Consider the following 144179-nt stretch of genomic DNA (forward strand, 5'->3'; position numbering starts at 1 on the left):
GGAAGGGGTAGGGGTGTCTCTGGTAGGGCCTCAAGTAGATGCTGCCCCTTCTGAGTGAGTGGAGAGACACCCCAGTGTGCACATCTACAAGGAGCCGGCACCTCCTTCCTCCCAGGGGCTGCAGCCAGCCTGAGCTGGGAGCCTGTGTTGCGTCAGCAAGAAGCCCAGCCTGTGCCAGGCCCACCCACCCATCTGCTAGGACATGTCTCCATTAGTCATCACATTCTCTTCCCTCAGGACTGCTCTGCAGAGCTTCCTACAAACACAGACTGCTGGGCCAGGCAACCCTGCAGCCAACCACTGGTCTAGGAGCCTCCCCTGAAAGCTGTTTGCTTGGTAGAGAAGTCATTCCCCGAAGAATGTCACCTTCCAAGACACACCCTCCCTGCTGCCCTTAGTGTCCCAAGGCCTAAGGACCTGGAAGGTGGGCAGCCTGGCTGGCCCCTTCCCCAATCTCATCAAGGCTGCTTCCTAGGGGAAGAGCAAGACTGAGCAGTTCTGGGCCTGCCAGCTGGCTGCATCGCTCAGGAAGGTGACTCTAGCTTGGGATGTGCTCTCTCAGGTTTGAGATGTTCTGGGAAGAGACTCGGAGTTCCCAGAGCATCCTGGGTACTCTCTGCATTGGCTCCCCTGATACATAGGTGCTTCGGGCCCCTTTTTTCCCTGGAGTCACTCGGGGCCGGGGGTCGGGGGGTGGAGGGGAGAGGGCAGAGCTTCCCACAGCCACACCACCCAGGCCCTGCTTTCTTACAGGCTGCTCTCTAGAGGAAGAGGGATGGGGCCTCGGCTGCATGACCACAGGCAGGCCAGTCGGGCCTTTTCCCTGCCCCTCACCTCTTCCACCCAGGGAGAGCCGAGAGCGTACCTCACAGCTTCCAGCCACTCATCCGATGCATCACCGAGCACCCTGCTGGGAGCGGGGACCGCGCTCAGGAGAAGTGGTCCAGGCGCTGCTGTCTCTCTAGCTCTCAAAGGAGAGGACCCGGGTAGCTGTGGCTGCCCCCCCCCCCCCCCCGCCGCCCCCCAAGCCGGTCCTCCGCTCAGGGAGACGGTGGAGGACGAGCACCTGGTAAACTGCGGAGGGATTACACAGACGTCAGGGCTGATTTGAGGGCGGCCGTGACCGCTCGGGGGCTCGGCCAGGCGGGCGAGGCGCGCGGGCGTGGGTGTCGGCAGGGCAGGGAGAGCGCAGCCGGGGAGGCCACGCACGGCCTGTGGCCGGATCCTGAGGCTTCCTGCAGTGGCCTGCGGACAGGCAATTCGGCAATTCCCCAGGCTCTGCGGGGGAGTTTGGATTCTCTCCGAAGAAACTATGCTAACCAGGTGCCTGGAGGATAGTTTGTTCAGCCAGTAATAAGCTTTCCAACTTTAAAAGGCAAAATTCTCTACAATTCTTACAAAGAAAAGTATTTTGCTTTCCCTGGGGCCTCAGTCTCTCTCTTGCTTAGACTTTTGAATCCCTTGCCTTTGACCCAGGATTACCTGGGCCTTGGCTGTCTTTTCTGTGTACTCGAAGTCCCGCTCAACTCTCCTTCCATGGCCAGGAGGCCAAAAAGTTAAAAGTTCTTCAACATTTCTGAACTCTACTTTTGTAAAAGTTCTGAAATGTTGCTCACGTTCCCCCCACAAGACTTCCCATCTCAGGGATTTGCATGCTTTCAAGCTGCCTTCATGCATTTTAGTGAGTCACCTGCTTGAGAGCCTAAATACTTGCTCATTTTCTCTGCTTCTGGCAAATATTAGTGACAGGTTTGGATGGATGGTTAGATGGATGGATGGTTGGATGGATGGACGGATTGGCAGATTGACTGAGTTCTGGCCATAGCCACCTTCTTGTTCTACAAAGCCATTCACTTCCAATGATGAGATCATCACTCTGAAAATACTAATCAGCACTAAAAAGGTCAGCAAAACTGAATGAGTGCTCCAGGCTGCCTAAGAAAGTGCTGTGTTAAACACCCACTTGCATGCACACACATACACACGCACGCAGACACACACAATTAGACTTACATGATCTCTTCCTAGTAAAGCTATTTGAAGAACAGCTAAGATTTGGATTTGCTCCTATAAATCAGAGCCCAGTACTTCTGGAGTGGGTTCTCCATTCTTTCACAGGCCCTGGCTATGTGAACCTTTTGCCTCTCCGGGCTAGGTGTCTTGAGATCAGAGCGCTCAGCTCACCCAGATGTGTGTGGTCCCTAGCACCCGGGCTACACTTGAAAGAGGCTTCCTGAGTATCTGTTAAAATCAGCTAAATCAATTGGGATTGAATGGGCAGCATCCATAAAGCAGGCTAGAGTTCTTTCCTAACTGCATGAGGCACAACCTTCAGCAGCAACAACCATTCATTTTTTTTTAAAGAGAGAGCAAGCAAGTGTGCACAAGTGGGGGGCAGTGAGGGAGGAACAGAGGGAGAGAGAAAAATCTTAAGCAGGCTCCACACTCAGAGGGGAGCCCAACACAGGGCTGGATCTCACCACCCTGAGATCATGACCTGAGCTGAAATCAAGAGTCAGACCCTGAATGACCCACCCAGATGCTCCACAACCATTCATTTGATAATAGTCATGGAGGCTGCTGGTGTCTATAGCAATGAGCCAGGGCTGAGGATGCAAGAGATTTCTTGTCCTTGAAGACATGCATTGCAATGGCAGCAGATCTCACCTACCCCCACCTGCTCTCTACCTATCATCAGCTATCCTCTCTCAAAAGAACGGAAAAGCAGAGATTTTTCTGCTGAAATCACCCTATAGGAGCCCCATTTGCCCCAACCTCCATCAGATCAGCACTGCCATCCTTGAGGTCTCCTAGAAAGCATTCATGGGGCCATGAATCTGCCCCAGAATTTCTGTTTTCAGCTTTATCTTTCATTAGAATTAGCTGCGTGTTCATGTCATGTCTATGTGTGTTTGTGCACGAGGAGGATGGGGATTTAAGATAATTTTGCCAGGGCTCTAAAGGTGGAATCCCCTCCTCCTTCCTGGCACTGACTGAGATGTAAACATTCAGAAAGTGGCAGACAGTTTGGTGGGATGGAAAGAACCCTGCACTGAAAATGAGGAGATCAGGTTTCAAAGTCCAACTGATTCTTCACTGGCTACATGACCCTGAATGTATCACTCTACCTCCTAGGCCCCAGTTTCTTCAGGTCCAGGTTCAGGGCATTTATAGGAAGTGATCTAAGATTTGTCTCTAATACATCAAACAGTAAAAGAAAAGAGAATTGCTAACTGTCCCATGATCTGCTTTCAGGCCATCAAAGGAGAATTTCAGATATCATTTTCCAAAGAACAGGAAAGGGTAGAGGCCTTCTAACCAAGAAAAAAAAAAAAAAAAAAAGTCTCTTGCTTCTAGAATCTTCCTCAGTCCTAGAGTCTCTGTCATGCTCAGACCCTAACAGACAGTGTTGTAAGGCTCCAACACAGGCGCACCTTCCTTTGCTCTGATATGGTACTACATCTTGGTCCTGTGGCGGGCTGAAGTCACAAGAAAAAAATGGGTTGTGCTGCTTGGCTTGTTTCTCCATGATTTTGAACAGCAAATCTGCATCAGTTTTAGAATGAGCAGCACAAGTCAGAAATTCAGAACTACTGAAATGGAACCACTTTTTCTGTTTTTGCTTTGCAGGGCCTGCATTAGCAGATGACAGTCACCATCCAAGATCTCTGGCAGCTCCTCCAGGCTGATAAGGAGATGAGTGATGGTTTTCTGGAGAAGTCACAGACTGACAGGGTTTTCCTATCAGCTTGGGCGTTAGCCCTGTCAATCCACTGCTCAGCCTCCAGAGCTATAATTGGGAGCAGATGGCTTTGCACACTGACAGGCTGAGTAGAAGCAGGATGTGTCCATTGCTCTGGTCCTTCATCAATTTACCCTCAGACTGAGAATAAAAGCTTGACAGGGAGGCTCAAAGCCAAAAGAAATCCAGGGATAGTCAATCCCAGAGAAGCCTCAGCCTCACTGGGATGAGATGGAAGATCTCCAAAGGCTCAAACTGGGGAGCAAGGGTCTTGATGGCAAAGCTAACTAGTGTGGAGGTCCTGCTCCTAAAACTAGCTGAGGTCTCTGGGACTGAAGGAACTGCAATGCCTGCAGTCATCTCATATGACCTCATCTCAAATACACATTTGCTCCAGTGAACATGGCCAGTGGCAACTTATGAGTGCCCCATTAGACCCTGACACCCGCAGAGGGACCACAGTAAGGCTGATTAGCAGCAAGGCTGATGAGCTGAGACCTACTCTGGGGGTTCACTGAGGTTCTTCCCTGGGGTCCTCAGCTCCACAGGGGTCAGGAAAGGCCTTTGCAGAGCAAATGAAATTGCAGATTTCCCTGGCATTTAGAGGCAGCCAGCCATTAACAATGAGGGTCCACAGGAGGGAATCTGGCCTCCCTCACCCATTGAGCACTGGTCATTGTTAAAGATTTGGCTCTGCCTCCAGGAAAGACAGCCACCCACTGTCCTTGTGGATGGCTCTCCTGTGGCCCAGAGGGAATGAAATTTGGCTTGGGGAAGGACAGAGGTATGGGCCTGAGCCAATTTGCTAATTATTTCCATTAGAGTCTCCCTAATGGGCTTCTTGAGCTCTCCCTAAGGGGGAGAAGCCCAGGGAAGGAAGGTGGAGGGGGCCCCTCTGCAACATCCTTCTTGCTTTGTAAGCCTGTCCCACTCAGAAGCCTTCTATGACTCCCAACAGAAGGTATTATGGATTCAAGCCTCTCAAATCCAGCCTCACTTGACAATCCCAACATGTGTGCCACCACTCGACACGGACATGATCTCAACTAACGTGTTTCCTCACTCCTGCTCGTTTCTCTATCCAGGCCCAAGGCCTCATGCTTCCCACCCTCTGGCCCTCACCTTAATCGCTGCACATGTGAACACTGCTCCCTTGGCCTCCACCCCAACCCAAACCAACCTATTCTCTAAGCCACATATGAAGACCCATTTCCTCTAAGAAATGTTCCCCTGCCACTCTAGTTAACACTGGTCTACCTCTGCTCTGAAATGCTCTTGTTTTTGCTGTTTGGTATCCTTGTTGGAGGAACTTGAAGTCTTGATGTGGCCGGTGATTAGCAGTTTTATAACTTCCCCTAGACTGTAAGCTTTGAAGTGGAGAAACCCTTTGAATTCTTCAAAATATAACTCTTGTGAATGAATGGACTCGATACTGCAGTGCCAACAACCCTAGGTTGCTGTGAACCTCTCGGCATCTTTCTCATTTGGAGTTGCTGCACTGGGTAGAATGTCACTGGGGCCAGCATGGTGAAGGATCCCTTGCTCTGGCTGTGCAGATGGCGCTTCAACCTTGCCCCAGTTCTCGGACACAGAACTGCCCAACTTGCTTCTGAATCCCTTGTCTATGTCACTGCACCACTCTAGAGAGTGCCATTCACATAGGCTACAATATGGCCCCAAAAGTTTCTCAATACGCCACCTATGAAACCACATTTGGCAGTACTATAAAACTTCCTATTGCCAGAGTCCATCTTTCTAGAGCTGTATATTTATGGCCACTAGGAACAAAAAAGAGATCACATAGAAGATAAGGTGAGCTTGGAGTGTGGTTGAGCATTCAGCCTGTGGCCTGAGAAAGAGCCAGCTTATGTTCCTCAGCATTTGTAGTTCGTGTACCCAGAATTTTGCTAAACCACCACCTGGAGTCTGGTCATGCGCTTCACTCCCTTGCTCATGATGAAGAAACTCTGGGCTAGGCTCTGGGCCAAACCAAAGGCCTGAGGCCATCTGGGATGAACCAGAGTGCTGCTGCCTGGGATTCTGACAATTGTCACCATCTACTTGAAACTTTTCCCAAAAATCTTCAGAATTCCTAAATTCCAAGTGAGTTCACAACGTCCCTCTTTTGTTTCTGCCCCAGAGAGCATCCTGACCTCATGAGCACGGACACGATTGTGGGGAGCCCATTGCCGAGGGGAATAGTCATTCTATTAAAGGGTTTCCAGACGGTGCGTAACCGAGGGCAATTTTGCAGCAAGCAGGAAATTATCAGTAGAAGTGGAAGTGACAGGGTGTTTAGCAAACATTAAACCGAGGAAGCTTAAAAGGTCTTGGAGCATCGTTAAATAAACATTTAGGATGACTGAGAGGGCAGAACATGAAATGGAAAGGAAAGTATAAACACGTTCTGTGGGTGGGGGGACTGTCTCTCTCTTCCATCTTCTTCCCGTCAGAAGGCTAGGACAGTGCTGGGAGTAGCCTGAATGAAGCGTCTAAAACTCAAAGCAAAATTATCCTTTGCAAGATGGAGTGCCAATCGGCAAAGAGACAAAGAAACTGGTTCTCCTAGTTTGTCTCAACAGCCAGGTCTGACTCAGATGTTCGTGCCCTAAGATGCCAGGCAGAGGATCCAAGACGGTCTCAGGAGCACACCTGGTTGGGGACCTCATCCTCCAAGACACCAAGATGGACTAAGCAGCAGGGAAGCCAGCTGACTGTCAGACACCTTATTGAAGCTTCAAACCAACTCCCTACGTGTGTGTATTCCTACAGAAGGGGGAAACAGGCTGAGAGAGATTCAGGTCACATAATAAGTAGCAGAGCTGGAGTTGGGAACCCCAATCCTGTGTCTTCCAGAGCTCATTCTCACATGAGGCACCATGAGAAACTCAGGCCGAGCTCCTCCTAGGGGTTCCTAGAGGGAGAATGAAGAGAGAAAGGGGGTGGCGTTGGAAGGCCAAGCTCAAAGGGACAGGAGTGACTGCTAGAGTGACAAGGACACTGATGGTGAAAATCAGGGATCTCGACAGCTTTGGGAAACAAGCATCTGCTGGCGTCTTTTGCTTCTCTGTGGGTTCTCAGGGGCTAGGTTGCAGGGAAGTCATTGCTCACATGGCCTCAATCAATCCAGGCTAAGGGCAGTGGAGAGCAAGCTTGAGTCAGAGGAAGGGTGGCCAGCCTACCAGCCGCAGGAATGATTTTTAGCAATGTCACTATTAACAGCGAAATTGGAAGCCTTCCCTCACATTCTGCCATGAGGCTCAAGTTGGCTGATAATCTCAGTGCTTCACTTATTCCTGATTTTGTGCAGACATAGAAGACATGAGCATAAGGTTAGTGAGTGTGTCTGCATTGGACAAACCCCCCCCCCCCACACACACACACACACTACCCTTCCCCAAACAACCGGGATAGCTGAACACCAAAAACTACCATGAACCCACCTCCCCACAAAGTACTCACTTCCCCACAAGGGCTTTCAGCCTCACCCTCCAGCTCTAGGAACTGGAATACTTAAGCACTTACCAAAGCAAGGCAAGTAAATAAATAATAATTCGGTGAGGGCAAGTAAATCAATAGCAGAGCCAGGTGCCTCTACTAGCATCTTTCCCGGAACCTCAGTGAAGGCTCTGCCATTGCCTGTGTTTATGGACTCATTCCATACCTCCAGAAATGTTATCACTTCCAACCCCAAAGTTGACCCAGGGACCCCCATTAAGCACCTGAGAAGAAGTAGCTGCCATGGGCCAAACTGCCTCTCCATCTGACCTACAAAATCAACAGGCATATTGGTCTTTGCTGCCTCTCAAGCATGTCTCCCCACTGCCTGGTTTCTTCAGCATCCCCAGCTCTGGGTCACCTTGTGGAGAATCTGTTCCCTCCTTTCTCCCCCCGGCTTCCTAAATCGACATCCTCCCTCCAGGTCCCCTCTATTTTCCTCTCCATGAAGACTCCCTTGCCCACAGCAAGCCACAGAGTCACTCTTTTCCAGAAGCCCTCTAGCCTCCTCAAGCCTGAAGCTTGGCTCCCTCCCTCGTGCTGAGGAAATGAGTCCTGACTCCTCACTGAGATCCTAAATCCTTGGAATCAGAGATTGCAGCTGCTATTTCTCTGCCACTTGGCACACACGAGGGTTTGTTAGTTGGCCGGGAAAGGAGCATCTGTCCTTTCTGTGATAAAGTCAGGCCAGCAGCAATCACAGGAACTGGGGGTGGGAGGACAGCCAGGCTCCTGCTGGACGAGGCCTTCCCAGACCCAAGTGAATATACTCTAGGGACTCCAGGAGCTATAGCAAAAACTCTGCACCCGTCCAGGGCAGCTACAGCTTCAACTTTTACCCCATAGATCAAACTTTGACCTAATTTCTGTTGTGCTGAACTAAGTCCCAATGACACCAAGAAAGGAGAAAGAATATTAAAAATAGCCTTCACTGTTATATACTGAATCAGTTATGAACTTCCACAAACAAGGTTCAATGCTCTCCAGATTAAGGCTATTTTTATCGTATAGTACAATGACCCAAAAGAACATTTACCATTTGTGAGATTCTAACTGCCGGCAGGCCGTATCTGAAGTCTCGGACACATGCATTTGCTTACATGGGCTGGGATTTTTAACTGTCTTCTTGTTTTAACATAATGACACCCTGTATGTGTGAGGTACTCTCCATACGGATATTTTTCAGAATCTTGTGTTAGCATGTGTGTTGGGAACTGAGTTCTCGAAAGCATCTATCAGAAAGACAGGTGGGAGAACAGCACCATTAGCCGAGGAGCCCTGCGGGTGTAAACCTGAGGCTGCTGGCTCCTGGCTGGGGTCTGCTGGAGACAGTCCAGGTTTGGCCACAAGAAGTGAGCTTACCTGTTTCATTTCTGCACTTATATCTGCGTGCCCTCGGGCAAGTCACTTACTCTCTCTGAGCCTTTATTTCCATATCCATCAAAAGCACTCGGGGGACTTTCCCAAGGCTCCCACTACAAAATACCACAAACCAGGAGGCTTAAAACAACAGAAGTATATTGTCTCATAGTTCTGGAGGCCAGAAGTCCAAAATCAAGGTGTCAGCAGGGCCACTCTCCCTCTGTAGGCCCCAAGGAAGAATCCCGCCCTGCCTCTTCCAGCTTCTGGGCACTGCTGGCAGTCTGGTGTTCCTCAGCCCATAGCTGCACCACTGCTCCACTCTCTGCCTCCAGTGGCACGTGGCCTTCTCCCCATGTCTAGGTCTCTGTGTTGCTATACCTGAATCTCCTTTCCTTTCTCATATAAAGACATCAGCCATTGGGGGCACCTGGGTGGCTCAGTGGTTGAGTGCCTGCCTTTGGCTCAGGTTGTGATCCCAAGGTCCTGGAATCGAGTCCAGCATCGGGCTTCCCACAGGGAGTCAGCTTCTCCCTCTGCCTACATCTCTGCCTCTCTCTCTGCATCTCTCATGAATAAATAAATATGTTTTTTTAAAAAAGACATCAGCCATTGGACCTAGGTCACACCCTAATCCTGTATGACATCATCGTAATTTGATTGCATCTACAAAGACCCGATTTCCAAATAAGGTCAAATTCAGGGATAGGATGTGCACCTATCTTTTTGGGGACACAATGCAACCTGCTCTTAGGGGATAATAATGTATGCCTCCCTGAATGGTTTGGAGGAAAAAGCAAAATCACAGATTGTGCAATGATTGGCTGGTATGTGCACAATAATGGAGGATGCATTGAGTCATGGTAAACTTGGCTTTTCCAAGGATGGGTCCTAACAAACCCAGGAAAGTGGGATGAGGATGAGCCCCCCAGCTGGAGTCCCAGGAAGAGGTATGCAAGGAGGCACATGAGTAGCCTCCTGGTGAAAAGGTACCCACCAGCAACTAGAATTATAGACCAACAGGGCCTGCCTCCCAGGGCTGAGGTTGACAGGGTATTTAGGTTCTCAGCATATGAGCTAGACTGAACACTGGAGAATTAAAGCAACAATCTAGTCATACTCACCAACCAAGTATAGTGGCATGGGAGGGAAGAAACCTGCAGAGCACAGAAGTACCTCTAATTTAAGGACAGAAAGACCGCTGCTGGGAGGGACAAAGCATGAGTCATGAGACATGCCTGCCACAGTCAAGACTTGCCCTGGAGTGATGTGGGCCTATTGTTTGGGGAAAATCCAGAAATGAGAGGGGACTCCACAGACACAGCTATCACAGATCTGTTTTCATTTCTCTCTTTGAAGTGGTGAGCTACTGTTGATGCCAGTCAGCTCAGGGATCCTGCTTCACCCTCATAGTCTCCCTCAATGTTCCTCTTGCTACCTGCTGTTCAAGGGCCTGCTTTAGCATCCCACTCCCCTAGAAAACTGCTGCCCCCTCCTACATCCTTGGTCAACCTTACACTTTGCCCACACCATCTACTCCTACCAAACCATTTACTTCCATAGGTTAATCCCTCCTCAAATGGACCATGAGTTCCTTGAGAGCATAGATCATGCCTTATTCTGAGCTGTCCCATGAGGTCAAGCGAGATACTCAGGATGTCATAAGTACACAATAAACACTGGCTTGTTAATTTCTTATTTTTTACCCTTCCTTCTTTACAGAATTTTATAGATTTCAAATGAGGATTAAAAATGCATTTATGGAGGAGGGAAAAGTGGTCAAGACACACGTATTAGCCTCTGCTATTTTTCAGAAATGGATTCTTTAAATATTATAGTAGGTTCCAATAACTAAGAGTATCATGTAATTCTGTGATTAGATTAGAGGCCTCCTATCTGATTAGGGTAAAGTTCTTCTTCATCACCTCCAACTACAAATATTTACTGAGCATTTACTATGTGCTAGAAACTGTATTGATTATAGGAGATATCAATGGGAAGAGCTCCTTGCCTTTAGAAAACCAGAGTGCATATTGGATTTGTTATAAAATGACATTATCCAGCTGAAAACATTCTGCACACTGCTGATCTATTTGGCAGGGGTCAGCCATGAAAGAGCTGAGTCCATCTTCTTGAAAACGAATTAACTAATTTTTCGATTTCACTGAATTCAGAGCATACAGTGATTACATATGTAAACACTACCGTTCTCCTCCAAGATCTGGAATTTGGAGGCCATTTTATTTTAGTGTCTGATTTGGGAGATTAATTTAGTTGCTGGAAATGGAAAAGAATGGGGTAGATAAAGGTAATAGCAGAGGAGGAAGAAGTCCAAAAAACTTGGCCACTTCCCCTTTCCCTTCCTGCACACCTGCAGTACAAGTACATCATCAGTATTTCCATTATAGAAAATGACTATTTCATGGAACAGAGCCAAGACATTCCTTGAGGAGAAACCACTATACCAAGATCAACAAGGCAGGATTTTTCCAGGTCATCTGATTGAATATAGACACAGTTTTGCTGTACAGAGCCCAGAAGGACCTATAAATTATAAGCACCTAGATATACCATCTCCTAAATTAATGTCAACATAAGATTTAAGTCTATTTTTTGAAGTCTTCAACTAATATTTGTGTATCATTATAACTGCATAAGCCCATTCAGCTGGCAAAAGTTATTATTATTAGAATAATTATCTCCAGGCATTATGCTGAGTGTCAAGAATAGAATAATAGCTCATAACTGGAGGAGTGCATATCAAAAACCCACAAAGTACTCTACACCTTCCCACTCTAAATATGTATCTGAAAATATGATAACCTCCCCTTCTAAATATACACATTTTCAAAGATTTCCTCGGATGACCTAACCACTCAAGAGGCTCCTGTGTATCTGTCAAAGCATGATTAATTTCCAAGTAGCTGAAGTGATGAGTAATTAACATGATTGGTTCCCAGTTCTGCACATTTCTATCCACATTGCCAAGATCATTAAAAACAGCATAATGGCTCTTAGACCTTAAAAAGAAGATTCTCTGACAGTAAAAATGATCCTGAATCCTTGATTCAGGACTCTTGTGCCACCTTGCTTCTTTTGGAGATGACTTAGACAAGCCAAACTTCTCTTGGCTTCAGTTTCTTTCTTTCTTTCTTTCTTTCTTTCTTTCTTTCTTTCTTTCTTTCTTTGGCTTCAGTTTCTATGAGAATATAATGAGGAAATATTTATGTGCAAAAGAACTTTTCAAAGTTGAAACAAATATCATGGATTTTTGTGTAGGCATCCAGAATCCAAGACAAAGTCCTACAAATACCTTGAGATGGGAAGACATAAAGGAGAGCAGGCCAGTGACCATCCTTAGATCCTGAACCCAGAACTCCCACTCAGATCAGGGGAGGGTCCTACTGTTCAGTATCCAGATGACCACATCAACTCAGGGCAGAGTAATGTGTTTTCATTCTCAGAGACTCCTTCCTTTTCTCTCAATGTGTCTACACATAAAAGAACAGTGGAGTCTCAGGATGAGCATTTCTGAAGCTTTGCAACTACGGGGGATTTGTGTGGTTTCAACTTTGCAAAATTGGAAGGAATGCAGAAGCCCCATTCCTATGACACATTAGTCAGGGCAGCATACCAGCTGCTGCCTGTCACAGTGTATGCACCTCATCACTTGCCCACAGCTCACCTCATTGTCATGGGGCAGCAGCCATGCTCTCAGCAACTCCAGATCCTCCCAAATTGCCCTCTTCAACAACTTCAACTCATGGGCTTGGTGTGTTCTAACTGTGTGACAAAGGGTACTAGTTTCTCCTGCAGAACACCCATTGTCAACATTACAGTCATAGATGGTGAGAGACCAATGTGGGTTCTAATCCATCTTCATGGGTTCTAGATCATTTATGCAGGTTCCAGTTTGTCCTTGCTTCCCCCACTTCATGACCATCTTACCGGACTGACTGCCTCAGGATCTAGTACCAGCTTCAGAAGCAACAGATTCTAGTGGAGCATCCACAATAGCCTAAGGTCAATTCTCATGATAAATCCTTATTGTGCAGAGCCTCTTGTGGTTCTCCTTCTCCAATTGAATGTTGTCTGATACAGAATTTAATCCTAGGAGGTTCCAGAGGAACAGACCTTAAGAATGGGTTCTCTGAATTGGGTCTGGCTTTTCTGAAATTAGCTTTCTGATCCAGCTATATTTAAAGGCATTAATGACCCTGTTTCCAGTTGTAAAAGGGGCACAGATATTCTATGGTATCCGGTGGCAAAATAATTACCTAAATTATCACCTTCAGACACTTATCAAGTGCCTATAAGAGACAAGACTTTTGGTAACCAAATATTTGCTGTCACTGAAAACTTCTTTAGTGAAGATAAAAAAACATAGTGGAACTGGTTAACTGTTTCTACACGGACTGGAGAAGTTGGGGGAAGGAAACTATAAGATCAGGGCTTTAAATTTCTCAGCATGTAAGGGACTCAACATTTTCTATTATGACCCTAAATCAACCTCTCTCCTGTAGCCACCAGGTTGAGATTCCTAAAAAAATAAAACTAAACCTGGAGCCTAGTTCTGCAGGGTAGCTAAATTGTAACACAAATTGAATTGTCAATCCCATGAGTTTCTTATGTTACAGCATTAATTTTGAAGGAGTGGGGCTCTAAAAATTGGGACAGAGACATATGGGTAGACTCCAGCCCCTCAATTCTGCCAAACCTCTTTTCCAGCACTTCCACCCATAAATAAGGAGGTTAGTCACCTTGGCCAAAGAAACTACAGTGACTCCCCCTGAGGTAGGTGCCTTGTAAAGGATTGGAGTCCTTGGGATAAGATAGGAATCTGAGGGATGGAAATAACTCCCGGCCCTGCTTTTCCCATTTCCCCATGCTTTTAAATTTTTAGCCAGACTCAAGTCCACAGGCCCCAGAGGGTAAGGTACAGTGTATGATCCATAAGGAAGTATGATGTACACCAAAAGAATTGCATGATTTTGCCAAATTATGTTGATGAGAACCTGGGAAACATGTGGAATGGTTCCTAATGGTATGGGGTCAGACTGGAAGGAAAATAATGTTGGATCAAGCTAAATTTATTGATATGGGCCACTCAGCAGATTTCAGATTCAAGTGTTAGCATAAGGGGCTGGTAGTGGCTTCTCACATTTCACTTGGCTGGTTGACAGAAGTCTGGACCAAAAGGTGACTCACACTAAAAATGGCTGAAATGTCAAAATATCCCTGACATATTATAAAGGAAGGTAACTGGCACAGTTATTGTCATGGACAGCAAAGATCTTTGATCTCTCTAGAACTGATATAGATGGGCAGCTGACTGAAGTCTTCTTTGACCCATTTAAGCGAAAAAAAAAAACCCTCTGGGTATCACTTTCTCACAAAAGAGAGTCATGGCCACTAGATTCATTCCCCTATGAAAGCAAATTCATATCCTGCAGACCCCTGAATGAAGGGGAGACCAGATCTTCTTAAGGAAGAACCCTGCTATGCAACCAAAATGTTGCACTGTAACTTTTCCTCCTAGTCTCTTCCAAAAGCTCTGCAGACATTTGTCAGGATGACTGTGCTTTGGGGAAAAGGAGATAATCTAATTTGGGGAGAATATGAGACAGTGACTCTGAACTGCCATCAATTCCTACACACCCAAACACCACAGTAGTACAGTAGTCAGTGTAGAGGATTATGATGATCAGAAAATCAAAGGAGTCTTAGTTCAGTTTCACCTCACAGTGTATCCAGTGGGTCAGGTCCCCAAACACCAAGCCCATTCTGCACCTATTTCCCTGAGTCTGGGAACACACAACTGGAATATACACACTGAACCACATGCTGACCCATGAAGTGAGGGCTATTATGCTACGGCAGGGGAAGTCGGGTAGAAGTCACCACAACTGCCTCTACTAAAATGTTAAACCAAAACCAAGACCAATTCCTAGAAGGACTGAAGAGATTAAAAACACAGCCAAGACCTTAGGTGATAATTAGGTGAAAAGGTGATAATTTCCACCACATCCTCTTTCAGCTCACTTATTTAAGCTGTGCATAAGAAAGATGGACCTCGAGAAATGACAGCAGATTACCATAAACTTAATCAGATGGTGGTTCTAATTACAATGAATGTTCTCGGTGTTTTTTAGTTGGTGGGGAAAATCAATATGTCCCACAGAATCTGTATGTAGCTATCAACCCAGTAAATGCTTTTTTCTATACCCTTATATTAGTTTACTAGGACTGCCATAACAGAATACTACAAACTGAGTGGCTTAAAACAGCAGAAATTGGTTCTCCATACTTGTTATTGGAGGCTAGCTGACCAAAATCAGGATGCTCCCTCTGAAGCCCTCAGGGAGGATCTTTCTTTTCCTCTTCCAGCTTCTGGTCTTCCCAGGCACTCCTTGGCTTACGGTAGCATAACTCCAATCTCTACCTCCGTCATCACATTGCTATCTTCCTTCTGTGTCTGTGTCTTTGTGTGTGTCTGAGTCCAGATTTCCCTTTCCTTGTAAAGACATCAGTCATGTTGGTTCAGGGCCCATCCTAATGACCTCATCATAACTTAATGACATCTGGAAAGACCCTATGTCCAAATTGAATCTCATTCACAGGAACTAGTGGTTATTCATGATATCTCTCTTAGGGGACACAATTCAATCTATAACAGCGTGCATTTAGTAGTCCCATACCTTATGTTTATTTTTTTTAAGATTTTATTTATCTATTCATGAGAGGCACAGAGAGAGAGAGAGGCAGACACAGGCAGAGGGAGAAGCAGGCTCCGTGCAGGGAGCCTGACATGAGACTGGATCCTGGGTCTCCAGGATCACACCCTAGGCTGAAGGCGGCGCTAAACCACTGAGCTACCCAGGCTGCCCCATGCCTTATGTTTAAATTTGCTGTAATTAATGTTAATGGAATTATATGAGTATAAATTAATGGAAAACTACAGACAGTCTTGCAAATGGCCCAGATTTTTCAAGAATGAAAGTTTGGGTCACCCCATGAGTAGGGAACTATGACCAGCTAACATGCTTGCTAAGAACAAAAGGAATAAATATGCACCAAGAAAAGCAAGAAGATACTTATAAATCATAGCTGCGACCATGTACACAAGTGCAGAGTAAGAATTATAATAGTTATGAATATTGTTTATTTTGATAAGAATATACTTGTGTACATACTGGTAATTCTTTTCCTTCTCCTCTTCCAATTCCCTAGCATCTCGGTAGCATCTAAGTTGTATTAATAGTAGTTAACTTCATATTTCAATAATTAAGTTAGAGGATGTTAATGGGGAAATGTGACTCAGCTCGAAATGGAATAAAACTCATCCACAGGTCGATAAAGGGACTTTATCCTATAGGGAAAGTGTTAGCCTGCTTTCCATTGCATAAAGGTTAGTTGCATTATATTAGGTGAAAGCATAATTTTGAGACTGTCTTTGTTAGGAAATTTAACATGTTAAAAGTGATACATGTGGATAAGAAGTTTGCAAGGGTGGATTGTGATAAACTTGTATCAGGTCAATTCACTAGAAACTGGATCTATGTTTCCCAGAAGTTCTAGATTGGCACTGGCCACAAGACACATTTTATGTGAGATCTGAAAGGCAAAAGCGAAGCTGGAGGCAACATTCTTTTTATGCTCAGAAAGCTGGTGCAGGAGACCAGGCGCTCTTGCAGCTCACACACACTGTCACTCATCTGCTGGCTCACCTTCAGAATGCAGGTCTCTCCCTTTAGCTTGTCAATTCCTGGGCCAGATGTGTTTTGTTTTGACGGCATGTGCCAGCTTCCCCTGCCTATTACTACCCATTATCAAAGTTGGAGGCTTAGAGGTGCAGAAGGTGGTCAATGAGGGTTCTTGTCCACACACATGGCTTCTGGATGCTCTGCGTCAGTTACAGGTTTTTGCTTCTCCCGTTTCATGCACATCTTTTCTTCTCAGTCGCCTGCCTGCTGACTACACTCTCCAACAATACCAGACAAAGAAGAAATAATTGCTCGTAAGTCTCTTAGCCACCTCCCACAATCTGCTGCCATAGACCTTAGAAGGCACTGAAATGCTGTTAGCCATTGGTCCAGCTAGAAGCTGCCAACTGTGTCAGACCCGCAAAACGTAATAGGCTGCTGAGTGCCTCGTGTTGTGGTGATTATGGTTCACAACTATCTAGGATCCACTTATTAATGTTTTCCCCTGTGGATATCTCCTTTTAATCAGAAAAGTTAAGTAATCTCCCCTGGATTACATATTTTTGTCTGGATTACATATTTTACATAATCCCCCCACCTCCGACCCCCAGCAAGCTAAATCAGTGGGAAAAGAAGGGAGGAGAAAAGAAGGGAGGATGTGATTAGTATCAAGCCAGTTATCGCTAAATACGACTGACTGCTTGGGACCCCATCAGACTGTCCCACCAGAAGCTTCATATGGTGTGATTCATGACTGTCCATCTAGGGGGAGGAGGACGCAATATGCATGACTGTTGAGTAGAGTCCAGGGAGGCCCCACAGCTAAAGGCAAGGGGAACCCAATGTGAGCCTAAGGCCAGGCACTGTCAAGTTGACTGAATGAAGTCAATGGAGTCTGTACATCGTAGAAGCTGGACAAAGATATGGGTGAGTTCAGGAAAACCTGAAGTGGTCCATAATTGGCTATATTACAGATCTAGGAAATGGTGCAGCTCATTGGAGTCCATTCCTCATTCACCATGGGGTAGGGTGGGAGGGGTGTGCATTGCAAATTAATTATTTTCCCAGTGGAATAGGTTTACACAGGTTCATATGCATGTTCTCTTCCAATCCATTATTACATCCTATGTTTAAGGATTGGCTGGCCCAAGTCAGAGACACAGGTGTTGGCCATACACAGGGAAGCACAGACTTCTGCTCAGGACAACCAGCATGTGGAACTTCCACATACAGTGTCTGTGGGATGTTTCCCTGAGGAACCATACCTGGCTTGATAACTGGAGATATCAATGCATCCAAGTGTGCCTAACCATGCCCACCATGGAATAATAAGACTGTTGCCCCCAACTGGCCCATGACCCTAGAGGAGATTCAGGCCATGCTAGTATCTCCAAATCTGGAAAAAATAAGTTTTGTTCTTTGATTATAAAAGTAAAAGCAACACTTCTCCATTAAAAATAAATAAGTAAAAGAGTAACTTATGCTTATTGTAAAAAATTAAGAGGTTAAAGTCTTTTTTACTTCCCCAAGATAACCACTGCTAATATCTTGGTGTATTCCTTTTTAGGTTTTTTTCTGTGGATATATAATATAAACCGTATTTTTAAATAAAATTGAATCATATAAGTGTTTTATTACTTTGCTTTGCTCACTTAACATTTTGTGATAAATATTTTGTTGCCATGGAACACTCTTTAAAAGCACCATAATTACAGCTGAATAACATTTTTAGACAGAGTGTTTATAATTTTTAACTATTATATATAGAAGTATGATGAACATCCTTATATATATATGTAAGTCTTTGATCACATTTTTGATTATTTTCTTTAGGAGATACTTAAAAGTGGGATTATTGTGACAAAGGACATAAACATATTTATGCAAAGTCTTACTGCCAAATTGTTTCCAGAAATGTTGTACCAATTTATAGTCCTATCAACAACATGTTACTGCAAAAGCATTGCAAAAACAAGTCTGTATTTTTAATGGGTTTTTCCAGATTAGTAGGAGGAAATGGTATCTCGTTATTTTGATTCATATTTCTTTGATTAATGGCCATTAATTCTTTGATTATTGACCAATTCTTAGGTTTGTTGACCATTTGGATTTCTTCCACAAAGTGTTTGTTCATTTTCTTTGGTCATTTTTCAATTGGAGTATTAGTATCTTTTTACCGACTTGATAAAGCTGCTCATTCTTTGTCATATTCATTGCAAATACTTTTGCCATTTTTGCATTTCATTTTAAATTTTTATTATGGAGGGATTTTTAAAAATACAGATAGTTATGGGGTTTTGTTTGTCTTATGTAGTTAAATCTAACAACCTTTTTCTTTGTGATTTATCCAATAGTTTCATGCTTATATAGCTCCCCTTATCCCAACATTACTTAAATGTTTTCCTATATTTTCTTTTAGATAATTAAGAAGATGCATAAGATGTATAAAATCACAACATATAAGAATTGGAGAGGTGCCTGGGTGGCTCAGCAGATTAAGTGTCTGCCTTCTGTTCATGTCATGATCTCAGGATCTCAGGATCTCAGGGATGCAGCCCCGCATTGCATTGCATTGGGCTCCCTGCTCAGTGGGAGTCTGCTTCCTCTCTCCTTCAGTCGCTCCCCCTGTTTGTGCTCTCTCTTGCTCTCTTTTTCTCTCCCAAATAAATGAAAATTAGAATTAGAAAAGCTGTCATAGCCTTCATTTTATAAATAAGATAATTCAAGCTTTGGAGGTAAGGCAACTCAAATACTAGATCATGCAGTCAGTAAGGGGCAAAGCCAAGATTTTATTTTTGAGTAAGTATAATTAGCACACAATTAAATCCATGAATCTAAAGTTTTCAATTTGATAGGTTTTGACAATTGTATGTATTCTTGTAACCACCACCCAAATCAAGACACAGAATATTTCCACCACCATCAGCAACCACTATCTGGTATCTTTTACTACAGACTATATTTGCCTATATTTGGATTTTATTAAAATGGAATCATAGAGTAAGTACTTTTTAGTAGCTCCCTTTGTTCACTCAGCATAAATTATTTGAGATTCAAATATAGTGTTGCGTCTATAAGTGGTTTATTCTTTTTTATTGCTGAGTATGAATTGTCTGAATATAATACAGTATGTTAATCCATTCTCCTGTTTATAGGCATTTGGTCTGTTTCCAGTTTGGGGCTATTATGAAAAAGGCTGATATGAATATTCCTGTAGAAGTATTTGTTTAGACATATGATTTCATTTCGCTGGGAAATGGAATTGCTGGGTCATTGGATAGGTGCATGTTTTAAAGCTAAGGTTTGCAATCTGCCTCTGAAAACCATGCCCCAAGCCATTGGACCATATTGTCTCTCACAGATCCAAACATTAGGGGGTCAAGTTCAAATTCTAACTCTTCCATTTCCTTGCTTGGGCAAGTTGCTTCACCTCTCAGCACTTTGTTTCCTCATCTGCACCAACCCCTCAGGGTGCTGTGAAGAGTAAATGAGGTAAAACAAATGAAGCACTTAGGATGGAGCCTGGCACATGGTTTATGTTTAGTATTATTATTATTATGTTAGAGAATGTGTCTACATTTAGTCTGTCAGATACTGGGTTAGAAAAGGATTCTCTTAAAATCAGCCAGGAAAGTCCTCCCTGTGAAGGTGGGGCCACATTGTAAAGATTATGTATGGAAAAAGACTGTCCCTTCCCACAAATTGAGCTGGACCTGCCACCAAAATGCCCATGTCCAGACAAGGCAGCTTTGAGCCTCGCTGCTGGCTCATCCTCCAGCTCTTGCTCTTACCCTTGTGGGGTTTACCACCCAGAATTTTCTTGCTCAGTGTCCAGCCCCAGCCAGTCCCTGAGGACTCACAGCTTTAAAACACTCTTAAACGGGACACCTGGGTAGCTCGGCGGTTGAGTGTCCGCCTTTGGCCCAGGGCGTGATCCTGGAGACCAGGGATCCAGCCCCACATGGGCTCCCTGCATGGAGCCTACTTCTCCCTCTGCCTTTGTGTCTCTGCTTCTCTGTGTCTCTCATGAATAAATAAATAAAATATTTAAAAATAAAATAAAATAAAACCCTCTTAAACATCTGAGCAGAATTCCACACCCAGCTCCACCTCTCCTTTTGGGCTTCAACCAGATTACCCAAGACTCCGTTGCCTTTGGCTCATTACTGATGTCCCAGGCTATAGTCAGTATAATGGTAAATGTTCAGGAGGAACACATTAGTGGCCTAGGGTAGTGTTGTTAGGGCTCAACTGAAGAACACCTTTCCAACCTTGAGTACTTCCTAATTCCCTCTAGAAGATCATCTCATTCTGCCTTTCTTCCATGCCACTACCTCTCACTGGATGGTAAGCTCCTAAGGGTGAGAACTAGATTATTTACCACACAATGGCATACTAAGTGCCCAGCAGAGATCCTGGCACATAGTTAGAAAGGCACCCAAGAAGTATTGTTGCTGTATAAGAGAAAAACATTGACATACAGTATGTCTCTCCTCTCATCTTACCTGCTGAGGAGATTTCTACCTTCTTTCATAGTTCAGCTTCTGGACTTTTATCATAAAGATCAGAAAAGAGTTAGCTGAGAAGGAAAGCAGAACCCGGAAAAGTTTCTTAGAATTTTTCAAAAAATAGAAGCAAATTATTCATCCATCAACAAGAATATTTATTTATTTATTTATTTATTTATTTATTTATTTATTTATTATGATAGTCACAGAGAGAGAGAGAGAGAGAGGCAGAGACACAGGCAGAGGGAGAAGCAGGCTCCATGCACTGGGAGCCCGATGTGGGATTCGATCCCGGGTCTCCAGGATCGCGCCCCGGGCCAAAGGCAGGCGCCAAACCACTGCACCACCCAGGGATCCCAACGAGAATATTTATTAATAAGTAATGGCCATGCATGGAATCAAGTATATAGTTTAAATGCACTATCTAATATGCACTAATCCACAGGCTTTATTCATGCACTTATTGACATGGATAATAATCACACAAAGTTCAGTTTCTAAAATTTGGAGAGTGATATATACATACGTGTATTCAAGGTCTTTGAAAAAAACTTGAAAAATGAAAAATTATGCTATTATTGTTATGACACTTGGTTACGGATCCATACTGTGTAGAAATAGCCCACAAGCATACATAATAGAATAGTATTAGAGTGGTATACACCCAACTAGTTTAGGACCAAATTTGGGAGCAAATTATAAAGTTACATGCACTTTATTCATGAAGAATAACTGAAAATTTTGTTGCTGCAAGTGGCTTGATTAGAGCTGCAGTGTAAGATGTGAATCTTTCAAGGGAAGGAGGGAAAGATCTAGGCATTCACCATTCATAGAGGCACTGTCACAGGCATTTGAGATATATCTTTTTTTAAAGATTTTATTTATTTATTTATGAGAGACACAGAGAGAGAGGCAGAGACATAGGCAGAAGGAGAAGCAGGCTTCCTGAGAGGAGCCTGATGCAGGACTCGATCCCAGGATCCCAGGATCATGACCTGAGCGGAAGGCAGACACTCAACCACTGAGCCACCCAGGTGCCCCAGGCCACTTGGGATATATTAGTGAAATCCCTACTGTCACTTTTATCCATGTTGCTTTCCAGGCCTGAGGCAGAAAAGTCTGTTTCAGGGCCTTCCAGGTGACGAAGGAAGGCCTGGAGGTGCAGGGGAGTGGAGTAAAGGAAGGCCTGGAGGTGCAGGGGAGTGGGTAAAAGATAGGGGTGGGAAGTCAAAGGTCACTGGGGAGAATGCATAGGCAGGTTCAGTGTGCAAGGTCCTGGGAGAAGGTGGGGAGAGGGACTATGCCTAGCTTGAAAAGATAACCCAAACAAGGGGGTGTCCCTGGCAGAAGAAGGGGACGCAGGACAAGAAAGAATGGGCCCCTGCTCTAGGCCTACCCCTGCAGCAGAGCTGGGTTCTGCAGAAATGGATGGCATGTTGCCTGCCCCTGAGGAGCTCACAGATTAGTTGTGACAAACATTTATTCAGCAAATACTCTCTGAGTGAGTGTGCTGAAATCTACACTAGGTAACTTGTCATCCTAGCAACCTAGGGAGAACTTGATCTGCAGCCCCCGAAGGCTACAGTTTGGGGGGCTTCATGCAGAGATATGAGACACCCGGCTCTGAACAGGAATGAACAGGAGAGAGTTACGACATGCACTTGCCCCTCACCCAACTCAAGTACCTGCGCCGCCTCTCCTTTAAACACTGCTAATTCCCAAGGTCCTGGTCTTTGGCTGGCTCAGCCCCCAAAAGCCATGGGCCATGACCATAGACTTTCCAAACTCAAAACATCCACTCAGAGAAGATAAATTTCCGGTTCTGGGAAGACTGTCTGGAAAGGGCTGTTAGAAAGATGCACCCAGGGAGCTGAGGGCTACAGTGGGCCAAGTGTCAGTCTGGTGAACAGAAGACACCTGGGCTTCAGTGTCAGCTCTGCTGCTCACTTACTAGGAGACCTTGTGCAAAGACTTATGTTTGACCTTCAGTTTCTACACTGTCATGAAGACATGGCTTAGATGTCCTGGAGCCACTCCAGCTAACACCATCAGATTAATTTCCCAGAACGGCAGTAACAAGGTAGGACCAACAGGGTGGCTTAAAACAACAGATGCTCATGGTCTCCTGTTCCGGAGGCTGAAGGTCCGAGATCAAGGTGTCACAAGGTTGGTTCCCTCTGAAGGCTTTAAGGGAGAAGCTGCTCCGGGCCTCTCTCCTGGCTTCTGGAAGTTGGCTGGCAATCCAGCTTCCTTGACCTGTAGCCACATCGCCCCAATCTCTGCCTCCTTGTTCCATGGTGTTCTCCTTGCATGCATGCCTGTCTTTTCACATGGTTCTTTTTATAGGAAATCAGTCATATTGGATTAGGGGTTCACCCTACTCTAGTATGACCTCAAACTGATCCCATTTCTAAATAAGGTCATATTCCGAGGTACTAGAAGTTAGGAGTTCAACAGGAGTTTTTCAGGGACACCATTCAACCCTTAGCAAAAATCCTGGATGTCTGATTCTTCCTCCTTCCTCACTCTGTGATCACGATGAAAATCATATCTTCTCTCAAAATGGGAAATGGATACAACAGGAGAGAAAGAAAAGGAATGAAGCAGTGCCTGGGAAGTGCAGAGTTCTGGGAGACACTGGTGCTAGCGACGTTGGTACATGGGGAGGATTACAAAACAGCCATCCCAGTTTCAAACAGCAGTTCTTTCCTAAGATTCAAATATGGGCTCAAGCCCAGGTAAGAACTGTAGGGTGTATATGGAACCACATGATGTGTGGAACACGTACCCTCATTGAGTTTTCAATCCATCCGTCCTGGATGACACTGATTCCCATGAATAGTTAAAGGGCATCTCAGTGCTGTGTGAGCCAGGGTTCAGAAAAGGAGGCATCACAGTCCTCTAAAGTAACTGGGAGATTTAGAGGATGGGAAAGGTCGCTGGAGACCAACAGAGCAAAGGCCAAATTATATAAGGGACGGTGACTAGAACTGCCTGAGTAAAAATGGCCTCAAAAAATGACTTGGGAATTGTTCCTCTTCCTCTATTTTCTGAATGTGTGCAAGATTCACTTAATTTTTTCCCTGAAGTTTGATAGAATGTTCTAGCAAAGCCACTTGAGCCTAGAGCAGACTTTGTGGGAATGTTTTAAATTATGAATTCAATTTCTTTCACTGATATGAGTCTATTCAGACTTTTATCTCTTCTGAGTCTGTTTTGGCTATTGGTGATTTTTATTGCACTGTCTCTTCCATCTAGGATGTCAAAGATTGTTGGCATAAAGCTCTAAAAATAATATCCTGTTAGTGATCCTTTCAATGCCTGTGGCATCTCTAGTGATGTCTTCTCTTCCATTCTAAACATTGGTAATTTCTGTCTTTTCTCTTCTTTTCCTCACCAGCAAAGGTTTATCCATTTTATTCCATAGAGAGAAACAGATTGGTGTTCATTCATATTTCACTTTTTTCTTCTTTTTCATCAGTTTATGCTCTTTGCTTGGTTATTTCCTTCCTTGTATTTATTTGGGGGGTAGTTAGCTTCTTTTTTTTTTTTTTTATATTCTTAAAACTTAGATCCAGGATTTTAGACTGTTCTATCTTCATCTAGCATTTAAAGCTACACCTTTTCCTCTTAAGGACTTCTTTTGTTACATCCACAAATTTTGAAATTTTGTGGTTTTATTTAAAGCCTGCTCAAAAACTTTTCTATTTTCCCTTGTGACCATGTAAAAGTGCGTCTCTTATAGATAGTATATAGCTGAGTTCTTGCTTTTTTTGTCAATTTGAGTGGAGCCCAAACTATTTACATTTGAAATAATTATGGTTAGGTTTAAATCTACCACCTAGGGCAGCCCGGATAGTTCAGCAGTTTAGCGCTGCCTTCAGCCCAGGGCGTGATCCTGGAGACCCAGGATCGAGTCCTGCGTCAGGCTCCCTGCATGGAGCCTTGGCTTCTCCCTCTTCCTGTGTCTCTGCCTCTCTGTGTCTCTCATGAATAAATAAATAAAATCTTTAAAAAAAAAATAAATAAATCTACCACCTAGGTTTATTTTCTATCTGTCTGATCTGTTATTTGTACCATTTTTTAGCCTATTTTCATGTCACCTATCCTTTCTCTGCTGTGGGTTGCAGTGACGTGGAGAGAGTGAGGAAGAAGAATTTAACTTGAATAAGAACTTAAAATTTTGTAAATGAGTCTGGACTATCTGGCATGTGAAAATGAGACTGATCCTTAGTACCTCCAAAGAACCAGAAAACTATGGTATCTACATGAGTTTTCAGGTTAGGGATCCAACTGAGCAGGTAGGAAAAGCAATAGTTAGAACATAGAGCAATATTTCATTATTTCAGGCCAAGCCCAGTTCATTCAATAAACCAGTTACAAATCCTACACATGTGAAAATAGTTTATAGGAAAAAAGCTGGGACTCTAGAGGTCAGAGACAAAGAGCAGGCTGCTGCCAGGCCTCTCCTAAGTCCACATTGGTGGTCTTGCAGTGGTGGGCCCAGGTTCAAATCCTCCTCCCTACCTGTGAGTGTGTCCCCACAGAGGTAGGGCCCGAAATACTAGTCCCTGCTCTCACAGACACCTTACACTCATGTCCCTGCCCCACATATGGGACTCTAACACCACAGTGCAGACACAACATGCTTTCTGTGGTCCACCAGGAGGGAGGAAACAGATTAGGCTTCAGACATCAGGCCTCAGCAAACAGTATGAGGTGGGAACACACATTGCCAAGAGAAAATGGAGCCTTGGGGCACCTGGGTGGCTCAGTGGTTGAGTTTTTGCCCTCAGCTCAGGCTGTGATCTCTGGGTCCTGGAATCGAGTCCTACATCGGGCTCCTTGCATGGAGCCTGCTTCTCTCTCTGCCTGTGTCTCTGCCTCTCTCCCTGCGTCTCTCATGAATAAATAAATAAAAATCAAAAAAAGAAAAAAGAAAAGAAAAGAAAATGAAGCCTTTTTCAGGAAGAATGGCAGGGAGAAGCTAAGGTAGTTGCTACTCAAAGTATGTGATGAAAGACTAGTTTCTTTTTCCAGTCAGTCATGGAACTCTATTTTGTAAAAAGAATAAAAACAAATTACCAGGAGAAAAATTGAATAAAAACAGAGCATGCAAAATGCAAGCTCAACATTTGCATTAGATTTGACAGACACAAAACTATTCCATTAAATTGCAATTTCTGCACTCACTTCATTGTGCATCAGTTCGAGCCAGGCCATGTATCATGCTGTGAGTGGCACTCACTGGGGCTCAGTTAGATGGCAGCCATTGCCTTTCCATGTGGCCGTCATGAACAGGTGCAGGATTTTGACAGACCTGGGCTGAGAGATGTTAGTCTCCAGCCTCCTGGAGGCAACTTCTGATCGGGTGAATCTCCAAGCGTCAACCTTCTGGGTCCTGCAGCATTCACTCCATGCCCTAATTCTCTCTCTCCAAGTTCATGCTACCTCTTGTGCCCAGCATACCCCCTTCCTGACTTGGCATATCCTGCCCCGACTGTTCTGTGGGGCCCAGCTTTATCGATCCTCCTGGACAGCACTGCCCCGAGGCCTTTCAAGGGGAGCTGAGCCCCATGTCTCAAGCATACTTCATGTCCTGCCGGCACTGTGGCGATTATGTCCATGTCTCACCTTTCCTGTGAGACTATAAGATACTTGGCGGCAGGACTCATTTCTCCTTTATCTTTGCAAACTTCCTAATAGCTGGCAGCATGGCTACCTTTTAATAAAGTTGGGCTTTTATCAGTGATTGAAAACAACCGAACCCTCTCCCTCAGGCCGGATAGAGCCGGCAGGGCAGGGAGAAATAGCTGTTTGTCTGTTCTTCTACTTCGCCCGCCAGGAAGTTCCAGGCCCTGATGGACCCCGGCCAGAGAAATCCCAACAGCGCTGAGGAAAATGGCCGGTTGCTAAGTGGACCCTGTGGAAGGGCTGCGCGCCTCTCTAAGCTCTAAGAAAACGAGGACACCAGCTGTCTTCTGTCTCGGTCAAGCAGGCGCTGCTTTTCATCTCTCCCAGGCCTCTTACCGCCCAGCAGGGTGTCCGAGCCCAGTGCCAGTTGTCCCAAGATGGGGAAGCAGACTTGACAGATGGAAGACAGGTTAGCGTTGTGCGAAGGGAAACCACTTTTGCTTAGAGCCCCGTGTGCATGGCGGGCACAAGGCTTGGTTACCGAGTGAGGAGCTATGGAGGACAGCCGTGGGCACCTTTTGTTCCCCTGCCCCGTGGTGCACCAGGACAGACGGCAGCATGCAGGCTCAAGGCGCCACAGCACCTACCTGCGAGAACCGAAGCCAGGTCCCTCCGACCCTGTGAGAGGCCCAGGCCGGCCATTCCTCCAGAGCGCCCCTGCCATGACGCCCCGCCATAAATCAGGCGCGGCCACCCCCAAGTCACAGGCTGAGCCAGGCGACTGGGAAATGGGGGTGTGGGGGGACAGGCTTCTGTCTGGCTTTGCCTGCGTGAAGGAGGCCACCTGGACTTTATGGCAGGGACAGGTTCCCTGAGAGCGTCCCTGGGCTAGGCCCTGCCCTGTCACATCTCAAAACAAGACTCCTTGTGCCGAGGGACTGGGATTGTCCGCACCTGGCTGTGAAAGAGAGCCCGGGGAAGAGAGACAGGAGGGAGCTAGGAAAACAGACAGGAAGATGGGGTGTGCGGCTGGAGGAGCCAGAGGGAAAGACGAAGAAAGATGGTTCTTAAAAAAAAAAAAAAAAGGCAGAGGAAAGACAGAAAAAAAGTGAGCAGGGGAAAAAAAGAAAATAGATCTTAAAAGCTAGGAAGAAGAGATGGCAAATAAGTAACGTAAGTGGTAACAGTTTTGGAGAGCCTTGCTGACTGATAGAAAAGTGTCTTGAATCCACTTCCCCTCCTCGGTGGGGCTCTGGAGCCACGTTTCTCCCAGGGGGCCGGGGAGGAGCAGGGCCACCCAGGTAAACTGCCAGTCTCTCAGGGAAGCCCAGAGGCGCCCCTTCCTCTCTCTCCTCCACAGACAGCCCCAGTCTTGGGAGGCCCTGGAAGGTGAGTTCAGGGCCCCAGGGCAGCACGGAGCCTGGGAAATGGTGTCATCTCACAGAGGTCGTCTGCTGAGCTGGGCTGGCTGGAAAAGCTCGGGTGTACGGGTCTGTTTGCGCCTGCATGCAGGGCGCCTGAGGGAAAGAGAGAGAGACACAGAGAGTTGCCTGCCAGGGGTGGAAAATCTTGCCACCGCGAGAATTCTGATCACTTTTGATTTGGGTGTAGCTGTTTTCTTCTCGTAATCCCCAGTGTGGTGAGCAGAAGGAGGTGGGAAAAAACACTCCATGAAGTCTTTTTCCATTAGGAGGCCACTAAACTGCATAAGTAATTCAGAAATAAGGGTCTGCTGCACGCATAGCTTCCAACTCAGATATTCCTGGACTTTGGAGAGCTTTTGTCCCAAAATGCCCAAGAAAGAAGGGACAATATTTTTTTAAATTATTTTTGTGATAAATACACATAACAAAGTTTACCATACTTACCACTTTTAAGTGTACAGTTCAATTGCGTTATGTTCACATTGTTGTGCAACCAGTCTCCAGAACTTTTTTCATTTTGCAGGCTTGAAACTCTATACCTATTAAACAACTCCCCATGCCCCCTCCCCCGGCCCCTGACAACCACCATTCTACTCTCTGTCCCTATGAATCTAACTACTGAAGGCCCTTCATATAAGTGGAATCATATAGTATTAGTTTTTGTGGGACTGGCTTATTTCACTTCACATCATGTCCTCCAGGTTCACACATGTTGTAGCATATGTCAGAATTCCTTTCCTTTTTAAGACTGAATAATACTCCATTGTGTGTATATACTGCATTTTACTTACCCACTCATCTACCTTTTGGCTATTATGAATAATGCTGCTATGAACATGACTGTACAAATATCTCCTCAAGACCCTGACTTTAGTTCTTTTGAGTACATACCCAGACGTGGAATTTCCAGATCATATTGGGAACTCTTTTTAATTTCTGAGGAACTGCCATATTATTTCCCATAGTGGCCATACTGTTTTTCCATTCCCACTAACAGTGCATAAGGGTTGCAATTTCTCTACATCCTGGCCGACACTTGTTCTTTTTCTGGTTGTTTGATAGAAGTCATCCTAATGGGTGTGAGATGGTATCTCTTTGTGGTTTTGATTTGCATTTCCCTGATGATGAGTGATGTTGAGCATCTTTTCCTGAGCTTATTAGCCATTTGCGTATCTCCTTTGGGGAAATGTCTGTTCAAGTCCTTTGCCCATTTATTAATCACGTTGTTTTTTTGTTTTGTTTTTGACTTGTGGGGATTCTTTATGTATTCTGAATAATCTTCCATTGTGCAGGTTGTCTTTCACCACTGATCCTGTCCTGTGATGCACAAAAGTTTTTAATATTGAACTTGTCCAATTTAATCTATTTTTTTTTCTTTTCTTGCCTGTAAGAACCAGTATTTTAAGCCACCTTTTATACTATGGCTCTTCTCAGGCTGCCATTAAGAGAAAGAACAGGATAAGACCCTATCCTGATGAATGTGATACACATGCCCCGATAGCTTGGAACTGCCCCAAGGGAGCAAGCATGGACCAGGTTAAGAACTAATCTTACTTTCTGTGTCAGAGTTTTATGTGAGGCTATCAGAAATTCTTTCTCTGCAGAACCATGCTAAATTTGGGATTTTGATTTGGGGTTTTGTTGTTTTGTTGCTGCTGGTTGGGTCCTACGGCAAGGAATTTTAAAGAATTCACTAAGTGTAAAAGATCCAAGAAGAACTGCTTATTTAGGAGAAAATGTCCCAGGTCTTCTGGCCAGCTCAGATCTGCACTATTTGCAGCAGAAGGGAATCATCCTATAAAGTCAATAAATGGTCCCAAAGGAAGTGAGCCAATTGCAGGCATTCTAACTGTTCAGAAAGATAAGGAGTTGAAAGCATCTTATGAAAAGATGCTCAACATTCAGGGTCCTGCCTCTATGCTTTATGAGCCCTAATTTGGATCCAGTGTCAGCTGTTGGGTCCTCTGCCAAAGAAATACTGGAAAATCAGCTTTTCCCTAATTTCATTGATTATGTCAGCAGCTGATGGACACCATCTGTGAACCCAGACCAACCTTAACACATTCAAATCTACTGGCATAAATTCATCATTTTCCTCTCATTATGGAAAAAAAACAAAGCTAGTTCATTGAAGACACTTTTCACCCAGTAGTGCCAATAGGGGACAAGAAAGGGCCTCGCATGCAGGGATGGCAGAGCTGTTGGAATGCTGCCAACCTCTTCACCCTCTGGAGTAATGTTCCTTTCTCTTGGAAGGCCCACGTAGGCCATAATCTGCAATGCCATGATGTCCAGTTGTTTCCGGCCATCCCTCTTCTTTCTTAACCAGCCAGTACAAGTTACTTGAGCACAAACCACATGCAAGACACAATGCTGAGGGCAATGGCAGTGGTGAAAGGGCAACAGAGACAGGAATTACACATGTATAATACTAGTACAATGTGTTGTAATATATAATGTGTATTCCACTAGTATTAGACTTCATGGTGCCTACGGACAGGTGGAAGTGATTAAAAGACATAGCTGGAACAAGAGTGATCAATATGAGACAGACTTGGCATCACACAGTTAAACATTCCATAGTATATCAAGTACAATGAGTGTCGCAGAAGACGGGTCTGTGAGGAGGGGAAATCCCAGTGGCCTGATACTGAAGCCATATCACCTACAGACACCAACATACTCAAGCACACATAATCCCCAAACCATCACCTGCACGTTCTAACAGTGATGTACACCCACACCCACACATATACATATACACGTACACACCCCAGAAAGAGGTGTGCTCTTCAAACAAAAGTCCAAGGATAAATTATTTTTCAGTTCTTCATGAAAGGAATGAGAAATGGACAAAAGCCCAGGACTCCCCAGAGAGGTTTGGTGACCCCAGAAGGCACTCACAGCTGAATTTATGAATTTATGTCAACCTCTGTTGCCCCATTACAAACAGGCTTCATGTGCAGCCCATAAAAAATGTACCCCAAGTTCCTGGAAGGGTTGGGTCTGTTGAAAGAGTAAATTAGTGTTCATGGGAGGTGGCTGCTGGAATTTCAGGTAAAGAGAAGAGGCAAGCATGGGTGTTCATTCCAGAATTCCATGTGTTCTCCATAGACATGCATTTATTTATGTAAACAGATGATGGTCTTTTAATGTACTCTGGCTCACTTTCAGCACAAGTCAAGTTCAAGTGCTTTGTACTGCCTGGACAGTGAGTAGGCCTTGAGGAAGTCCAGGTGGTTCTGACTGAGACTAGAAGCATATGACTTGTCCAGTAGAGAGCCCAGTCAGTTCCAAAGGTCTGTGTTCCTGGACTTCTGACCCAGTTTCATTCCCAGTGGAATGCAGCTTCCTGGTTCAAAGACAAAAATCTTTGATTCTTTCCTCCCACCTACCCTATTCACAAGAAGTCATAAGAAAAAAAAAGGCAGCTTGGAATAGAAGCCCTAAAGTTTTGTTTGGCTATCACTGGCCCTTTGTAAATCAACATCTGAGTGAGTTAAGTGTGCATGAATCAGAAACACAAGGGTCACATTCCCTCTGAAATACTTGGGGTGCAAAATGCACTCTGAATTTAGCCTAATCTCAAATTAGGAGGCAGGCCAGGCCCTTGTCGAGTCTCCCTTGCCCTGATGTTTGGTCCAGCAACCAGGACCCCAGCTGCTCAGGACAGAGCTGCAGCTCCCAGCCCTGAATTCCTGTGGCTGGCTCGTGATAGCCGCCTGACAGCCTGCTGGAGGGGTCCTGCACCCGGGCTCCATAATCCATACCAACGATACCAAAGCCGCAGTGATGGGTCTTCCCCAGCAGGCAGAATGTGAGGCAAGCGATAATGAGAACAATGAAAGGGTCTGACATGGAAATTTCAGTAGGAAACAAGCAATTACATGAGAACAAACATTCCCAACGCCACTCACAATCATCAGAACACATAACAGTGATTATAAAAACGATAGCAACAAATTTAGACCCAGAGCAGTTTGTGCTTTGGAAAAAAGAGTCCTCCTGGGGCGGAGCTGTGACCTTCCCTGGCACATGTGGACATGTGTGTGTGTGTGTGTGTGTACGCACGCGCACACGCGCGTGTCGGCCTTTTGGAACACATGAATTTCATTTGACTTGATTTAAAGCTGGATCTCTTTCCCTTGCAGTTGAAACCACTTCTCTTGAACAAACACATTTCCATCCATCAGGCAGGGAGGAAATTGTGAGTCAGAAAAGAGGACAGGATTTTCTCTGGACCTGCTGTATGTTCAGTCTGAGGATTGCTGAAAAATGTTCTAACCTGGAGAAAAGAACAGTCCCGTACTGTAGAGCTGTGCCCTCCAGCCCAGGACTAGAAGGGAGGATCGCAGTGAGGAAGGTCTAGGATGGAAATATCTTGCAAGGAACCAAACTGACTGGGTCACACCAGCTGTCCTTTTTTCATCAAGATTCATGGCGCCATCAATCTAGTGTCTAAGATTTTTAAAGGTGGGTTCTTTCCTTCCATTGAGTGGAAATAAATGCAAGTGTCTGGGTGCTGGTGCACCTCTAAACTATCCCTGCTTATCTCCATCGTGGGATGCCTTTATCACCTAACTCTAGCCCCCATACATAAATAGCCATTGGTCCTGACCCTGCAAAGAGGAGGCCTCCAAACATAACGAGATAGCCTGAGAGAATTATGAGTTTACACATGGTAGCAGGTTGGCAAGTCGGGGGCAGAGCCAGGAAGGCTTCATGCTGACATTAATCGCAGTTTATAGCTGGTGTTTATTTTTTCCTCTAGCCAATTACAAGCTGCCTCCTCCTCCTCCCCTTTCTCACCTGCAGGGCCCTTGGGGCTTTCCCCAGGCCCTGAATTCCCATGCTGGAGGGGCCTTTACAGCTAGAAGTCACTGAGTCACCTGCCAAGGCTAGCAGCCAAATTTAGATTCCTCGTGGCCTCAGCCACCAGCCTTGGGAGGGAGTGCTGACCCCAGAGGAATTCAGTTAATTCGGTGGAACCCACCCTGGCTGTCCATGGGTCACATTGTGAAATAGGCACTTGGGTTTTGGCATGTATCACCTTTATTCTTTCAGATTATAGGCTTAATTTTCTAGGCAAAGAGGCAAAATTACTCAGATCTGCATAAACTCTAGAGAACTGGATAGCCAAACTGGAAACTGAGGTCCTTACCCCGCCCCCACTCATTCCCAGTACAAACAGTGACAGTGGATGCTGGTGAGGATTCTGAAAACGTGCAACAGAGATGAGATCGTGTACAAAGCACTTCAACAGGGTCTCTTCTTCAGAAATCTCTTTTTTGGGATTTTGAGGAAATCTAAGAGGCAGTTCTGGATTTTGATTGCTTTATTTATCTTTAAGCCCTGACATCTAAGGAATCTCTGAGAAGCCCTGGCCTGGGGTCCCACCTGGCCAGCCAATGAAGAAGCTTCCTAAGCACATGTGGTTCTAGGGCCCAGGACTCAGGCATTCCAGGGAAGGAGTTGATGGAAAACTGAATCTCTTTCCCTGGCAGTTGAAATTTTGCTAGGATCCAAACTAACTGGGACTCACCAGCCATCCTTTTTTTCATCACGATTCATAGCACCATCAATCCAGTTTCCAAGATAAGAATTTTTCCTTGGAGCTTACGCTGCCCACGGCATAGCTTAGCTGAAATCCCAAGGACTGGACCATGAGAATTCCAAAGCCTTCACCCCCACCCTCATCCACCAACTCTGGTGCTCAGGTGATGAGAAGGTCATCCTAATTAAAACCACGTGGCAGGGTTTCAGCTGTGGAAAATTGCTGGATCCTTTCTCCTTCCTCCCACCTCCTCTTCCCTCTCCTTAAACACACACATGCCACTTTCCCTCCCTTTATTTAAGCAAACAATTCTCTCCATGATTAAATACAGCTCCTTCTTATCTAAATAGTCCACAGATGTATAAAGACACAGGAGCTTTCTGCTCCTATTTGGAGCTTGTTCTGGTACCCATCTTCTCCAAACCTACAAAAAGGCCCTCGCTGACAGAAATTCCTAACGCCTGTTCCTCAGTAAATCAGCCCGGCTCGGCAGGCTGTCCTCAATTTATCAAAGAGGTGGGATTTCCCCTCCAAATACTTCAGTTTTCCCCTTTTCTTGGCCTCTCCCATAACCTTAGCTTGAAACTGCCCAGATGTGAACAAATGGAACATGAAAAGTCCAAATTCTGTTGTCAGATTCAGATAGGACGGCAGAGTCGAGGTAAATACCACCAGTTGGTCAACTTCAACAATGCCTGGTGGTCCAGGCCTAGGAACTAAGGGAATTCGGTAGAGGGCAGAGGCTGGGAGTGCTCAGTTTGCTGAGGAAGAAAAAAAAAAAAAAAAAAAAGAAGGGACCTGTGAGTTTCCAGAATAAGTGAGGTCTGCTGAAGAAGAATCAATTATCAAGACGTGGGATGAAAGTGAAATCAAATGAGTGGAGGGTTGAGAGGATTAGCCACCAGGGTTGGGTTTCTAACTGGGGGTCTCTCACATAGTGATTTTCTTTCCAATCCAAAGCACAGTTAATACTGAGTCCAGAGGAGGTAGGATCTACGTAGGGTGCCCAGATGAGGCATTATTACAGCAGGAAGCAAAGATACCGTTTAGCCCCACAGCCCTTCTCACTTTCCCTTCCAGCCTCACCCTCAAAGTGTGCTCAGCAGACCAAGAGTGCGGCCTCTCCCCACAACCAGGAGCCCATCAGAAATGCAGGACTCCAGCCCCACTGCCTTACCCCCAAACAACCTGCATTTTCCCCCAGTCACCAGTGACTCTGTGGCTCCTGTGCTTATTAAAGTCTGAGAAGCACTACTTGGGAAGCCAGATGTACCTAGCTAAAGGAAAGAGGCTTCCTGCCCTCGTGTCTCCACACTACCTCTTTTATTAACTAACACCTAGTAAGAATAACTCAGAACTTTAGAAAGGGCTAAAGTAATACGGAGAACATGGGTAGGTATAAGGGAGATACCAAAATAATAGCTCCCAAGCAACTTATGTCCTGCAAAAATGCTTTGCAACGTAAGATCCAACAGACTGCTGGCATCTGAGAAACCCAGAGCACTAGTTCAAAGTTCAAATTCTAGAGACCCATGGCAAACCTTTTGAATCCGAATTACCAGGTATGGAAGTCAGAAAACCACTTGTTAGCAGGCTCTCCTCAATGATCTATGTTAAAAAAAATAATTTTCTTCCAATGAAATTTTGAGGTTTATCTGACACTGAAAGTGTGTTATCTTAATTTCCCCCTTACACTGGGAAAGAAGTTGGAAACTTCCTTCTGACTCTTTTCTCTCTGAAGGGAATAGATAATTGTCTGGGGCTTGGAATGGACTAAGATTCTGGGGGAAATAATAAAATGAATCCATACTCATATTTCTTAGAAAGCTCTGGGGATCCATGCTAAAACTTAAGAGTGATTCTATTTCCTTTGATTACTGTTGGGTGATTGGTACAGACTTTTCTTCCTCTGGAGCAAAGGTGAATTGCAGAAATCTCTGTACCAATTGTGGGGAGATAACCTTAGAAGTAAGACCAGCCAAACAGATAACATTGTGACCCTTCATCTCTTTCTGCCCCTGAGTAGGAGAGCACCTGTATAATCCCCTAAAGAAGTGTGGGTGCTATAGAGCTTGAGAGCAAGGCTCCTAACCTTGGTGCTACCAGCAACTCTAAGGCACAATGCTTAAGCAGTCCTGACCCTTGGGGAGCCCAAACTCCAGGAAGACTCCAGCAGCAGAAGCCAAGATGCCTTTGTACATCACTATCCTTTTGTTGATTTGTTAAAAAAAAAAAATCAAAACAGCAATGGGAAATTATGGGTCACAGTGATGGGGCTTCAGCAAGGTGACAAAGATATCCACACCCAACCTAAAAGAGATTTTCCTTTTCATTAAACATAGTGGGGAATAAAAAGGAAAAAATGCCAATATTTGCCTTGACTTGGCTAGCATATCACTAGGAGAGCTAATGTATATCAGCATGGGAAAATCTTTAGATACTAGGGCACAGCTTTCATGGACTGTTCCCAAGTCCTCACACCATGCCTGAGAATGGTCTCTCTGTGCTCCTGTATTTTTCGGTGACCAGAGAGTATTTACTCACTTCTAGGTAAAACTGCCAGTTGTCTGAGGTTTGGAGGTGCCTTGTTAATCAGAGAATGGTGTTCAATGAAGTTGTCCCTGTGAGTGCTCACAGAATTAAAAGTCACACTGAGGAATTCCTTGGGCAAAACATATATCATCTAATATGAAAAGGCTTGGGCTCAGCAAGTGCCACCCTTGGGATCCAAAGAGAAGCTCGGGAGTCACTCAGATGTTGTTCCCATGTGTCTAGCCCCTAGCAGCCCTGGGTTCTGGTTCCAGTGACACCATTGACCTGGGAACCCCAAACTCCTTGTGAAACCCCAGCCATCCCCCATCTCAGCTTCTCCATCTGTAAATTAAAATTTAAATTAAACAGTTGGATGTTGTGTCCTATAAGACCTCATGCGGGTCTAAGACTCTGGGTCCCAGAGAGTTTTCAAATTTTAGTTGGTAATTTTAACATGGAACTGGCTGAAGAGGAGAGAGCATTTGAAACCAAAAACATGGAAAAGAAAGGCAGGGTTGAAAAATACATTCTTTGCAGAGCAAGTATGTAACCTTTGCTGTGGTCTGAAAGCACACACAGCCAGGAGAAATGCTTCTGGAAGTTATTCACGGGAGCAGATGGTCAATGTGGGATGGAGGTGAAGGGAGCCGATGGTGCCTCCCGGGTGCTCCTCCAGCTCACCCACACCTACTTATCATTTCAAAGCTGTAAAGCTAAGAAGACCAGAAAACATCCCTGAAGAAACTCAAGCAAGGGGGATGCAGAGGGGAAGTAGTCTATCACTCGGGGGGCGGGGAGGGGGGTAGAAAAAGGCACAACTCACATTATCATTGATTAATTGAGTGATTTTAGTCAAGTGAATATTGATACATGGCAGGAAAAGCATGAAAGTAAAATGAACACATACGGGAATTACTATTAATATAAGTGATAACATCAAAACATCTGGTAAAATGCAGTTAAAACAACACAAATGAAATGGAATGTAAAACATTTTCACAGTATTCAAAGCTTTTGTAAAAGATTTAGACTCTAGAAGAGGAGTGCTACGTGAGGGGACTAGAGGAAACAGGAATTTCACCCATGCCCTATGTATCTGCTGGTGACAGATCAGAGTGGCTGCGAAGCTATTGCCTGGGAGTCCCCAAGGTGCGCTTCGGAAACGGATGGCCTGAGCCCGCATCTGCGGACTTATGAGAGAGCAACCAGTTGCTTGGGAGTCTGATGAGAAACACACATTCTAGCTTTGGGCACTGGGCTTTCGGTAATTTACAGATCCAGATGAAAACTGGAACTCTGACCGCATGTTGCCTTCGGGAGCCCTCGGTGCTAACGTACGGACACCCAGAGCCACGCATTCCATGGGACGGTCTAGAAGGAAAGTGTTCTTGGGATTCTCAACTCACTTCTTAAGAGAACTAGTAATCTTCAAAGACTGAGCTGAGTTCTGCCAATGACTTCGCAGGATTCTACCCAGAGTGATTTTCAACCATCACAAATATGACCTTTGAACTGGCAACAACTACTGAATCACATACAGACCTCCTCTTTTGCAAACCGATGACCATGCAGATAGTCTACACATTAGTTTTGCTGTACCCTTGGTTGAGAAAACCAAAGGATTGTGAGAAAAATACAGCTTTGGGCCTGTCACCTCCCTTCATGCCCTAAAATTGCTGATGTGTTATAGACAAAGATAGTGTGTATCTCAGATCCGCAGTGAAACTCACCAGTCCCAGGACTGTCTGATCGGAATAAAACCTGCGGCTGCAATTCCTACTTCCAATATATTTTGAACTCGTGCTGAAAATGTCACTTCCTACCTGAGAATTCCCATTTAGAGAGTCGCACAGCACGGCCACCCATTCTTCCACAGTCTTTAAGCGGTAACTGCGAATACCCCACACAAACCCCTTCCCAAGGCCCTGCTTTGGACAGGGCCTGCTGCGTGTTGCCCTCTGTCAAAATGAGCAGATACATATGAGCACTGAACTCTTGAGTTAACCAACCCAAACAAGGCCCAGATCCATGCATTCATGAAATCGTTCTGAATTTCAGTTAACAATAGGAAAGTAGAATATTTCTAATTAACTAATATATATACACATTTTAAAAAGATCATCCAAAATTATAGGCAAATCACTTAAGATCCCCAACACTTTATGATTAAAGTTCAGAGAGAACCACAAAAAAAAAAAAAAAAAAAAGTGTTAAAATAACAGGATCACTAATTGTGAGAGGTTAATTATATCAGGATAACCCTCAGGTAGGTAATGAAGTTGGCATGCTGATTTTCAGACTGGAGTCTTCAAAAATTAACAGAATCTTCCACTGTTTCTGTGTCAGTCCAGGGGCCACGGGGGTGACACCTCCCAGCATCACTGCAGCTTCAGGATTGGGTATAAACATTCACCCAGAGGGACAACCACTAGTTCACCACTTTCAGGTTTTACAGAGGATTAAAAATTGGGCTTGAGGAGCAAATTAGTATTAATTGCTTAGAGTGACTTCCTATACACTGAACAAAAGGAGTAAAGTTGCTTATGTGAGTGAGTTTATGTACATCACTTATTAAACACAAGGGTTTTTAAGAAGTATCTTAGGGCACTCAGGAAAACTTGCAGAGATGTGTTGCCTTTGAAATTCTCTCCTTAGATGGGACACTTTGGGCTTAACTTTCCCTCTGCAGAATTAAAAAAAAATTTTTTTTTAAGTGCAGAAGGACAGGCAGGCTGGTTGTTCTGAATTTCTTTGATCCACAATCAGGTCAAAAGTAATCCACTTCTTTACAGGAAAGAATAAGCATAGAAAGTACTGTGAGTTTTGCCTGGTACTGTGTGGAGGCCAGGACAATCCAGAACTCCTCAGAAAATAGGGCCACACAGTTATGCTATCAGGTAAACCCAGCTCCCACCCCAAATGTCCAGTGAGAAAGCTGCCCTGCTGGAAAGTAGCTTCAAAGGCACTAAAAGACCCTCAGCCCAGTACCCCTTTCAAGTGTCAACGTAGACTTTTTTTTTAAACGTTGAGAAGTTCATAGGGTTTTGCTGTTCTTCTCCCTCCTCCCCCCAAAAAGAGAAAAAAAGAAAGTGAAATGAATGGACAGATGAAATTAGAGCACAAAGCTCTTCACCCAATTACAATTCATACTGACTAGCAATTTGTGGGGCTGTTCCTAATATTTTTTCCTTTGTTTTTTTCTCTAGCGATGCTTTCTAGAAACCATTAACCATTGCCTTCTCAGTCTGAAAATCGTCATCTCTCTCCGGCCCAGGGTTTGGCGGCCACAGTGTTTCCTTTTCCTCACACAAAGGCAGGCATGTGCCGCCCTCCACATGTCTGGAGGTCCTATCATGCACGGAGGCTGCTGTTAACTGCCATCCACATGGCATCTGAGGCTAGCTGATTCACATCACAGGACGATCACGTGGAAAGGCAGGGCAGGCCTGACCTCCCTGTGTTGTCGATTACATACTGTCCTTGTGCTTTTTCTCCCTTACACTGACCTTCTGGAACTGATCCTAAGTGGTAGGAGTGGTATGTGTTTCTGTCCAACGCAGGCACAAAGAGAAGCTACTCTGGAATGAAGAGCACATCTTACCAATAGTTGGAATGTTCTAGTCCCAAAGGCATAGATTGGCAGATAGGATCCATAAGCAACTTGTAACAACACAAAGAAAGTTGCAGAACTTTTATTTGTTGCTGTCGCTCACTTTTAGCCCAATCTCGGTTTTGCTTTTGTTTTTGTTTACTGGCCAAATTTTCTTTTTTAGTGGCTGTCTCTGGTTGAAATGGTTTGCACCTGCTTTACTCAGTGATGTGCTGTTCCACAGTCGATCCTAGAAGACTTCCTAATCTACATGGTTTTCCTTACCTGGGCATGCGGCTTTAAATACTGGCTGTCCCGGGTCTGGAGCATGGCTACAGGGGGGAAGGGGTGGGGATGGATGCTGCCAGAGCAAAGCCAACTGGAATTACAAGGTCCTCTACCAACCGAAGGAGCACTGAGCGTGAACGTCCAGGTTCTAGGGTGGCCTGCTCAGCCCCACCCCTCACCCCAGCCCACGGCTCCCTCCCCAACCTGCCCCCCTGGGGGAGAATCACTTAAAGACTGACTGGAAAGTGGGACATTCGTGGTTTTTCATCTTCTTCATGAAGTTTTTGAATTCCTTGTTTTTCTTGTCCCACTTGTGGATTGCCGTCAACAAGTACTGGCTCTTCACCTTCCGGCCCATGATGAGGAAATGGTGGCTGAGGTTGTCCAGTTGGTGGCATGGGCAGTCAGCCCCATTCTTCAGGTACAGGACCAGCTTCTTCAGTTCCTTCTTCTTGATGGGTCCCAACTTCAGGGGCTTCTTCTTCTTGGGGACAATCTTTTTGTCACCGTTTTCTTTTTTCACTTCTTTGATTTTCATCCTCAATGCTAGAGATGGTGCAGGCAAGGAGGGGAAGAGGAGAGAAGGAGGAAGAAAGCATGTTAGAATGAAAGTTTTGCATCTAAAGCAATAACCTAAACTGAAGGCTCCAGGTGAGGCCGAAAGGAAAGGCCACTGGCAAGTCAAAGAAAGAGGCCGTTTTATAGATGAGCACCAAGGTCTCGGTTCTTCTCTATATTCGGATTCTGCCCCCTACTTTCATGGTGTTTAATGGTAACTCGATAATTGCCTTGGGACACTATGAGATTCTCGAATACAGTTTCAGAACCCAATCATATTTCTCTTTTTTAAAAAAAATTCAGTGACTCAAAACATCACACAAGGCTTTAAGAGAAGGGGATCACATAACTGAATATTATCCATATAATCTAATGCTACAGACCTCAGGATTCAAAGAAAAAACTCACCCCGAGTTTTGTTTTGTTTTTAAAGAGAAAGCCATTGGTTTGGATTTTCAACATCCAAAGGACCTAAAAGTCCTTGAAAGTTGGGTCTGGCAAACCAGACTGGCAATCTATGTGTGCAAGGCGCAGCAATGGGGAAATGTAAATGGTGCATCCAATGGTGATGCTTGACCGCATCAATAATCAGTGCCCAACTTCTGCACCAGAGAAATCATGATCCCTACCACTGTGCCTCTAGGGAGTTCTGACAGCAGGTACTGCTAATGTTCTGTCAACCACAAGGCAACCACTAACGGGTGCCACAAATGTTCTTTCCACTGGGTAGATCCACACAGAACCAAACTCTGCTTTGAGCTTTTGACAGATCAGAGCAACTCTTGGTGAAGTCCTCACAGAGAAATCCAAGTGATGACCCCTGGAGTCTAACAGAAGATGTGGGCACAAGCTTCTGCACCCATCTACCAAGTCCATCTATCTCTTCTTTGTCTCTACAGAGCCTGAGTTCACATTATTTTAATGTGCATGTATGGACAGGAAATTTAGTGATGGCTCTGCAAGGTCTGGTTGGTGAAGATAATTAAATTCATGTGGAGGCCTTCTATAAGAGGTAAATGTACTTAAAATACAGCATCGTCGCTGTGACAGTCAACTCCCCTCTCAAGCTGGCCAGCCCAGATAGCTCCAAAGGAGAGGAAAATCATTCTCCAGATGCCAGCCACCAGATAATTTGTGCATCCTCTGAATTCTTCTAAATTCAAAATTAGCAAGCTCCTTCTTTTTAATAACTCAAAGCTCCTACCCACACTCCACAAGAACAGGCTTGAATCTGAACAGAATAGCACTAGCTAACAATTAGGAGAGCATATCACATGCCAGGAAGTGTGCTAAGTATTTTCCATGAATTTCCTCAATTAAACCTAACAACTTCACGAGGAAGGTATAATTATTTTTCCCATTTAATAGATGAGAAAGCTGTGGTACAGGGGGTTAAATTTACTTGGCCAAAGTCACTAATCCCCAACTTCAACCCATGTCTTAAATGTTCACTTTGAATCATTGTATAGCCCATGCTGACTCTATGGCTGCAAAATTCTTCATAATGAACCTGATATTTACATGACTGGCTATATGGATCAAGGAAATAAGGGGGAGAAGCTCAGACTCATTTCCTGGTTTCATCCACATTTCAAAATGATTTCATTTATAAAATGATAGAAGGCATTCTCCTGCTTGAAAAAAAAAAACTGCTCTGGCAAAGGAAACACTATATTTATTGTTTAGTGTTTAGTTTATTAGAAAAAACACCCTTGGCTAACCAGAGAATAAGGAGGGGAGATCATCCTAGGAACGAACCTTTAATGAATGTGTCAAAGTCAGTAAATTAAATGCTCCCACTGCTTTCTTTTTCTTACAAAAAGAGTTCCGGATTTTGCAGTCTACTTAATCTCATATAATACCCTGGGCCTGGTATCCCTTAAGAAATGCCTCACTCCCAAGGGCAGCAGAAGGTTCAGGAACTGGGCACTGAGCAGCAAAAGGCTCTCTCTGAGGATTAATCTTGACCTTAAAGGCTGGCCCAGGCTTCCCAGCATACACAGGAGTGAGCTGAACATAGCCTCCCAACAAGTTCCTTTCTTTAAGCTCTTCCGGACCCAAACCAGCCACTGCCCAGTGCTTCTGATTATACCTGATTCCTAACCCCACTCTGGACAGAGTGTAGTGGGGATCAGCAGGCAGGAGTGTGGCAAACAGAAAGCAACAGAAACCACCCATCCAGGGCTTCACCCCAGACATGCCTACACAGGCTGACACCCAGCTTAGCTTCCCTTATTGGCTGATGAACTTTGTGCCTGGTGGTTCACTTGGGAAAAGACTTCAACTGTTCTGGTCTGTGGCTCACTGAATGAGGAAAGTTCTCAATGGGGTTGAATAAGAGACCAGCAAGAGAGGAGACTCACTGCCTCAGCCCAGGCAAAGTCAAGTCTCCATCTCTGCCTCCTCTCTGCAAAACAGAGAAAACAGGACTGGGAGAAAAGAAAGGGAGAAAAGAAAGAAGGAAAAGAAAGAAAAGAGAAAGAAAAGAAAGAAAGAAAGAAAAGAAAGAAAGAAAGAAAGAAAGAAAGAAAGAAAGAAAGAAAGAAAAGAAAGAAAGAAAGAAAGAAAGGGCAGCAAGGAATACTGCAGGAAGGTAAGAGATAAGAACAATTCTGCTCCTTTCATAAGACCCTCTAAATAAAGTGGCCCCATAGTGTTAGATGAACTCTAAGCTACTTCCCAAAGTCTAAGGCTGAGAACCATTCTCTTATAGAAGCAATCATTTATATCACCAGGCGAGATGAGTGCATGCCCCAACTGGCAATGTGGGCACCCTCTTTTATTTTTCTTATTTTTATCTATTTATTTATTTGAAAGAGAGAGAGTAAGAGAGCACATGGGGGAGGGGCAGAGTCATGAGCAGACTCCACATGGAGCACAGAGCACGAACCCGACACAGGGCTCAATCTCACGACCCTGAGATGGAGACCTGAGCCAAAATCAAAAACCAGATAACTTAACCGACTGTGCCATGCAGGCACCCTGCAGGCACCCTCTTTTCTGCAGAGAAATGAGTCGGTTTTTGGGTGCTGGACTCTACAGATGAGCATAGGCTAGGCTGTGCTGTGCACGGCTCCATACTTTGTGCTCGCAGCAATCATGTTAAGAGGGAGCCGTTATTATTTATTACAATCAAGGAGAAGGACTCAGGTTAAGTAATGACAACCCAAAGCCACAGTATGTAAGAGATAGAATCAGAATTAAAACCCACACTTAACCCCAAAGACCACACTCTTTCCTACTACACCATGACTGGGTTTAAAATGATATTGCTTCAGTGGAAACTATTTCACTCTTTTGATTGTGTTGCTTTTAATCACAACTCAAATCAAAAATTAATGTTCCTTTGCCATGACCGTGTAAAGGAATTCAGTTTACATAGGTGGGGGGACAGCGAGGGGAGAGGGGAATCAAATGATGGAAATGTGTTATGCATTAGGCTCTTTATTTCTTGCCATTTGGCTCAGTTTCTTTTTTGAGGTGGGGAGAGTAAGGAAGGAGGAGGCACATATGGCCAGAAATTACTAACATCTTTCCATCTTTTAAGGGTTTATTTTAGGGATGCAGATTACCAACAATGTTTGGATAGGCGATTAGCAGTCCAAGGTTGATTTCTCTGGGCCTTGTGGATATGTGCACAGCCCCCCACCATACCACATCCAGGGGCTTCTGGGACAGGGATGGGTGCTGGCCCAGGAGCAGCCTGGAACCGATCACCACTTCCTCCCATCCCAGCCGGCCTCCACCCTGCAGACAGTGCCTGGACCCCCAGAGATCTATCTATAGACTGGGTTCACCGTTTACAATGCAAATGATGGTGTGAGGCAGGCAAAAGGCAACAGCTGGTGCACTGCACAGAGTACCGGGTCCCAGGTTCTAACTGTGTGACCACAAGATCTGGTTCTGAGCTCCCTGTGTCTCCGTTTTCCACCTGTGAAGTGCAGAGCGTAGCCTGCCTGCTGGCCTGGCAGCACTGCCATCAAGAAGGCCCATGTGGGGCAATCCTGGGGAGCCCGGAGATCTCCTCTCTGGCACCACCCCACCCCAGGCTTGGTCTTCTCTTTCTTACGGTGCCCTTCTCACCCTGGAGGGAAATGCTTCTACAACCTCAGGCCCGTGATCTCAGCTACTTAGAACACACCTGGACCCTGAACTAAAACAAAAGAAACAAACAAAACACTTAACAGGTGTTTGTTTGTTTGTTTGTTTTTAGCAACAACTTAACATCTTCTGAGTCTAGAATATTACTCCCACCTCTCACCTTACTGGTCACTGCCAGCAAGAATTCAGAGACCCAGAAACTTTGAAAGCCCAAGTTAAGGTTGAGGTTAGGGGCTTTCTAGGTCTTTCTCATTAATCTTAAAACAAATAACCTCTTATATTCAGGTAGACTCTTAAAATTTCATTTCATTTTTAGTCACCTAAAACCACTTTTTTGCTCAGAAATGATACTTCCTTGGTAGCCTCCCCATGAGGCAAACCACTTTTTTTGCTCAGAAATGATACTTCCTTGGTAGCCTCCCCATGAGGCTTGGGTATCTTTCTGAGGCTGAAATGAGAACAGGAAACTCATTATACCCAATTCAAACCCAGACTCTCTTCAAAACCATCTTTTCTTCTTGACCCTCCCCTTGACCCTAACAGTGCCACCATTTGTCCAAGTACCTAGACAGGGTGCTTGAATGTATGGCAACCCTTGGCCAAGAACCAGCCATTCATACTACCAATAATGTGGAATTGCTGCCGGAGTGCAAGAAGGATCCAATGCAAAAGGTGGGAAAGGAGCTAAGTCAGTGATCAGATTTGTGACTTGGCTGATTACAAGTGAAAGTGAAGTACAAGTGAAAAGTCAAGTACAGGGAAAAGAGAGAATGCGGGCCCTTGGGGAGCACCATCACTGGGGAGAGAGGGAGTTTTATTGTAAAAAGTCATCAGAGGCACAGATGGAAAACCAGGCAGCCAAGTGTCTCAGAAAGCACAGGGGGAGGGTATTTCAAATAGAGGAAATGCTCCTCCATCCCAAATGCTGCTAAGCTCAAGCATGAGTATGAGACAAGATCATTCAACTTGGTGATTTGGGGGCACTGATGGCCTGTGGGAGGGGTGGGGGTGAATCCTGGGGAGCTAAAAACCTCTGGGAAGAAAAAATAAAAGGTATACTATACCACTAAGCTTCTGGAATGTCTGTGAGGAGTTACCATTGGCTACTTCTAGTCAAACACATTAGATTGAGCACACACAATCATTTGCACTCCATTCTGCAGTCAGTTTAAAATCACAGTAAAAAAAAAAAAGTTATAAACACATGTGAGAAAACAAGAACATATCAGCAGGCAGGATAATAGAAAGCAAATGGGTGGTGAACCCTGGCTTGACAAGAAGAAAAGCTGAAACCTAGCAGCTTATGGATAGAGATGTCTGTAAGAAACAAGCCAATCCACACTGCAGGACCCAGAAATGTTCATGATTCGGGGCCACTGGGGACTTCTGAGCTCTATTACAGAGGTTGTACTAAATCTAAGAAGTGGCTAAAAATCTCTAGAAAGATACTCAGAACCACTAGCCTTGGGCCATAAATCTGGTAACAGCCTCTCACCAACCTCAGCAACAACCAAGAGGTTTATCCTATATAGAAGGTTTGAACCAGATTCTGGGCTTAGGCACCCTAGACGCAAAGGAGAGCAGGGTGGTAATGGGCTGTATTCACTCCATAGGATTAAGTGACAGTCTGCACAATAAGCAGTGACTCCCTCAGGTCTTGGAACACTGCATTTACAGCCCCCAAAGAGAAGTGATGAGTTTCTATCTAAAGAAATTAGTAGTCCTAAAGAAAAGACCTGCAGCTCCTCCACCAGCAAAACTCTAAAACAAGGCCCTAACAAGTTACAGGCCACGCATTCACACACAGAGCTTTCAATGTACTGCCTCACTCTTCAATTCCAATGGCCAGCTAGGGATCAGCAAGCGTTTACACAAAGCCTCAAAGTGTGAACCACAGAGACCAAAACATACAAAACAAACAAAAAGAGAATCCAGAGATAAGAGAAACCATGCAGGGAACACAAGGAAACTTTTTACAAAGATAATATTAGATAAAGCATTGTGTTCGTGTTCCTAAAACCAGAATGGAAAGCTATTAGAAGAGATGCTCAGAGAACAAAAAGAGTATTTGGATATTTAAAATGTGAGAATGCTAGACAAGTACTTTAAGATAAGGTTGAACAGTTTCCTGGGAAGCTGAAAAAAAAATGACAAAGAAAGGGGAAATAGGCGACAGAAGAAGACACAACAGGCTCAGCCAGGAGCTTCTGCATCTGAACAAGAGAGAACCAGGGAAGTGAGCAGGAGAAATACCAAAGAAATCATACAAGAAAATTCCCAGAAATAAACATGAATTCTCAGATTAAACGGACCCAGCTCAACAAATCATGACATTGGAAACACCAACATAAAGAGAACTTTTAAAATCGTCTAGAGAAAAAGAGATTATACCTCTAGTGCAGAGGATCAGGCAAGCAGAATAACATTGGATTTATCAATAGCAACACTAGACGCTGGAGGGTAATGGATCAATGCCTTTAAAATTCCCAAGTTCAACCTGAACCAAGCTATCAATCAGTGTCTGAGTGTAGAATAAAGACATCTTCAGAAGTTCAATGGTTAGAAGAAAGCGGTCTTCCATTCATTTTTTTTTTCTTAGGAAACTACTCCATGAGGTGCTCTACAAAAGCACAAAATTAAGACAGACACAGGATTGAGGACATCAAAGATCTAACATGTGACAAAAGTAATGGAAGTCCTAAAAAAAAAAAAAGAAAAGTAATGGAAGTCTTAAAATGATTTTTCCAGAACAACCACGTGGCAGGCCTGAAGTTCAATCAGTCCACACCGAAACCAGAGGAAGAGGGCTCAGGCAGATGACCTGCTGTATACCTGCAGAAAAGTTTAGGGCTGAATTCTTATTGTAAACATAAGGAACAGGGAACAGAAAATGAGACAACTGCTATCTCAAAGGAAAACAAAAAGGCACACAGGAAAGGGAATGTAGATGCATTAGACTACATGCCTCAGCTGCAAGTCACATTTATTTATTGTGGTACCTTAAATATTGAGTAGTCATTTAACCCAAAGTGTGGTATAATTTTATTGTAAATGGAGAGGAGTGGACTTGTAAGATGTATCAATCTTCATCTTCAGCAATGCAAAATCAATAAGTAATAACTAAAGATTAAAATTAAAAATCGATGTTATTTGGGGCACCTGGGTGGCTTAGTTGGCTAAGCATCTGCCTTCAGCTCAGGTCATGATCTCGGGGTCCTGGGATCGAGCCCTCTGTCAGGCTCCCTGCTCAGGGAGGAGTCTGCTTCTCCCTCTCCCTCTGCAGGCCCCCCTGCTCATGCTCTCTATCTCAAATAAATAAAATCTTTTAAAAAATTAGTGTTATTTTAGTTAGTCTATAAATAGACTCCATTTGGCTAAATATCAAAAGAAATAATTAGTTAGAAATATTTAGTTAGAAATAAATAGTTGGAAAATATTACCTATGGGTTGTGGGAATTAGTGGCAGGAAAGCATCACACAGGGGACTGCAGTTTTTTGTTCAAACTGCAGTTTTTAACTACAATTAGAAAAATTTTAACACTATGACTTTTTATACTGCATTTACTTTGACTCAAAAACCTTACATTTTAAGAAAGTTTATAGCCTAGTAAAGAACTTAAATGTATATAAACTACAAATAAATCACAAAATGTGAGATCTTAAAAGAAGCACAAAGATTACATTTCCAGGTCCTCTACTCTTCATTCAAGTGAAGTTTAGTGTTAGGGCTTCCTAAGGGCTTTCAGTAAGAATTCTCCTCCCTGCCCCTCCATCCAGAGCTCTCTGCTTTGTTCCATAGCTCCTCCAAGCAGGGAGCAAGAAAGCAAGGGGATGAATGGGGTCTTGGTAGATTCTGGGGACAATCGGGCAATGAAAAATCATCCTAGAGCAGAAAACAGATCACACCCTGATTGCTAGTAACTTGCCTTTTGTCCTTTCTCCTGCAGAGAGGACTGGAGATCTCAAACAGATGATTTGAGGAACAGGAGGATAAGACTGGAAAACTCGTTACAAAGTGACCTGTTCCCAGTCCCTTGGATCAGGAAGGCCCACAGATGGGCACACCAGGCATCAGCCCCGTGAGCTTGGCTGACACCCCTCCTCCAGGTGAAATAGCCTTGCTATTCAAAAATAGCAAAACCTCACTCAGCACTAATAACAGAGAGGACCTGATTTCTACATCCTGGCCCCATTTCCACAACTTCCTTGGGTGGGCAACCCTGAGGCAGCAAGTGCCATCCCCAAATCCAACAGTGCAAATGAGCTTTGGTAACAGTTCAGGTCAGGGTTTGGCTGTGAGAAACCACAGCCTCCTTCCAACATGCAGCAGAGGGTCTGGGCACCAGGGCAAGCTGGCTTTGAGGCATCAGAGCCCAGATGAATCCTACTGACAAAGGCCCTGCAGAGGCAGCTTAACAGACCTTTCTGCTCCCAGCAGGAGCCAGTGTTTGGCATCATTAATTCGTTTACCAAAGAAAGAAGCCTGCATTTGGTCACAACAAGTCAGACTCTATCCCCTGACCACAAACCACATGCTGAATACTTACATGCGTTTACTAACTACAGGACATACGTTACAAAAAAACAAAGAACAAAAAACGATTGAAAGCAGCTTGCTTTTTCTCTCACTTACAAAATACAGCAGATGTAGAATATGCTCCTGAGTGACTTATTTGGGGCAAATTATTTCATTGAAGTCATCCTGTTTATCGGACCCCAGACATCTTGGGGAGGTTGGGGTAGAGATGTCAGGGAGCAGAGGGGAATCTCCAACTTTACAGATCCTCCCCAACACCCCCACAGAAATTCACACACACACAGCACAGCAGCATCCGTGTCAGCCATCCGGAATCCTGCTGCCTAATTGCTTGATTTCATGGATTGCATTAAATCCCCACTGATTTAAGCTAATGGTGCAAAATGAAAACCCCACTTTGAGAGCAAAGAGCTGCCTGGTGTGGTTTTATTTGGGAAGACGTGTGCACTGGCAGCCCTGGCAGCAGGGCCGAGGTCCTCAGAGTGGGACAAAGAAAAGCGTTGGCCCTCTCCTTCCCAGTAAGCACCGTATTCCTGCTCCCCCCGCCCCCCAGCAGGAGGTAGAGGAGAATAGAATTGCTTAAATGCAGTCAATCATTAGGATTGATTGAATCTTGGCTCCAAATCCAGGCAAACCCGCCAAGGCAAACAGTGTTTCCTGCCTCAGGGTCACTAGGTTTCCTCCATTCCTCTCCATTCCACCCCCACAGTGTTCGCCCAAATGGCAAGCTGGGATGTGTAGTGGTCTCTTGGAAGGAAAAAGATGGGGAGTAGGTCTGAAACGCCATGAGCTCTCCATGTCTCTGAGAGAAGTCCTCAAACTTTGTGTCATCTGAATCATCTGGAGGACTTGTTAAAAATGCAGATCGCTGAGCCAGTCTCTGATTGAGTAGCAATAGGAAGGGGCCCAAGAATTTGTATTCACGAAAAGTTCCCAAGTGAGGGACGCTTGGGTGGTTCATTTGGTTAGGTGGCCGACTCTTGATTTCAGCTCAACTCATGATCTCAGGGTCATGAGATCAATCCCTAAGTTGGGCTCCACACTCAGCGGGGAGTCTGCTTGAGATTCTCTCTCCTTCTCCCTCTGTCCCTCCCCCAGCTCATGTGAAAGAAAGAAAGAAAGAAAGAAAGAAAGAAAGAAAGAAAGAAAGAAAGAAAGAAAGAAAGCTAGCTAGCTGTTGGGCTGGTCTGGAGACCACATTAAGAACCAACAGTTCAAAGGATTTGAGGGCAAGTAAGGATAGGGTGGGCTTTTTGATTTGTCATCTTGGTTATTCACGGTGGTGAATTCTGAGAACTCTTCCTCAGATGGTATTTAAACATCTGGGAGACCCAACACACTGTGCACCCTCCAAACTCACTGAAGTTCCAGCTAAAGTCAGCAAGTTCAACATGGACATGTCCCAGACCCAGCTGACCTTGAGCAAGCACGTCTAGCACCATTTTCAGAATCACCAAGGTCTAGGGGACCCCCATCTTCAGAGGCAGATCTTGCAACAACAGGAAAAGAAAAAATGTGTTGCCTTTGGTAGCAAAAGGCAATACATTTCAGTGCAGAGGACTCCAGCTTCCGGTTCAGACTCCAACACTAACTTTCTTTTTTTTTTTCCAACACTAACTTTTTGTATAAATTTGGATAAATCACTTTACTTCTCTGGGTCACCATGAGGCCCACTTGGACAAGTTAATCTCAATTCCATTTCATTTGTGTCATCCGAATCACCTGGAGGACTTGTTAAAAATGCAGGACAAGTTCATCTCAATTTCCATTTCAATCTTTCTAAATCATCATACTTCCTTTCTCTGTTTTGGAATCCAGTATAGAAACACTAATCATCCAAGGGCTTTCCCTGAGATCGCCCATCTCAGATGGCAACTGCTACCCTCACCTGCTTACATTGCCTGGGGACCTTGCTTAAATCAACCGTAGCCGAAGCCCACAGTGAACACAGCAGCACAAGAGTCCAGTCCTGGAGTGAAGTCATCTAAACTCAGAAAGATAGCCCCAAAACACAACATAGAGAATATAATCGATGAGAGTGTAGTAGTGTTGGATGGTGACAGATGGTAGCTACACTTGTTGTGAGGATATCATAACATACAGAGAGGCTGCATCGCTATGTTGTAAGCCTGAAACTGACATAACAGTATGTGTCAACTCTACTCAAAGGAATTTTTTAAAGATACCCCCGAAAATGTGACACCCTCCAAGCCCAGTGGCCAGCAGGTCTTCATGCTATCCCATTTGGCAGATGGGAGGGGAGCCCTCGGGTGTACGGTGATCCTCAGCTGACCCTGGGCCCATCGCCGAGATATCCCTGAAGAGCTGTGAGCCCAAAGCCTCTGGGAACTGGTGGCAGGCACACCTTAGCTCTTATCTCTTTATTCTTTTCTTAGCTGATCTCTCTAAAGGCAGCTGATCTCACTTCAGGCAAAATTGATGCTTTTTCTACCCATCCTTCTGGCCAAGCTATAGCCCATCTTCTCCCTGAAGCGCCCCAGCCCAGTCTGGCTTTGACCTTCATAAGCCTCCCTCCCTGTCTGAACCATGGCTGAGCAGAGCATGATAATAATCCATGAGTGTGCCCCACCTCCCCACTCCCCACTGTGAGCCAGTGCAGAGCACAGATCACGTTCATCTCTGCTCACTGACTAGTGTGGCACCTAACACATCACAGAGCTCAATCTAACACTTATCAGATACACAAACGAATAAAGAGACATAAGCAGCAAACTCACTGCCTTGAACTCCACAGCCTCATGAGTGAGACGAATTAGTTGCATGCACCTCCGCTTTTGCACTGACAACAACAACCAGCACAAGAGTCACGGAAGGCTTGCCTGGGCCCTGAGCTCCAAGCCAGGCACTGGTCTCCATGCTTTTACACGCACGAACTCCACAAATCTTCCAACAACTCTATGAGGGAAATACTCTAATTATAACCAGTTTGCTGATCAGGAAGCAGAACAGTTCAAGTAATGCACCAACAAACGGGTCAACGGCAGAGCTGGAATTTGGTCCCAGGGAGTCTAGCTCACAAGATGTGAATAGTATCAGAGGGGAAACTAACTCAGCCAGAGGGATCCAGGCAAGGTCATCATCGTCGACGCCTCCAGCACAGATGGTGCTCCCAAAAGGTCCGGGTGAAAGAGCAAACCCTGTGTGAGGCCTGAGCAGGCAACTGCTGCTCTCTGGGTCTCACTGTTTCTTCTCTTTAGTGTGCAGAGAATGTTCTCCAAGTTCACCCCAAACACTGTCTCTGAGAAGTACTACCATAGAAGTGCCATTGAAACTCTTGAATGGTACCAATAAGGAAGATGATACTAATTTCATGTGGTGAAACAGTAAGTAAAAATCTCTGCTCTTAAAAGGCTCAGGATGAAGAAAACTGCAAAACAATCTCAGGGATAGAAAGTGCCTACAATACAATGTTAACTGGGAAGAAATCATTCTGCAAAATTGTGCCTCTCGATGATACAGAAAGAGAGAAATCTACCAAAATGTTAGCAGCAGCTGTCTCCAGGTGCTGAAGGATGGGCGACAGAAGTCTACCCTCTGCACCTGCTTTACACAATTTCCCAAGTTTCATGCAATAAATACGCACTTTACAATGGGGGGTCTCCACAAAATAAGTAAGTCATTTCAGGAAAAGATTTGGTTAAATGACATGTTTAAAACCTACCGATCACGACTCGTTGGCTCATTGACAGTATTCTGAGGTTATTCTATGTTCCTTGTAAGGGGTCCTGCTGTCTCAGGAGGGGAAGCAGGCTTTCTTCTTTTTTTTTTTCTTTTTTCTTTTATTTAAATTCAATTAGCCAACACATAGTTCTTTATTCGTTTCTGAGGTAGAGACCAGTGACTCATCAGTTATGCATAACAGCCAGTGCTCATTACATCAAGTGGCCCCCCTTAATGCCCATCACCTAGTTACCCCATCCTCCCACCCACCTCCCCTCTAGTGACCCTCTGTTTTTCCCATGGTTTATCACCTTCTCTGATTTGGGAAGCAGATTTTCACAGAAACCCAGGAGACACAAAAATAAGTATCTACTAACCCTGCATTGTATGCATTTGGCCAGGATTTCCCATCCAAAAAAAAATTTAATTGCTTGCTACCCCATAAAGTTTCCAGGGGTGGTCACCACAGAGACACCCTGGTCATGGAGTCGGGGGCCAACTGTGTAACTGAGCTTCCAAACTAGGACACTTTTGAGACGGAAAGAATATCACTGATTATTATGCCAGGACAATAGGAATAAACCAGGACGGTCCCAGGCCAACTAAAATATTCAGTCATCCTAATAAGAAACTGGCCCATAATGTAAAGAGTACATGCCTGTTTTAAAGATGTGATTGGTGTAGAGCTGGTGGTGAGGAGCCAGGCAACAGAGCCCTACCTGCTCCCTCTCCAGGCCCCCAAAGCTGCCTGGCAGGTACACAGATCAGAGAACAAGGCACACTTGGTCTAACTCAGGAGGTCCCACCCTTCAGAAGCAGTGAAACAGACGGCCCTGGCTGGGGGCAAGCAGAGTCCAGGAGTCACAAACACAGCCCAAAGTTCTAAGCTGTCCCCTCAGCTAAGTGAAGAAACCGATGCCCAGTCAGTGATCTGAGGCACAAGCTATCTGGGGTATGATAAGCAGAACAGAAGACTGTCGTGGGGTGTCCTCTTTCCACTGTGGCAAGCTGCTTCTCAGGTCTGAGGTGAGGGAATGCTCTCACTCAGGACTCACTGTCCTCTTTCCCTGCCAAAGGCATTCTAGGTGTAAAAGGACTCAGCAGAGGGAAGCACCTCTCTGACTCATCATAAACTTCTCCAAAGTATCAAGCTAAGAAAGGTCCAAAAAAACCCAAAAAGTCCAAATGCTCAAATACTTCCTTCTGGGATTTGCTCTGAGATAAAAACAGAAGCCTCATCTCAAGACCTGATCCCATCCCTCCTCTCATCATAGGTGCTTCTTAGTCACTCATATTTCTGATCCTATGTATCTACCCAACTTCCTGCACTTAAATTTTTTCTGTTGCTTCCCCTCAACCCCCTGCCATTGTAGGCTTTGTGTCAACAGCAGGGAGGCTCAGAAGACCCAGTTGCCCTGGGGACCTGACCACCTGTGGCCCTTTGCAGGCTCCAAGGTCCAGCCTGAGCCCGGGCACATGGTGCATACCTTCTCCACCCATCAGCTCTGCAAGCCTCAGGGGAGCACGTGGTACAGGGGAAATGAAGGCAGTGGGAACACATATGGTGCCCGCCCCCCAACCATGCTCCTTTCTGTTTCTTCAGAAATGCCACTTACTAAAAAGAGATAAGAACAAAAATAAACAAACTTCTCCATGACTATGGAGGCGGTGGCCCCCTAGGGCCCCAGAGAAGGGACAAATGGTCCCAGGCCAAAGGAGACCCACCAGAAGTCTGACGGAAGGGCAAAGAGTTGGGGTACTGCAGGGACAGAATACAGCAAGAAACGGGTGTCTGGACCACATTCTCGGGCCATGCCCCCAACTCCCAAACATACTCCTACCATTCGGGTAGCAAATGCGTGCTGGGTATTTGTCAAGTCCTGGGCAGGTTTCCTTTCCATGTGCCCCAATACTCTCCACACAGAGGCATCCCTGCCTACTGAAGACAGCCAAAGCCCCAGGGGTCAGGAGCAATGGCTCTGGCTCAGAGCCCCACAGGACAGTCCTGTGAGTACGCAGCTCCCCCAACAGGTATGCCCATTACAGAGGGTCAGTAGAGCTGACCCGACACATTCACTGTGCCTAGTGCCTTTCCCCAGCTCTGATGCACCACCCAAGGAGCCAGGAGGGAGGCCTCTCCTACAGCTCCCCCAGACCCCCTCGGGGACTGTGTGGGAGGGCACTCATCACACCACCACCACCACCACCACCACACAGGCCTCACCAGCAAGCAGCAAGCCTTGCCCTGGTACAAAGCTGGAAAAATCCAGGAAGACGGGCCCATCTTTCCTGGGTTTGTTGGAGAAAGGAGGTCACGGCAGAGGGGGATAGATGTGGCAGCACAGACAGGAAAAGATGGAAGACAAAATGTCACTTTGCACACAGGCACAGCCAGAGCACTTGCACAGTCACCTCGGAATACAAAATGTTTAAGTTGATGGCTCCCATCCAAAGATTTCAGATAAGTCGGTAAGTGGGACTGCATCTTGTCAACTGTCGGGTGCTGTAAAAACACCAGTAGCAGTTTACATATTTTGTGGACGGATGTGCACGGAGAGACACCATATAAATTGCACCCACAGTGCCAATCTGTAAAAAGCTGAGCGTGTGCTCTGAAACCATCCTTAATATGGTGCACACGCCATAGCTAGTTCTGATCGGCAGCCTGAGGAGCTGTGGGCAGTGGTCACAGGAACCCACACAGTGATGCAGTCTTGAGATCTAGGATCCCTGTGCAAAGCTGCTGACTGTTCTTTTGTGTTCAAGTCTAGCCTGATCATGAGTCCTCCACAAAAAAGCAGAGATTGTGCCTAATGTTCAACAAATACAGTTCAAGGGTCTCTATTTTTCTGAAGAGCTTAAACTGAGCTGCTGGAGCGATTCATGAGAGAGCTCAGTGCCAGGGGCATGGCTTCCCAAGCACCTTCTGGAGAGCTGACTGCCCTCCGTGTCTGCATGTGCCTCTGCCAGATTTGGCTGCATAGCAAATATCATCCCACCTCAGGTGCTCCATGTAGTATAGCTCGTGGCTCTCAGTTTTCTGTGGCTCCATTGACAAACATATCCATGATGTTAGAGAATAGATCTTACGACACCCCGTCTCCAGCAGCTACGCATCAGAGCCACTGGCTATATTCCAAATCGCTCCCTGCCCCCCAGTGGCTACCAGGAACCAGGCCCTGCCGCATGGGATACAGCATCTCTTGGGTTCCCATCTCATGCCTAGAATTTCCTTGCCAAGACAGGCACTCCAGACTGACGGTGCTTTCTTCAGTGTAAACCCCTCCCAAGATTCACACATCGGTACCCACTGCATGAAGCGCTTTGCTTCATGGAGTTGTGAGTCCGTAATGCCTCTGATGACCACCCCCTGCTGTCACCGAGTCTTCCTTAAGGATCCCTGGTACTGATTGTCAAGTGCCAAGCGCTGGATCTGAGGGGCAGGGGGAACCGTGGCTCTAGGTATAAAGCAGGGGCTCTTGTGTGGATCAGGCACGCGGTGGGGAAAATGTGCTATGTAAATATATCTAAGAGCTGCTCCACAAGAGGCTGTGACACATTAGGGCCCAAGCACCCTGGCTGTAGGGCTTTCGCCAGAGAACCCCCTTGGGCTGAGGGGAACACACCTTGGCTCTACAAGATCTGGGAGCCTCAGCCTGACATGGAGCTGCAGCTCAGCAGAGGCTGGACGGGCAAAGGCCTGGGATCTCCAGATCTCTAGCTCGGACAGTGGCAGCAGGGACAAGTGGCCTCTGCCTGCAGCCTGGCGGGCTAACATAGTTTGGATGGAATTGCCATCGTTTGTACCCAGAGGCTGCCAGGCCAGAGGACATTTGGTAAAGTCCCTGATGGTCTATCTAGGAGGAAAGAAGAGCACGAGTGTCCCTTTGGATAATCTCAGCCCTTCTTCCCTGAGGTCAGACATCCTGCCCCAGGGCCTGGTATCTCCATAACAGAGTGCATGTCAGATGTGCCCCAGGACCTTATAGTGGTCATACCAGTCCCCTCCAGGTCTTCTCCTCTTCTAGCCCAGCAGTCTGTGTTGACCCATTTTCTGTAATGGAGTTCAGAGTGAGGCTTTCTTTGCAGGAAAGGTTCTGCTTCATGGCCTGCGTGCGTTCAAAAAATACTAACCTGAGACACAGAAGCACAGATTCTTAGAGTGGCAGGGGACTAAAGAGGCCATCCAGCCAGAGTCTCATTGTAGAGGCTGGGAGCGATGAGAGCCACAGTCCCCGCTGTCAGCAGCTGGTCAGGTACTGAAACCCGGATGTGGTGTCCCCTGGAACATGGACAACGCATCTCCCCTCATTTCCCAGGCACCTGCCCTCGTCTCTGTCCTTTCATATACCCTGTCTCAGAAAGACAACCTCCAGCCCTCCAGTTCCAGCCCACGGGATCATGCAGCCTCCCTTCCTGCCTCCAAATGCAAGCAACCCTCCTCTCAAGATTTGAATGCCAGTACTGAGTGCCAAAAACCTGAAAGCTGAGCTCCCTCCAGGCTGAAGAAGTACACCCCCAGCTCACTATCAGATAAGTCATTTCCTGCAAGAGAAGTGGCTGTGGTGAAGGAGGGAAGCGGGGACCAGAGAGCCCTCTGCCAGTGCCCCACGGCCTTCAGGGAGATTCAAGGAAGCACTGCCTGGTCCTCATTCTGGCCCAGGGCTGCCAATCGGATCAAACAGCAGGCTGCAGCTCAGCAAGTCATCCCCTCAATTCGGGAAACTTACTGAGCAATCCGGGGCAGGGCCTGCCCAGGTGAGCCCCTGACCCGCCTGCCTCCGATAGGAGGCACTCTGCACTCTGACTGGAGGCCGGCACTAAGACAGATGGACATGAGCGCACGCGTTAGCAAGCATGCCCCCAGGTCCCACCCCTGGACACTTCCGAGGCAGCTGTCCGGTGCCACAGTTTCTCAGGACGGGGCCCCACAGGACCATCCATGCAGAGGGCCCCACGGGAAGATGAGACAGCTTCTCAGCGCCATCCTGGGCTTCTCATTCTAAGAAACCTGGAGGGTGAGAAGGAGCACGGAGACTTTTCAGCTGGTCTGAATGAGATTCTGCTCACCGACGGACTCCTGAAGAACATCAGGCAAGGGGGATGGGGTGGGGATGATGCGCAAAATGAAAAGTGCCGACTTCTTTGCGAGGCTTGCCTGCTCTCTACTTGGAGTAATCATTCAAAACAAGGAAATCTGCCAGAAGACACATTAAGTCTGTAAGAAAAGAAGGCTTGAGGCAAAGAGCTGTCAGTCACAGAGAAAAATCAACACAATCTATTGATTCTCCTTCCCCAGTGAAGGGGCAGCTTCATGCTCAACCTTCTCACTGCCCTCCCCCATCACACGCAGTTACACAACTGTGAAGGCAGAAAAGGATTTTTTTCAAAAGTCACCAGGAAAACTGATACCCAGGAGTGGGGGTGGACCAGATGGCTCTGCTCCTATGAAGGAAAGGGCAGGAGAGGGAGGCAGGAGAAGGGGGAGGCCCAGTCCAGGGCCTGCACTCCATTCCAGCTCCGTTGGGCCTCTCTTCTGGCAACTGGAGGACTGTTCCCTAAGAGTCATGGCCACCCAACTGCTCCAGCCCTCTGGGCCTCCCTGCAGACACACAAGTCAGAATGACTTCAAGGTTGAGCTCACACACCTAGAAGCTATTCCTTTCCTTGCTGAAAAGGGGGTCTACTGAATGGAAACACGTTTCCAGATGAGCATTCCATGTTGCTGGGTGATCTCGTGAGGGGGGCCCAGGTCATTCCTCCACCTTGTGCAGGAAAATCATCCAACATCCTCATGAGAAAGGAAGTCCATTCACTACAGCAAAAGGCCATTCAGCCTCTGAACAGCTCCTGTGGCTGAGACCTCACTACCTTGTTGATCAGCAAGCTACCTTCTACCAGACCCATGAGGAACACATCTTTCCTTTGCTGGGCCACACAATCTCAGCTCTCTCACCTTCTGTCCTCCTGACACTTGTAGTCCTAAGAGGCAGACATCTTTAAACACGTAGACTTGTCCATGTGAAGGAGGCTATGGGAAGAGAACTGCCAGGCCCCTTGCAGAGTGGGAAACATCCAACCTGACCCCACATCACCTAGGTGCAGTGGCCCAGCTGCTCATTTTCCCCCACTTCACAGCTCCTGCCTACACGAAATAGCTGCCATTGGCCATTCTGGGCCAAAGGGATGCTGAACATGCAGTCTCTGTGCTGGCATCGGTGCAGAGGAATGGCAGAGAGAAGGCCAATAAAAGTCATTCTCAACAGAGGGTCAGAGGCTCCCAGATGTGCTACATCTGACCCACAGCCTGCTGTGGCCACTGTCCCCTCTTTGGGGACAAGGCTGGCATAAATTCTCAGGCCTAGATTTTCCAAGGATCCTCTCCCATCCAATGCCTTGGACTTCAGCCTTCTGTTAACATATGCCCCCCGTCGTGAGCCTAGAGATTATTAGGGGTTACATCAGCCTATATTTTAAAAACCTCCAAAAATCCTTTCTACAATTCTCTGAGAAAAATATTACCATTACTGTCTTGGTTCAGATTCGATATGCCTGTAAACTGGATTCACCCTTTATTTTTTTTTCTTTTATAAGGAACGCCAAATGTGTGGCTTTGTGTTATGAGCGCTTTCAGGAAAATTCAGCCATGCTGAGCATGCTGACAGCCCCCACTTGAGCAGAAAGCCTTTCCTAGGGCTGCCACACTGAACCATAAGATGGCACCAGGGACCAGCTGCCACAGGGTGAGTAACTCATTAGATGTGAATTTGCACTTGTCATCTCCAGGACTTTTCAATACAATCTCTGAGGTCTATACACTTTCTGACAAGTATGCACAATTATCTCTGTTCAGCAGGTAAGAAAATAGCAGGATTTGGCTGAAGTCTCATAGCTGATAAATCGCAGAAATGGCATTACAATGTGATGCCAAGGTCTAGAAATCACATGTTCCATGCTTCCAAGTGGCTTTCTCATCATGCTCGCCTTCCCCATGCGGGCAAAGAGTTTCCTGTGCCTTCTCCACCCCATTCCTGGGTTTCTGGGTCTGCACAGGGAAGGAGAGCCCTGAGAACATGGTCAGGAGAGGGATCCCAAAATAAGACTGGTCCAAGGCTGAGGTCCGGATGCTGATCTACGGGGCATCAATGCCCTTTGCAGTAGGCCTGCAACCCCAGCTCAACTCTTCAGCTGGAACATCCAACGCACTTTTTGCCTGCTGCATGCTCTTAGGCACAGGCTTCTCTTCTGCACGTGCCCAAGCTGAAGGTCTAGTGTTCCCAGTGAATACGCATGGGGAATGAAGAGGTGCCAATAGAGATATTCAATCAAGAAACCCAAGTCACAGTTTTTGAGGAATAAAATAGTACAATTTCAGAGCTGGAAGAAGCGTTAGAGATCTCCTCAGGCAATCCCTTCAATTTGCTTCTGGAAATAGGCTCAGAGACTTTAAGGAACTGGTGACTCACAAAGCTATTGTTAGTGTCGGGATTAGATCCTGGGGCTCCAGAAATTGTGTTATTTTCTATCACATCATATATTGTCTCCCTGCACAGAGTTTTTAGTTTAGTTTTTTTTTTTAAGATTTTTTTTTATTTACTTATTCATAGACACAGAGAGAGAGGCAGAGACACAGGCAGAGGGAGAAGCAGGCTCCATGCAGGGAGCCCGATGTGGGACTCGATCCCGGGTCCCCAGGATCACACCCCAGGCAGCAGGCGGCGCCAAACCGCTGCGCCACCAGGGCTTCCCTATTTTTGTTTTTTGACGGATAAGTAGACAGTCTCAGGTTAAGTGGCTTCCTTGGGCTGACACTGTAGGTGGTAAAATCAAGCCTGGAACTCAGGTCTGCATGACTCCTAAGGGTATGTGTCCTTTCCAATATGCTTTACAATCCTTGAGATTACACCCTGTCCTTTATGACAATCCCGGCTAACCACTTGAATCTGCTAAGGACGTCACTTCTGCCCAAAGAACCAGCGGTTCTAAAGGGACTTGTGGCAAACACTAAAACCTGAACAAAACAGGCCTAATTGGCATTTGAGGTAATAAACAAAACACCAAGACTATATATAGGAGCGTTCCCCAAACTTACAAAGATGGCCCTGGGTTTGCACAAGGACATGCTGTGGAGAAAGCTCTTAGAGATGTCCCTAGAGCCTTCCTGAGGCGGGGGAAGTCAGTGGCATGTTCTTAAGGCCTGTCTCTGAGGTGCTGGCAGGGAGGGGAAGCCTCTGACCTCACCCATGGAGGCTAAGCACCTGGAGACGCCAGAGCAGCTGCACGAGCAGGCTCCTCCTAGCTGTGCAAGCAGCTGACCGGCACGGCCGTGCTCGCTGGGGCGATCCGCTGTGCACACGCACACCCGCATCTGCACCCACGCCTCAGACCTAGCCAGACACACAGAGACGTGAACATGCGGGCGCACCACACACGCACCCCATCTGTGGCCTCTCCGCGTGTCCCTTGTAGCTATGGTCCCTCTCACCTCCCTCCTCTAGAAAGGCCCAGATGCCTGAGCTGACCCAACCCCTCGGGCTCCGGCTAACGCCATTACCGGGCCAGCGATTACGGGGCTGGCTCCAGCAGCACTGCATTTGCTGCCGGCCTGGGCCACTAACAAGGTCTGGAGAGAACAGTCAGGGCAGTTTATGACAGCTCCTAATGATGACGGCTCTCGGTAATGACCAGCTCCACCGCGACCCGAGTCCGAGCTGATTACAGGCTCTGGCTCCCGCTCCGCGCGCCCAGAACAAAGTTCTCCCCGGGGGCCCTGACCGCAGCAGATGGCCCCCTCCCTGGCCGCCCGGGCCGCCGGCTGACCTCATCAGGCCGGCCTTCAGGGGCCCCTTCAAGTGGGTGGCCCGGAGCTGGCCGCGGTCCGGCCGCGCTGCCCGGAGCCCCTCCTCTGGGACGGGGCCTGAGGCCTCCTCTCGCCCTCCTCACCCTCACCCACACACTGCCCCATCCAAAAAGTCCTCCCTGAAATTCTGCCCTCGGCCCTTCATGGCTTCGGATTAGTGAGCACCTTTGCCTTCCGGTCTCCTTCCCCACCCCTGCTCTTCTCTTAAGATACAAGTAAAAGTAACATTTCAAAAGAGGCCCCTGGGGCCCCTCCATCGCCAACAAGACAAATGTTCTCTTCCTTCGCAGCCTTCAAGGCCCTTCGTGACCTGGCTTTGCCTACTTTGTGGATCTCATTTCTAAACGTTTGCCCCCATATACCTTATAAACTAACCGAAACGGCTCACTGCTCCCCAGCATGCAGATAACGTCATGCTTCCACGTCTAGATGTCTGCCTGGCCCTCCACATAAGACTGCTCTTCCCACGTCCGTCTTTCCAGCCTGACAAACTCCTCCAATCCCTTGTAGAACAACACAAGGCATCTCCTCTCCTCTGGGGAGCTTTAGCCAACCCCGCCCCAGGACGAACGGCCCCACCCGGTGCTCCCAGCCTCCACTTCCCAGCTATTCCACCACACACCATGACGCGGTGGTTACGTGTATCTGCTCTCCCCTCCGTATCCCTCCGAAGGAAGCCCTCTGAGGGCACCAACCGAATCCCGGCCATCCCGCCCCGTCATTCTTATGTGCACCAACCCGTGCTGAGGCCGGATGGTGCCTGATGCGTCCTCACTCCGGGCATTTATTAAACCTCTAACGCTAACGTGCGTTTAGTTCATGGAGCCCCTTCCACCACAAAGGCAGGAAACAGAAGGCGGAGTAGCACAAGAGTGCTGGGTATTAGGCTTCTGGGAGGCAGAACAGAAACCCCTCTGGGAAGCCCAGGACAAACCCGAAGCTTTGGCCTCCAGATGGCCCCAGGAATGGGGGGTGCCCCAGTCCTTCATGAGCTCCCCTCCAGATACACCCCCACCTCCACTTCCACACCTCACCAGCTCCTATTCAACAGATAGAAGTGTGATAAGGTGGGTGGCTCTCACCTCATGCGGTGGCCCTGAGAACCGTGTAAAAGGCACTACAGGATAGAACCTACAGAAACCTCCCCTTGTCTGTACTTATCTGCCCAGGTATGAGCGATCTTCTGGCCAACTAACATTTTAGTACAGAAGGGCTCAGGGCTCACCTGGCCAAGGGCTCACCTCCGAGTACAGAAGACCTGTGAGGAGGAAGGGATTGTCTCTTTGGCTTTGACTATGGGCCTCCCCTCTTCCCAGGTCCTGTGTGTGCACAATTGGAATCTCCTTGGGTGTGGATCCCAAAGTCAGCATATATAGAGCTAAGTATTAGCAAGGCTGTTATACTCTGTCTAAGTTCAACCACAGTCTGTTGGATTGTATCTGTGCAAGAGCGCATACGTCCTGCAGATAGTCGGATTTGCAAAAGAAAGTACACACACGTACATGCGTCATACACCTGTTTCTAAATGAATATGGTTAAGAATAAAGACGCTATAGTCTGAGAGGCTGACACAGACCTGCACGTGGCACCTTACAGGCATCTGAGCCCCGGCACCTCTACATCTCAGCACAAAGACAGTAACTCTTCCCAGTTAGCCTTGTTCCCTCTTGGGGGAAGCAGTCATGGCTTTTGTGTGGGTGCCAGGCTGCCCTCATCTGCTGCCTCGCCCTTCTACTTTCACCACCTTGCCCAGAGCAGACGGCAATACTTAGTGACTGACGCCCCCTTCTTCCTAGAGCCGGGCCCCGCCTGGGAGGCATCTTAGGTCTATGGCCACGCTGAATGGGTAACCACTGTAACACACCTGCTCATTCCAACTGCTGCTTCAAGGAACAGATCCAGAGCTGGGGAGCCCCCCTCCACCCTCCCTGCAAGGTCCACAGACATCACAAAAGCCAACCCCTTCCATCACACCTTGGATCAGCCTTTGTGGCCCCAAGTCTTAGCCGAGGCAAAGCCCTAACACGGGATGCTGACTCAGTTGCTAGAGGTGACCAATGATATTCTCTACCCACATTCGTTTGCTTGAATTGGCTTTGTCATTTAAGAATTACCATTCTTAATGGTTGGGGATCTTAATTCCTTTCCCAGCCCTTGTCTCCTGATTCCAGGAACGCCCATCTTGACTTTCTCCATTAATCTGAAGTCTAAAGTTAGAATCCTCAACTTCTCTGGTCAGCGACCCTGAATTTCTCCATCTCCCACAGAAGACCCTCCTTCCTCAAGCCTGAGAGCATCTGAAGTTGCCAGAGGACAGAGACAAACAAGCATGGCTGAGGCCTGCCTCATCCACCAGACTCTGAAATTTATTGAGGATGAGAAACAGGTCCTTGGCTCAAAGCCGAGACCAAAGGAAGCCTAGAAGGAGCACAGGCAAGTCCCTGATGTCCAGGAGGTATGCATGGCAGGCTGGCGCCACCGCAACCCCCCACCCCAGGCAGCGCTGCAGGAGGGCACTCGTCTCTTCTGGTCCAAGTGTTAATTCCCGGCCCCTATTTCTAGCTCTGCTGCCACAGACACAGAGATAGGGATTTCCTTCAACTCTCAAGCCATTTCCAGAAGCTGAATGGATCTGTTGTGGAAGACACAACAGCATTAACTAATAATTTTCAATGGGCTCACAAAGAGAACAGAAGACATCTGAGGTTCTTCCAGAAGCATATGTCCCGGAGAACACTCTGAAGAAGGGCGAGAGAACCAGAGAAAGCTACTCTGGTAATCCTGCCTGAGTGAGCGAGAACACAGTGTAGGAAAGCTGGTTCCTCATTTTTCTCCACTGCCAAAGCACTATTTTGGCATCTCTTTACAACTCACAGACATCCTTTCAGAATTTGTAAATGATTTCCCTTAATTCCTACCCTAAAGAAATACTCCTTTATTCCCTAAATATCTTCAAGCCAGTAAGCATCTGCTATCTGCACGCCAATCCCTAAAGAGCCATCAGAAGAGCCTGGCTCCACACACTCGCAGCCCCTCCCACTTGGGAAGACCGGCACCAATTACTCTCAAGACTTAACAGGAACACAGATGCTCTCTGCACTTAAGCTCAGACCTCCATACCAGAAGCCCTCACAAAGACACAAATGTCACCTCTTCTGGGCCCTTGCTTCCTCTCCGTGACCTGCTAAAGAAGTCAGGATGAGAGGGACCCAGGGTGGGGCCTAAGTTACAGGAAGTCCCTAGGAACACCTTTGAACTCAGTCCTGCATTAAAGACCCCACCCAAGGCCAGGGTGATCTAGAAACTCCAGACTACGGGACCGAGGCTGTCAGAGAACATGCTGTTTATAATTCAGCAGTGCCTCCCAAAAAGCCACCATGCATGATGACCACAGTATCTTCCTTTGAAAGTCCTAGAAGGCTTTATTTCATCTCTTTTCCCTTCTACCACCATTCACTTGTTCATTCGGTCCTTCACTCAAACCTGTGGTGCGGGTTATAGTGCTGCAGCACTTATAGCATCAGGTCTGCCCTCTCCGTTCCAGATGGATCTCTCACCAGTGAGCCAAGCCAAGGGCCCCGGGGACGCGTCTGCAGCACTTTTTGCTACTACGATCCGAGCTCAGCAGAATTCACAAGGTGATTCTGCCCCCTCCCACCATGGCCCGGCCCCAGGGCCCCATCATTCAACAGGCACCAGCCCCCCTGCCAATTTGGTCCAACAAATGTCTATTTTCTAAGAAACCTAAGCTGGCTGCTTCGGGTTCACTTCCCTCCTGACACATCACAGGCTGTTTGTGTGATGCTGATGGAAGCCGTCCTGAGGCCTGGCCCCTCTGAACCAGGAAGGCCCCAGTGCCAGCACTAAGTGGCATTCGAGCCCAGGGAGGGAGGCCTACGCAGCACAGGGGGCTCCTCACACCCAGGCCCCGCCAGTTTTTGCTCCAGGCCAGGCTGCGGGGCCAGGTCCCCAGGGGCTCAGGAGGAGTGACAGTGCTAGTGACAGGCTAGGCCACTTACACAGCAAAGCTATCGCTCAAATATTTATCGTATGTGTCTGGCTTTCACACGGAATTTGCAACCTGCCAGTTACCAGTGTTTACCTTGGTAGAAATTCACGGGAAATTTTAGTCTGAACAAGCCCAGAGTTTATTTTACTGCCAGATAAACAACTTTCTTTGATAAATCATCCGTGTGACAGTGTTCCTGAAAGACTAAACAAAGATTTCAAACGTAATCTATAGGCCTTTGAGAAGTCTTCCAAAGCTAATGCATGTTTAATTGGCTGCTCTGAGCAGGCTAGGGCAGGGCAAGGGCCTGACATTTCTTTGGCCATTTGTTCTCCTTAAAAAAAAAAAGAAAAAAAAAATTAGAGCTTCTGGCTCATTTCTGCAAAACTGGATGGAATTTACCAATATATAAATGCTCACTACTCTGAAAACAGTCTGTTTTTTGGACAAAGGGAGTGCATCTCACAAATATCACAAGGTGATTGTTGGAAAAGAGGCAAAAACTGCCCTGGATAAAGAGGGCGGAGGTCAGTCTAACACAGAAGTGCTTTAAAACCTTTCCTAAATGGAACCCAATTAACTAGGAGTAGAACAATGCATATCAGGAGCAAGATTTCTGAAATTAGAAATATACAAACAGAACAAATACCTTGAGGAGGCATGTTCTAGAGCTGTACATGGTCAGTCCAAGCTCCTTGCACCGCCATCAGGATGGTCTGCTGACTCCCACTTTGATGGCGCCTCAAGGGTGCCAGCAAACTAAACCCTGATCGTGTTTTCTGTTTGGTTTGGGTTGCGTTGCGTTTATTTTGGTTTTGTTAACTAGAACACCTTGAAGCTGCGTAAAGCTTTGCAAGTTTTTCCAAATGGGCTTTTAAAAAGCCTTCTTCAGTTTAATCCTCTGCTAACCAGAGAATTAATCAGAACATTCCATTCAATTTCCTAAAAATTTTGGCCAAACATACTGATTTCATTCATGCCAGAATCCTCCTACCTAGGCTAATTTCCATCCTGAAACAATTCTTTCCAACATGAGGAGATAATAATTATGGACTGAGCAGCAGCCATATCCCAGGAACTCCACACACTTAATTCAATTCTCCCCACAACACAGTAATATGGGAATCACCACTCACATTTTGAAAGTGAGGAGACAAGCTCAGGGACATTCAGAGACTTTCTCGTGGTCACTCAGTTTATAGGGCTGGGATTTACTCCAAGTCTCCCTGGCCCAAAGCCTATGTTCTTTCTACCCTACTCCACTGCCTGCCTCTCCACAAAGAAAGAATCCAATGACTGCCAAGCAGTTTTCAGGTGGCGGGCGCACCTATCAGTCCTTTTACATCCCGCAAGCACTGGAATCAGTGAAGGAACACCCTCCCCGGGAGCTTCCCCACCACTCCTGGAAGGATGGGAGCTTGGTGACACGGGAGCATGTGAAGGAGGGTGGGTATGGAATCTGGACTGGCTGCCCAGGTAAGTGCGAGTGGGAGCAGAAACTTTAATGGATGCCAGGCAGAGCAGCCTCGGGCAATCAAATGACTAACTCCTTTCTCTGAGTCGTATTTTTCTCCATCCATAAGATGAGAGCCCTGGACTGGTTGATCTTTGAGGTTCCATCCAGCTCAGCATATCTTTAAAATGACAAAGGGATACAAATGAGCAACGCAGCCCCCCAAAAAATGGGCCGCTTGGGCAGGCTGTGAACAGCCCTCTTACCCCAAAGCACCCCTTCCCCTCCACTTCCTCCCCCCAGGTCCAGAAAAGCTTCAGGGAACAGAGATGAGGTTGATGGTCAGTCCTTCTTGCTCCCCTTTCTCCATGACGGTTCATCCATACATCAAATGATAAGGGGGACATTTTGCTAAGTGAAATAAGCCAGACGCAAAAGAACTAATATTGCAGGACACACTTAGAATCATCAAATTCATAGAGACAGAAATGAGATGGTGATTTCTGGGGGCTGGGAGGAGGGGGAATGGGGAGTTAGTGCTTTATGGGGACAGAGCTTCAGTTTGGGAGGACAAAACATCCAAAAGATGGATGGTGAGGAGGGCTGCATGACAATGTGCATGTACTTAATGACACTGAACTTACACCTAACAGAGATGGCAAATATCATGCTATGTACATTTTATCACAATACATTTACAAAAAAAAAAAAAAGAAAAAAAGATAAGAAGGCTTAAGAAATGGGGCAGGGCCACTCATAATCAGAGAATCAGCAGCTGGAGAGTACCTCACAGGACACCCAACCACACCATCTGGCAACTGACTGTCCCAAGGAGTAACCGAGGACTTAGCCACAAGGGGGGAAAGTCGTGTGTTGGCCAATCCTGAACTAATCGTGCCCACAGTGGAATCAGTCTTAGGACAGAGAAAAGCAATCACTCCAGCGGAACGCAAGGAGGGGACAGGGTTGAAAATAGAATTAGGTTGGGGAAAGATTTCAATAAATATGCTGAGAGCAGAGGACAGGGAGCTCCTGAGATGCACCTCTCGCTTCTCTAGGGAGAACCCGAGGGAGGCCTCATTGCCCAGGACAGCTGGCTGGGCTACTTCTGTCCCTGGAAGGATCCCCACGATGAGTGTTTAGTGAGTCCGGCCGGCGTGCTGGGCCCAGGGCTGGGTTCCTGACACACCGTCTCATCTGCTCCTCACCGAAACCTATTCCTGGATATGAAATAGAGGGAGACTGAGTCCTGCAGAGGGTAAGGGATTTACCTGGTGCTGCAGGCCATGCAATGGAAGAACTAAAGTAGCAGAGGAAGAACTGAACTCAGTTTCAGGGAAGGCCGTGCCCCATCCATGAAGCCTCCCTTCTTTGTCCTTTCTCATACCTCACTCTACTTCTTTGTCCTTTCTCATACCTCACTCTACTTTCACATGCTAAAGAAGAGTGATCCTCACTGAAATTTGCTTTACTTAAGTATCTTCCTACCAGCTGGAGCCAAGAGAGAATTACACATGGAGACAGGGAGCACCGGGCTCACCAGAGGGGTAAATGCGGCTCTTTCCCACCTTTGCCCAGAGGTTCCTTGGCATGGCTTCAGAGTGCAAAGTGGTCCCCATGTGACCCCAGCCCAAACTGCCCAGGGCCTGATTCTCTGGCCAGGACCCTAGGTTGGGGACGTGCTCAGACAGTCTCCAATCGGAGACCACAGGCGAGCAGGCAATGGACATCATTACCAGCCCAGCCAACCAAAGGTTTCCAGGCTTCTGGTTCAGCCACAGCCTCTGCACCGGCCAGCACACCACCCCCCCTTCCCATCCCTATACCCCCCAGCACAGGAAGGCTACTCAGATCAGGACACGGGCTGTGAGCTGTGAGCTATGCTTCCCGTGGACTTACAGCATCCACCCCATGTTTTCCCCTCACATGAAATGCTGTAACAATCCCTTCCAAGTATTTACAGATCTGCGGATGGGAATGTATTTCAGAGGTCTTCAATGACAATAAAAACCAGTTGTTTTCAGCCTGCCAACTCCACCCCGGGAGCTGTGTGCCTTCTCCTCTATTTAATTTTACTTTGACCGAACTGGATTTCTGGATGTGAGTGCTTTTGTTCTTTTTTTTTTTTTTTTTTTTTTTTTAACATACACACATCTACACTCAGTCACCCAAAACAGGGCATGAAGTTTTCCTTGAAATTAATAACCATGTTGTACATAGTCACTTGGAAAGGAGCTTTCTCCTTTTGTTAAAAAAAAAAAAAAAAAAGGAAGTCCAATTACCATATCCCCTACCTTCCCATCATTCCAATACTCATCTGACAAACTTTCATTTCATGTCTACCATGGGGAAGACACAGTTCCAGGGACTGTTTAAGTACAAACAGGCCTTGTTTTGTTCATTCTAAGACACAGATTATCTTCACATTTGTAAAGTGAAGTATGCTTCCTTTGTCAGGGTACAAAACAGCACATCTCATAATTAATGGGCGTCTTGCATTAGGTAAAATAGGGCACAGGACACAGACCCTGCTCTCCAGCAGCTTACAGATGTTGCAATTACTGTGCTGGCAGCCGGTTTTCCTCACCTGCGGGAGGAAACCCAAGGTTTACTTTGGAAAAGGCTGAATCTACTTTTTGCAAGAGATCGAACAGCCCTTCAGAGTAAAGCACTCTGCCTCCAAACAGCAGCACAGCCAAGATACCTTGAAAAAAGAGTCCGGCAGAGTGAGAACAAATTAGTGAAGGTTCAGGAACTTCTGGAAAGATTTCTTTTAGGAAATACTCCCAAATGCTAACAGCGAGACCTGATTTCTGTCCTTTCCTATTTGACTCAGTTTGGTGTTACAAAGTACGGTTTTACTCTTTATGAGGAAACATATAAAAGGGAAAAAAAATCCTTCCAGAAGGCAGGGAAAATTTCTGGAGGCAAAGAAATCTTTTTTTCCACAGCAAAAAAAAATACTGGGGTAAAGAAGTTGCCACCTGAACTCGGAAGCTCAAAATACTGGAGTAGCCAGGACGAGAGGAAGCTCTGAACTATCTTAGCAGAAGTACATCATCATACACACTTCTAGCAGAAAAAGCTTAAGGGTGTTTACAAATAGGAGAAGCTACAGAGCCTGGCCGGAGGCGGGGTCCTAGGCTCCCAGCAATTATAAACCAGATCTTCACATCCCTGGGATAAGCTAACGTGAGGGAAAGATGCGGATGGGCACCGAGTTGTTAACAGCAGGATTACTAGTGTGGCAGCCTGCAAATGCGATACTGCCCTGTTTAAGAGAAAGGAGTGGCACCCTGTTGTCACCTAGCAGGAAAAGCAGAGAGAACAAAAAGCAGAGCAGTGCATCCCAATTTCAACACAGCAGGCAGGCTGGCCACCATGTTGAATTCAGAGCCTTTGCACCATCTAACTGTTGGCTTTCCCACATCTGGTACTTGATCCAGGCTGATCCAGCTGCATTCCTGAGTATCAGCACACAGGTGTTTCTACTGACACTTTTCCCTGTTGGGGGAAAAAATGTGCTCTGAACTGAGGGGGTACAGTGCGAGGTGGAGAGCCTAGTGGCCAAATAGACCTGCCAGAGATTTAAAAATGCACCGCCTGGGAAGGAGGTGACGGGCTGGCACGCCCAGCTCCACCGAGGCTGCAGGAGTCTGAGGATGCATTGGCAGAAGGGCGAGTGTGTGTGCTGACCCAGAAGGAATGCACCCCCTTATTCCTAGAGCTCAGAGAAAGCCTTCCAACAACCTGATGTCTTCCCACCGGGGATGTCAGGGCCACTTAATGCAAAGTTTGATCCGTGGAGTAGGGAGTAAAACATTCTCTTTCTTTTCTGTTGTGTGTCAGCTTGCATTGCTGAATTTCTTTGTTTCCTAACTGAATCCCATCAGCCTGGCTGACTGCCTCACTTACTTGAAATGAACTGAGCTAAGAAACAAGTTTCTCAACAAGGCTGCATTCTCCAGGATGCTGAGAAGGGCAGAGTTAAGCTCAGCCCCTGCAGAGTGAAAAAAAAAAATCCTATTTATTGCCTTATAAGAACATTACAAACAAAAAAAACAAAAAGTATCTCCTGCACCCAGTTCAAAAGGCTTGGCAACACCATACCCATGCTGAGGGGATAAATGCCTCCATGCCAGAGCCCAGTGGCCGTTCATCTTCTCTGAAATGAGGAGGGCAGCATACCAGATAGTAAAAGAACTCCAGGTGGGAAAGTCAGATTCCTATCTATGAAATAAGTGGATTTGATAGGATGACCTGGAGGGTCCAGGAGGACCTCCAAAATTCTCTGAACCCAAGAAGAAAATCACCTCAGGGTGAAAGGAACACAGTCCCAAGCCACTAATTACTCAGATCGCCAAAACCTGACTGGTCATTAAAATAAGATCTACCCCTCCCTCCTATAAGCAGTAAGCAGGTGGCTGGCCAACTTAGCAGGTAGCTACTACAGTGAGGAAAGGAAGTACCTCTCAGGGGAGTAACCTGAGCACCCTCTAGACCCCCACCCTACACCATAAGGCCAACCTTCCACATTCAAATTCCCTCCCAAAGCTTGCCTCTTCAGCCCACTTCTAGAGAATGTCTCTAATTTAGCTAGTTGCCACAAAGTCCCCAATTACCAGAATTTTGGTAAGTAAGTGGGAATGGAGGGAGGAGATGTGATGACAAGTTCAGGTTGGTAAGTTCCAGACAAAGACTCTGAGCATAAAGACACAGATTCTCTTCTCACAGTTCCCTAACATTAATCTGGCCTTGGGTTCCCACAGCCTCCTCCTCTGCTGGTGAGTTATATCATGACTCTGTGACTCTCTAGAAAAATCACTGATTAGTGTTTGGTCAGCGTTTAAGAAAAAAAATAAATTAATTAATGTGTACTTTATTCTAGGTAAGTATTTAGGAGTCAGGTATCTAGCACAGTGCTTTGCACTCAAGAAATGTTGAATGAGAGGAGCCTGGGTGGCTCAGTCCGTTAAGCGTCTGGGTCACAATCCCAGAGTCCCAGATCAAGTCCTGTGCTGGGTTCCCTGCTGAGCAGGGGGTCTGATTCTCCAATTCTCCCTCTCCCCCTGCTCCTTCTCTCTCTCTCTCTTACATAAAAAATCTTTTTAAAATGTTGAATGAATGGATGCATGAATCAATGAATGATCAAATACATTGAATTTGAGTTCCTGATTAGGAAGGCACAGTTGGTCAATCACCTCCACACACTGAGTTCCAGAATTTTCCATCACTCTTCCCTCAGGAGCTGAGCCTAATAGAAGTCATATGAGCATAAAACTTCAGCTAATATATTACCTTTCAGAGTTTACTTTAATATGGTTCCCTAGATTTGCACAATATCAAGGGACCCACTTCTAAAAGTGAGTGTGTTCATTTGTAGTATCTGAAAAGGTTCAGTGAAATCTAAATGTGGCTCCTTGGTTAGCTCCTGTAAGAATTCTTTGGGATCATAGCCATATCTTAAAAGATTCTTTCTGCCCCAGCCATGCCACAAAAGGCTTCTCATCAGGATTTCTGAGAGATTGTTTTTCCTCTGTCCAAATTCATCTTTGGGAAGGAATCTCAACCCCACCTGTAAAAGAAAAACTTGTCGCTAACACAGTGTGGGGCTGTGTACCCACAGACTCTACGGCAGGAAACCTGCTGGGCTCAGCTGGGCTCTCGGCACCCCTGATGAAGCAAAGCGGTGAGCATCAAGAAGCAAATGTGACTACTGGTCAATGGAAGGGTCAGCAGAATCTGCACACATCACCTCAGGGGCCCTCTACCATTTCCTTTAACTTCATTTAAAACAGCAACCTAAGAAAAGGATGTGACTCAAAGACAAGCAGGAAAATGCATACTGGACCAATCTTCCTAGATGTCCTCAGTCCTCCACCAAGAACAAAGGAGGCAGAGATGCCTAGCACACAAACAAAACACACAAGGCATATCCATCCTCACGAAGTTTTCCATGGCAAAGGGTCTGAGTTCTCCCCCTTCCATCTTCAGTCACCATGACAATCCTGAGAATATGTGTGTCACATGTACAATTTACTCCAACTTGCATGTTCAGGTCACATTTGTGTGACTCAGATATGCCCTCTGCCAGTTCTAGGCCCTTCCACATGCCTCACTATGTGTGGTTAATGAAAACATGGAGCAGGTAGCCCTGAATGGACAGACACATTACCTACCGTTCTGCTTTTCCTGGTAAGAGTTCTGCATGAAATCCAGCCTCAGGGACACAATACAGGAATCGCAGGAAATACACTGTTCATTGTCAGACTGTACCTTCCTTCAGCAAAGTGGGCCTGGCCTAAGCAGAGCCACTTCTCGGCACCCTGATAAAATAGAAGGAGCCAACCCTCCAAACAGATGTGGTTGACATCTACCTCTCCCAGAGAAGATGGGGTCAGGGTTTCTGGAGCTGTTCAGGTCTTCCATGAGGCTGACTAGAAGGAGCCATCCTTGAAAGGTCCCCTGAGTTCTGCTCCCCAGGCCACATCCAGCCCTTCTCCTGGGGCTATAAGGGCTGATTTGGAATTCCTTTTTAACCCAGAGTGATTTGGAAAGGAGGAAGAGAACTCTCACTACAGGGAGGAGGTCAATTTTCTGTGCCAATAAGGACCTGACAGGGGCCCCTCTAAATGCCCACAGCACTGGACTCCCCCTCCCTGGGAGGGCACCCTGTGCCATCATTTCAGAGCCTGGATGGAGTGGTGCTGACACCTAGGGGATGGAGAAAGACTAGTATGGAGGGACAGCCAGCTAAGCAGCCCGCAGGACCTCCTAGGTGTCCCCCCGCCACCACCCCGGGAGCATCCAAGGAGTGGTGTTATTTCCTAGCTCCTCCACCTGTCCTCAAGTCTGCCACCCTCTTCTCCTGGAGAAGGTCCCCCCAAACCCATCCAGTGATCCCTCACAGAAGGGCAGAGGCCAAGTTTAATAAAAACGAGCCAGTTCTCCACCCTATCTACATCTCATGGACCTGAGAAAAGCAGCCATTCGGGCAGAATAAAGGGAGAGACCATGAAGCTCCAAAGAGATGCATCCACAGGCTCCGTGTTGACCAGGGATGCAAACTAGGAAGACCAGGGAATATGCCGAACCTCCCAGAGGTGGCCAGGGATGCTTTCTTACCAAACTCGCTGGCGCAGAGATGTTCAATTATGGCTTCAGATTTCAACTCGTTGTCACACGGAGGACACACGGTTGTGCCTGGGAAGGGAAAGCAGGAGAAAGAGGAGCTGTGAGTAATAGGGGTTAGGGGTTCTAGAAGGAGCTCCCCCTGGGGAAGAGGTCAGGACCAGGCTGAAAGCAGTTAAAGGTCTTCCGGAATTTCTGAAGGGCAACTAGAGAATCAAAGAGTCCTGGAGCCCTGGCCCTAAAGCCAAATGCACATAGTTTCTTGAAACCATGGGGGATAAAACTATTGACTATGGCATGACCATGTATTTACTTATTAAAGATTTTATTTATTTATTCATGAGAGACACAGAGAGGCAGAGACACAGGCAGAGGGAGAAGTAGGCTCCCTGTGGGGAGCCCGATGCAGGACTTGATCCCAGAACCCCAGAATCACAACCAGAGCCTAAGGCAGATGCTCAACCACTGAGCCGCCAGGTGCCCCTGGCACAACTATTTCAACCCAATTTACCTGGGGCTGGGCAGGGGCAGGTCTATGAACTGTGGCTTGAGGGGAGTCGTCATCTATTCCAGTTGTTTGTTTCTTGTTCTTCCTCCCCTCTCCTTTAAGTGTCTCTCTCTGATCCATGCCCCGTTCCCATGCCCAAACTCCCAACAGGACAGCAGATCAATCTGACCCCCTCTCTAGGAGCCAAGGGAAGGAAACTCAGTCAGAATCACAAAGTCTATGATGGGATGAGCACTGGGTGTTACTCTATATGTTGGCAAATTGAACACCAATAAAAAATAAATTTATAAAAAAAAAAAAAAAAAAAAAAAAGAATCACAAAGTCTAGCCGCAGGCCCCAAAGTCCTGTTTCCAAAAGGGCTATTGCAGTGCAAGTCCCTGCCTGCCTGCCTGCCTGGGTGGGAGGCAGGGGCACCTGGGTGGGGGCTGGGGGTAGCATTAGCAAGGGCTGCCAAATGGGAGAGCTGGGAGGGCGGAGCTACAGGGGACCCTCTGAAGGCCTTTGCACGGCATTGTGAAGTACTTTGAAGAGGAGTGTGTGTGGCAAGCATGAGGGCCATTGCCAGGCACTAGGCACAGCAGCGGGGGTGGGGGGTGAGGGGGGTGTACTTCTGAGGCCAGAGGCCTCCTCCAAGCCAAAATGCTGGGGAGGGGATCCCTGGGAGGTGAAATGCCTCTGTGGGAGGACAGGGAGAAAGTGCAATCCCCAGAAGGGTGAGGTGGCCTATCAACCCCACCACCAACCCCACCATTATCCATTGACCACTGGGAGTTTAATCCATGATCTAGGGAAGCCTTAGCACGTTCTAAGGGCACCTCACCTCTGGCAAAGCACTGGAGGCCAAGCTGGAGCAGAGGAGCACAGGAAAGTCACCCCAAGGCAAATTGTAAGATGTAAGGCCCTCTGTCTTCTTCTCCCCCACTGCCCTCTGCAGTGGCCTCAGTGGCAGCATCCCCTGCCTGTGAGTTGCCCTGTGGCTCAGTGAAACGGACCAAGCCCCCACCATGGTGATGCTATGGGGGAAGCGACACAGCCCTGCTAGGCCAGTGCTGCTCCCAGGACATACCTAGTCCCCAGCCCATCACCCCCACTTCCAAGCAGGGTCCCCTCTTGGCCCAGCAGAGACCACAACCCTTCATCTTCCGAAACATTCCTCTCCCCCACTTCACTTTGTGCCCAGGGCCAAACACCATCCAGATTCTGAGGGCAGCATGAACCACAGCCAGTCTTCTTCTAAGCAGAAGACCGTGTGACTGTCTTTTGGCCCAGAATTTGGAAATTTGCTTTTCAACCAGAACTTGAAATTAGGTTCTGGAGGTAGTGTTTCTGACAAAGGGAAAAACTAACCCAGGATTTTGCATTATAGTTGTTGCTTCCGTGGGGAGAAAAACAGGAAAAAGAGGTCCTGAAATACGGGAAGGACCATGTAACCCATCCCGGGAGAGTGAAATGTGCCTTGGGGTTTTCTTTCTTTCTTCCTTCCTTCCTTCCTTCCTTCCTTTCTTTCTTTCTTTCTTTCTTTCTTTCTTTCTTTCTTTCTTTCTTTCTTTCTTTCTTCTTTCTTTCTTTCTTTCTTTTTCTTTCTTTCTTTCTTTCTTCTTTCTTCCTTTCTTTTCTTTTCTTTTCTTTTCTTTTCTTTTCTTGTCTTTTCTTTCAGTGGAAGTTATCACACTGCAAGTTTCTATTAATATAATCTCAACCAAACAAGTAGCAGGGCTGGGGCAGTGAGAATATAAAACACTGTCCCCCTGGCACACTCACATCATTCCCTCCCCTCTGGATCCTCTGGGTTCCCTGATGGGCTCTGTAGGCCACAGGGGCATTTCTCTCAGGTCCATCAATTAATGTTTGACCTTCAGTGCCTCTCAAGGTAGAAAGAGCATGTTGGGGTGAGCTCTGTGTGCTCTCAACATGGCTAACCCCCATCGTGACTTTTCTCGTGGCCAACTCTGGCGCAGCTTGCTCCAAGGAAAGGAGGAATGTGTAATGCAATATTAATCTGTGCCCCCTCTGGTGTGTCCTTGGGGCCCTGCAGGCAGCCTCAGCGGGAGAAATCCACCATCCATCTGAGAGGTAGAACTAAACTGCTGTTTTAAGGTATATTGAAAATAATGTTTAAAGCAAAGGAACCAAAAACAGAAAGGTTTTGTGTTTCATTAATATCTTAAGGGGAGGAGAGGAGACAGTCCAACACTAGAGTTACAATTAAGTGATTTTTTAAAAAAATCAGTACCCATATGTGCTGTCTCTCTCTCTCTCTCTCTCTCATGCACACACACATACACACAATTACACAAAACTCTCTGGCGCACACACAGCAGGTCTTCCCTGGCCAGGGCCTTGATACCCCGAGACAAAACCCTCGAGAGGCTCTCAGGAGACCTAAGGGCACCATGGCCTCTGCAATCTGCCACCAGAATGGCCACGCTGATCTAACACACAACACATCTGGACAACAAAAAAATAAAACCCCAAATATGTGCCGATTCATACAATTTCACTCAGTGAAACCTGGCTGGAAGGGGAAGCAACAATTTATCGGCCTGGGAATGGACAGGTCTCCTGTAAGTGCAAGATTTAGAAATAACTGTCCTGGAAGTTCATAAAGTTATGCCTCTCCCGTAACAGATGCTGACAGAGCCAGGGCGTCAGCCTTTTGGAGGGAAAAGTAGCTTTGGACTGATCTCTCATTATCAAGTTGATCTTTACTAACACGTGGCCCCTAAGGCTGCCCAATACCCCCCCAAAACATGCCCAATTACATGAACAGCATGCAGAGATATGTGTTGCTTTGAAAATTTGGTTTTAATTTCAAAGAATAAAGAGAGAGGAGGCTAACAGTAGTACACGTGTATGTATTTGCCCAAAAGCACCAGTCCCCATTCTGGAGCTACTAGCCAGAAGGGTATGAGGACTGGCAGTGTGGTCTGTCTCACCCTGCTCCTACACACACACACACACACACACACACACACACACACATGCACACACGCACACGCGTGCACACACAGCCCTTCTGACCCCTACGCTCAGCTGACAATGGCCATGCAGCCTCAGAGGACCTCATGTGGGGCTCCCTCCCACCAGAGCGGCAGTGCTGGGGAGGAGTTGGTGCTCTCTCGGGGCAGAACCTCTCACCAAAAACAATGAGAGAACCAGTTCACAAGCCCCACACCTGACTGGTCCCCTCCGGGCTTGTCTCTTTTGGGCAGCCGGCCTTGGGAGGATGCCTGCCTAGGCACTCCTGGGCTAGAGGGGAGGAGAGGGGACAGCGGTAACAAGGCCCAGACTCAGGAGGTGGCAGTCAGGTGAAAGGGCGGCCAAGGAGTCAAAGATGAGAAAGCAACGATCTCTTATTCCCCCACTCCGTGCCAGCCGTTGGGACAATTCTCCCCTCTTTATAGGTAGGCATCTCGGTCAGTCCCCCATTGTCCCCTCAAAAGGGATTTGCCCAAAGGTCTTCACTTCATGTGCACAGGCTGTCCCCCAAAGAGACGACTGGGAGTGCAGCAGAGGCCTCTGGGGCAGAGCCGGGCTAACCTCCCCCTGCCAGGCCAGGAGGAAGGGGAGAAGGGAAATCTGTGGGCTGCAGGGGATCGCCCCACAACGCAGACCACAAAGTGCTTTGTTTGCTCTAGGTAATTGCTAAGCTCCAGCTCCCAAAGGGCCGCACTTCCCCCAAAGGTTAACCTTGTGCAGACACCCAGGAAGTGGCCAACAGAGGTGCCCTGGCCACTTCAGCCAGGCTGCTGCCTCTCCCACCTGGCAGGGGCCCAGGCCACCCAACCTCGGTCACAGCTGACCAGTGTCTTCACCCCCTAGAATAAGCAGGAGCATGGAGAGTCCAGGACTCCTTTTCCCCATCCTAGCACCACCCTCACGCTGGAAGACTAGACCCTTCGGAGGACATTTCTCTTTTAGGCATCATTTCAAGGCGAGCTAAGTCCCCCACCCCAAACACCCTCCTCACACCCCCTGGGGACACGTGCCCTGCGCTAAGCGCACCTTCGAACTGCTCGCCATCCCCGGACTAAACGTACATCTTTCAGCCTCGACCCTACTACCTCTGAAGAATTCGCTCCCGTAAGAGTCAGGCCAGCTGGGTTTTTTGCCTGTTTGTTTTGATTTGTGTCTTAGAGTCTCCCAGATTTTTTTCCCTCCCACTCAAGAGCTACCCTTTAAGTGGGAGGGGTTCGGAGAGGAAGCACAGGCCCGGCGGCGGGGCAGTTGGGAAAGTGCGATTTTCCGAGCCCCACTCCCCAAGGAGAGAGGAACAATGAGCTAATTACATTTTTATCTTTCTAATTACCTGAGGATTTGTGTGAATGGGAGAAGCAGGGGGTATGCAGGAAGGAGGGAACGCACTTTCTAGCCCCCAGCCCTCCCCGAGCTGTGGCCTGAGAAGGTGGAGAAACAGAAATCCTGTTTCTAAACTTTTTTCTCAGCCAGTTCGGTAGCCCTGCCGGAGCTCCTTGGCTGAATGACTAGCTAGGAAAGTCGGGGCGTGGAGGGGGGGGGGGGGGGCTAATCCTCATCGAACCTATGAAAATGAACAAGGCTGCGCCTTAGCTTTTTCTCGGCGTTTCTGGGCTTTCTACGCTTTGGATTTGGGTGTTTTCCTCTGGGGCATCTTGTCTCGGGTGTTCAAAACGTCCACGGGGACCCGTTCCCTCCCAGAGGGAGAAGGGCTGTCCCTTCACAGGGAGAATGAGGCTTTGTCTCAGGTATGGAAAGAGCGAGCCGAGGTCCCAGGAGGAGCCGCTCGGGGCACCGCGTGGAGCTCGCTGGGGGCCTCGGCGCCGCCGCCGCCGCCGCCGCCGGGAAGCCCGCGGCGCACCTGGGTGGGGAGCGGTGCTGAGCGACACCTCGGACCGACCCGAGGCTTTTTAAAAACTCGCTCCGCACGGCTCGGGAGCAGCCCGCAGGGAGCACGTCCCGACGCCCGGGAGGAGCGGCGGGCCGGGCGGGGGTGCGCGGTGGCCCCCGGACCCCCGCCCGCCCCGGCTGGGGGGCTCGCGCGCGTGGGGGGGGGCGGCCTGACCTTGGGGCTTGGAGGCCTCGGTGGCATTGGGCGGGGTCATGGCGATGCAGACATCCCCCTCGGGGAACTTGTCACACTTGAGCATCTCGGGCCAGTAGAAGCCGAAGAACTGCATGACGGGCTCGCAAGAGTCGCGCACGGCCTCGCAGAGCCAGCGGCACGGGTAGATGGGCCGGTCGAGGCACACGGGCGCGAAGAGCGAGCAGAGGAAGACCTGGGTGCCGATGTGGCAGTTCTTGTTGAGCAGGGGCACCCAGCTGCTGGCCTGCTGCTTCACCTCGGCCATGGTCTCGTGCTCCAGCAGGTTGGGCAGCACCATCTTCTTGTAGCCCACGTTGTGGCACAGCCGGAGGTCGGCCGGGATGTCCACGCACTGCGGCGGCTTGGTGTAGAAGCGCCCGCTCTGGTAGGAGCCGATGTCCGACTGGAAGCTCACGTAGTCGTACTCGCTGGCCGAGCTGGCGGCCAGGAGCCCGGCGGCCAGCGCCAGCAGCACGCCCCGGGCGGCCCAGCGCCGGCCCCCCGCGCCGCGCCCGCTGCCCATGCCGGCTCGGCGCACCCGCTCCCGCGACGTCGGGGCTGCAGCGGCCGCCTCCCCGCGCGCGTCCCGCCGCAAACTTGCAGGGAGGGACCTCCGGGGACAAAAGGCGGCGTCCCCGGCGCCGCCCGGTGCTCGGCGGCCGCGCGCTCCTGCCCGGTGCTCGGCGGGTGGCGGCCCTCGGCCTGCGGCGGGAGCTGGCGCGGGGAGGGCGCGCGGCGAGGAGGGGCGCGGGGAGGGGGGCGCGCGGCGGCCCGAGTGCAGCCCCGGCTCCGCGCGGCAGGGCGGCCAGCGGGCGGCAGGGCGGGCGAGGCGGCTGCAGGGCGCGCGGGCGGCACCGACCCCCGAGGCCGCGCGACTCGAGTGCCCGGCGCTCCCGCTGCAGAGCCCTCGGAGCCTCCCCGCGCAACCAATCAGCTCGCGGCCGCCGCGAGCCGCACTCGGAGCACGTCAGTCACCCGCGCAATTAGCCAATCGCTTCCCTCGCAAGAGGGTTCGGTTTGCTAGAAGTAAACCCAGGTCAACACCCCTTAAAAAACAAAACCAAAAATAAATAAATAAATAACGGGAGAAGAGCGGGGGGGGGGGGGGGGGGAGGGAGGAGAGAGGACCGAGAGGAAAAGAAGACGAAACGGACGGGAGGAGGAGGAGGGGGCCGACCCGAGTGTGGGGCGGGTGGAGAGTTGGCGCTGGCCCGCTGGAGCGGCTGGCAGAAGGCAGGAACCCTTCACCGGACTCCCAAATCCGCGCGATAGTGAACGCTTTCCTTTTTTTCTTTTCTTTTTTTTTTTTTTTTTTTTTTTTTTTTTTTTTGACGCTTTTTCCTAATTCCAAGCAGCAGCCCACCAGACAAGCGGCCCACCTCTCGCTGCTGTCCTCCGGGGCCGCAGTACAAAGGCAGACGGGATCGGACAAACCCGGACCCGGGCCCAGCGAGGCGGAACCCACCGAGGTCGGCTTGCGAAGCCCCCGCCGGTCCCTCCCGCTCACGCAGGGGAAGCTGCAGTGGGGGCTGCTCGCTGGTTTAAAAGGCCGCACCTTCCCAGGTGGGGACAGCCGGACACCCGAGGCACTTGGTAATTATTGCAACGCGACTCGGCGTGGGAGGAAATATTACTCACAAGCCTGTTAGCTTTGGGAGGACAGGAAAAGAAAAGACCTACTCAAGTCCCAGCCTGACAGCTCGCCCGCGTGTGCACACATATACACATTGACATGTTTGTAGTGTAGAAAGCCCGAACATTAAAAACACATGTGCACTTATCAGTGTGGCTTGTGTAAATACCAAGCCCATCACTCAGGCACACATGCTACATTCAGAGCTGGTCCAGGAACCTCAAGTCAAAACCAAGGGTCCCCCTTAAGGCAGAAGGCCAATAGAATGTATTAGCAGAAATACAGCCAGGCCTTCTCATGTAGGCAATGCCCTCCTCCAAAGAAACAGAAGTCTCCCCATCCTCATTGTTCCTGGAAATTTTTTTGTATATTCAAACATTGAATTGCCCTAAAAGGAAGGGTCAAGCTCCAGAGAGCTGAGACTATGAGCATGACTGACCCCAGGGACAGGTGGCAACAGCGAGCAGCTCATGAAGTTCACTAGGTCTCCACACCACTTGTGTCTTGAACTGTGGGTGGAGGGAGGCCAAGGATGTTGAAAACCAGCATCTGAGCAGTGTGATACCAACCACCCCACGTGGCAAATGGGCCACAGAGCTCAGAGCTCAAGGCAGGCACTGTAGGAGGTGCTGCCTCCCTGGGCCAGCTTGTTTGGAAAGCTCTAGAGAAGCTTGCTTTGGACTCTGCAGACCTAATTTCTCAATGGACAGATTCCAAGTAAAACTACTAGAGTTTGCAAAGATGTGAGGCTCCTTTCTTAGAGCACTCATGCCTGTACAGCAATTGGGATTCCACTCTCCACCCTGGAAGCGTCTGCGATTGGCCAGCCCCAATGTTGCTTCTTGGCTAATGAAAGGTGCACCAAAGCAAGAGGGGCAGAATGTAGGGAAGGAGATGAGACAGATAGAGCAAGGCTTTGGATGGCCAAGGGTTAATCCCTAAACAATTGGTAATGTTCAGCCTGGCTTCTCTGGGGAAGACATTCCTCACAGAGAATAGACTGCAGGAGACCAGGCAACTGTGTCTCTATTCAAGGGGCATTTAGAGAAAAATGCTGTTGGTAGGGGGTCTTTTTCTTTCCTCTAGCCAGGCCCTCAGTCCCAAGCCAAATATATCTGTTTACTCACTCACTGGAAAGAGTTGTGTTTGTAGATAACATCCTCTCACCTCTGAAATCCAGGCCTAGCTGACCTCTCACTCACGTTTGCAGTCTCCCCAGATGGTGGGGAGACTTGGGTCTGTCCGCCATTAACATTCTGGAAAGTAGCTCAGGTGAACTGCACCTCCCCCGGTCTCGGAGGTCTCAAGCCAGGAGGAAATTGCACAGTCCCACTCACGAGAGGACCTAGCGCACACCTGGTTGTTCCTTGTGGTCTTTTTTTTTTTTTTTCCTTGTGGTCTTTGATCAACCTCACCTCCCAGTTACCCACCCTATCTTACTGTGAGAGAGAGAGAAACAGAGAGAGAGAGTGAGAGAGAGACTTTCATTTTTCTTTTTTAAGATTGTATTTATTTATTCACAAGAGACACACAGAGAGAGGCAGAGACACAGGCAGAGGGGGAAGCAGGCTCTCTGCAGGAAGCCCGATGTGGAACTCCATCCTGGGATGCTCAAGCACTGAGCCACCCAGGTGTCCTGAGAGGGGCCTCTTGAGCCCCACTAGGGACACAATTGTCTGGAGGACAGACAGGGAGTGTGGTATAACTAAGAACCCAGAATCCTAAACCCAGTATAGTCCTGGCTCCTCCTAAAGGCCCAGTTGGAAAGGACTGACTCGGTCCAAGTACCACTGATAGACTTGAGCCCACACCTGAGATTCTGGACAATGACTGCCTCCTGCTAATCAGTGCACATGCTGTATAACAGCACCAGGCAGACCAGCCTGAAGACTGCATTTTAGAGGAGCCTCCAGGGGTTTTTGTTGGGGTGTTTTTTGCCCTTTTTCATATTATCAAAACTTTGTGCTTCGAAGTCAAGTCTCCCTTTCCCTAATGGCAAGAATGCATGTATATAGAGGAGAACGTTCTAGGACAAAGTTTCTTTAAACATGCAATTGACGTAACAGAGCTCCCAGAAACCAGGGTTCTATAGTATGAGAGTTGTGAGCCAGGAGGCACGTCTCTCCTTCTTGGACGGTTTGAATGAGCAGGGGGAAAATACAACTCTAAACTTGAGTTTTCCATTTCAAAAGAGTTCTGATTTTCCCCCACTGCCAGATGCCCATACATGAAAATTGGAAGTGCATTCCCTGTTGCTTCATAACACCAGCTAAGGAGGCATTCTTCCTCTTCCCATTGCCCAAAGCTGAATGTTGGGGCCAAGCAGGGCCACGGAGGGGCCTGCCAGGTGCCTACCTGGTGGCCTCTTCCCACACACAAAGCTAGCTCCTTCTGGCCTGTTCCTAGAAAAAGGCTGGGGTGGGATGGGGGTAGAGCTTTTCAGCCTCTTCCTCATATTCTGTCCTATTATCATATCATCAGTGATTTATTTCTGACACTCCAGAGATGCACCCAGCATCCTCTGCATCAACCAGGAGCCATGCAGTAGCAAGAGGGTGTCCCACTTGTGGCTGGGTGGTGGCGGGTCTGGTGCAATGCAGAGAAAAGCATTCTGGCCCAGACTCAGGAAATAGTGAGTAGTGCTTTACTTCTGCTACTCACAGGTTGGGTGCCTTGCACTTTCTCCCTCTGGTCCTAGAGTTCTCATCTGGAAAACGAACTATTGATGCCTGTCCTGCTACTGCAAAAAGTAAACTATGGTACTTGCTTTTTAATATTTTTAGTATAAGTATGCCCCAAACATTGGATGGGACATACACATAAGATCAATTATTCCTGTTTATGTGAAGTTTAAACTGAACTCCATGTCCTGTGTTTAATCTGGCAAGCCTACCACCCATCCTTCCAGCTGCCTTGCCTGACTCCGCACGGTCCGTCATCTCCCTTCTCTACCTGGCATTGGATTAACCACTCTCTCCTCCCCTTGCTCAGAACACTTCATTACAGCACTCGCCTGGACGTTTTAAAACCGTTTTGGGGTATCTACAGACTGTGTGACTGTGAGCCCATGGAAGGCCAGGATCTTGTCACATGTTGTCTCACATGGGCGTCCTCAGCATCTCTCACTGTCCAGGCAGCCAGCCAGTGCTCTGTAAGGCCCTCCAACACACAAAGAGTGTTGATATGTAGTGGAGGGAGGCAGAAAGTGAAGTAGCCAGGCTGAGAGAGGCATTACACCTGAGCGGCGATTATGCACTGGGTTTCCTAAGAACCAAGGTAAAAAGTAAGCGTGAACAACTCACATAGCTCTCTTTGTCTGCAGGAGAGAAAAATCTTTCCTAGATCTGAATTCTAAGGGAAATGATCCTAAGCACCTTACACAAGGATTGGAAAGAGGGCCTGGGGCTTTTGTATTGGCTTTCGTCTCATCCAAGTCCAGAGGGACCTGGTTGGTGCACAGATGCCACTATAGGCAGACTCCACTCTCTCTCCCCAGTGCACACACACAGTAGGCTGCTCTAGAGGCTGGGTAGGATGTGGGTGGTGAACATAGCGGCCAGCTCCAGTAAGCGAGCAGAATTTCCTGTAAATCCTGCTTGGACACTACTGTGAATACTAATGCAATCTTGCTAAAAACAGGGGCTGGTGGGGCACCAGGGTGGCTCAGTCCATTAGGTGTCTGACTCTTGGTTTTGGCTCAGGTCATGATCTCAGGGTGGTTAGATCGAGCCCCACATCAGGCTCTGTGCTCATCGGGGAGACTGCTTGAGATCCTCTCCCTCTGCCTCTCCCATTGCTTCTGCATGATTTCTCTCTTTCTTTCTCTCTCTCTCAAATAAATAAATTAATCTGTATTTTTAAAAATTTTATTAAATCCAATTATTTAACATACAGTATATTGTTGGTTTCAGAGGTAGAGTCAGTGACTCATCCATCTTATATAACACCCAGTGCTCATTATATCATGTGCCCTCCTTAATGTGCATCACCCAGTTACCCCATCTCCTCATCCCCCTCCCCTCCAGCAACCCTCAGTTGTTTCCTATGATTAAGAGTCTCTTATGGTCTGTCTCCCTCTCTGATTTCATCTTGTTTTATTTTTCCTCTCTTCCCCTGTGATCCTGTTTTGTGTCTTAAATTCCATATATGAGTGAGATCATATGATAATTGTCTTTCTCTGACTGACTTATTTTACTTAGCATAATATCTTCTAGTTCCATCCATGTTGTTGCAAAGGGCAAGATTTTGGGTTTTTTGATGGCTGAGTAGTATTCCATTGTATATATAGACCACATCTTCTTTATCCATTCATCTGTTGAAGGACATCTGGGTTCTTCCTTTAGTTTGGCTATTGTGGACACTGCTGCTATAGACATTGGGGTGCAGGTGTCCCATCATTTCACCTCATTTGTATCTTTGGGGTAAATACCCAGCAGTATAATTGCTGGGTCATAGGGCAGCTCTGTTTTCAACTTCTTGAGGAACCTCCATACTGTTTTCCAGAGTGGCTGCGCCAGCTTTCATTCCCACCAACAGTGCAAGACGGTTCCCCTTCCTCCACATCTCCGCCAACATCTGTTGTTCCTGACTTGTTCATTTTAGCCATTCTCACTGGTGTGAGGTGGCATCTCATTGTGGTTTTGATTTGTATTTCCCTGATACCAAGTGATGTTGAGCATTTTTTCATGTCTGTTGTCCATTTGTATGTCTCCTTTGAAGAAGTAACTGTTCATGTCTTCTGCCCATTTCTTGATTGGATTATTTGTTCTTTGAGTGAATAAATAAATCTTTAAAAACAGGTGCTGGTATCCAGAAGGCCAGGTTTCCAGAAGCCTCTGACAACACCTGGGTGTGGGGTGAGGCAAGAGAAGCTGGTAGGGGCTCTAGCCCTGTGACACCTGATGCCAGGTCCTGGCTTCAGAGCTCAAGGCTTTACTGGGACACCACGGAGTAGGAAAAACAGGCCTTTAGGGAAGGCCTTCGCTTCACCTCTCCCCGGGAAGCGAAGTGGCACATGCTTCCCTGAAGGCAGGCCCCGTAAATCTGCCAGGATCACCCCAGGGAGGGCAGTGGCCCAGCAGCAGGACACATTCCCCAAGAAGCCCTGTGTTTATTTACATAACCCTTCATTGCAGAACACCAGACAGCTCCACCACCTTTCTCAAGAAGAGCTCAGATACAAATGAGGTGCCACAGGAGGAGTGGGAGAGTGCATCATCGCACTCCTGCTCCCCTCCAGAGAGCATTCAAACTGTGTCCGGGGCTGTCTGGGAAAGTGATCATGTGGGGCCCTCCACAGGAGCAGAGAGGGCTGCCTTCTGTGCCCAGCACCCCACCTTCCCCCAGCTGGCTCAGGCACGGTGTGGGCCCAGTACAGTGAGCTGTCTTCCTGGTATCTTCCCCATGTGCACCCTTCCTGCCTTATCACCTCAGAGCTGGCAGAGAAATTCATTATCCTCACTTTACAGAAGACCCAGAGGCTCAGAGTGGTAGGCCCCTCGCCACGAGTCCAGCCGCCACCACTCTGTGCAAGGCCGACTCAGATCAGGATCTTTGTATTTCAATCCCATTGACGCTGCACTAGGCTGAACTGCCTTTGCTAAATGCTCAGCCCTGGGAAGAGAAACCTGGAGAGCCTTCAGCTGTCCTTAACATCTTATCATGAATTCATTTATCAGACACTTCCAAGGGACCAGCTAGAAGGAAAAGATGGTTTTGAAAGAGGGAGAGGATGGAGAGATAGGTCTGGACAAGAGCATGAGGTGTTTTCCTATGGGATCCCAGGGCAGAAAAATAATAAGATGGAGTAGTGAGTACATACAGGTGCCAGAAGTCGGGGGTTGGCGCCGGTTGCAAGGACGGGTGGCCTGGCCTGGCTGGGGTTACTGAGGGGACCCCAGTGCTCTGTGCAGGCAACTGCCCATAAAGCATATACAGCTGGTCTGCCATCATATCAATGCCCAAAAGAAAGGCTCCAGGGGAGAAAAGACTGTGAGCCATGCCAAGAGAGGGGGCTCACTATACACCCATGAGAGAACGGGAGGAGGGAACTATACAAGCGCTGATCCAGGGTGCAAAAGATAAGAGGTCTATCTATGGTCCTCTCTAGAGTCTGAACATTTCCAGAGTTCCGTGATCATTCCAGGAGCGATATTTAAAATATTTAAAACCTGGTGTGGCATCATCAATAGGATTGTAGGTCACATGAAGATCACCTGTGCAGCCCTACGAGTGTGTATCAGCTGGACCCCCGTACTGGGACAATTCCAGCAGAGGTGTGAGTGGATATGCAGTTCCAAGGAGATACCACGCTGCCTCGTTCCTCTGTGCCTAAAACTCATACTGCCCTGGCAGGCCTGGCTGTCCCCTCAGCCCCTGTCCAATACTCAGCTCTCCACCTTCTCTTGGTGGACCCTTCTCCAGAGCATCCCAGCAAGAAGGGGCCAGGGCAGTCCTGTGTCTGCTCCTGGGCACCACAGCTCTCTGAGCACCTCTCCTTAAATACTCTTCTTGTTTACACATCTGGAGCTCCTCTAGAAGCTCTCTGAGGACAGAAACTATATCTTTTTTTGTCCTCCTATCTCCAATACTTATTGGCCCAGTGCCTGCCACATAGAAGGCACACAGTGGCCATGCCAAATGAGATTGGTCCTATAACCCAGCTCTAAGCATTGAGAATGAAGTGCAGGTTGGTAAGTGGGGCATCCTGGAAAGCATTCTAAAACAGACAACCTTAGAAGGCATGCACCTTGACCTTTCCCTCTTTTTCCTGCTTAATTCAGATGTGACACCAAGAGGTACAACAGTGATCTTGCAATCATGAGACCACCTGAGGATAAATGCCCACAGTGAGGGTGGAGGAACAGAAAGATGGAAAGAACCTCGTTTGTAAGAAATGAACTGATGGCCTACCCTGGAATTCTTGTTAGGTAAGGACTCTTTCTCTCTCTCTCTCTCTCTCTCTCTCCCTCTCTCTCTCTCGTTTTGAAATCCAAAGTTAATTGGGTTTTCTCTTGCATACCACTAGCAACAAACCTCACTGACATAGATCTGTAGTCTAGGGACTTTCCAAGCAGACAGAAAATTCAAAAGCTTAAAGTTCTAATTTTTACGTCACCTAGGATTTTACTACCCAAAGTTTGGTCCCCAGACCAGCAGCATCGAAATCTTCTGAGAACTTGTCAGAAATATGAAATTTCAGGCCCCGCCCCAGACATGTCCAATCAGAATTTATATTCTAGCAGGACTCCTAGGTGAATTTTATACATATTTAAGACTGAGAAGCACCAGCCTCAGAAACTCTAACATGTGCCTGCTATTTTTTTTATTTCAATAGCTGCAAAATACTCTAGTTTAAAGTGTCAAGATTTGTCACTCACATGCACTGCATTCCTCTATACCCCTCGATTTAGCATCCTACTGGAAGGACCCACTTTTCTGAACAGGAGACTAAGTCACAGACAAGCTCCTCAGCCACCCTAAATATAAACAATCCTTTAATAATAAAACCAAGTTTTCCGGCAGAAAGGGTGGACAGGCAACTTTCTTTTTTAAGGAAGCCACGCTGTAGGGGCATCAGAGAGTCAAGGGCAGGCAGCAAAGAGGTGCTGCCCCTTGGCCCCTCAGAAGCTGACTGCAGCTGCCAGGAGTGAACAGACCTTGCTTTCTTCCCCACGCACTGTAATTGAAGCAGCTGTGTATCTGGAGGCTTCTGTGATCTCCCAGCAGCTCCACACTCTATCACATTTAATATCTGTCACTATGCAAACATCACCCGTTATCAATCCCTCTAACACTTAGAGTGTTACAAAAAAGCCATAGCCCCCACCCCTCAGAAAAGTATAATTTGTCCATCCAACTCTTTTGTTCTTTATTTTTAACTGTAGTCTAGACCACCAAATTACTTAATACACGGTTTAAAGCTCCATAAATAACAACTCCCCAAGTAGAACCACTCAGCCTTGGAGCGCTTCCCAAGTTGCACATTAACTCCTCGGGTGTGAAGGGTTTCCAGCCATTTCGGTCCATAAATATATAACTGGCTCCTTCCTAAATTGCCACATAATCCCACTGCTTATATTTTCTTTTATTGCCATTATCACTGACGCCTTGACAGGGGAATAAATTATTCTTTCTGGAGAATGAAATGTTCTGCATCCTACATCATTTTAACTCACCCACTTTCCCAGATTTTTATTTTATTTCCATCCCCTCCCCAAGGAAATCTCCTCTTTGCAATTAGCCAAGATTTCTGATTGGAGTTTATTCCATTCTCTCTTTTCTCCTGATACAGCCTTTGCCCGAGCTGAGTCACGTGAGAGAGGCCATCTAAGATGTATTCCCAAACCCCTAAAAGTGTACAGGTAGGAAAGAGAAAGACCCACATCAAAGCAACCAAGGGAAGAGTTTGTGCAGAGCAGAAGGATGGGGAGAGGGGAAGGGTGAAGAGCCCAGGCTGAGGAGATGTCACAGTTGGTCAGGACAGCGTGCTTCATCCCCAAGCATTCTTCTGCCCATCCTCCAGAAACTCAGAGAAGCCAAAGGGTGTGCAGGAGCCATGGCCCCAGAACAAGCCCACCAGGAACCTCCCTCACTGTGGCGTTGGGCACAGGTCCCCATAGCATACAAGTCTAACAATTCTGTCAGATTGAAAGACAATTCTCTCTCCCCATCATTCTGTTCCCCTCCTCAGCTCTGGCCTCACCCAAACTGTCCTAAACAAGGCTCTCGGCCCTCTGAGAGCTTTCCAAAGGTTAGGTAGTTGCTGTCATTGAGAATAAATGCACTTGCAGCTGATTTCCTGGGGTGGCAGGTAGGAAGAGCCAGGCAGTACTCAAGTCCAAAAAAGGGGAGAGAACTCTGAAGAATGAGTTCAGCTAGCCCCAGAGCCAAGAAAGTCAAACTTCCAAACCTCTGTCTGGTTAGGAATGACACCTAAACCAGCTGGCCACACCCTGCCTGCCTTCCCTCTTGCCTCCTCTGGTGGAGGTCCCCTTCAGGTCTCTAAGGTGAAGGGAAGTCCTGGATGGAGGCCCAGCTTTGCAAAACACAAGGAACCAGAAGTAATGTCCTCAGACTCACACGAGCCTCTCCTTTGTGCTTAGAAGGACGTATATGATAAATGTGTGAGCCCAGGCTCTCTGTCTCCAAAACCTCTCCCCTTATCTGCCACACATCATATTTCTCCTGGTTTAGGCATAACTGACCCTGGAATGAAAGATCTGTAGGCTGCTCGAAACAAATGCCATGACCCCTCTTGTTCTTTAGAGAAGAGACGTTCGTGGTGGGCAATGGGCTGCAGAGGGGAAGGAGCGACAGACACAGGTTGCATGATCTGCGATGTGGATGTGGCGGAAGCAGGAGCTCCTCGCCTGCTCCTCTCAGCAGCCAGGACTGCCTTTCCACGCCCATTCCTGGATCAACACCCCTTCCTCCCACTGCAGGGGTTCCAGATGGAGTGCCTTCCCCACAGCTGGTTACCAAGGGCCCTGCCTGGGAGGTGAGATACCCATGGCCCCTGGCCTGGCTGAGCAGCTCCTCCCTGGGGCCAGTGTGGGGCTAGAGAGCAGAGTGCAGGGGAGGGAGCGTCTGTGGAATGCAGCCCTCTCCCCAACACTCAGAGGCCAGCCTGCGGGGGCATAATAGAATACATTAGTCCGCAGCCCTTTCAGCGCTGCCTCTTTAAGAACAATGGTGGCAACTGAGCTGATTTTTGCCAAATGACTGGCTTTAGTCCATTGGGAACACAGAGGAGCTCACCAGACAAAGTCTATATTCAGGACTTCATACGGGGGTGGCTAATGGGCACTAGGGCACCAGCACCAGGTGACTTCCTGGGCCCCCCATTCAAAGCAATCCAGGAGATATCCTTGAGGCCAACCCCAGCCACTGAGCCCATCCCTAGACAGAGCCCACAGGGCTAAGAAATTGCTACTTGAAACAGGTAAGACAGATTTCATTTTTAATTTGAGGGCCCTGGTACCAGTGGCTGACTTCAGAACAATCTTTACCATTTGGAGTTTTATATTGGAAAACCCACCATGGCTGCTGGAAGAGAATGATGCTGTGATAACCTCAACCCTATGTGGGCGGAGCACGGAGCTAAGGAGTCTAGTTTTCCAGCTCGAGGTCCTGAGTGACATTTGTGATCTCTTCACTTCTCTCGGAGCCTCAGGTCCTTAAATCATGAGGAAGTGGGCCAGACAGGCTGTAGACCTTCAAACTTTGAAATTTCATGTAGAAAGAAAATTCTGACCACCACACTTCCTTTACTTTATCCCATACTGCATTAGGAACGTGGGGAACACCAGAACTTGAAAATTGAAGAGCCCAGTGCAAATGTTAGCAACAATCATGACCTCGGCAAAGATCAGTGTGAAAAAAGCAAAGCCAACACCAAAAATGGAGCTGCTCTGATGTGATTTTTTTTTTTTTTTTTTTTTTAGTCTTAAACAGGTTTGTCCAAGTGAAGAGATGAAAAAGCCACCCTGTTGGCATAGCTGTGACAAGCAGGTAGGTGCCAGCGATGTACCCCCCCCCCCACAACCAATGCTGCCTTCCCTCATGGCATGCTCTTTCCTGCTGTGGATCACCTGAGGGGGAAGACCCAGGACTTGATCATAGGCTTCCAGCACTCTTCTTTGCATTTTGCTTCTTAGCTATTGCATTATCAGTATGGCTGATACAAGACTTTTGCCTAAATTTTTTGTGCACCTGACTAAGAAAGCCATGCCGAAGTCTAGATACAGAAAATGGGGGATCTCGGGAGAGAATATTGCCCTGCTGGTTCAGACTCAGACATCGTCCACTCAGGGAGGTCTTTCCGATTTAAATTGCACCCAGCATCTCCCTATCCCCTTTTCCTGCTTTGTTTCCCTACCTACTTTTTATGATCTTCTAACACACTACATGTTTTGCTCATTTATTTTCTTGTCTGTTTCATCACCACCACCACCAAAATGTAAGCTTCCCGAGGGCAGAGATTTGCATCAGTTTTGTTCACAACTGTATCTCATAGAACAGTGCCCTGATACCTGGTAAGCACTCCAGGGGGCCTGGTACCAGTGGCTGACTTCAGAACAATCTTTACCATTTGGAGTTTTATATTGGAAAACCCACCATGGCTGCTGGAAGAGAATGATGCTGTGATAACCTCAACCCTATGTGGGCGGAGCACGGAGCTAAGGAGTCTAGTTTTCCAGCTCGAGGTAATAACACATAAAGGCTTGCTGAATGATAAATGAATGAATGAGTGAATGAATGAATGAATGAATGAATAACATACAGAGAATATAGGACACAAAAATATATACAGCATGATTCAGATTTTGCAGAAATAATAGTGGGAAAATAAGGAGACAGGGAGAGAGGCAAGCAACAAAGGAAGGAAAAAAGATAAAAAGCCTGGAAATAGGTACACTGAAATGTTAACTATCTCTGGTCATTGGGATCCTAGGTAGTTTAAACTGTCTTCTCTTTGTTTTTCTTCATTTTTCAAAATTTCTACAATGACCATAATTTTTTGTGAAAAAAAAGAAAGATGGTGAAAGGATTAAATATTAATTTTAAAGAAGAGAAGATGGGTGAAGAGCATCAATGTCTTTCTCAGGCAGAAGGAACAATGTGAGTCTCTAACCCTAGCTTCAATTACATAGGTCCTTAAAAATCCTGCCTCATTTGAAATGTCAGGTAATTATTGCAAAAGACTCAGTGTGGGAAGTGGGGTGAACGATGGCTCACATTTCTGGATAATTGCCCCCATTGTCCAGGTTGGATGAATTTGGAGGCATATTCTACATCTTTCTTCCAGACCACACAGAAACAAAGCAAGGAGTCAGAACTCTTGGGCCAGCAATCAATCAACAAATATTTAATGAGCTCCTACTATGTGCAAAGGTCTGTACTTGACGTGCGTTCTCTCTCTCTCCCTTTTACACATCCCCTCCTCAACTGCTCCCTGTGACCTTGCCCCATCTGAGTTAGCTTTGCTTGGGCCTCCCGTACTCCCAGGGTACCACAGACCCAGTCTGGGCATCTGATCACTGCCCCATGCATCCCCCTAAGAGAAGAGATTCCTCTGCTTGCTCTAACTCTGAATGGGGAGCATAAGAAGGTGAGAAACAGGCTCAGAGAAGTTAAAGAGCCTGCATGGGGTCACACAGTGGGGGTATTGGTGGATGCCAGGCCACTCGCCTAGGACCCCTCTACCCTCCCGACAATAATGGGTGTGGCACAAGTCCTGCCCCGGGGTAATCCACCCTAAGCTGTGCCAAGAGGGAGACTTGGAAGGTCATATACCTGTCATACCAGGGAAGCGCTTGGCAGCCTCCCTTTCCGGACTGCTGGAATTCATCCTGTAATAACTTGCCACACAAAACACACCTTTCCCGTTTGGACTGGACCCAGTCCCAGGACAGGAGGGATAGTGAACTTGCTCCCCTGGGTGCCGCAGAGAGCACCCGAGTATGCAGAGGCCTGGGGGTGTTTGTTCTGAGGAAATGCTGGACAAACCATGTGTCATCCCATGAGAGAGGGGAGGCAGACAGCCTGGTGGTTTGGACATCAGGGAGCATGTCTGGGCATGTGGCAGGATCCAGCAAGGTTTGCAAGGATTTCCCGCCAAACTAATGAGGGTCCTGGCAGAGGGCCACATTCACTGGCAGGAATTCTCGCTCTAATTGGGATCCAGCCTCAGCTCCACTGGAGGGCATCCGCATGTGAGTGGAGAGCCTTGTTCTCCTCAGAAGCTTTCCTGCCCTGTCTCCGGGCCCCAGCAGAGGGTGCAGACCTGGGACACCCTGTATGGCACAGCACTAGCCTCACCAACAGCTCCTCTGCCCTCCACTTGCCCCACATCAAAATGCTTGACATGCTCCCGCAGGATAACCCCCACGAAGCCTCAACCTAAGCATAGGCGGCCGCCAGAGACCAGCTCCTCTCCTGCTTTGCAGTCCCTAGCTGTGTGCTTTGGTGCTCCAGCCCAATCGCTGTGGGCTCACCTCTTGGGGTTCTTTTTTTGGGGGGGGGGTTCTGATTAGACCTCAGGCTACGTGTGGTGCGTCCCTCCTTCTTGCCCCCACCCCCTTAGGCAGGTGCAGACCAGCTGGAAGTGCAGCAGTGTGCCCGTGCTCCCAGTGGGGCCTTGCAACCCGGGAACTCCAGGCTGGTGGGGCTTCCACCTCAGGGAGCAACTCCAGCACAAAGGACAATCACCCACCTTTCAGGGTCTGACCAACACTTAATCAGCCTCTCATCTTGATAAAGTCATTCTAGTTCCTACCTCTCGATCACTCAGTCAGCTACTCCGTGCCGGGCCCTGGGCTAAGCTGAAGTATACAGGAGACAGAACCACCCTCAAGATGTTTCTAGCCTCCCGGAGAAGACCTCATTTGCCTGACCACAAGCTGAAATAAGATTCAGATTCTGATGCAATTAAGATCTACTGAATGCCTTCTTTGTGTCAGACATTTCGACAATCATTTGTACATAGATTAGCACAACAAAATCTTCTCAGCCAGTCTTGGAGGTAGGCTCGCCCGAAGAAACCGAGGGTGAAGAGTTAAAGCTATTTGCCCAAAGCCACACAGCTGGCAAGGGCAAGACTGAAATCCAGGGCTCAGAAAATCTTTGGCGTCAGGGGATGGAGGAGGGGCGCGGAGCACTGAAAAGGTGAATGAATGAGTCTCTTTGAGCCCCAGCGAATGCATCAGGTCCTGTGTCCCCAGGCTAGAGATCTCCTCTTTCCCTCCCGGCCCCACTGCACCCAGGAAGCAAAGGCTCTTGCTGGGATGGGTACCACCCCCCACCGTGCACCCGCCCCACCCACTGCAGGGCCGCTGAGGACCACCACGCCCTCTGCATTCTTTCAAGTCGCTGTGGTTGCGGAGCAGGTGACACCTTCTGCGAAGTGCATGGAGGTGGACGTTTGGAACTGCTTTCTGCACAGCTTTCTCCTTTCTGTCTCTCTTTCTTTCCTCTTTTTAAAAAAGAAAGCAGGGTCTCTATTGTGTCCCATTGTGTACTGGCTGCCCGGCCGCTGATTTTTTCCGCCCTGTCTCATTAAGATGGATGGGGTTGCTGCCTTATTAATAATTGGGAAGGTTGCCCTTTGTTCTCTTTTCCTCTCCTCACTAACGAGGCCTGCACCAGGGGCTCCATAAAGAGCCTTGCAGCCGCGGGCACTTGAGCGCTCCCTGAGTGCAGGCCCGGGCTGCCACGGCAGGTCTGGTGGCCAAGCCAGAGTATACAAACCTTCTCACCTCTGGAGCTCTAGAGCATAGGAAGAAGAAGGGCCAGGAGTGTCATCCAGCTACCAGCCCAGAGTCACCTACCGGGTGGATTTCAGAACCTCGACCCCGAATCCTGGCTCTGTTCCTGGGACCCCTCTGCTTGGCTGCATCGTTTTTCTCTCCTCACAATGCGTCATTAGCTTTGTCCCGTGAGCTATTTATCCCTTCCGCTAGCAAACATGCACTGCTCACCATGCCAGGGAGAGAGAGGATTCATTCATTCTTTCATTTATTCAGTGTGTGGTTTGTTTGTTTGTTTGTTTGTTTGAAGGTCTACAATGCGCCCTGGGGGAGCGGGGGGGGGGGGGGGGGGAGAGGGCACAGTAGTGAACAAGGCAGAAAAGTGCCTTCTTGCTGTACTTTCTAGCGAGTTAGACAAGGAAAAACAAACACACAAAAACAAGATTTCCAGAAAGTGTGAAGTGCTGTGGAGAAAATCAAACAGGCTGGTTATATCTGGAAGGCTTAAATCAGGGAAGGCCTCTTGGAGGAAGTGACACTTCCCTTGAGACCTGAATGGCAGACTAAAGGGCAGTTCCAGCTCCCCTACGAGAGGGTAACTACACCCCCAGAGGCCAGAGCCTCACAGGTGAAGCCACTAGGGAAGAGGTAGGCATTAAGTTCTGTGGGGGTGACTCTTACCTGGACTCGGCTGGAGGTTTCAGGAAAAAGGCACAACCTACGTCGGGTCACGTGAAGGTCAGCTGGAGGGGAGGTTGCAGAGTGTTCCAGGTGGGGGAAGGCCAGAGCCAGGGCAAGAGGCATGGAGTATGCGGCCTGCTCCTGAGACAGTGAGCCATGCGGGAAGGGCACGGAACAGTCACCTGCGCCTTTGTCCTAAGTCTCTGTGACAATGTGTCTGGGCACCTGAGCACCTTCACCTTTCCTCACTCCAGATGCAGGGGACCTGATGCCAGAGGAGCAACCCCTGTGGGCCTGTGGAGCCTCCGGATTCCTCTCGGTTAACCCCGGCTCTGTGGCAGTAAAGCCCCGCTTAACGCAGAGGAATCGCACAGGACACACGTCCTGGTAAAGAGGACTCCCAGAGGGAGGTAGAGGCCCCCCACAGCTGGCCAGGAGTCTGAAAAGGCTTTGGCTGTCCAAATTATGTTCTGCTCACAAGTTTAAACTTCACCAGACCTGTCCTCTCTGCAGCATGAATTCCCCCTCGCCCTGCCCCCTCTGCCACCTCCTGCCGAGAACATGCGTGTGTATTCCCAGAAAACACTTCCAAGTTCCTCTGTGGGCACAGAGTCCCTCTACCTCTGCCCGCCTTCCAGAAAAAGCAGCAAGAAGAAAAAGGAGAAATGATATTTGCCTTTTATAATACTACTTGATTTTCTTCAAGCCCTTCTGACTTTTTAATGCCCTGGGCTTACAAATTAAAACACATTCACACAGCCAAGGACAAGGATCTGCGCTCACGGGGATGTCCTGGTTTGAGGAATTCCAGCCCCCAATGCCCCTCCCCCTCCCACTGCCATGTCAAGAAGATTAATGCCCCCTCTCCAACCTGTGAATGGAAGCCTGGGCTGTCACAGGCTTTCCAAGGAAAGGAAGCCTCCCGTGTTTGCACGGGGTTGAGAAAGCTTGGTGCATGAGCACCCACACACACACACACACACACGCACGCGTACCCTTTTATGGTGGCATCCTGCTGGAATCCACCAGGAAAGGCATTTTTCTCAACCCCCTAGTTTTAAGGCTGCATCAAAATTTATCATGACATTCAAGTGGAAGAATTAGATTGATCCTCGATTATACCTGGGAGCTGGCAGGTCCCGTGTGGGAGGGGCCTTGGGCTCCATCTGATTCAGTTACTCCTACACATTTAGTAGGCCTCCGTGGTTGCTCCTTCTCCTCCTGCCCCTTGAATTTACTGAAGAGAAAAGAGCAAATTGAGCATGCATGGACTGAGTGCTTCTCGTGCCAAGCACCGTGCTAGCTTGAGGATGCTCGGTAAGTAAGACACAGTCCCTCCTATGGCTAACCACCCTACCCTGACTCCACACCCAGAATCTGCCCTCACTCCCATTTGCTCTGCTCTCTTTCTCCCTAGCCCTCTCTCACTTGATTCTTAACATTATTCATGTTTCTGAGCATGTTTCCTCAGCCTTCCATGGTAATGATCCTACTGATTATCTTATAGGGATGTATTAATACATTTAAATGAGATAGTAAACTTAAAAGCATAATAATGAAATACCTATTCCCTGCAGAATGTTAGTGAGGCTTATTCTTTGCTCACTCACAGGACCCTCTGAGTGCCTACAGCACCGTGACTGACGCGTGTTCATCGTCAGTCCTCCAGCCCTAGCTCCAGCTTAGACCTTTGCATGTAGTAGATGTTTGTCAAATGTTTGTTTAAAAATACTCCATATTGGGCAGCCTGGGTGGCTTGGTGGCTTAGCACTGCCTTCAGCCCAGGACATGATCCTGGAGTCCTGGGATTGAGTCCCACATCGGGCTTCCTGCATGGAGCCTGCTTCTCCCTCTCCCTCTGCCTGTGTCTGCCTCTCTCTCTCTTTCTCTCTCTCATAAATAAATAAATAAATATTTTTTTAATTACTCCATTTTTACTCCAATTACTCCTGGGGTGCCTGGGTGGCTCAGTTGGCTAAACATCAGATTCTTGGTTTCAGCTCAGGTTATACTACCGGGGTCATGGGATCCAGCTCTGCAAACAGCTCCACGCTTAGTGCAGGGTCTGCTTGAGACTCTTTCTCTCTCCTTCCGCTTCTACTCATCCCTCTGTTTGTATTCTCTCTCTAACTAATAAATAAATAAATAAATAAATAAATAAATAAAATCTTTAAAAAAAATACTCCATGTCCATTCAGTTCTGGGTGCTGATCTCTCAGAAGCTGGTAGCGTCTGGATTTGCTAACTTCAGGAATCCATTTGCATCGAGGCAGTAAGGCTCAACAGTTCTCAACGTGTGAACCTTCCCAGATACAGAATTTGTATGCTGGGAGCCTTGTATTCCTTAAACCAAAAGAATGCTTCATGGTGCCCATTTAAAGTATTGGAGGGGAGGGATTACTATTGTGGACAATTATTTAACACTCATTGAAGTGCACCATAAGAGGTACGCTAACCTCTCATTAAAAAAGACAGACATGACTGGGACAGTCACACCCACCAAGAGGTGCCTCTCTTTGTCGCTGACCCAAATTAATTGCCTCAAACTCTGCCTCCCAGAGACTTTGAAAACTTTTTCTGGCTGATGTTTCTCTTCCATTATGGCTGCACATCCCTCAATCATCTGGTCATGCCTGGCAATGCTTTCTTGTTGGATTCACATCCTTTTAAAAAAAAAGAGAGAGAGAGAGAGAGGAGAAATTGTATTTACATATTTGACAGAGAGAATCTGCGTGTGAGTACATGAGCAGGGGAGAGGCAGAAGGAAGAGGGGGAAGCAGACTCCCTGCTGAGCAGGGAGCCTGATGCAGGACTCCATCCCAGGACCCTGAGATCATGACCTGAACTGAAGGCAGACGCTTAACGGACTGAGCCACCCAGGCGCCTTCATTGGATCACATCTTCAGGTATGTGGCACTGACCTGCCACTGCCAAGTGCTGGGGCAGGACGAGAGGATGCCAACTGTGAAGGGAAGTGGCTGACTAGCCTAACCTGGCTAGCAGAGACTCCTCCAAGGTCAAGGAGCAAGAGTAGATATGGTCCACTCAGTGTGCATCTCAGGAGAGTCATGAAGAATCTTTCCTGGTGCCGTTGTCTCTGCCAGCTTTGCTGTTCCAAAGCATAGCTCTAGACACGGCACACTTGTCTACAAGCCTGGAGCAGACCCTGACTGCCTACTGCACCAAGCCTAACTTAGAGGCCCTCTGCCCTGTCTCACAACTCTCCCTCAGGCTTTACCTCCCACTGGCTCCTGCTCTGTGACCAAACTAAACAGCTCACCTTTCCCTGGATATCACACGGCTTCTTGCCTTCCAAACTTTACCTTTTCTGTTCCTGTTTCTTAAGAATCTAATCCTGTCACCTCCCTCATTTGAAATCCCCTCATCTATTCCCACTCCGGGGTCAGCTCCATCTCCCTCCTTGCTGACCCACATCAGCTGAGTCTCTTTCTCATGCTTATGGCAGTTGATGCTCTGCTCTCTGGCCCTGCTATTTTTCTACTTTGCTTTATGTGTGTATTTGTTCATCTTTCTGGATTGGAGGCTCTTAAAGAATAGAAGCCTAATCTTATCTTTTTCCCCCACAACTCTTGCACAAAAGCATAGATGGTTGGGTGGATGGATGGACAGATGGATGTACAGAGGAACGGAGGGAAGGAAGGCAAGAAGGAGGTAGAGGAGGAAAGGAAGAAACACAGAAAGAATGAATAAATTAAACTTATTCATTTTGACTTTGCCTTGGAGATCCACCATACCCTGGTTAGTAACCTATGGCCTGGCTACTGAAGATGGGAGGGTAAAAGTGTAGGCTTCCTCCTGCCCCTCCTCCCCTGCCTGGGGCTCCCTTCTATGGCATTCATCACACAGGCCTGGGCTCATTGAGGAAAAAATATGCAAAGGCAGAGCAGGGGTGGCCCTGCCCCGTGAAATCCTCTTCTTCAAGGGCCACTGCCCCCACAGGAAATCACTGAGGGACAGACCAAGCTGCTGGGCCTCTTTATTCCATGGCCCGGACACCCCGGAAGCTAGCTGTGACCACACACAGCAGGAGACACACACAATTGCCTCCTCCAGCAAGCCACTGGTTGTCACTGGCAGTGACAAATTCTTCATTCCACACAGACACACAAAAGCCAATGCCCAGTACCAACAAGAAAAGCCACATGCAACAGTGATGCTTCCGTTAACCAAAACTATAGGCCCCGAGATTCTTACTTCTCTTGCGTTTGCGATCGCTTATTTTGCTTTTTGTTTGTTTGTTTAGATCCTTGTCTCCGTTCTGAAGGAAAAAGAGAAATAATCTGAGAAAACAGACTGACATTAGGATTGTGATCAAGAAGACTTCTAGGAAAAAAAGAAAGGAGGGGTGCTTTAGCATCTGGAATTTTCTTGGCAATTTTCCTGAAGGCAGTGCCAGTGACTGCCCCAAATCAGCACACGCAGCAGCTCCCATTTCCAGCTGCCCATGGCCTGTTTTGCAAGTTGGAGGTAGCCTGTATCTGTTGATTGACAAAACCGCACCCCACAGGATCCCAGGCAACCAAGTCCTGTACCACCTATCTTCCTCTCCCTCATCCCCTACGGCAGCCACCCCCAGACCATGGCCCAACCACTAGCCCCAGGAGAGGACTCCCGCTGCCACGGTGGATGCAGCCTGCGCCCCGGTGTCCCTATCTCCCTCTACTGCCTCTGAGCTGCATGACCTCAGCAAGTCAGGGTTCCTCATGTGTCCAGCAGGGATGAGACCTCCAGCACGTGGCTCGGAGGATACGTGAAGATCTTGTGTATCAAAGCAGCTGCCAGCACCCAGGAGGGGCCAAGCAACTGTTGGGTTGGTTTCCTTGCCTTCCTCTGTATTCCACACCTCTCTCTACCTGGAGAAGTGTCCTGGCAGCTCTCAGGCCTCAGGTTAGCACTCTGGCTCCTGGGATGAGCTGTTTGGACCCATCAGACCCTGAGACCACCCCAGAGCTGAAACATGTGGGGCGGGCCCCCAGTTCCTTCCCTGTGAACTTGGGAAGGATGGAGGCAAATAGTCAAGCCCTAAGTCCTTGTCCCACCCCCAAGTGTCTGTCTTCTCTGAGCATCCTCTTACCCTGGGTGCAGTGCCAGCTCCATCACACACCTGAAATATCTCATTTAATTCCCATGACACAGGGACTGCCACCACCCCTTACAGATAAGGACATCAGGGCCCTGAAAAGTATCTTTCTCGGTAGAACATCTAGTGACTGGTGGATTTCACCCCACGAGGTCTGGCTCCAGAGCCTGGTCTGCAGCCTTCTTCTCTGAGGTGCTCTTTAAATAAGAGGAGCCCTCCCCCATCCCAGCACTACCTCTAGGAGGTCCCCTGTGGATAAACATGTTTCACATATTCTCCCTAATTCCTGCAGCCAGCCCATCCACACAGTAGGTGTCATCCTCCCACTTTCAAGCTGAGAAATCCTGAGGTCCAGAGATATCCTGTCGAGTCACAGAGCTTATGAGAGGCCACGTCAGATTCGTCCGCCCCCAAGCCTGGTACTTTTCAGCTGCACCAGGTCAGACTGCCACCACAGGCCAGCGCCAGACAGAGGAGGCCGGACCTGTCACCTGGGGTGATCATGTGAGACGTAGTGAGACTCCATCCGTTCAGGTGCTCCGCCCTGAACCCCAGGCACAAATTCAATTCCAGCCCAACCTTGCTGCCTCGGGACAGCAAGAGCCCTGCAAAGTATCCAGGGCAATGAGTCCTGTTATCTGGGACGGGTGACGTGTGCACCGACAGATTAGCTGGGCGCCTTTATCTGGACTTGACTGTCTGTTGGTAGAGAACAGAGCCCAGAGAGGATGGGGACACTGATTTGGAGAGGGGGGCAGGAGATGCTCACAGGGCTGTCGGGGTGACCGGGGGGTGACTGAGGATGGAAGCGGGAGAACCCAGAGGCAGGAGCTGAACATAAGTTCTACACTTTCCTGATCGGGGCTGGCCCCGGCGGGATGCGTGCAAACCCAGCTTTGACGTGCTGGGAGCTCCACCACATCCTCTAATAGAGCCGGTAACGTTCTAAGTCCAGGTGTGGCTCCTATCATCTTGGTCTCACTAAAACCATCATCAAAACCGTTTATCTAGATATCAACATCACTTCCTTACCTTGTTTACATTCTCTGTGGCGTCAAGCATAGGGTTGACCCTCTCCTGCCCCTGTAATTCTCTCCTCCACTAATGCATGGACCACTGAGTCACAGAGCACTTCACAAGCAGGCTGCGGCCTGACCCTCTGGAGCCAATCTCTCTGTATAGCAAACACAGACTCCTCAGGTGGGCCCGCATGCCCCGGAAGCTGAGCCCAGTGAAGACTCCCGAAGACTCCAGTATCTCTGCAAACAGAGATATTGCCTCTGGGAGTCTTTAGCCCAACAGCTGCCTCTGGCCCTTTGAGGATGCAAGATCCTAGGGGTGGGGGATGACTGAGGTGCCCTGAACTGGCCAGAATGGAGTCTTGTCTGCAAAGTTCTTGTTGAAGCAACAGGTCTCCAGTGTTCCCTGAGGGAGTCTTAGAATGTGCTCCCTCAAATACTCACTCATGCCTCTGGTGTATCCACTTCCATCAGATCTGGGAATCTGGTGATGACTGCTCATACCTTGCATCTTGTCTTTATGGTGACTGGGAATCCAATAAATATTCATTGTTGATTTCATGCCCAGAGATCGTAAGAGAGCAAGTGCCTTTCAGGAAAGTATGAACATAATTTTTAAAAAGGAGAAAGGGGGACCTGAGTGGCTCAGTCAGTTGGGTGTCTGCCTTCCGCTCAGGTCATAATCTCCGGGTCCTGGATTCGAACTCTACATCAGGCTCCCTGCATCAGTCTGCTTCTCCCTCTGCCCCTTCCCCCAACTCATGCTCTCTCTCTCAAACAAATAAATAAAATCTTTTTTTTTTTAAAGGAAAATATCTGTAGCTAGCTGTGCCCTGCAGAATTATTTAGGGGTTGTTATTAAAGCACATCTTGGTGCAAGAATGAATATTTGGCTGGACAGACACTTAATTACAGTCTCTTCAAGGATAAAGAGATGTGTTTTCTCAGTTAGCTGTGGCCATAAAACAAATGATTCCAAAACTTAAGGGTATCGCTCAAATGTCTGGTTGTAGGTAGGTTATTGAGGGGATGACAGAGGCAACTGGGTCATGTGTCTCTCATCACCAGAAGCCGGCTCAGGGTTCTTCAAATGAGCGGCAGGCACAGGGTTCCAAAAACAGCAAGAAAAGACAAGTCTCACTGCACATGTGCTTTTCAGCCTCTGTTTTTACACAGGAGACAAAGCAGCAGGTGAAAAGCTCAGTCTCTGAGTAGAAGGAGAGTCAGAGTTAAGAGTGCAAGAGGGTATAAACCCAGGGAGGGGGATAAACTCCTAACGGTTGTAGCAATCTACCTCGAGGGTTAAAGGAACCCGTTTCAAGCTATCTTTTACTAATTCCTTCGTCTCACAAGAACATCAAGAATATCTCCCCTTTACCTGATTTATAGATGGCCAATAACTATTGAAAGACTATGTAAAAAAAAAAAAAATATATATATATATATATAAAACCAGTTACTAAGTACACAATGAAAGAAAGGAAGGAGAGAATGAACAAAAAGTGAGTGAGTGAGTAGATACAGGCCTAACATTCAAAGTACCTAAACATATTGAGGTCCTCAGGCCTCAGAAAAAATTCTAGAACTTTGAGAAGAAGCCCAAGACATACATCCCTTTAAGGCACAAAAATCATTAGAGAACATTCTATTTAAAGAGAAAAGTCTTAGGCATACTGTGAGAGGAAACTGAACTGAAAAACCAAAAGCCCTAATTCCTCAGATTTTCTTTCTTCTCTAATCATAATGTAATTAATGAATTTCCTCACTTTTTAAAATTTCAACAAATATCTGTTGAGCTTCTACTCTGTTCTAGGCAAGGGCCCTAAACTTACGACATGGTCAGTTGGAGGATGCCCCAAATGAGTGGCTCTGGACCTTTTTCGAGACAGGCTTCCCTGCTCCTCTGAAGGAGGAGCACCACCACCTGCTCTAGAGAGAAGCAGCACCAGACAAGTTGTACCACCCTGATCCCTCCCTAAACCTGGAGGGCTTCCCTGGCTGGGCACTGCAGGGAAACTAAACCCAGATCTGGTTTTCTGAATTTCAGGTTAGGGACGCCTGGCCATTGTGACCTCTAAGCTCCTGTGTAGTTCTGAGGCTGTAGAATAAGGATGGGAACCATGAGAAGTACCCGAGTGATCTATCCATCACAACCAAAAATCCTATGCCATGAAGAAAACAGGTGTTCACTGGTAGTCAACACAGGAAAGCCACTCAGAAAAACAGAAAAGCAAGACAGGATCTTTAGAGCAATCCCAGACAGAGCTTCTTGGCCATACACAAGCCTGTCTTCCTTAATATTTAGTCATCATCCTATCACAAAGCCCTGCCTCCCTGGTAAAGACAATTCAATCACCTGATTCAGAGCTCCATACTGCAGGGGACAAACCGCAGAGGCGCAGCCCCAGTTGAGCCTGTTGCTCCCACATACAGAATAAAAGCAGCGACAAAACAAAGCACAGGTTTTGACCCCCCACTCCCAGTCAACCTGTGTGTAGCATCCACCACTTTCCAAGATCTCAGTGTAGCCCTCTCTGCCCACAGGTTCATCAGGATGAGGACAGGAACTTTCTCAACTTCCCTCTCTCCCTGTGTAAATCTTTATTGGAATTCACTCATCATATCTCATTTCTTCCTTCTGCAGGCTACATATTCCTTTACTTACACCTCAACTATGTGTAGAATCCCCTCCCTTATATTCAGTCTCTCTCCCCACTGGCTCCTTCCCCTTCACCTGCAAACATTCTAACACATTTCCTGTCCCCATTTGTCAGAAGCTTAAGACATTGTTGATTATCCTTCATGATACCATCCCACAAGCAGGTACTTCTTCCTAACTTCCCTACTTTCCCTCAACCCCTAGCATGCAGGCCCAAATTGTGAGTTGTCTTTAATAGCATCACATACTCAAGACAGAAAATGATCTTAACATTATTGCTTGGGGATTCCTTCATCTTCCTTCCTACTCCCAACACCCACACAATTAGTTGCCAATTTCTATTACCCTCCCTAATAGCTGTGGATCATCCCTTTCTCTCTCTTCCCATGAATACAATCTTCCTTACATCTTATAAGCACTATCATCAGTCTTCCAGACCTATATTCTCTTCCACCCCCTGGTCTACCACCACCTTTTTAAATTCATAGCCTATCTGGGGCCAAGCCTGTGCATCAAATATAGATTTGATCCCCTCACATTCCCTTCAGCCTGGAAGGATTCACCTCTGCCCTACCAAATCCTACCCAGCCTTCAAGATTCTGCTCAGTGGGGCCTCCTCCCGAAATCCCCTCCTCTCCTCTCCTCTCCTGCCCCCTCTTACCATTCTACCTGTCATGAGCTGGAAGTTATCTCTCTGCCCTCTAAATTTCTATAGCTTTGTCTGTATCCCTATCCTAAAATGTTTATCACTTTCTACATTGTATCTTAGGTGTTCACATATTTTCTTGCCTCCTCGCTAATAAAGATTCCTTGAAATATGTAACTTAAGTCCTTTATATCTTTATAACCCCCACAGAATTAGCACAATGCCTTTGGATAGATTTGTCGAATGAATGAATGAATGAATGAATGAATGAATGAATGACGCCCACAGCTTTCATAGAAGGCAGTCACAAGCATCTATAACTATTAGGGTAGGGACTTTGGGATTCTTGCCCAGAAACAATTTGGTGATTGTAAAAGTATCACTTGAATTATTTACCAGAGCTATGTCTCTTGACAGCCGTCTACAGCCACCTCTGTGTAGAAGCAATGAAATTAAAATCTGCTGTATTGAACCAAATTCCTTAAACAGCCCTATCTCCCCCGCACCCCAACCCCCATGTATGAAAGATGGAAATCTGCAGCTTCTCCTTGTTCCTTCCTGGAACTGTGAACAGTCACCCCACAACCCTGGCCACCCCACCCCCACGCCACTCAGTCACTGAACTTGTGTCTTCTACCCTAATTCATTTTCTAGATAAATGAAGCAAATACCTAGCAAATATTATTTATGACTGTGTGATAAATAAGCCTTTTACAGAAGTTATTCAAGGAGTTCTGGGGAATTTCAAGGATAACTTTCAGCAAGTTTCAAAGGTCGGGTCAGCCTGGGATACTGAGCCCATAGTATTTGCTCTACCATTCATCTGTTTTGAATTATTAGTCTTACCCAGCTTCAGTCGGCTCTCAATGGACTGGCTGTGCTTTTAGGTCTCTGGCTGTATTTTATTTCGATAGTGGGCAAGAGACTTTAATAATTATTTTTTGTGCTATACTGACAGTAGGGAGAGAAAAAGGGGGATCTTAATGAAATTCAAGCACTAGCAGATGTGCTGGAAAAGATAGGTTATACCTGACCAGCCACCACTGCCCCTCACAACTGTGCACACAGAGCAGTGGCATCCCCCTCCATGCAGAGATGAGAAGGCACCATGCTGAACCTGGCAGCTCAGAGGTGGGGTCATAAGGGCAGGGCTTTCCCAGAAGGCCAGGAAGTAGTGGGCTAGCCAGGGCCATTTTCTAATGTATGAATGCATGTCTGGTGCTCTGCAGATGCTGCAAGCTGAACTTCTTGGGAGCAAAGACTATGTCTCACTCAACTCCAAATCTGCAGAATCTAACACTCTGCCAGCACATACTAGGCACTCAATAAATATTTATTGTATTGTATTGGATTAGATTTGATTGAATGGAACTGGGTTAGGTTGGGTGGATTGGATTGGGTTGGGTTGGGTTGGGTTGGGTTGGGTTGGACTGGGTTGGGTTGGGTTGACATAAATGGAATCGAGTTGAATTGGGCTTCCATTTCCCCTTCACTCTAACTATAGTCTCTTTACACAGTCTTTCATTTTTTAAAAAAATTTTGACTATTGTTTTGTTCTTAGTGGGTTTGGGGTTTTGTTCTTTTTCTGGTTAGTTTGTTTATCTTGGTTGTTTGGTTTTATTTTGATTTACCCTGAGAATGAATTTGCCTGAGGCAGGAGTTTAACTTAGAATGCAAAGGTCTTTCCAGATCCAAGCATTTCTCCCTAGATAACTTGGCAAATTTCATTTTTCATTCCTGAGACCTAAGATTTTTGGCCTGTTATTCTAGAAATGGTGTGGAATAAAGAATTAAAGAATGCTGTCTCATCTTACACCCTTTCAAAATAGTAAAATTCACATCACCCTGTTAATGGTTTTGAAGATGGCTTTCCGCCTAGCTTGCTCTAATAATTTGAAACTCTATTTGGCAAATTCCGCTGGGCACATATGGGTTCTTTAAAAAGTATTTGTTGAAGTGAATTGACTGCAGAAAGCTTGGACTTGCTCACCTCTTTGTTTGTTTTTAACTTCAGAAGGTAGAAAGATGTCCCCCCCTGTGAGAACTCAATCAAGGACTCCCTTTGTCTCTAGACTGAGGCACATTCTACTAGATCCCTTTCTTATAAACATCTGTCCCTCTCACTTTACATGGTAAATATGGCCTAAAGAAATGCTGTCTTGGTAATTTTTTTTAAATAAAATTATACTTAAATGCGCTAGTGGACATTTAAAGGAAAATCTCCTGCAACATGAATAACACTCCAGTTTACCTACAATCAAATCTTCTTTGTTCTTCTTTCAGAAGACAATTAGGGGTGAGTGGGTAGTATTTAGTCTCCTTCCTCAGACAAAGAGACTGGGGCTGAGGCCCCAAGAGGACATGCAAGCCTGTTAGCCAGAGTTGCATATGGGTGCATATGGGAGCCGAACTCCACAAGGAAGGTTTAGTAAAAGAGAAAAGGCTGAGATCATCATCAGTCTTCAAAAAAAGGTATTATTTTATTTTATTTTATTTTATTTTATTTTATTTTAATTATTTTATTTATTTGAGAGAGAGAGTGAGAGCGCGAGCATATGAGCAGGGGGAGGGGCAGAGAGGGGAAGACAAGCAGACTCCCTGTCAGGACCTGAGTCAAAGACAGATGCTTAGCAGACAGACCCACACTTTAAATACTTGGTTGTCAAGGGCCATTTCTATCACTGCAGAAAGTTCTATCAAACAGTGCTATATGAGATCTGACAGGAAGGGGAATTCAGTACCTCACAAATCAGAACACAAGAGCAGCTCAGCTGAAAGCTCTCACATTCATTACTAAACCAACCTACTGGTATAGTGGCATAGTAAAAGAGAAAATAATTTCCTTGATAAGATATGTCAATTGGCCAGGTAGGAAGGATGTTTCCATATTGATAGGATAGGAACATGTGATCTCCATGCAGCATAAATATGTGTGCCAATTATGTTTACTATCTCCTGATGTTTGATGCCTCCTCATAGACCCAGCTTGGTTCTTTTCCAGTGCCTCCTCTTGAAGTTGTACCTGATTTTATTACCAGTTTTTATCCAAATCCCTTGGGGAATGGAACGATTCTGCTTTTGTTTCTTGGCCAGGAATCACTTGATTCTGACAGTCTTGTGAGAAGACATGGTGAGTAACAGTCAACCACACAAAATCAGGATGGCGGCGAAAAGGAGAGAGTTCAAAAAAGGTGTTTAAATCATGAGGGAGGGTCTATGCCAGAGGATGCAATGGGATGCCAGAATAGCAGGGAAAAGAAAACAGGAGTAAGTCCATTGAGCAGGAGAGATAGAAATCCCAAGACAAGGGCTTTTGATATCGCTGAGTAGTACTTGTTCCTGTACCCAGCTCTGTGTTGGGCCAGGGATTTTCAAAGGCCCAGGAATAGAGTTGATGGGGTTCCCAGCTTGTATCTCCAATGACCTTGGATTTCTGTGGTTCTCTCCAGCTCCTGGATGCCAACCCTCATTCACAACATTTAGTCCTGAAGACACCCTCAGTTTCTACTTACCACCCCCCACACACACCTCTGAGCACTCCATAAATTACATCCCTTCCTTTCAAGTCTGTTAATATTCATTTCCATGGGTAATGAGAGGTGGGGCTTCCCACTATAATGAATCCTTCATAGCTATTTCATGAAGAAAAGTATCCTTTTAGTAGGAAGGGGAGGAAAGTAAAGACTTTTCCCTAGTACTTCAAAACATTTGGGGCCAGCTACACATGCTGTACCTATTGCTGGGTGAAATCCTTCAGCCCCCTGGAACTCTTGTGTCACCTTCTCCTAGGTCTTTGTTAGTATATTGTGTTCTTTTTTCTCCTATCTCTTCTGGAGAGCTCCTCCTCTCTTTAGCATCTTCCCAGAGACAAGGCTTTAGGGACAAAACCCTCATTGTTTGTTCTGACTGACTTGCTACTAAACTTAGTAGTTTAAAACAACAATTTATCATTATTATTATTAGTAGTAGTAGTAGTATCTCGTGCATCTGTTGACTGGAACATCTGGGCAGTTCTCATTTAGGTTCTCTCATGGAGTTGTAATAAGACAGGAGCCAGGGTTATAGTCATCTGAAGGCTAGAGTCACTGAACATCCAAGATGGATGCTGACTAATGATGCTGACTGTCCCCTGGAGATCAGCTATAGTTATCAACCAGACACCTTCGTGTGGCTTCTCCATTTGGCTTCTCCCAGGGCAGTAATTGGGTCCCAGGAAGGTGTGTCTCAAGAAGCTAGCTTTCTAAGAAACCTAGGGGACCTAGAAGTCTCTGAAAGTCACTTCCACCATACTCTATCATCAGGCAAAGCCTCAATGTCAGTCTAGATTCGGGAGAAGAATTCCATTCTACCTCTTGATGAGGTGAGAACTATCCAAGTACAGGGAAAGAGGGAATTGATGGCAGCCATGTTCATAAACTCTCTACGACAGAGTTGTATCATATTCTTCTCTTATTCCAAGAGTCTAAAACCATTTTATTCAGTTCTGACCCAATGCTGCCTCTATCTCCTTCCTCTCAAACTCATGGTCCCTCTAATTAATGCCTTCTCTTAGGAACACATCTTCAGTAAGTCAATAAAAGAAGTTTGACAGCTTTCTTTATAAAGTCAGTCCTGAATTGAGCAGGGTAAGTTTTGGCTCAGAGAATGCCTGCCTTAAAACCACTGAAGAACTCTTTTTTTTTTTTTTTTAAGTTATTGGATATTTTGTGCTCGCTTCGGCAGCACATATGCTAAGTTACTGGGTTTTTAAAATAAGTGCATGGGTTTTAACTATATCACACACACTGCAGAGATTTTCAGGTGTTCCCACCACTTTTTTTAAGAAACCAAATAACAAACCACCTTCTGAAGTCCTCTTCTGGACCAAGTACTTAAGAATGAAAAGCCAAGGGCACCTGGGTGGTTCAATCAGTTAAGCATCTGCCTTCAGCTCTGCAGTGATCTCAGGCTCCTGGGATCAAGTTCTGCATTGGGCTCCCTGCTCAGTGGGGAGTCTCTTTCAACCTCTCCCTCTGCTCCTTCTCCCCTGCTCGTGCTCACAAATAAATAAAATCTTAAAAAAAAAAAAAAAAAAAAAGAAAGAAAGAAAAGTCAAAAGAGTAATGGGGTGGGGCAGTGAAAATTTAACTGAAAATAGTGAATTTTTTGAGAGTTTACATAATTCTTAAATCCTGCTCTCTGGAAGGAAAGTGAATCTTCTGAAGCATCAATACTCTGTAAAAAACAAATGAGATTGATACTGAAAACCTTCACACCCCAAACTCACTACTGTCTCCCTCTCCCACCAAAGGCTGTAGTGCCAGCAGCAGAAAGCCTGGTGTTCACTTTGCCCCAGAAGAGGACATAGGAGACTCCTTACCCAACTCCTCTGATCTGCTCTGGGCTCCCCACTGAATCATCTAGGGACATCTCTATTCTGAGGGTCTCCTCTCCACCCCCAAGAACATAAGCCCTAGGGGTCTGGTGGGGGAAGCTGATGTGACACAGGGCAAATCCCGCCACCCCATGCCACCCATTCATGAGGCTAAATAATGTTTGTGTGAAACTGCTTCCCATCTCTTGGAGGATAATACAGCAGAAAATGAAGTTAGGAAAGCAGAGGTGGACATTGTGATTGGTAGTTCACTCTCAGACATTTTCAAAATTACCTCCCAGTTGGCAAGGTGGCTCACAGAAAAGAGCACTCGACAGGGAGTTCCGCAATCTAAGGTTGGCCCCCTTTCTCCACTCACAGTGTGGCCCTCTTGAGGCACAACTGGGAAATGAGATGCTTGCACCACCTAGTAATCTTTAGGTCTCTCCTGCTCCCAGATTTTCCTCCAGGAAAACTAAGGTCAGGAAGAAGTAATGACCCAGAAAACTCCATGTGACCAGCTGCACATAGAAATGGTTCTGCTCCCCTTATCCTGCCATACGATGCTGCCCCAGCCCTCCAGCCATCTGAAGTGATTCCTGTGTCCCCCTTCCCTCCAGGAGCTGCCAGCCCCCTTCCAGGCTGCTTTGGGCAACCCAGAAAAGGAAGAGTTTGCAAACTTGCTGCCATGGATAAAATCCACAAGCTGTTTCCCTGAAAGGCAAGGAGTTGGGGTGGGTGGGGTGGGGGTGAGAGCAGGCCCTGTTCCCTCAGCTGTGGAGGTCTCTGTATTCTTTAGCTCTTAATCATTAGATCCGAAAAGGGGGAAGGGGCAGGGACTGGAGGTGGAGGGGGAGGTAAAAGGGAAGAAAAAACTCAACACCAACAAAAAGAGAGACAGCCTCACACTCAGGTCCTCTGGGACCGAGAACTCCATTCAGAGTTTTCAGAAAATAGGGTCAGGCATGTCTTGTGACCTGAGACCCCAGAGCTCCTCTGTTCCCCATAATTATCTAATACAGCACTCTCCCTGCCAAATACAATGAAACAATTTGTCACTTCAATTATCTGTCAGTCAACACTGAGGCCTTTTCAACAGGCCTGCACATGTGTTTGGAGAGCTTGTCAGTGAGGGCTGTCTAGCCAGACCCATAACCATGGAAAATGGAACCTTTGTTAATTCTGGTTCTTAGAAAAGTAAATCCATTCAATTTCTCTCCTCTTGCTCGCTCTTCTTTTCTAAATGCCTTCAGTTTGGAATTTGCACAAGGAGCTGAATTGGTCCTGCTCTGAACTTTAAGTGACTGGCCAAAGGATTTGCATGAGGAAGCAGAAATTAATTATTCCTTTCGGGGCTTTTCCCCCTGGTCTCTGTAATTCTGTGTTTAGAGGCAAGATTACACCCTGCGTAACCAGCAGGATGGGGGCGGTGCAAGGGACAGGAAGTGGGAGCACAGGAAGGGGGGGGACAGGCAGGGAGATGTTTGCATCTTGTTAGCGCTTCCTGAGTTCAAGCCAACCAGCCAGCTTCCCTGCTTCTCCTTTCCCTTCCTCAGGTTTGTGCAGACAGAAGGCAGCTCCACAGGCAACCACCAAGTGGAAGCTCCTAGGGGATGTTCCCTTCTGGGTTCTTTCAGATTCCTTACTTGGAGAAATAAAGGGAAAGGAAATCTGTTCTGAGGACCCATGGTCCCTTGGGGTCAACCCTGGGCTTCCATTTTTACATACATCAGAAGACTCTTAGCTCCTATGAGGGAACCAGACCTCCTCTCTGTAAGGGAACCTGTATCTCCTTCCTGTGAGGAGGAAGTAGGTCTGTGGTTGAATCACTGAGGCCTAAATGGAGAAGTCTATACATTCCTTGATTTCCCAGAATAGTCTAACTTCAAATGCTCCATCCCAGTGTCAGACCGTGTATGAAGTTGCATATTTTCATTTGGGGTTGAGAATATAAGGTTGTTATGAGACAGTGTGCTGGCAACAAACAAAGCCAAAGGACACTTCATGTGCGAGGTCCATGTGCACAGAGTGGCTTCTATGTTTTAAAGGTGGAAGCTGGGGGTAGACACACATGGATCCATCATAGTGGTATAAGGTTGGTATTTCTGTCTTGATTGTTTATATAGGGATTTTTAATACATTGTACTATAGCAAGTAAAATTAATATGTTTTAAAAGTTATATGTATGTGTGTGTGTATATATACATAATAATTATATTATATATATATAAATAATTTCATGCACACTGGAGTTTTATCTCATTGTAGACAATTACAAATTCTCCCCTGACCTAAAGTCTGTCCCTCCCCACCCAGCCCCAGGTTTTGTGTTCCCATAGGAAGCCATAGGCTGGAATCCATTACTTCTGCATCTGCGGAGAGTTTCCTTCGCCTCCTTCTAGTCCCAGGACCCAGCACCAAAAAAGAACATACACTACTGTCTTCCAGGCATTGGGACTTTGTCCCAGGACAGCTTAGAAAACAGATCCTTGAAGATTTTCAAACCAAGTCCCACTCTGTCTACCTCAGTGCATGAGACACCTTCAGGCTGATTCTTACCTCCCATCTGGTGAGAATCCTCCTTTTCATTGCTCCTTCTTTCTGCTTCCACCCCTTCTTTTCACTTTCTTCCTCTCCTCTTTCTTCTCTACTTTCCTCTTCCCACCTGTTTCCCTTCCCACCTTTTTCTTACCTGCCCTTTCTCTATATTGTTTTTCCCTCTTATCCTTCATTATGATTTTCCACTTGTTTCTTTCTTTTTCCTCTTTGAGCCCAAAGGCTCTCACAGCCATCTCCACAGCACTGGGTTAAACACAGAGAGAAATTTTCCTTTTTTTTTTTTTTTTCCCTACTTTAGAGTAAGAAAATATAACCCAAAGTGAGGAGGTTAAATTCGATTAGGAAGTTGACACTCCCAACTACATAAATCAGTAAGTGGTCACCAGGTAGATTCAAGTCCAGCCAGGTCCCCCAATGGGCACCCCTGCCTCCATCTCACCACCAGAACACAGTGTACTTTTCACCACTTGACATAGGTGGCAGATCTCCCTGAGAAAGAATTCTGGCAACCAAGCTGAATACAGTCCAAGAGGTAACTGGGGTTTTTTTCTCAAATTCGGAGTAGAGCCCTTTTCAGCTCTGAAGGAAGAGTCCATGGTGGGGGATATGACATAAGGAGAAGTAAATAGCCTTTCTTTCTAAAAAAAAAAAATACTCTGGAAATTAACTGGTCTCTACAGAACGACCATTCACTTATAGAAGCTATATGCTTACCCTATTATACTAATAATCAGCAAAATTACTTTGGAATGTTTTCAGAAAAAAAAATACATATATATGAGAAGCACAAAACATACATGTTCCTTTCTAGTAACCCCACGTTTACAAGAAGACAGTTCATTTTCAATAAGCTACAGCTTCTTTCTCAACTTTTTTCAGATTTTTTACTGATCATTTTGGGGTTTCTTCCAAAAATCAATGCTATCTTTAATATAGGAAAATTAGCAACTACTAGGGCAATATGAAAAACCAAGCCCTGGGTTGCCTGGGTGGCTCAGTGGTTGAGCATCTGCCTCTGGCTCAAGTCATGATCCCAGAGTCCCAGGATCAAGTCCCACATGGGGCTCCCCTGAGGAAGCCTACTTCTCCCTCTACCTATGTCTCTGCCTCTCTCTCTGTGTGTCTCTCAAGAATAAATAAATAAAATCTTTTTTTTTTTTTTAAGAAAAACTAAGCCTTAGTACTGAAAGCAATTCCAAAAGCAGATTTCTAGAGGATCCAAAGTCTAGGCAGGATCAGGATAATTTAACAAGTGTCTCTATGAACATCCTGGGTAAAACGCTATAGCTTTGAGACAATGTCAAACCATAAAGCTGTAGGAGGGGAGATGCAGATGGAATCACAACCATCAGTGCACAAAAGTAGGGACTAAGGTTAGAGGGGAGGGAGGGGCGATCAGTCTGTTTTCTCTCAACTCTGGGACAGGCATGCCAAGGCCCTCACCTCCCCCTACCTTTTTTTCAACCTCCCTGCCTACCTCCTCCCTCCCACAAAAATCCCCTTCACTTTATTGACACCAGTGTTTAACCTTTCACCCCTGGCAACCTCCAGTGTTTGCTCCTTGGGAAATGTGGTGACACAGTTGCCCTCTCTCCTGGTCACTCCCCAGAGAAAAATGGCAGAAAGAACCCTGAGTTGAATGAGCATTCTGAGTGGCCACAGGCCAAAGCTGTGTCTAATCCCATCTCTGGCCCTACCAGTTTAGAAGCATTTCTCAAGGAGTTATTGCAGGCCTGGTGGATTCTCTGTCTCTTAGGAAACTAGTCTTTCCAGCACATTGTTTGGCTCTCTTATCCTGCCTTTAGATAGTCCCAACTTTTCCTTCCCACAGCCAACCTCCCTGTAAGCCTGGAGAAAAACTTGCCATCCAGAAGGAAAAGTAAATGGACACCCAGAGGAAATTACGTCAAGCTCTGAATATGTGCACTAGTGTCCCTCTGGTCATCCCAAGTCCCAGAGATGCCAGGGAAAGGGGGATCACCAGCTCCAATGCCTGATTGCCACACTCATTTGGGTAGTAGAGTTTTTTAAACTTTTCCTTAGACTCTACTCCATTTCACTTTCTCTGGTTATAATCACAAAATGTCTAAAAACGGTAATTTGTACCATTTCTCTTGGGTGACTCCATAGAGTAAATATTTTACATACAATTTATCCAGAAACCCAAAAATGATTTGCTGAAACCAGCTCAAATACAAATTTGCCACCCTTCTGAGAAAGAGAGAATAAAGCTTCTTGTGAATAAAAGTGAATAAAGCTCCTCTACTTGGGTGGTAAAGCAAAATCATTTAAAAAGCAGCAATGTAAAATCTTAAAGCACATGTAAGTTCACTGAACTCAATGAGTATAAGCCATTTTAAACTATTTTTACATCTAAGTAAACATTATCTACATTATCTAAATTTTATCATTTGCTATTAATTGTTATTAAAATTCTAATTCAATAAAAGTGACATACATCACATAAAATGATTGCAGTTCTAGGGGGTGTTGGTACCAAGCTGGAAACAAGGAGAAAAGGGCAGGAAAGGCCAGAAGACACAAAGCCTGGGTCTGCTTCCAAGTAGTTAAATGATAGAGAAGTTATTAATGATAAAAATAATAATTCATTCATAACATGGAAATAGAAATAGTGAGTTGACTCACTCTCAGTTCTGAAGTATCAAATTCACGTATGCAGAAGCACTTTGTAGATCTACAGACCAGATGACCTAAGTACAGATTTTAAAGAACAAAACAAATCAAAGATATATATTTTTTGGTCTTCAATGCATATAAGTAATCATGAATGTGCATGTGTTCAAATATATATGCATACTTATAACATGGGCAATGTATGTATGTATACACATAGACACATATATCACATATATATAACCACACAAGTCAGAACAAACATACCTACTCAGATTGGATCTTCCTCAACATTTTTGTAAGTGGGTTCATTGGACTTGCCAAAATGTGGAATAAGTAGTTGCAGTAGATTATAATTCATCTCCTTAAATCTGGTGATGCTTTATGGTCTGAGCTGAAAGCTTGGTTGCCAGTGTTAATAATATAATCACTTGTTGACTTTAGGGAAATTTTAAATTAATAAAGAGAAAGAGAGCAAGAAACGAGTATTTTTCATTCTCCCAACCACATAGCAATCCAGCTTTTCTTTCCTAATGTAGTAGAAAGGACTACTAAGTCAAACAACATCATCTAAAACTTGAGGTAGCTTCCGTTGACTCTGCCAAGAGGAAAATTCAAGCATTTCCCCTACAAAAAGCCATTTCAGCAAGTAGTGAAGGTAAAAACTCCTATAGGTACAAAGGAAAGGCTTCAGGAGTCCATGAAAACTAACAGGTGTTTCAATCACACTTGAAGTAGCAAGAGGAGAAGGAAGCTGGAAGTCCTGATTGTGGTGGTTCTGAAGAACAAAGCTGCCATTGGCAAATACTTGTTGGGGGCTGTGGACTGTGAGACACCAATGATAGACATGCAAATGTGAAGGGGCCTGAATCCACTCTGCAGAGTAAGTTTCCGCAAGCTGGGAGGGGAAGCTTTGGGGAGATAGCTGAAAGCATATACCCTGAGCCAAAAATAACATTTGTGCTGTAAGGATGTTTAGGTAGAGCTGAAATGAGCCATTGAATTTTTTTTTTTTTTTAAGTGCCACTGGATTCTGAAAGAGCAGCAGTAATGCAAATTTGAAGTTTGCCTTAGTTAATTGGGGAGAGGATTCACCAATTAATCATAGGCAGAAAACTATTATTCCATTACCACTCTTTTAAAAAGACTCTTACTGATGAAATGCTTTTTAAAACAAAATAGTATACTCAAACATCCGAATCTAACAACCTGAAAAAGAGTAGGAAGGTTTTTAAGTAATCTCTCTAATTCACCAAGGTTAGATAAACAGCTAAGATCAGTAATTTAAGGTTCCTTACACTCAGCAATGGTTAGGGAGCCCTCCAGTGCCTGGAACAGCCATTTCTTGGCTTCACCTCTGATAGTGCTAGCAAAGAGCAGCGCTAGTGCCCCCAGTCCCTTCACAGGCACAGCCCTGAGAAACATCAGTGAAAGGAGCTCACTGAAGGTCCCTATCTCTGTCTGGAAGTTCAAGGAAGCAGAACGAGGAAAACCTTTCTCTAGCCGGTTTCCAAATATACCTTAAACTGATCATCCAGAATTTTGGCTTCCTGCTCTACAAAATGAAAATGTACAAACTGCTAAGGTCTTATTAATAATTGCATTTTTATTAATAATTACATTTTTATTGTTTCAGAAAATACACCTGGTATATTTCTTCTTGACTTTGGTGTTGACATTTGTTGAAATTGTTTCAGTGCTGTGTATTAGTTTCTGTCTCAAATGAAGGTGTAAAGAGAGTTTTCAATAGAAATAATAATGTGTGGATGAGGGAAGCAGAATGTGAGTTGGAAATGTGCAAAATGAATTCAGTTTTTCAACATTTTTTCCATGAATTTCACATGCTGTGAAATAATTCTTTCTAAAAAGAACAAATTATCAGTTGAAATGTTTAAATAAATATTTTGATTAAAAATGTATTTCAGACACACACACACACAGATAATGGTCCATATTTTTGCAAAGAACTTCTGACAACCTTACCCTAAATATTGCTTTATAAAATAAAGACCTCCTGAAAAAAAAGTTTGGAAGACCTCATATCAACCCCATTGTCTTCCTCCTGATTCTCTAACATCCAGGAAATGAAATAGTAATTCCTCTAACTTTCAAATGAGGTCTACTTTGGTTGCCTTTTGGATGGATCCTGTTCTCATTCATCCCAACCCTCCTTCCCAATATTCTATATGCCATTCAGAGGGACGTCAAGACCTAGAAAGTCAACAGCCTGGGAACTTGGGAAGTGCTCTATTGCATCTTGGGATAAGTAATTTGCTATAGGCTTATGAGAAAATGGGAGATTCCCAACTAGAAAGGCTTGCAGGAGATTGTTCCTCTCCAATTATTCTGTTGGTCTAGTCTACCCAAAAACCAGATAGTGAGGTAGGAGACAATCATACTTTAGGAGAGTCAAACTACCTCCTGGAGAAACATGCTAAATTGTGTGGTTATATTTTTTAGCATCTTTAGTTATTGCTATAGTGAAGTTCACCAGAAATCCATCTACTTATATGCTGGATAATTTAAAAGATACTATTTATAGTATCATATCTTCAGGAGAAGAAAGAGAGAGCTATTTACAAGGAGCAGGTGGCTCTCATAATGTAATCCAGGCTCAGAAAAATGTCACACCTTACTTTTACAAAAATATGTATTTACTTTCTTTGAAAATAGGGCCTTAGAAAAATCTAATGAAATATTTACAATGAGTGAAAAATGTTTCACAATAATAAAATAACCTTAATTCTTAATCTGTGCCACAGAGTTACCACTTGGCTCACTGAGCTCCTGGCCTCTCTCAGAAAAAAATCATACAATGGTGGCAATGGTCAACCTTGTTCAAATGCTGCCTTCTTACATTGTGTTTAAACTTGTACATAAGCACAGTCTTTCTCTATGGAAGGGGCTATGAACTAGAGACTGCAGATATTTAAAGACTTCTGGTTAAAAATGGAGGAATAAACATATACATTATTCTCCTCTTCCTCCCCAATGAGACAAAGAGATCTGGACAGGAATAGAACAAAATGTTGGAAGCTGGAGAGCAAATGGATGAATGTGTAACTGACTAAGTCTGCAAAAAATTGAATACTAAGATAAAAACGGAGAAATAAGAGAAACAACCCAGTGGACATCATAGAATACCTAATAGAACCAGTTACCTCTGGAAGTTGGGGTAAAGGTGGAGCTAAAAGTAAGAGAAAAGTCGGAGACCCTGAGATCTCTAGATACCACTAATAATTTCCCCTTCCTTTACCCTGGCAGGAAATTAAAGATTTGTTCCTTGGAGAAAGTAAAATTTAGGATCTCTGGAACATAGAAAACCACAGCACAGACTAGGGGGTCAGAGAGTTCCAAAAAAATAGGGCTTAAAGTAGAAATTTAGGTTCTTAATATTGAGACTTTTGCACTTCTTCTCCCACTTAGCATCCAGATCACTGATAAGCAGGCATGTGACTCTTCAGGAAGAAAATTAAAAAGATTTCACTGGGAAATCCAATCAGAACAAGAAATAGGACCTAGCTATACTGGCTTTGGGAGCTCCCTAATGAAGCAACACAACCAAAACACCTTAGAGTAAAATTTACTGTAAACTAATTCTGCACTCTCACCCTGGGCTTCCATGCCCTCTAGTGACCTGCTCTCAAGTATGATGGGATAGCGAAGTATGAGAAGCTCTTAAAGGAAGATCTATAATATGAAAGATAGGTGCCAAAACAAACAGCTGCAAGCAATTTGAAGAAAATAGTTGCAGGGCAAAAACTTCAGAAGAAATAAGAGAAAATGCTTCATCCATAAAATAAGGACAAGTAATCTTAAAAATCAACATTCAAAGAATAAAAAGGCAGATATTGGAAATTAAAAAATATGATGCCAGAATGAAAAACTCAACATAAGAATTGAAATATAAACTTGAGGACTTTTCCCCACAAGTAGACCAAAAAGACAAAGAGACCATGTAGAAGAATTCCAAATAATTTATGTAGATACTCCAACCTTAAGAAAGTGGAGCATAATTCCCACTCCTTAAATATGGGTTCTGCATTAGAAACTTCCTTCCAAAAATAGAGTAAGAAAAGGGAGAGGGGACAGTAACTTTACAGTGCAGAAACCTCTCAAACACTACCTCAGCTAGGTGATCAACAAACAGTGATAAATCGTGTGGATAAATAGTATGTCTTCTCAAGATGATATAAGAAGAGCGCTTTACTTCTGTAGTCTTCCTCCCAAAAATACATAACCCCAGTCTAATCATGAGAAAAACATCAGACAAATCCTAAATGAGAGACATTTAAAACTGTCAGGCCATTAAAAACAAGAAAATTGTTTGAGAAACTATAACTATAACAACCAAGAGGGACGTAAGGACATACAACAACTAAGTGCAGTGTTGAAATCCTGGTTAAGGTCCTGGAACAGGAAAAGGATATTAAGTGAAAACCAAAGAAATCTGAATAAGTTACAGACCTTCATTAATCACAACGTATCAATATCATTCATTAATTGTGACAAGTTTCCATGCAGATGTCCCTAACAGGGTAAAAATGTGGACCGTATGGGATTCTCTGCACAATTGTTATTTTTCTGTAAATATAAAAATATTCTGGTATCAAACGTTTATTACTTTAATGTAAGCTTTATTGAGGTATAAGCAACAAAATTGTGAGATAGTCCAAGTGTCGATCATGGTGATTTGATACACATACATATTGTGAAAGGAGTCCCTCCATGTGGTTAATTAACACGCTGTGTCTCTCCATAGATAAATAACATCTTTAAAAAAAGATTGCATATATAAGTGATGCCATACAGCATTTATCTTTGGTTATTTCACTTACCATAATGCCCTCAAGATTTATCCATGTTGCTACAGATGGCATAATTTCCTCATTTCTCATGGCTGAATAAATTTCCATTGTATATATGTACCACATCTTTACCCATTCATCCATTGATAGACACTTAGATTGTTTCTATATCTTGGCTATCATGAACAATGCTGTAGTGAACATGGAAGTACAGTTATTTATCTCATTGATAACCTATTTTTATCTCCTTCAATGTTTACTCTGAAGTATCATACAGTAGTTCTATTTTTAATTTTTTGAGGAACTTCCATACTGTTTTCCATAGTGATATACCAATTTACATTCCACTAATAGTGCATAAGGATCCCCTTTTCTCCATGTCCTTGCCAACACTTATCTCTTGTCTTTTAAATGATAACAGATGTAAGGCACATAACAGATGTCATTATATTCATGATTTGCATTTTCCTGATGGTTAATGTTATTGAGTACCTTTACATGTATCTGTGGCCATTTGTAAGCGGGAAAATGTAGATTCAGTTCCTCTGCCCATTTTTAAATTAAATTATTTGTTTTGCTATTGAGTTGCATGAGTTCTTTATATATTTTGGATACTAACCTCTTATCAGATGAATGACATGCAAATATTTTCTCCCATTTGGTAGGTTGCCTTTTCATTTTGTTGAGGGTTTCCTCTGCTATGCAGAGAAGGTTTTAGTTTGATGTCATTCCACATGTTTATTTTCGCTTTTGTTTTCTTTGCCTTTGGTGTCAAATCCACAAAAAACATACAACAAAAAACGTCACCAAGGCAAATGTCAAGGACTTACTCCTATGTTTTGTTCCAGCAGTTCTATGGTTTCAGGTCTTATGCTCAAGTATGTAATCCATTTTGAGTTGATTTTCTATATGGTGTAAGATAAGGATCCAGTTTCATGCTTTTGCCTGTAGTTATCCAGTTTTCCCAATATCATTTATTGAAGAGACTATCTTTCCCCATAATATATTCTTAGTTCCTTTATTGTAAATTAACTGACCATATATACATGAGCTTATTTCTGGGGTCTGTATTCTGTTCCATTAATTAATGGATCTGCTTTTATGCCAGTACTATACTGTTTTGCTTACAATAATTTATAATATAGTTTAAAATAAGAAGGTATGATGCCTCCAGCTTCATTCTTCTTTCTCAAGATTTCCTTGGCTATTCTGTGTCATTGTGCTTCCATACAAATTTTAGGACTCCTTATTCTATTTCTGTAAAAATGCCATTGAAATTTTGATGGAGCTTGCACTAAAGTTCTTTGCTGCTGGTTACAACATACTGAGTTAAAAAAGAACCCGCAAGTCCATGCTAGTATCGTAAAGTAATAATAATATTTTATCCACATATATATGTATGTATATGGATATATATATATATTGAGCATGAACTCACGGATATATATATATATATATATATCCGTGAGTTCATGCTGGTACTTCCAAATTCCAATATAACACCTCAGTGTTCTTTTAGATCCCCCTTTTCCTACTTATAAGTCCCTTCTCATCTCTTTTTCTCCCTGTTTATCTGCTTTATTCATCTCTTTTTCTCTCTCTTCATCAGCTTTTTCCACATCTCCAGTCTACATGATAGAAAAAAAAAAATATATGGTTGCAAAGTTTCTAACTTTTGAGTTACAACTTCAGTGAACCAGAGAAAAGTAGAACTTTCCTTGTCTTTCTCATTTCCAAATTCCTATGAAAGCGTGAATGGCCTGGTCTCAGCCAGGTGCCCCAAAAGTGCCTTAGAAATGGGGTAATATGGTGCAAACCTGGCATTGTGGATAGAGTAGGGGAGACTCAGCTCCCAGAAGAGAGGTGGGCAGTTCCTAAAAGAAGTGAGGCAGTGAAAAGGGAAAATAATAGACGTTTACCACAGAACTGAACACATGAAGAATAAACCTGAAGAGGGAATGTGGTAAATGCTAGAAGCATTTCTCAAAATCTTTTGGCAAGCTCAAGTCAACACAGCTATTATTCATAGAGATTCCAGAGTAAAAAAAAAATAAAATAAACCAAATGAGGTCTATGAAAAAAAATACAGCCGAATGAGAGGAGAGTTAAACTTGATCCCAAGATTCAGGGATAGAACATACTTTTGAAAATCATTTAATACAAGATTCAGGAAACTAATTCATAAAACTTTTTGATATTCTCAAAATAATGCAAAACTAGAATGCAAGTACTCTTAAAAATAAAACATGAAAGGATAACAAGATGAGGTAAAAAGAAATATGGTTAAGATTTTTAAAAAATTGTAAAGAAACTAAAACTATAGGGACGCTTGGGCGGCTCAGCAGTTGAGTGTCTGCCTTCAGCTCAGGGTGTGATCCTGGAGTCCCAGGATTGAGTCCCACATGGGGCTCCCTGCATAGAGCCTGCTTCTTCCTCTACCTGTGTCTCTGCCTCTCTCTCTCTGTGTCTCTCTCATGAATAAAAATAAACAAACTAACTAACTAACTAACTAAAAGTATATATCAGCAAATCAAATCAGACTATAGAGGGAAAATCGAGGGAAGAAATTTAAAAAAGAAATTTTGTATGTGTACCTAGATCAGAGCCTGTTACAATGTAAGTTCTCAAATATCTGTAATACAAACAAATAATCAAGCCTACAGGTTATTCTTCATAAAAAGAGAGAGAGAGAGAACTAGAACTAAAGCAACAGCTTTACGTGTATGTAAAATGTGTAAGTAAAGTACATTAAAAAGCAAAAAAATAAAAAGTGTGGGAATGCATATTGAAGCAGTAAACTATATTCAAAACAAAAACCAATAAGCAATGACCCAAGTCTAATCATATCTTAGAATTTTTAAATTATTAGAAACAAATAAAAATTCCTTAAAATCCAGGAATAATATTTTTGAAAAAATGAGTTATCTTCAAAAGAATAAACACTAGACTATTTTAGAATTCTATACCACTGTACTAAATGTCAGGTGAAAGTCTACATGCTTTTGAGAAGAAAAGATTGTGGCCCAAGAATCACTCCCAGGAAAACTATCTTTCATGTATGAATGTTATATGAATAAGGAACCTGAATATACATAATCATCCTTAAAGAGTCTTAAAATATCACTTAGCTAAATGAGAACTTAAGAATGAAGCAGTTGTGGTATAAATTGACAGTGAGTAATTATACCAAACAAACAATTAAGTATGAATACCTGTTGCAAGTCTGGTTAAATAATTAATCACAAATGTTAAAAAATCACTTCTGAAACAGAGGATATATCATGTAAAAATTACAATTTAGAAACAATAATCTGATGGTTTCACAGACGAGTTATTGCAAACTTTCAAGGAACAGATAATTCTCATGCTATTTAAACTTGCTCAGAGCATAAGAAAAGATGCAAGCCATCTCAGTTAATTTTACAAAGTCTTCATAACTCTCAAATAAAAACCTAAGGAAATACAAAAAGGAAAACTACAGGCTAATCTCACTTGCTATTTTAATCTAAAAGTCTAACTAAAATATTAGCAATGGAATCCGGCAGTATATTATAAAAAGAGTACTCCAGTATATTAAAAGAGAACACTTCCCTGAGTGGCTCAGTCAGTTAAACATCTGCCTTTGGCTCAGGTCATGATCTCAGGATCAAAATAAAAAAGAATACTACTCCATGTCCAAATAAGATTTATTCCAGGAGTGAAGAATGAATAAAAATTTTAAATCAATGTACATTACCACAATAATAATTCAAAACATATGAGTCTCTTGGGGGAAAGTAAAAGGTATTTAAAAGAATTTTATAGCCATTTCTGATTCGTTTTAAAGACAGTAAACTGACATTAAAAGGATGCTCCCTTAACCTAATCAAGAATATTTATTTTGGATTAAATTCCACTATTACACTTGATGATGAAACATTAGATAAAGCTTTTTTTATGTTTGTTTTTTTAATTTACTTATTCATGAAAGGCAGAGAGAGAGAGAGAGAGAGGCAGAGACACAGGCAGAGGAGCAGACTCTATGCAGGGAGCCCAACGCGGGACTTGATCCTGAGACTCCAGGATCATGCCCTGGGCCAAAGGCAGGAACTAAACCACTGAGCCACCCAGGAATCCCCTAGATAAATCTTCTTTAAAGTTAGAGACAAGACATGGACATTAGCTATCACCACCATTAACTAACAAGGCAGTTCTAACCCATGCAATAAAATAAGAAAAAAAATCATATTAATTCATATAAACAGAGGAAGGTAAAATAAATTATTTTCAAATTATGTTACCTTTACCTAACAAAATCAACAAAAAAATAAGCAGAACAATTAGAAAGTAAGGTGTGTAATTATAAATATGTGTACAGAAATTAGTATCTTTCCTGTATACCATGAAAGAAAAATTTAATTCATAAAGGAAAAGATACCACAAGTGCAATGTGGTATTTAATCAATACCTAAGATTCCACTTTAACAAAGTTGTTGCTATCTGAACAAGATAGTTCTATCAGCTTATGCTTTGACACACACCTTGTCAATGATAGATAAAATGTAAAAAAGAATATTACAAAATCGTAGCTAATTCAAAAGTAGGCTACACATCATCACAGATCAGAAACTGAAGAGAAATGCAAACGGATGAATAAAGTTGAAGCTATGGACCTGCTAGGCTTTCATCTAGAAGAAAGCAGATGGGTCCAGGATTCAGTTTCTTAATGACAAAGAGCGCTAAAAATATTTTATAAAGGCAGGGGAAAATAGCAAGCTCACTGTCTTGAGCCAGGTGACAATGGAATGCTATCTTTAAAACTCTAAGGAAAGATGATTGTCAACATAGTGTTAGAACCAGCTAAACCATTACTCAAGAGCGAGGACAATATAAAACATTTTAGATCTACAAACATTAAAAAAAATTTTTGTCTAACAGTCCCTCACTAAAACAACTATAAATGATGTGATTCAACAGAAAGAAAAGCAAATCCAGGGGGAAGATATGGTATGTAAGAAATAATAGTAAACACTAAAAATGGATAGATATGTTGGTAAAATTAACATACACCTATACTATATGTATAATGTATACTATATAATATATACATATATACACTAAAATTAGTAATCATAGGTAATTTCATGTTTGGAATAAGATAAAAACAAAAACTCTAGACCTGAGCTGCCCAATATGGTAGCTACTAGCTATATGTAAGCACTGTGTACCTGAAATGTGGCTTATCTGAAGTATGACAAAGTATAAAATATACACTGGATTTCAAAGACAGTATAAAAATTAAAGTAAAATATCTCATTAATGATTTTTATTTTAATTGCATATGAAAATGATAATATTTGGGATATGAGTTAGTGAAAATATTTTACTAAAATTATTTTCACTATTTACTTTTTAAAAATTGCTACAGAATTTTTAATTACATTTAATTTTTTACATTACATTTAAGTGAGCATTCAGTAAGAATGCTCTAGACAACAATTTCAAATGATGGAGTAGTAAGGCAAAAGACAGTTTTTCTAAAGAGTTGTCAACAACTGATAAATTATCTGTCATGTTTAAGGAAAGAGAAGGAACACTAAGTAACTATAGGCTTTTTTACTAAAAAATTTTTACTGAAGTACAAACACTTCAAAATAAAAGAAAAATCACCCAGAGCTTCCATACCATCTGAGGAAAAAGGGGAATGTAGGAATTTTTATCAATACATCAAAAGAAGGAAATATGGGTACAAAAAAAGGCAAAGGAAAAAGATGACAAAAAGATAAGATGGTAGAAGTAAGTCCCAATTTTCAGTAATTAAAAAATTGTAATCTCAACTACTAAATTCAACTTTCTTTGAAACACAGTACAAGAGGGACTTTTTACTCCAGAAATGGGGCACATAATTTTTAAATTACACATGAAATTTCTACAAAAATTGAACATATCTTAGATTTCAAATAAAGTTTCAAATGATTTCAAAGAATTAATGACATGTTATTTAATCTTGGTCAAATTAAACTAGAAAGCAATAATAAGATGATGTTTAAGAAATGTATGTTTGGAAAGTTTCTTTAAAACCTTTATTTATTTGACACAGAGAGAGAGAGCAGAAGTAGGAGGAACAGCAGAGGGAGAGGGAGAAGTAGACTCCTGCTGAGCAGGGAGCCCAACTCCAGGCTCAATCCCAGGACCCCAGGATCATGACCTGAGCTGAAGGCAGACACTTAACCAACTGAGCCATCCAGGTGCTCCTGTTTGGAAATTTCTAAGTGAATTCTGAAATGACTCATGGAATAAATTCTGAAATGACTCATGGAATAAAGACAAAATCAAAAGGAAAATGTTAGATATTAGAACTGAATAACAATAGAATGGTACATAGGAAAACTAGTGGGATGCAGTACTATAGCTCTAAAGTCACTCAGTAAAAAAAAAAAAAATTAAAGATAATGATTAAATACTCAACACACAAAGCAAAACAAGACACAATATCTTAAAGAAACTAGAAGAGGGAAAGAAGTTAACAGTTAAAATTAATTAAATAGAACTCAAAGAAAACATATTGAATATCCATAATGGTGAAATATGGGCTTATAAATATTAACAAAACAAACCTACAGTAAGACTGCCAAAATAAAAGAGAAAAGGCACAAATCAACAATATTTGAAACAGAAAGAGGGAGATAATCTCAGAACAGTAGAATTTTAAAAATCATAAGATAATAATATGAATGAAATGCTAATAGATTTGAAAATGTGATGAACTGGATAAATTTCTAGAAACAAAATTAAATGCCAAAATTGGCTTAAGAAAAAATAGAAATCGGGGATCCCTGGGTGGCGCAGCGGTTTGGTGCCTGCCTTTGGCCCAGGGCGCGATCCTGGAGACCCGGGATCGAATCCCACATCGGGCTCCCGGTGCATGGAGCCTGCTTCTCCCTCTGCCTGTGTCTCTGCCTCTCTCTCTCTCTCTCTCTCTCTCTGTGTGTGTGTGACTATCATAAATAAATAAAAAAATTTAAAAAAAAAAAAGAAAAAATAGAAATCCTCAATAAACAAACAGCTTAAACCAGTTGTATTAATAATCAAAATCCTTTCCCTACAAAAGGCATAAGGCCAAAGTATTTTATAGGTAAATTTTCCAAAACATTCAAGGAACTCTTTTACAAACGTGAAAAGAAAAAGAAGATTACCTAATACATTTATACTCTGGTATAGTATAACATTAATACTAAATGGAATGAAAGTATGATTTGATATCAAAATACTTATAGTGTAATAAATCACATTAATAGATTAAAACAAAAAATACATAATCATTTCAATAGATGCTGAAAACATATTTGATAAAAGTCAATGCCATTTATTAAAAACAACTCAAGATATTGGGACTAGGATCTGATTTCCTTAATCTCAAACCTATATTATTAAATATGATATAAAAAACCTATTAAACATCATAATTAATGGTACAACTTGAGCAGCATTAACAATAAAGTCAGGAGTGAGACAAAGATACCCACCATCATTGCTTATATTCCACATTACAGAGGAGGTCCTGGCCAATACAATAAGATACAAGAATAAAACAAATAATAATTGGAAAATAAAATGTAAACTGTCTTTATCCCCAGATGATATTTTTCTACATGGAGAGCCAGTCTGGAATACTATAAACTATTATAACTGATGAGAGACTTCAGTAACATTCCAAAATTAATAATTTACATATCCACTGGAAATTATAAACAAAAACTTTAAGAGACTGTTCCTCTAAAGAAGGAAAACATGAAATCAAGGAAGAATATACTGGAAGCTTCCACTGCATCAGAAATGTTTCATGTTTTTTAAAACCTGAAGTAAACATAACAAAACATTAAGATTGGATGAGGCTGGGTGATGAGCAGAAGTATGTTTGTATAATAGTCTCTACCACAGTCAGGATGACTTCAGTCCTGGGACTTTGATCCAAACAGGAAGTATATACCAAAGTGAACAAGGTATAATGAACAGCTACAAAAGTGTGGCCAGGGCAAAAAGGATCTCAAAAAGAATATGGAATGGAATTAGGCAGAAAACGGATTTATTGGACATAAAAATGTAGTGAAGTAAACCGGGTGGGAGGTTGCAGACTTGACATCCAAAAGCAGAGTTAAGTAATGGTATATCATCAACTCAAAAAAGATCAATCCCTTCCAAAAAGTATGGACTCAGCCCCTGTTTTTTAGTGGCTGTTAAGAATTGAGTCAATATGTCGCTGAGTGGCTCCAGGAGAATCAGATCTCCTGTCTGGCCAAAAATCTCTGGCCTATAAGCAATTTATTCTGTTAAAATCTCTCCCTCAATTGGACTAGGGTAATAACTTTTGTTATTTATTCATTCTGTGATGTTTCTTTAATCCTAAGAAGGTTTAGAATGAAATATAAAGATGAATAAATAACTCAATTGTATTAATACTTAGGTGTTACATTCATGAACAGGTTTTCATAATCATTGAAACATTCTGTCTGTGTTTGGTATTTACAGTAATTGCAGGGTTTAGGGGTTTGGGGCATATGAAAGAATCTAACAGATTAAAGCTGTGATTCCACTTTACAACATGCAATTAGGTAATTGATTTTATAGTTGCAAGTTGAAAGGTATAAGAGACTTTAACTGTTTTTAAACAGCACTGGAATGTTTTTAAAGATTTGCCATATTTATCAGTTTGTTCTATCAGACTTAATAGAGCTGTTCAGCAAGGCTGCTTAAAGGCATTTGAAGTGTTGAAAAGAAAATCAGCTATGTTAACCTTAATAAATACAGCTTTCATGACTGAAGGAATTTAATTAACAGAGTTGTAAATGGGACTGATTGTTTAAGGGGATATGTTCTATTCATCTTACATTAATTAAAATTTAATAAAAGGAAAACTTTAATTTTTTATATTTCACTAATTTTATGAATAGAATAATGTTTGTAATGTGAACTAAAATGATTATGGAAAATCTTGTTTTTTTTCATTTATAATTGTAATAAATCAAATATTAACATTCTGCACATAACCTTTTTCTCTGCATAAAAGCTACCCTGAGGAGCAATCAAATCTCTACTGTAAATATGCTCATAATGAAAAATATAAAATCTCTCTCAATTTTTAAATATTTATTTTTTTTTAATTTTTATTTATTTTTTAAGTAATTTCTACACCCAACATGGGGCTTAAACTTACAACCCTAAGATTAAGAGTCACATGGTCTACTGACTGAGCCAGCCAGATGCCCCTTTCTCAATTTTTTAAAATGGAAAATATATAGACTCCATCTCTGCCTTCAGCAGGGAGTCTGCTTGCAATTCTCTTTCTCTCTCCCTCTGCCCCTCCCCCCACTCTCCCTCTCTCTTTCTTTCTAAAATAAATTAATATTTTTAAAAAATATATATATATATATAGAGAGAGTATCTATAAGTAAAACTACAATATTTTATTGGAAATTTTTTAAAATCTTAAAGCTCAAGAGAAAAACACTTTCCTAAATGAGAAACTCAGTATTAAAAATACGCCAACATTACTTCAACTAATAGAACACATTTTCAATTTAAAAAGTAACAAGATGGGGCACCTGGGTGGCTCATTTGGTTGAGCATCTGCCTTTAGCTCAGGTCATGATCCTAGTGTCTTGGGATCAAGCTCCACATGGGACTCCCTGCTCAGTGAGGAGTCTGCTTCTCCCTCTCTCTCTGCCTCTCCCCCTACTTGTGTTCTCTTACTCTCTCTCTCAAATAAATAAATAAAATCTTTATTTAAAAAAAAAAAAACAAGATCTTTCACTTAATAAAATTATTCCAAAAACTAATTCGAAAAAATAATCAAGAATTACCAAAAGTATTTGAAAAATGAAAATAATAGTGATTCACTTTGTCGAATATCAATAAACATTATAAAGCTCTAAGACTTTAAAAGAGTAGTTCTGACTCAATAACACATGAACAACAAAACCTAAAAGAAAGCTCAGAAATAAATCTGTATATCTGTGCCTCAAACACTTTAATTTGTAAATACAGAATAAAATAAAGGTTATGCTTGAGGGATTGCTTCTTCTACTTCTACTGTTTCCTTACAGGTAGAAGACGCTGCATTGTAGTTTCCTCTCTGGTGTCTAGTCACCCCTTTACTCACTCTTTTACTGGGGAGGTTACATGACATGTATCTATTGGTACATTTGGAAAAGTACTGTATATAATCAGCCTGACTCTGTTCTTCTTCCACTTGAGAGTGAACTGTGCACAGGGATCAGACATTCTCCCCCTTTTCCAGGCACAGGCTCTTTCCTCATGCAAGGATGGCTGCTGTGGTCTAATACTTCCATTCATTGGGTGAGTCCATCTGCCTGACCCAAGGTTTAGTCAACTGGCACATTTGGCTCTCATATTAAACTATATCCCCCAACCTAGCCTTTATCAGAAATAAATATCTTTTCTGATAGATGGCTTCTATCATCTCAATTTCTTCAGAGCCCCTGTAGAGAAGAGAAATGCCCTTCAGAAATCCCCATGATAGATGAATAGGCCAAAAACATTTAGAGTAGAAAGATTGTTCCCTGTGAGCACCTTGATTCCAACAGAAAAGACAAAACCAAATTAAATATGCTTGATTGTGTTTTGCAAATTTACTAAATAGAGAAGTCACTCAACTTCCTCAGGAGTGGAGTGAGGAGAAAGCTAGAAAGATATCAGAAGTATCATATCAATAGACTTCCTCCACTTGAAGGTAAAAATATTTAAAATGGGGAAGAACCGTTCCCCATCATGCAATATTTTACCTCAATGGGAGGAGGACACATTAATCTATAAAATAGTGTTGGAAAAACTATCGAAAGAAGAACCAAGTCCTACCTCATGCCATACACTCGAATAAATTATGTGTTGATTTAAGTGTTTTTTTTTATTTAAGTGTTAAATGGAAAGATATTATGCCAAAAATTGATGAATATATAGGTAAATACTCATCCAACCTGAGGTTTAAGAAGGAAGAAAACAAAACAAAACAAAAGATCAAGAATTACAATATCAAAATGTAAGACTTCTTTATCTGAAGAAATATCATTTTTAAAATGAAACATTAAGTCACTGAGTACTCAGCAGGGACTGAAGAGAGAAAGAGGAGATTTGGAGGCAGATCATGGGGTAGGCTCTGGCGAGTCCTTTTATGCCACAGAAAAACTTTTAAAGTAATGGAAAAGCCAGGAAAACTATTAGAAAACCTGTACTACCACTATATAAGCCTGCTTCCAATAACGATGAAGTGAAGTAGTTGGTGGATCCTTTCCTAGATGGTAAAAATAAAACGTGGACATATTATTTTTTAAATAATCAATTCTTTGAAGAAACTAGTACATCAGAGAAGAGCTTACTCTTGAAAGACTACAACTGTTTCAGGTAAGAACTGTAAGTTTATGGGTTTTGGTCTTTGGGGTCTTTGTTTATTGTTTTTTGTTTTGCCTCAGAGTACTCCCCAGTCCTCATGACTATGAAAAAAATTTTTAATGAGTTTTGCAAATCCAAAGTGTCAGAAAAAAAGAGTTTAGGGATAGCAGAGAAGCAGAAATTTAGGGTTAAAATCCTGGAAGCAAGAGAACTATAGAAAGTGTAGTACTAAAAATTTGTATGCAAACTATGCCCCAAAGCCCTAAGGAGCACAAAACTATGCATGTGTGGGGAAGAGGGCAAGGCACATGTGAAAAAGACCCCATTCCAGGAGGCCAGGTTAAAAAACACGGTAACTGGAGACTGAAGGAACTGAGCAGTTATATTAGCTACTGCACACCATGGAAACTCAAGCAGAGTTTCCAGTCTGAATCAAGACAATTGACTATCTACCAGAACAACAACAGCAATATCAATAAAACTCTTAGAAGAATGTAGTACAACCTAGCACCACTGTAACATTGTATTTATCCTACTCACTTTTCAACCAGAAATTACTAGATACAAAGAAATAGGAAAGTAAGATAGTCAATAGAAATTGACTCTGAGTGTCACAAGATGTTAGATTTGGCAGACAAAGATTTCAAATTATTTTTATAAATATATTTAAAATATTCAAAGAAAATAACACTAATAATTAAGGGAAAATATAGTTCTAACAAGCAAACAGAATCTAAATAGAGAAATGGAAGTCATGAGATGTTCTAGAGCCAAAAGGTATAATAACTGAAATGAAAAATTTACTAGATGAATTCAACAATAGAATTAAGATGGGGGAAGAATCCATGAACTTGTAAATAAATCACTAGAAATTATCTATTTCAAATAATAGATTTAAATATTAAAGGAACCTACAAGATACGTAGAACAACACCAAACAGTCTAACATATGTGTAATTGGTGTCCTAGAAAGAAAAGAATATAAAAATAGTTAAAGAAAGAGTGGCAAACTTTTCCAAATTATGAGAAAAGCATTACCTTACAAGTCCAAGAAGCTCGATGATCCCAAACATGATAAATACAAAGAAAACCACACCAAGATGCGTCACTGTCAACTACTGATAGCCAAAGAGATAAAAGTTACAAACACTTTAAGAAAGAGTCTGGTAGTTTCTTAGATAATGTAGAAGCCTACACTCACCATATAACCCAAAAATTCTATTTCTAGGTATTTACCCTACAGAAATAGAGCACATTTCACATACCAATTATACATGAATGCTTATAGCTGCTTCATTCATAATAACCAAAATCTAGAAGCAACACAAATGTACAATAATAGATAAATGGGAAAACAAATTTTGGCATATCCATACAATGGAATATTAATCAATAAAAATGAACCAATACCTAATATATACAACATGGATAGATCACAAAAATACATGCTATATTATCTGAAATTCTAGAAGAGAAAGAAAAATCTATAGTGATAGAGTGATCTGCTGACCAGTGTACACCTGACTTCAGGGTTGAGAGGGATTGACTTGCAAAAGATGAGGAGGTATATTCGTTATCTATTGCTTTATAATAAATTACATTCAAACTAAGTTTTTAATACAACATTTATTGTCCCTCAGTTTCTGTGGGTCAGAAATCTGTGCATGACTTAACTGGTTCCTCTGGCTCTGGGTGTCTCACAGGTCACAATCAGGGTGCCAGCTGGGTTTCTTAAGGCTCAAGCTGGAGTGAATCTACTTCTCAACTCATTTAAGTAGTTCTTTGCAGAATTCAGTTCCTTGCCAGTTGTTGGATTGAGAGCCTCAATTCTTCATAAGCTGTTGGCCATAGGATGCCCCCAGTTCTTTGACATGCTGGCCTCCTCACAATAAAGCTGACAATATTAAAGCTGGCTTTGTTAGAGAAAGCTAGCAGGAGGGCAAAGAGCAAGAGAATGCCAGCAAGGTGGAAGTCACCATCTTTTGTTACCTAATCTCAGAAACAATATCTCATCACCTTTACCATATTCTAGTCATTGGAATCAAGTCACCAGGTAAGGAAGGGAATTAATTACACAAGGGAAAGAATACTAGAAGGTAGGAATCAATACAAGCCATTTCAGAAGTTGCCTGCCATGGAAAAGAAATTTATGAGTTGATGGAAATGTTGTATATCGTGTTTGAGAATAAAAATTTGTCAATGTTCAAAATGGGTGTATTTTATTGTATCTGTGTTGATTTGTTTAGCGTCAAGTTACTTTTAAAAAAAGAGAAATTAGAGCAGAATCTCAAAAAATTTCCGTTAAACATGGAAGAATCTTCTTTTTCTCCCATGCTCACCTAAATAGTCACTAATGGAATACAAATCTTCAAGTACAAAAAGGACAAACACAATAATAGTGCTTGAGAGAATTTAGGAGAATTTTAGAAAATAGTAAAGTGGATAAAGAAGTATTACATCTCCTCCAAAAAGCAGAGTTAGGTACCATCCTGGAGACTGGTACCTCTGAGAAATAAGCCAATATACCCTTCTCTATGTGGAAGCACCACAGACTATGAGGTATGGGGCTGAGGGTAAGGAGAATGATAAATAGAACAACGGGACCTTCAGATTCTTTCCCCCACCAAACAATATCCACACTCATCTCATTCAAGAAACTAGAAGTTTATTTTCAAGGGAGAGTTAAGAGTGTGCAAAATAATGCCCAGATGGCAGGGCTGAGGCATGCTGCTAAAAGCAGAGAGATAAGTAAAGACTAAATATTGAGCTTAGGAGACAGCAGCCATCCTCTATCTGCTCCCAGAATACTGGCTGCCAGGTATATGCCTCACTCTCCCAGACAAGAAACTGGGGAATTTTTCACTGGAAAATTTTAGTTGTCACAGGTTAAGACTTTTACAGATAAAAGTCTTTCAAAATGCAAATATGGCCATAGTAATCCCTGCACAGAACTCTCATAAAGATACTTTTCAAACTTTGAGGTGTGGGATCTTTTTAAAGTGTGGTTTCTGATTCAGTACGTCTGGAGTGAGGCCCAAGAGTTTATGTGTCTGATAAACTCCCAGGTTTTGGAGATGCTGTTTATCCCTGAGCCACACTTTGAGTGCCCAGGCTCCCCTGTCCTCTGTCCACAGGATACAAACTGAACTCACCTGCAGGCTTTCCAGTCTCTTTTTGGTATAAGCATCCTCTTCTAACCTACCCAAACTCATTTGCCAGCATGATCTCCCCACACCACACCTCTAACCGCACTCCATTTTGGCAAGCACTCTCTCCTCCGGTCTAAAGTGCACCATTCCCTCCACTGCTGGAACAAACACTTTCTCCTCCTTTGAGAATCAGCCCAAGATGCCATCACTTCCTCTCTGAAGTTATTCCTGACCCCTTCAAGCAGACTTAATTCTACTGCTTCTGTGTTTCATTATACCCTGGGCTAACCTCCGTTATCTACCTGTGTGTGTATGTGTGTCCATATACACTAATATATAAATATTTGTGCGTTTGTTCCTTCCTTCAGTCAGTCATTTATTAAGTGACAAAGACTCTCCACCTTGACCAAACTTGGGCTCCCCTGAGTCATCTTTCTGACTAAGCTTTGATCTTGGGCTCTTGTCCTTGACCCCCTTACTCTAGTTTTAGTAAGAATCCCACCGAGTCACTTAAATGAAAATACCCCACCTTGGTTGGATCACCCTTGATATCTTATCAAATTTCTCATTCACCACTTTGCATATCATCATCCTGGCCTTCCTCCATCAAAATCCTGCTAGGTCAATTTAGCTAAGAATAACCCTATCTCTTAGTAATTTTCCACCTACCACCCTGCTTCTTGGCTATGAATCCCTATTTTTCCTTGCCACATTCATATTTGAGCCCACTCTCTTTCTCTTACTACAAAACCCCATTGTATTAGCTCCCTCTGAATAAAATCTCAGATTTTACAAATATCACAAATAATTTTTTTTTCTTTAGCAGTTATAATGCCATCACTCAGATTTGATTTATCTATCATTCAGGACCCAAGTGAGCACCTTTAAGGCCTAGTCTTTATTACTGGCTAACTCATCAGGGATCCTTTGGTGAGTCTCCGTATTGACGCAGTGCTCCAGATGATACTCCTTGAAGCACAATAGAAACAGATTTTTGTTCTTGAAATTCTAAGTATTCCCTCTGAAGCTGGCTTAGATTCCCAGGCCAAAGAAGTTGGGTTTTTATGTCTCAAAGGTAACTGCAGGGCTGGAAATCTTTCTTCCTGGCTCTCTATCTCCCTGATGCCCAACTGATTTGAAAACATGTCCACACAGAAATCTGCACATGAATGTTTTAGAAGCTTTACTCATAATCTCTAAAAACTGAAAGCAACCAAGATGTCTTTAGTATATGAATGGATGAACTATGGTACATCATTATAATGAAATATTATCCTGTGATTTTTTTTAAATGAGCAATCAAGCCACAAAAAGTCATGGGTGAACCTTAAATGCATATCACTAAGTGAAAGAAAACAGTCTGAAAAAGCTGCATGCTACACAATTCAATTATGTATTCAATTATTTACATTCTGTAAAAGGCAAAACTATAGAGACAGTAAAAAGATCAGTGGCTGCTAGGGGCTCAGGGAGATGGGGGCAGGGTTGAATAGGTGAAGCACAGAGGACTTTTAGGGCAATAAAAATATTCTGTATGATACTGTATGGTGGATACATGACATGCATTTGTCAAAACGCATAGAATTTTATTGCACAAAAAGTCAACCTGAATATATGCAAAATTTTTTAAATTAAATAATTTAGGAAGGTCAAAGGATCCTAAGTATTAAAAATGTGCAAAACATTTGCAACAGTATGGATGGAGCTAGAGTATATTATGCTAAGGAAAAGAAGTCAGTCAGAGAAACACAAATACTGTATGATTTCAGTCATATGTGGAATTTAAGAAACAAAACAGATGAATACAGGGGGAGGGTGAAAAAGAGAGAGGGAAGCAAACCATAAGAGACTCTCAACTATAGAGAACAAACTAAGGGTTGATGGAGGGAAGTGGGTAGGGGTATGGGCTAAACGGCTGATGGATATTAAGGAGAGCACTGTGATGAGCACTGGGTGTTACATGTAAGTGATGAATCACTAAATTTTACAGCTGGAGTTAATTTTACCATATATGTTAACTAACTAGAATTTAAATGAAAACCTGAATTTTTTTTAAAAAAATGTACAAAATAATCTTACCAAAGGGGAGAGATATAATTGACCGAACTTTGGAAATAAATGGAGTCTGTAAACCTAAAGGCAAAAGGAAGTATACATACACCCTGTATTCTAGTTGATAAAGTTGTTTTCCACAGGGGTATCGGTTAAGAATTCTGATACTGCTACACATGTGTACTGGAATTGAATAAGTAAGTAAATGAATGGTGGGTGATGGAAGCCATGTTTTTCATTATAGGAGAAGGAATTACAGATAAGCAAGGGGAGGAAGCTAAAATGATCCATGTGGTGATGGGCTGGAGTTGAAGACACCAGTATATGCTCTTGTTTACTTTAATGTAGACATATATTATGTCATACATAACCATAACATGGTTACATATAGAAATATTTATAGAAACTGTATATAAAATTGTTAGTATATACGTACATATTTCCTTGCTTTTTTAATTGAGGTGGCCTAGAAGTAACAATACTGCACTAGCAGTGAACACACCTACTTCTCAAATCTTAATTCCTAATTCCATTCTCCAGTGGAAGAAACCAGCATTCCTTGGAAAATAGGCACTCAACAGGATAAATGGAAAGACTAACATGACAAGGAATGAGTCATCAATAAAGAAGACCCTAATAAATTATCCATGTCTGAAACCAAAAGGCCAAAAACTATCAGCAACATTATTTTCCCAAAGTCCATGTATTAATTGTTTGGAACTAGGTATGCGTTTTACCATGTATTAAATTATAAAATATTCATTTAATGAATATATTTTCATTGTTACTCTGCACAAAGCACTATATTATAAGATGAAACTATGAATGTGGGGAGGTAAATTGGAGGCAAATCAAAGCCCTTTCTTAGGGGTTTGGCTTAATAAACAGTAAACACAGTAACAGCAAATTTTAAGAATTTCACCTCTTAATCAATAATTTCACTTTATCTAAGCTACATTTGAGGTACTTACTGTTCTAATAGAGTCATCAAGCAAGCAGTAGAATATAAACCTGATGCTTTAAAAAGTCATTAGAAAGAAAAATGAAAAAGCATTAAATAGGTCATTATTAAAGTCATAGGGGGCATGTGGGTAGATCAATGGTTGAGCATCTGCCTTTGGCTCAGGTCATGATCCTGGGGTCCTGGGATTGAGTCCCTCATCAGGCTCCCCAGAGGGAGCCTGCTTCTCCCTCTGCCTATGTCCCTGCCTCTCTCTCTGCCTTTCATGAATAAATAAATAAAATCTTAAAAAAATATAAAGTCATGGAACTGGATAAAACCACCTGGGAGAAAAATGTGAAGAAAGAAGAAAAGCCTCTCATCTCAAGTTCCTCTGCAGCCCCTTAGAATTGAGTTTATAGGCACTGATAACATTTGCCCTGTGATACAATGTTTTATTTCCCCTACTGATCTTTTTTCCAATTATATTGGTGGGAGAAGAATCAGCACTAGGTTCTAGTGCTACAAAAAGAAATAAAGTGTAGGTGAAGTAGAGAAGAGGTCTGAGCCTGAGCTCTGCAGATGAGGAAGATCCCACAAAGAGACTTAGAAGTGGCCTGTGACAGAGGAAAGGCAGGAAAGACTAATACCTGTAAATAAGCACAGAATATTTTTTTTCTTTCGGTTTCACTGGGATATAATTAACATACAGCATTTAAGGTATAATGACTTGACTTGCCAAATGAGCATCACAGAAGTTTAGTTAATAATATCCATCACTTCATATAACCAAAAAACCCAAACCAAATGAAAAAAAAAAACCCAGTTTCTTTCCTTGTGATGAAAACTTTTTTGGGTATACCTTCTTAGCAACTTTCAGCTATACTATACATCAGAATCTCAGAATATTTTTGAAGAAAGGATGTGATTCAGTTGTGTTAAACACTGGTGAAAGTTGCAGTAAGATGAGTGCTGAGAATTCATTGGATTTAGTAAGGATCCCTTGTGACCTTATCTATGTTAGTTAGAGCTTTCCAGAGGAACAGAATCAATGGGATGTGGGATGTGTATATATCTATAGAAAGTGATTTATTTTAAGGAATTGGCACACATGAATATGGAGACTGGGAAGTACAAATCAGCAGTAGTGAGGCAGTAGGCTGGAGACCCAGGGAAGAGCTGATGCTGTGATTCAGGTCTGAAGGCCATCTGTTGGAGAATTCCTTCTTCCTCAGGAAAAGTCAGTCTGCTGTTCTAGTCAGTCCTTCAACTGATTAGATGAGGCCCATTCATTCATTTATTCATTCTTTCATCTATCTATCCTTATGTCAACCTCTGGAGCCAGAGCTCGGGATTCACTGATAAATAAAGCTTCTTTCTCTAGATGCTCCCAGGCTGATAGTAGTGACCACAGGTATATGTATAACTGCAACAAGATGTTGTGGCCGCAGAAAGAAGGGACTAATTATTGTAACATGGGTCATCAAAGTTGGTACTGAGGCTTGAATTTGAGGTACTTTGGAGGCTTGAATTTGAGGTACTTTGGAGGCCTCCAAAGTAGGCATTTCAATCTATGGCTCTGAGGGTCCAAAGAGATATCTGGGTTGGATATATTAATCTGCCTATGGATAGCACTTGTGTGGAGGAGACTGCCTAATGAAAGAGTATTTGTCCAGAAGAGTTGCAAGCCTACAGGAAATCTTTGAAGATCTCAGACATTTCAGGACAGTGTAGAGGGCTTTGGGCCTGCAAAGGAAGAGAAACCATTAAATTTTATACTGCTAAGGAATTAAGTCAAATGAAGATGTGAAAATGTTAAACGGATTTGGCAAATGGAATCATTATGAAAATTAAAAGCAACCCTTACTTTCCTGCACAAAATCTTCCAATTTACTACCTACCTCTTCCCCCATCTTCTCATACCATCCTTCCCATTATTAAGGGCCATATTTTGAGCCTCCATTGAAACCTAAAAAACGGATTGCCTCTATAATATGAATGGGCCTCATCTAATCAGTTGAAGGACTGACTAGAACAGCAGACTGACTTTTCCTGAGGAAGAAGGAATTCTCCAACAGATGGCCTTCAGACCTGAATCACAGCATCAGCTCTTCCCTGGGTCTCCAGCCTACTGCCTCACTACTGCTGATTTGTACTTCCCAGTCTCCATATTCATGTGTGCCAATTCCTTAAAATAAATCACTTTCTATAGATATATACACATCCCACATCCCATTGATTCTGTTCCTCTGGAAAGCTCTAACTAACATAGATAAGGTCACAAGGGATCCTTACTAAATCCAATGAATTCTCAGCACTCATCTTACTGCAACTTTCACCAGTGTTTAACACAACTGAATCACATCCTTTCTTCAAAAATATTCTGAGATTCTGATGTATAGTATAGCTGAAAGTTGCTAAGAAGGTATACCCAAAAAAGTTTTCATCACAAGGAAAGAAACTGGGTTTTTTTTTTTCATTTGGTTTGGGTTTTTTGGTTATATGAAGTGATGGATATTATTAACTAAACTTCTGTGATGCTCATTTGGCAAGTCAAGTCATTATACCTTAAATGCTGTATGTTAATTATATCCCAGTGAAACCGAAAGAAAAAAAATATTCTGTGCTTATTTACAGGTATTAGTCTTTCCTGCCTTTCCTCTGTCACAGGCCACTTCTAAGTCTCTTTGTGGGATCTTCCTCATCTGCAGAGCTCAGGCTCAGACCTCTTCTCTACTTCACCTACACTTTATTTCTTTTTGTAGCACTAGAACCTAGTGCTGATTCTTCTCCCACCAATATAATTGGAAAAAAGATCAGTAGGGGAAATAAAACATTGTATCACAGGGCAAATGTTATCAGTGCCTATAAACTCAATTCTAAGGGGCTGCAGAGGAACTTGAGATGAGAGGCTTTCAGAATTTTAAAAGACGGCCCTCGCAGTTGGGATTTCAAGTGCAGTGTGGCCACCCACTCAAAACATTTCAATTAACATCACATCCTGTTCCAGGAAAAGAAGAAAGATTTGTTTAGCAACTGGGACATGGAAACAACTTGTAGGTTAATGTCTAAAAAAACTCATTCATCCTCTTACTTTAAAGTATCATCGTTCCTGAGTTTACCATTCATATAATGATGTCCAGAAGTCATCTTAAAAACCAGCATAAGCACAGGTCATATCTAAGACCACCCTTCCTGGAAAAAAAGTGAAGCAGCCTCCCCTGGAATCTCTCTCTCCCCTCCTTCTACAGCCTTCCAGAAGGAACATTTTATGGAATGCAGTGGTCCCTTCTTTCTGATGTTCTATGAACAAGTCTGGAGAGCCATGGGAAGAAAGCAAAAGGAGCCAGAAATGTTTGGCTTTTCCCCTGGGAAAAGCCTGCTTGTTGCAAAAGAGTAACTTTTGACCAATGATGTTTCAAGAGCATTCTTTCATGGAGTCTCAAACAGAAAAAGAAAAAAAAAATCTGGTTATATGATTTTTCTCTGGAGCTTTAGGGGGAGGCACTGGGATTCCTAGAAGTTTGTGTCTCTAAGTTAGATCCAAATGAGAAGGAGACAGAATGTGAATTCTGTTAGACTTATCATTACTAGTTCTAGCAAAGCCTTTCACTAGGTACAACATCCACCAAATACCCTGCCTCATTCTCCATTCTGTACTTCCATCTGTTCTGTACAGTGGTGTGCTGGAGCTGGCTCATAGTGCCTCAGGAGAGTCAACCATTAAAATATTCGGGGATTTTGTGATCTCATTGTTAAGCCCAACCATCATTAAAAAGTAAAGTTATATAATTTTAAAGTTATACAAATGAAATTAAAAGCAAAGTTAATTAGTGCTCAAAATCCATGAATTCCTAATTATTTTACTGCATTTTATTCACATTATGATTTACTTTTATTGTCTCTGTCTGGTAAAAATGCTACTCAATGGTGCTCCACTATGCATCTTTTCCTGATCATTGTTCGGTGACTTCACATTAATACCCTAAAACTGACCATGAAATTACCCGTGGTGGGTATATTTACACCATGGAAATTACCTACACTGTGAATTAGGTCTTTTTATGCAGGGTTGGGGGGAGCTAGTTGTTGAACTTTTACCACATGTTTCTCCCCCCTCCCTACTCCATTTTCCACATCCTTTCATTATAAGTATTGAGTCACTCGTTTGGGTCCTGCCTTTTCCATGAAGCCTTCCTTGATCACTTCCGACCTGCTATGGCTCCCTGCACCAAACTCACACTGAATTATCTGCCTGTAAGCTTCAACTGGCCCTTGGTTAATAGTACAAGGGAATATAACAAATCTTTTTACATAGCTATATAGTTTTCTTCTACTTTTTACATTGAGTGTTCCTTGACAGCAGAAGCTGAGGACATAGTAGGTATTCAAAAAATACTTGCTGAATGGAAATCTGCATATGGAACTTCCTAGATAACAAGACCATGTCCCAGTTCCCAAGAAACTTGGATCCAAAGAAGGAAAGGATGGATACTGACCAACTTATATGCAAAAGTTTCTTTTTGTATGGCAATTTAAATATTACCAATTGGAAATGCAGTTGTCCCTAAAAACATATAAACTCACTGAAGCTCTCTCTAGGAAGTAATAAATTAGGCCAAGAGTTTCTTTCTTTCTTTTTTTCTTCCCAAAGTGATTCTTAGCTTAGAACTTCATGGATATAACCTTCAAGTTGATTTCTAAAACATGGAGGGGAAAGAAAGACTCTGGAGAGTATTTAGTCTAATCCAGCCCAAAACCCCACTTCCACCCCAGCTCAGCAGACTTGCAAAAGGTGCTGGAAGTCCTGAGCTGGAGAATTCTCTCAGGAGCCAGGCTGGGGGCGGTGCACAGGTTGACCCCACAAAATGACACCTTGCAGGGGAGCAGCTGGTGGAGGAAGAGGCACAGGAAGAAAGCTGGCTACATGAGGGGAAAACAACTCTCCGGGAAGAAAAGTGTCTCCAACCACAAGTGACATTTGGCATTTGCAAAGGAAGCAACCACAGACAGGAGATCACAGCTGGTTTGACTTACAAATAACAAATCCAATCCTGTTTCTTGCAGCTTGTCTTCTATCTGTAAACATAGACGAAGCTATCCACAGATGCAGGTTCAAATTACCCTAGTGTTCCAGAGCTCAGCGTGGGGGCTCTGGGGGTGGGCTTCAGAACAGTTGATGGAGTGAGAGAGAGAGAAGAGAAAGATGCCTCTGCATTTTCATCACCCCCACCCCACCCCTGCAAACTATAGGGTGATGCACAGTAAGGAGGGAATAGCAGTGAGAAGAAGGAAGACTCAGGTGGGGGTGATGGTTGTAAGTTAGGAATGGGGCCTAAATCTGATCAAGAGAGTAAGAAAGAGCATCTGGAGCAGGGAGCTTTCCTCTCCCAGAACATCATCTGAAAAAAAATCCTGGTCAATTGCTCTAGCCCCAACAGGATCTGCACTGTTCCACGAAGACACTTGTTATGACAGCTCCTTGAGATGCTGGCCACTGCCCAAATGCATCCTGTAAATCTACTTAACCACATTTGTTTTGGCTTTTTCTTTCTTTCTTTTCCTTTTTTTTTTTTTTT

The 144179-nt window shown here is 44.9% G+C and overlaps 1 protein-coding gene and 1 long non-coding RNA gene across 2 annotated transcripts; one reads left to right on the forward strand and one right to left on the reverse strand.

Annotated features, from left to right (window-relative positions):
* Positions 1-36784: 36784 nt before the first annotated feature.
* SFRP1 (secreted frizzled related protein 1) lies at positions 36785-80270 on the reverse strand. The gene is made up of 3 exons (XM_077849311.1): positions 79712-80270; positions 74156-74233; positions 36785-40377 (listed from the first exon to the last, which is right to left on the reverse strand). The coding sequence occupies exons 1-3, from the start codon at positions 80253-80255 to the stop codon at positions 40055-40057; spliced, it is 945 nt and encodes a 314-aa protein (XP_077705437.1). The 5' UTR covers positions 80256-80270; the 3' UTR covers positions 36785-40054.
* Positions 80271-80956: 686 nt separating this feature from the next.
* LOC144284017 (uncharacterized) lies at positions 80957-89729 on the forward strand. The gene is made up of 3 exons (XR_013352498.1): positions 80957-81325; positions 88148-88294; positions 89659-89729. It is a non-coding gene; the product is annotated as an uncharacterized LOC144284017 (long non-coding RNA).
* Positions 89730-144179: the final 54450 nt, after the last annotated feature.

The sequence above is a fragment of the Canis aureus genome, chromosome 15, assembly GCF_053574225.1.
Source record: "Canis aureus isolate CA01 chromosome 15, VMU_Caureus_v.1.0, whole genome shotgun sequence".
In the NCBI taxonomy this organism is placed as follows: Eukaryota; Metazoa; Chordata; class Mammalia; order Carnivora; family Canidae; genus Canis; species Canis aureus.

Bases quoted from the DNA above. Each gene is read 5' to 3' on its own strand.
- SFRP1 (XM_077849311.1), bottom strand. From the start codon at position 80,255: ATGGGCAGCGGGCGCGGCGCGGGGGGCCGGCGCTGGGCCGCCCGGGGC. The intron at 74,234-79,711 runs GTCAGGCCGCCC...TTCCCTTCCCAG, and splicing joins CGAGGCCTCCAAGCCCCAAG to GCACAACCGTGTGTCCTCCG. The intron at 40,378-74,155 runs GTAAGAAAGCAT...CACCATCTCTAG, and splicing joins TCTCTGCGCCAGCGAGTTTG to CATTGAGGATGAAAATCAAA.